Here is a 143,600-nt window from a genome sequence, read left to right on the forward strand (position 1 = left end):
AGGCTGAGGCAGGGGAGAGCTAGGCCCTCCCTCCCCTGGGAGCTCCCATCAGGGAGGGAGAGTGAGCAGAGAATGTTCCAGATCCAGGGTCAGATGACAAATAGGGACCAGTGGGAGACTGTGGGCCAGGGGCAGCCAGAGGCTGTGGAGCCCAGGGGCAGCATCGGAGGCGTGGAAAGAACTTGGCTTCAAGGGAGACCCGGCTCCCAGTGGTTCCTCCAGGGACCCCCTCCTTTGCTCTTGACCGGGGGCTCCGTACGGAACATCTTTGTTTCCACATCCCCTTTGCTGAACTGAGGCTCCTGCCACCATCCACCTCCCCTGCTTGTGGTGAGGAATAAAAATAATTCATTCGATATGTGTTAGAACCCATCTAAGTGCCAGCCACTTATCTAGGTGTGAAATAACCGTGAACTAGACCTCATTCAAATGGATCATCCGGGAGACACCAGCCGGACAGAGAAACTGCCAGGGAATGGTACGCACGCTGCAGAAAGTGGAGATGGGATGGAGAGATGGGAAAGGGTGGACCGTATTTCCCGGTGGTGGTCAGGGAAGCCTCTGCGAGGAGGAGACATCTCACCCGCAGCGGAGTAAAAGGCCTTGGCAGTCAGTCCATTTCCGAGGGCCCTGGCCTCTGCAGAATAGCCTCTTCCCCAAGGCCGGGTGCAGGTGAACGGGCCCGCGCTTCGGCGGTCTTGGCGGTCTGCGTGGGGGGTGAAGCTCATGTCCGTGGGTCTCGGCCTGCTCCCGATCTCTTGCTCCTGAACACCTGCCCTGCTCCGGCATCAGAGGAGGAGACCGCGGTCGTGCAGAGGCCGCTGCATGAACGAGTACCACTGCATGCCACCATTTCCGGGCAACAGGTCTATACTAACACACACAGCAACACACTTGTGCATGCACGTGTACAGACACGTGTGCGTATTGTCCCCTACTGGTTTTCCTTTCCTGGCTGAAGCCTGATTGATACAGATTTTATCCTGAGAGTGGTTCCAGAAAATCGGAATGCTAAGGATGAGTACTTTGAAATTGCTCTGGGTTTATGGGATTTCTTCTTTAATCTGATTCGATTTAAAGGCATTAGTGACTCTGTTTCCAATGGTGAAAGAGCACTGGTATTCTGTGGCAGAAGTGACCACTGAGTTTCTCAAACTATGACATCTGGATGCCTATAATCAAGAACCTACAGAATCCGAAGGTCGGCGTAAACAGTAGGTGCTACCTGGGAACATTTTAGTCAAACTAAGGAGTTTGTGGTAGAGGAGTGGTTGCCTCCAAGTCAGCTAGAGAGTATAGGGAAAGAAAATAATGCCCTCATGTCCTTAAAGTCCCAGCTCAAGGTCTGCATAAAGGATGTGCAAGCTTCTATGAACTAGCCACGAAAGAAATCATTATCTCCCGTGGCCACAGGGCCAAGAGGTGGGAAAACCAAATTCAAAGTCTACTCTTGTCATCTTCTGTATTACAACACAGCATGAAGTCCCAGATTCTCATGGTTTTTTCACATAATGTTAGGGCACTACTTGGGAACGGTCGGGGCCCTGAAAATTGTAGCGCAGCACAGAGGCACAGCCTGATGACGCTGTGCAATTTGAACCCCCGAATTCTCTGAGGTGTCTTTGCCAACAGATGCAGACTTTCCGAGGAGGTATTTCCTCTCTGCCTGAAGAATCTGTCATAATCTTGCCTGACGTGGCCGCCTTGCGGGGCACTAGTCACCCTGCCCCGAAGCCACATCCAGCACCTCTCGTTCCTTCAAAGCCCTGCAATGGGCCTCAAATTCCCACAGGCCCAAAACGGCGAGTTTTAGTGAGACCTATGCACCGGTGTAGAATTTACCCAGACAACGGCACGATTTTTCTAAAGCAAGGAGTTAGAAATCTGGGAAATTTGTGCAGGAAAATACTTGAAGGGAGAGTATGAAGAAAAAATAAAGTCAAGGTAGGCCAAATTTATTGATAGGGAGTCATTAAGCCAAGGCTGTGGAGTCAGTGGTTTTGCTTGAGCAGATAGGGGGATGGCTCTAACCGTTTGCTTGGTCGGCTGACTGAGATAAGTCCCAAAGGTGGCCCATCCTTCTTTCAGGAGAAATGCGAGAACTTTCACGATGTACTGCAGAGGAAGAAATCCAAAGCCTTAAGGAGACTGGAAAGTTAGAGTGAATTTATCATGTAAGATGTGTTCACTCACCTTGGGAGTTCTAAGAGATACAATTTCCACCAAGGCCATGGTAAAATGCTTTCTAAGGGGAGCCCAGGCATCTGTGGCGGCTCTTCTCTTCTCTGCTGGTCAGAAATTACTGCGGGCTTGTCCTTGAGGAAGGACCATGCTACATCGCCAAATATTTATGCTGTGAATTGCTATCCCAAGTTTCCCCAATTGACCCCGGGCCAATTGCTAGGGTGACAATGCATAGTGGAAAGGTACATAATGAGAATTCCATGAGACTATTCAATATTGGCTCTGACCCGACACTAATTCCAGGCGCCTCAAATACATACATCAGTATTGTTCTCTGGTTAGAGTATTGGCTTATGGAGGTCAGGCAATCAGTGTGGTTTTATCTGAGGTTCCCTCTCACAATGAATCCAATTAGTCAATGAATCCATGCTCTGGTCATTTCCAAGAGCCACAGTGCAGAATTAGAAAGAACATACTCAGTAAGTGGCAGAATTTCCACATTGGCTCCCTGACCTATGGAATGAGGGCTATTCTGGTAACAAAGGCTACACAGAAGCCGCTAGAACTGCCCTAACTATAAAAATAGTCAACCCAAAGCAATATCATATTCCTATAGGGAGTGGAGTGATTTCGCCACCATTAGAATTAGAAAGATGCAGAGTTGTGATTCTTAGGACATCCCTTCCAACTTCCATACTTGTCTTCTGCAGAAAAGATGGATCTTAGAGAAAGAGAGATTATCATCGTCAGCCTGATGATGGCTATTCCAATGACAGCTGCTGTTCCACATGTGGGTTTGTCGTTTTAGCAACCAACACATCCCCAGGCACTTGGTATACAGTATTGGTTGGGTAAATGCTTTCTTCCTTCTTCAATGAATATCACCAGAAGGAGTTTGCCTTGAGCTGGAAAGGGCAGCAATGCACCTTCACTTCCTCCTTCAGGCTATATCAGCCTGACATCTCTATATCAGAGATGAGCTTATGTCATAAATTATTCCTTAAGGACGGGCGCCTGGGTGGCTCAGGCGGTTGGTTGGCCGACTACAGCTCAGGTCATGATCTCGCGGTCTGTGAGTTCGAGCCCTGCGTCAGGCTCTGTCCTGAGAGCTCAGAGCCTGGAGCCTGCTTCCAATTCTGTGTCTCCCTCTCTCTCTGCCCCTTCCCTGCTTTGTCTCTCTCTCTCTCAAAAATAATAAACAATAAAAATTTTTCTTAAAAATTATTCCTTAGGGACTTTGATTACATAAATTATTCTTTCAGGATTTTGATTACCTTTCCCTTACTGCACGCAAGATATTGTTTCTTTGCATTGATGACATTATTCTGGTTGATAAAGAAGTTGAAACTAATATGGCCACATTGGCAACGCACTTGAATGACAGAACATGTAAAATAATTCGGTAAATAATTCCCACACAAAATCAGGCGCCTTCCCAATTAGTGAAATTTTTAGTGATCTAGTAGTCTGGGAAATGTCAAGATAGTGCCCATAGGTGAACAGAAAGTTCCTACATCTTGCCTCACCACCAAAAAGGAACTCAGCAATGAGGTGGCCTGTTGAGATGCTGGTGGTAACATATAACACATCGCGGTGTGGCACTACGATCCACGGACAAGTGATCCGAAAACCTGCTACTTTGGAATGGAACCCCCAGAAAAAGAGAAAGTTCTGTGCTCTTACACCTATGGCTTCACAGGGAGTTCCCCGTGACCAGAGGACTAGAAAAGAAATAACACTGTGCTCGATTTTCAGTTATTACTTCACAATAGCCAGGCACCATCAAATTGATTTTCTATTGTTGTATAACAAGTTACCCCGAATTAACAGCTCAAAACAATGCAAGTATTTTAGCAAACAGTTCTGTAGGTCAGCAGCCAAGGCAGGCTCCATTGGTTTCTCTGCTTAGGGTCTCGTAAATTTGAAGTCAAGGCGTTGACCATGCGGGCTCATTAAAGACTCGGAGAAAGAAATTGCTTCCAAGCTCATTCAGGTCTAGTTCAATAAGGATGTAGGACTGAGGGCCCTATCTCCTTGCTGTCTCCTAGCTGAGGCCACTCTAGGTTCCCGGGACCACTCCTACACCTTCTTCAGAGTGGTAATGGAACATGATGGTCACAGTGGCTATGATGGTTACTCATGGGCTCAACAAAATTGACTTCCACTTACCATGACCCATCTCACTAGAGCCACTGCAGACCGTGTAATCTGCTGGCAGCACACCAACAATAAGCGGCCAATATGATACCGTTTCTGAGAGTGGTAGGTCAGCTTCAAGGTGACAAGGTGATTCCTTGGGTCTGATTTCATAACTGAAGCAGTGCTTTGCTCTTACTCAGATAGTTATTCTGGATATGGATTTTCTTCCCACTCAGAGTTCTCATAGAAAACCAGCATTTGTAGTCTTAAAAATGTCATATCCAAGGGTGGGGCTCAGTCAGTTAAGCATCAGACTTCAGCTCAGGTCATGATCTCATGGTTCGTGAGTTTGAGCCCCGCTTCCGCCTTGCTGCTATCAGCATGGAGCCTGCTTTGGATCTTCTGCCTCCCCTCTGCCCCTCCCCTGCTCACGCGTGTGCTCGCCCCCTCTCTCTCTGCCCCTCCCCTGCTCATGCATGTTCACTCTCTCCATTTCTCTCTCACTCTCTCTCTCAAAAATAAACACTTAAAAATGTCATATCCACCATCATGGTATTCTACACTGTATCACGTCTAAGAATGAAAATCACTTTACAGGAAATAAAGTACAGCAATGGGGTCGTGCTAATGGATTTCACTGGTCGTACGTTCACTATCATCTTGAATTGGCTGGCTCAATAAATAACGGAATGACTCTTGGAGTCTCAGTGTTCCAGCTTGATGTCAATTCCTTTTGGAACTGAGGCGAATCTGGGAGGCGGCAATGTTCTATCTTAGCGTCTGGTATGGGATGGCGTTTCTCCCATAACCACGTTTGTGTCTTCGGCAGTGAAGAACTGGCAATGTGGGGACCTCCTCCCACTTACCCCTACGATGTATCCAGTAGCAAAATTTGGCTTCCCATCCCCACATCTTGAAGCTCTGCCAGACCAAAGGCTTTTGTTCCAAATGGGGACATTTTATCAACAGGTGACCCAGCAATGACTCATTGAAATGGAAGTTGAGACTGCCAGTTAACTACTTGGGATTGCTCATCTGTCTCAGTCAACAGATACAAAGGGGGTTTCTGAACTGGCTGAGGTGGTAGAACTCATCAAGGATATGGAGTTCCCTGCTAAGCAGTGGCTAAGGATAAGGAAGTGGAGAAGGTCTAGAACACTTCCTAATATGCCCATGTTCTGTGGTTAGAGTATGTGGAAAGTTACAACCACACAAATCAGGCAGGACATCTAATGGCCCAGATCTTTCAGTACAGAAGGATTAAGTCACCCGACCCCCAGGCCAAGCGCCATGACTAGGTGAGGTGCAGTCTCAGGGCAAAGAAATGGACATTTCCAAAGAAATGGACGGTGAGCAGACACTGTAATAGACACCAGTTATGACCATGTGACCTGCAGAAACTAGGACTGTTCCATAGTCTGATGACTGAGTAACTCCCACCTCAGGTGGGAACACAAACAAACACAAGTTACCCTTTCAAATGAACTCGTAGGGCAAAAGCCCAGCTTTTATTAACAACAATTAGTAAAATTTTTGAAACTACAACAACTTTTTCTTAGCCTCTGGAAGGCAATTCTCTTAACTAACACATGCTAGGAGGCTTCAGCAATATCCCATTCCGTTCTAGAAGACAGCAATCTGGTTCTTCTTTTTTGATTGTTGAGATAACAGGATTATAGGTTTGGGCCATGCTTATCTTTGCTGAGAAATTTGTCAGATTCTATTTTGTCGATTATCTTCTCAAGGTGCTTAATTAAGTCTCGTCTTTTAAATCTGAAAATGAAGAGACAGGTCATTAACCAAAAGACACCCCCCCCCAAAAATCCCTATGATGTGGTTCAATCTACATGGGAATAGAAAATGGACCCTGGTGGTAGGGAAAATCCAGCAAATACAAGGAGTGTCATTCAGGGTCAATGCCCACCTGAAACTCTGTGTGAACAGAAGTCTCCTGGAGCTTGGAAGAATGAGTGAGACTTAGATGATATCGATCTAAATAGCTGCAGAGACAGCACGAATTCTGAGTGAGGACCAGGGTTTGAGAAACGCCAGGCAGTCCCATCCCCACCCCTCCCCCAACACCGCACTGGGCCCCAATGTGAGACGTACTGGAGTTTCTCTCTAAACCCACCTTGCTGCTTCCTTGATGGCAAATTCAACAAACTGTCTCCTCACTTTTGGAGGTCCTTGAATTCCTTCAAGCAATTTGAAGATTTTTTCATATTCTGAAGACATTTAGAAAAAAAAAAATCCCGTCAATATGTCTAAAATACAAAGAGAAGGTAGAACTCAATCTTGGTGTATCTGCTGCCCCAGTAGAGTCATTCAAGGGCTAGAACGTTACGTAGTACGTGTAACAAGCTTTACATGCCTACATCCGGACACCTGAACATACCAACCTATGGAATTGTGGTAAACAATAACCAACTAAGAACTGAAAAAGAACAAAAAAAGAAGTCTACTGGGACATTTCAGTCAGAATAAAAATGAGCTATCCTAAATTACGGGAAAACCCCATTCTGGAAACAGATCAGCCTCAAGAGGCAAGCCGGATTTATTCCAAGTCGTGAAATGAGAGGGGCTTCCCATGGGTTTTTGTTTGTTTGTCTGGATACAAGTTTTGACACTACTTACTTCGTCCAAACTGTCGAATTTCTTTCATGATTTGATGTTTTACATCACTATTCATCGCCTCTGGATTGAATGACAACGTATCCGGCATCATTCCGAACAGCACAGACTTCCTGGCGACCTTGGGGTCATCTGTAGAGAGACAGCGGGGAATGATTCGTCCCGCCAGTGAATTACTACCAGGTTTGTGACTCAGCCCACCTTTGCTGAGACGGGTTAAGTCATGAGACAGAGAATCCAACTGGTTGGCGTGGAATACCATCTCCTGCCATATTCATAGGCTCTGGGGGAACGGAGTTTGACAAGAAGCCATCAGTGTGGATCGACCACTTTCCCTCACCTCCCCGTGGATATTGTGACTGACAGGAGCGTGTAGAAGCTAAATTTAGAGACTGAGCTGCAGTTAGGTACAGGGGTGTTTGAACAACCCCACAGAGACATTCACGTACTCCACGGTTTCTTAAATTTTGTATTTCATAGCAGAAATATAGGCCAGAGGAAAATCTCAGACCTGACATATTCTCATGGGGAAGTCAGGTAATACACGTAAAATGGACAAAGGAAACAACACAGTGTGAATGTGCGTTGGGAAGGAAGACATCAGGGATGTGACAGAGAGCAGGAAGGGGAGTCTCCTTGACCCCGGGGTCGGGCAGGGTCCTCTGAGGAGGTGACCCCTGGGCAGAGTCTGGAACAGGAGACAGGGCGGCCTGTGCACGTGTGGAGGACTTCTGGCTGCCCTGAGGGCCGGTGCAGGGCCCCTAGGAGGGGACGAGCCGGGGCCGTGGAGCAAAGAACTGAGGCAGAGAGAACCAGGAGGACACCCAGAGGACGCGTGCAGGAGAGGAGGGCAGGCCCGGGTCCTGCAGAGCGTGCAGACCAGCGTCGGGAGCTCCGATTCTGTTCTGAGTGCTCGGGGGAGTTGGTGGCGGGTTTCGCGATGGACGTGGCAGGGTCGGATTTCTGTGTGCACATGGTCAGTCGGGCTGCAGAGGCAGACAGTATGAGTCAGATCAGAGCTACAATGATAGATCAGGGGCGCCTGGGTGGCTCAGTTGGTTTAAGTGTCCGACTCTTGGTTTCGGCTCAGGTCGTGGTCTCATGGTTCATGGGATCAAGCCCTGCGTAGGGCTCTGTGCTGACAGCATGGAGCCTGCTTGGGATTCTTTCTCTCCCTCTCTCTCTGCCTCTTCCCTTCTCTCTCTCTCTCCTAAAAATAAATACATAATCTTTTTAAAAAGAATGATAGACCATATAAGAAGATCTATCTTGGTGAAAGATCATGTCAGAGAGAATTAGGAGCACAGACAGAAATGGTTGGACTCAGGAATTTTTACAATATTTATAGGGAGAAAAATAAAGGAAAAGCAGAAGACAAGAATGGAAAAGGGGTTACCAGGGCACCTGGGTGGCTCAGTCGGTTAAGCATCCAACTTTGGCTCGGGTCATGATCTCATGGTTTGTGGGTTCAAGCCCCCCATTGGGGTCTGTGCAGACAGGTCAGAGTCTGGAACCTAGTTTGGATTCTGTGTGTCCCTCTCTCTCTCTGCCCTCCCCTGCTCACAATCTGTCTCTCTCTCTGAAAAATAAACATTAACAATTTTTTTTTCAACGTTTATTTATTTTTGGGACAGAGAGAGACAGAGCATGAACGGGGGAGGGGCAGAGAGAGAGGGAGACACAGAATCCGAAACAGGCTCCAGGCTCTGAGCCATCAGCCCAGAGCCTGACGCGGGGCTCGAACTCCCGGACCGCGAGATCGTGACCTGGCTGAAGTCGGACGCTTAACCGACTGCGCCACCCAGGCGCCCCAACGTTAACAATTTTTAAGAAAAAGAAGGAAAGCGGTCACCAAAAAAGAGAAGGAAACCAGTAGAGTGGGGAGCTTGGGAATCCGGGAAGGTTTCCAAGTAGGAGAGTGGGAACACCTGTGCCCAGTGTGGCCGAGAAATTAAGGGCAGCGTCACCCAAAGCCGGTGACCTTGAGCGAACTGCTCCCTGGCAGGGAGGAGCCAGAGGCCAGGCTGCACTGGGGCAGGTCAGGAAGGGGAGGGGGGCACAGGCATCCTCACCATCTTCCAAAGACACGGCTGAGCCCCTGGCCTGGAATGCTCCCTCTTCTTCCGGCATCACTGACAGCAGCCCCCTGGTCAGCCTACTCTTACACAGAGGAGAAGTCATGGGTTCTCTATGATGTTTCATTTGCTTCTTGGGCCCAACAGTAGACTCCTCTGCTTTATCTGTCATCATTTCCTGGGAAATACCAAGAAACACAGTCCATCAACGACAAAAATGCAACCATTGTAAACCGCCTCGTACATACATGTATACAACATGCATCTGCATCATTGTGAGTTTTCTCGGAGGCCAAGGTTTACCAGGCCCTCACAAACACCCTGTTCTCAAGAAACCCAGCCTCACTTCCATCCAGCCTAGGGGGCAAACGGAGGAAGCTAACATAGAAGACTATACAAAGTCAAACATGTTATAATCATAATTAATCACAGTGCTTAGGGAATGAGCAACTCTCATCAGCCAAACGTGGATGAAAATATGATTACCTCTTTGAAGAAATACAAACCAATCTGTGTCAACCTGTTAGGGGAAATAGTTCCTCTTTTCTGTTCTCTTTTTAGGAGGCCACTACAAACCTGTTCACAACAGCTGACAAGACAATGGAAGGAAAAGGAAAACCTAAAGGCCAAGATCTCTCCTGAACTTAGACACAAAAATCCTAAACAAAAGTTTAGCAAATAAAATATAATAGTATCCTGAAGGATGCACGTCCTGTCTTAGGAGGGGGGGTTATTGCAGAAAGGCAATATTGTTTTGAAATTTGAAAATCAATGTGATGTGTCGCATTAACCAGCAAACAAAAAAAGGAAAAAACCATATAAGTTATATAAATGGATTAAATTTCAACACCTATTCATGACAAAAACAATTAGCAACTTAGAATACAGGGTGACTTCCTTAATCTCACAAAGCACATGTACAAGAGAAAACTATAATAAATGTCATACTTAATAGTGAAATATAAAAACAGTTTTTCCCGAGTTTGGAAGAAAGGCAAGGATGTCCACTGTCCACTCAATAATTTCCGGAAGGTCCTAAAAAGTGCAGTAGCACCCGGAAAATATAATAGTTATAAAGTTTGGAAAGGAAGAAGTAAAACTGTCATTATTCACAGATGAAATTGTTCTCTATATAGAATATGCAAAAGAATACAAATCATTAGAGTTAATAAGTGAATTTAGTCAAGTTATAAGATATAATAAAAACCACTTTTTCTATTTCTGCAACAAATAATCAGAAAAGAAAATTTTAAATGCCATTGAAAATAGTATCAAATACATCAAATATCTGAACCTAATGAGAGATGTGCTAAAGCATGACATGAAAAGAACAAAACATCACTGAGAAATTAAAGACTCCAGGAAATGAGGAGAAATACTTTTTGCATAGATTGAAATTCTTGTTGGTAAGACTCATTATGATCAAATCTCCCCCAGGTGATCTCTACCCAATCCTGCTTAAAATCCCACCATGTTAGTGGGTTTTTTTGTTTTTTTTTTTTGAAAAATTAACAAGCAGATAGTAAAAAGTCTATGGATACCTAAGGACTCAGAATACGCAAGACAGTCTTGAGGAAAAAGAACAAAGTTGGAAGACACACTCTACCAGATATGAAGATTCACTATAAAAATACTGTCATTAAAACAGTGTGGTCAGGGTGCCTGGATGGCTCAGTCGGTTAAGCATCCAACTTCGGCTCAGGTCATGATCTCCCAGTTCATGGGTTTGAGCCCTGCATCGGGCTCTCTGCTGTCAGCAGGGAGCCTGTTTTGGATCCTCTGTCCCCCTCTCTCCGCCCCTCCCCTGCTCGTTCTTTTTCTCTCTCTCTCAAAGATAAATATTAAAAAAAAACAAACAGTGTGGTCATGAAGTAAGTTTGGGCAAACACACCAGTGGAAGGGCAGAGGACCTAGAAACAAACCTGGAAATACAAAACAGCTAGATTCATCACACAAGAGTCCCTTCAAATCATTGTGGAAAGGATACTGTCTTTGATAAATCCACATGATAGGTACAGGGGGAGAAAATGAACCTTTATTCTTACCCCATTTCATTCCATAAAACTTTATTAGAGATGAATAGGAGATCTAGTAGAAAACTTAGGATATTATCTTCATGGCTTTAGGGTAAGCAGAGATTTTTTTAACAAAGAGAAAAGAAGCACTGACTAAAAGTAATAGGTTGTTTAATTGGATAGAATTAAATTTAAAACTTCTGTTCATCAAAAAGATGCTTTTAAGAGAGAGTAAAAGCAAAACAGATTGGTAGGAGAGACTCAAAATTGTACATATACATAGTTGGACAAACATTTATATATAAAATATTCACATATTCATATATATTTATAATGTATAAATATATAGTAAATATAAATAATATGTAAATTTTGTGTATTTAAATATATAAACATGTATGTATAACTGGAGATATATATATATACACTTCTCTCTCCAAAAATTGCTGGAATCCAGAATGTATCTACGTAGAACTACATCAGTTTAAAACTTACAAACATTCCAGGTGGCCCTGGTGGCTCAGTCAGTTAAGCGTTCGACTCTTGATCTCAGCTCAGGTCATGATATCATGGTTTGTGAGTTCAAGCCCCACATTGGGATCCTCACTGATAGCGTGGAGCCTGCTTGGGATCCTGTCTCTCCCTCTCTCTCAAAACAAATAAATAAACTTAAAAAGTTTACAAACATCCCAGTAAAATATAAGCAAATGACCCAAAGAGGCACTTAATAGAGACATACCCAAATGGTCAATCCATATCTAAAAGCTGCTCAACTTCATTAATCAGCAGAGAAATGCAGTTTAAACATCATGAGAGGTCCCTGTACAGCCCCCAGAGTGGCCTAGATTCCCAAATGTCTGGAGAGTGTTTATAACGCGGTGCATCTAGAACTCTCATCCATTGCTGGACCCAGACTCCCACCCAGATTCCCAAGGCCATAGCTGAAGGTTAGACAGAACTTTCAAGGCTGAGATAAATCAAGGAAAATACAACTGAGCAACGTGGTGTCAGTTGAAACAGGGTAATTCTGGAGATACAGGAAGCATGAACTGATGAGTTTTTTTAAGATGCTGCTGTTTGAAAAACTCAGCCTTGACTTTTGTCTGCAAAGAGTGTGGGCTGCCCTAGTTTGTGTCAGGAGGGGCACAGTTCTGGTACGACCCTGTGAAGGAGAGGACATGTGGTTCCCCAAAAGGACACAACAGACAAAAACAACGGACATCAGCTTTGCTAGTGAAGAAAAACATGTCCCCATACACCCGTTGGTGATTGTTGCTTCTTCTTTAGTGAACTGCTTTTTCTTTAAATGCCCTTAACTTCCCCAACTATTACATTTGTTCTTCTCTGTTAGGTTTTTGTTTTGTTTTGTTTTGTTTTTTAATGTTTTATTTATTTTTGAGACAGGGAGAGACAGAGCATGAACGGGGGAGGGTCAGAGAGAGAGGGAGACACAGAATCCGAAACAGGCTCCAGGCTCTGAGCCGTCAGCACAGAGCCCGACGCGGGGCTCGAACTCACAGACAGTGAGATTGTGACCTGAGCCGCAGTCGGACGCTTAACCGACTGAGCCACCCAGGCGCCCCAGGTTTTTATATATTAAGACCATATGCCCCATATCTTTCATATTCATTGTACATACTTTCCCCCTAGTTTGTTGAAAGCTACCCCGTATTCTTTTCTTAATTATTTTTTGAAGTTTATTTATTTATTACGAGAGAGAGTGCACAAGAGAGTCAGAGAGAGACACAGGAGAGTCAGAGAGAGACAGAGACAGAGAGAATCCCAATCAGTGTGGAGCCTGATGTGGGGCTAGAACTGATGAACTGTGAGATTGTGACCTGAGCTGAAACCAAGAGTCAGACACTTAAACAACCGAGCCATCCAGGCGCCCCCTCTCAGTATTCTTTTTAAAAAGTGTTTGTTTAAAAAATAAATTAATAAATAAATAAAATAAAAAGTTTTTGTTTTCGGGGCACCTGCGTGGCTCAGTTGGTTAAGTGTCCAACTCTTGATTTCGGCTCAGGTCATGATGTCACGGTTTGTGAGTTCGAGCCCCACGTCGGGTTCTGTGCTGACAGTGCAGAGCCTGCTTGAGATTTTCTATCTCCCTCTCTCTCTGCCCCTCCCCCACTCACTCTCCATCTCTCTCTCTCAAAAATAAACATTTTTTAAATAAAAATAAAAAAATAATTCTTTTTTTTTGCTAGAATGAACCAGTGCCTGTTCAAAATGTTTGAAATGAAATAAAAATACAAAAAAATAAGGAAAAAAGTTAAAAGTAAGTCAAGAAAACACTACATTCCATATAAATGTTAAAATACTAACAGGAGTAATTATGGCCAAAGTGACAAGAAAATGTGCCTTCTTGTAAAGTTTCCTAACTGCTGCCATTTTTTTGAAGGTTAATGTTTCATGACTTCGTCCCCTGCAATACTGTTTCTGCTAATTTATAGATGTGAATTTTATAAAATATTGTCTATAAGTATTATATTATAAATGAAATTTAAAAAGTGGAAAATTACACATATATTGGAAGCTTAACACTACAGAAGCGGTGAAATATCTTTATATTGCTACAAGTACTTTGCAACCATTAAAGCACAGGTTTGACACTAACACTGACCAACTAGAGAAACTGCTGATGATATAAACTTATAGGACACAACAGGTTCTGAGATATGCAGCACGATCTCGATTTGGGTTAAAACGTATCTGCACGTAAAAAAAAACTGCTGAAAGGGAAGATAAAAAATATGTTCATGCTTTACTGTTTTCTCTTTGTATTTATAACATTTCATCTTTTCCCCAATAGGAACAAGTTTTATTTTTAAAATCAGAATAAAATGTCGTAGCTAAAAGAAAAAAGATAATAAATCAAAGAAAAGTACCTCACCCCACAACTGAGACACAGCATCCAAGTAACAGCACCCCCCCAAAGTGCCTTTGCGCACCCAACGAAGACCTCCCCCCAAAGGCTGAGACAGAGCCCCACACTGCTCCGCAGCCACGGCTGAGACAGCAGCCGCGGCCTAGTCCCCCCACTGCAGAAGGGACACCTCCTCAGCCAGGGCTGAGGCGCAGCACTCAAGGCGGAGTCCCCCTTCTGTGCCCAGATGGACCTTTCCAACAACAGTCTCAGCTCCCCAGATGGCAGCAGAGGGAGCACCAAGAAAGAGCCCAAGCCGCCAGCGCCGAGAAAGGACCCAACGTCAAGCTGTCTCCCCGACGGCTCACACAGAGCCCCCGAGGGCGACTTTCACTCCGGTCTTAAACACCCGAGGAACAGCACCCCCACTGGCTGTGACACAGCACCCATGAAAGCCTCCCCAGGACTCAGCGTGCCCCCCCCACCCCGCCCGGGGACCAGCCCGACGCGAGCAAAGCCCACTGCCATCTTGGCTGAGACAGAGCACCCAGGGAAAGTGCCCCCTCAGGCTGAGCCAAGCCCCGAGGAGAGGCTCCCACAGGCTGAGGCAGTGGCCCTCGTGGGCAGGAATCTGGGGGCTGAGGCAACGCGCCCGAGGAAACGCTGCCCTCGCACGGCTCGGGTGGACTGCCAGGAAACACCCCCACCCCCACTCACGACTGACATAAGCCCCCAGACCAGAGTCCCCTCCCCAGCACTGAGACGGTTCCACGAGGAAAGCCCCTCGCGGAACTCTGTCTCTCTGACCACCAAACTGGCCGACACCCGCTGCCCAGGGAAACGCCGCCCGCCCCCGGGCTGAGACCAGAAGCCAAGGAACTGTTTCCACGGAGCTGAGGTAGATCACCCAGCAAGATCCCGCACCTAAGGGAGACACGCCTCCCGAGTTCAGGGAGAGCTCCCAGGGAAAAGAATCCGCGCTCCGAGTGTTAAAATCCTGACCTTGTTCCCTGAGCCTGGCAGTAACCCGCAAAATGGCAGTGAGGCTGTGGTGCCTCTCACGTGGAACTTTCTAGAAATGGGCCCTCTGGGAGTCGCTGGAAATGCGCCCTCTAAGGGTTCTGGGAGTGGTGTGCACAAGCACGTGTGTGGCAGGAGGACTGATACATTATTACTTTCCCGGGGGGGGGGGGGTAATCCAAGCTGCAGACCCCGGATGCTGCAGACCCCGGATGCTGCAGACCCCGGGTGCTGCAGACCCCGGATGCTGCAGACCCCGGATGCTGCAGGCCCGCTGCCCTGCAGCGGGCCTGCAGCTCCTCGGCGCAGAGCCTGGGGCTGGAGAAGCCTCGGGTCCCCAGGAGCCTGCTGTGCCAGCCCCCCAGCGCCAGGAAGCACTTCTTTCCACCCCCCACCCCCCCCCGCCCCCGCCAGCATGTGTCAGGCGCCCCCTACAGACAGACCTCGGTCACTGACGCCACAGGAAAACTTTTAAAGGAACCAGAATATTTTTCACATTTCAGGAAAAAAGGGTGAGTAGGAAGCTGAGATGGAAAAAATAAAAAACCAGCATACTATATTCACAGGAAAGGAGGAATGCTTATAATAAAAATGAACAAATATTCATGAGGAAAAATTAAAAGCATTTGTTAAGACAGGCGTCTAGCAGAAATTGACATTGCACATTCTCCCTGGGGGAAAAACATTAGACGTGTTCCAAGTAAAATCAAAGCAAGATGAGACTGCCCACCATCATCCCTTCTATTCAACACTCCCTACAGGAATTCCTACCTTGCACCTTCAGGTAGTAAATACGCTGTGTACACAGGGGGTCTCCGACTGCTCAATTACGGATAAGCCCCAGAAGTGGTGCTTTTCAGGGTGACTACCAGGCATGTCAAACAGTGACAATTGTCTAGGAATAGAGATTGCTGGGGAGCTGCAATCAGTTCCGTCTCCTCCAGTGGCGGACAGCTTGCTGGCGTTCAGAGCTACCCTGGATGTGAGGTCATGGGTTTCGAGGCCACCGCGGAGCTGGGGAGGGGGCGGTGGGAATAGTGCTGTTACCACAGCCCAAGGCTCGCTGTTCCTACTGGGATGTAGCCAGGTTTCGGGAGTAAACACTCTTCTGGCCTGGCAAGCCTTGGGTTACTTTGCACAGTTGTGAGCCAGTTCGTTTAGATACGATGCCTGTGTTCGTATTGCTTTTATGCTGGAGTGGATTTTCACAGGATCTCATTCCACTATCCCCCCCCCTCCCCCCCCCCCCCGCGCCTCTTCGTGTATGTTACATTTTGAACAAAGTCTAAATCCAGTGTATCCGGTTGTAAATTACTTACACTGTTTCTCTTCTTGTTTTGGAAGAAACTAGAATCGGCAGTGCCTGCCTGTTAGGAAGAACTCCCCAATCCAGGCCTCATGCATTGCTTCTCCAGCCAACTGGTTTTCGTGAAATCCACATGGGCATATGTGAATCCCCTTTCGGAGAGGGTATTCGTTTTTTTATTTTGTGTCACAATTTGCCCCCAGTTTAGTGACTTCAAAACGTATACCAAACTTGGTGGATTGAAACAGTGTTTGTTATTTCTTCTCCCACAGTTCTGTAGCTTGAAGTCTGGCTAGTTTTGACTCGGTTCTCTCCTTTGGGGCTTGAAAGGCCGAAGTCAATATTTTAGCTGCGCTGGGTTCTCATCTGGAAGATCCGGGATGGAATGAGCTTCCACATTCACTGGCATTGTTGGCCGAAGTCAAGTCCTTTGTCCCGTGAGACCGGTCCTGCATTTCTCACAGGCTGTTAGCTAGGGCTCAGTGTCACCTCTAGAGGCCACTGTCGGGCCCTTTTCAGGGGCTCTGTCCATCTTCAAGTGAGCAATGACACATCAGATTCTTCTCGAGCTTGCTAACTACCTCGGCTGCCTGCAATGCTACCCAGCTGGAGGAGACTGCAGAAAAGGCTCAGGAGGGGAGCTCTGGCACTCCCATGAATCCCCCTCTAAAGGTCAGATGGGAGGACACCGATATGACGATGGGAGAACACCAGAGGGCAAAGGTCACGGGGAACATCTTCAAATTCTTCTCTTCTCTCCAACAGAAAGAAGTTAAGGTAGCAGGAGTCAGAGCCATGGGTTTTGGGCCCACTTCCTCGCGCAAAGCCCTTGTGGCTTCAGGACCTGCTTGAGTTGATCTCGTACAGCCACTTGCATTGGAAAAGGGGTGCTTCTCTGCACACCCACTGCTGTGACTGGTGGGTCCCCCAGGTTAGGACGGGCAGCTCGGGTGACCTGGGAACTCGGTGTCCCCTGGTCAAGCATTCGTTCCTGCTAAGTCCCAGTGGTAGGCCAAATGTTGTTCAAAAGGACCAGGATGACATTTAATATATCAGGGATATTAGTGCCACTTCGGAGCTGGGGTCCTGTGATCTTGGATAAATCTGATAATTTCTTGTCTCCAGTGCACAGTCACACTGGTGAAGGGTTGCAGGCCCCCTTGGGTATGAATGGGAGAAAGATAACAATAGAAACTTTTTTTTACAAGGGTCCTTCTAACAATAGAAATTTCTGTAGAAGGGTCCTTCCCTAAGAAGCCTCCCCTTCACACATGAGTCTTTGGGCCTTTAGTGAAGTCTGGGCTTTGGTTGACTCAGGGACCCTTAGTCATTAGTAGCGTAAGACGTATGATCTGCAGTGCAGGTGATCCTGTGGGGGTCACCTCTCCATACTCCCGTGTCCCTTTACTATGGTCAATGCAAACTACACCAAGCTCATTTATTCAGGACTAAGGACCATGAACCTCAGGAGACAAAGTTAGGGTCATCCCCCCATCAGGAAAAGGAGTATCACCAGTCACCAGGTAAGAGGATGTGGAATGGAGAGTGGAAGAAGTAATGATGTAATCAAATGCAGAAAAAAGGACTTTAATAATGAGTATTTCCTTCTTTCTTTTCATATGAATTTATCCACATATATATTAACCAAATAATTTTGGTTTGGACACCCTCCCTTCCCTTTGTCTTGCAACACAAGGTGTGGTACTAACTTTTTTTCAGCATTTAAGGTACAGGATGTTAAGTTGGGATGTGAATCAGGTAGCAGAAGAATAAGCAAGGCGAGAAAATATAAGACTTAGTGCCCTCTTTTAGAGAAGGCTTAGGATTTTCTCAGTGTCACGGAGAAAGTCACTTGTAATGTGTCAACTTGTGTCACTTGTAATGTGTCAACTTGGCCAGGCCAAATCATGTCACCCACAATACCCTTTCTGGTATGCACCTGGTTAGCATGTGCCACGGGCAGCTTCTGTGAAGATAGGGGATGGTGTGTGAGGGGAAGCAGCAGCCATTTTGTAGCTCACACACGTTGTTGCTGATTGGCCGATTCACTTCACTGGGGTGAAGTAGCAGCTGGCCCTGCCATTTCTCTCTTTTCCCCTGGATCCTCCTTCGGCGGCTCTATCTTCTGGGCCAGGTGTGTGTGTTTAACTCCATGCAAAGGGCCCTCTTGGCTTCTATGGGTCACCATCGTCACCAAGGTCAGAAGCAACAAGGATGAGTATGCACTTCAGTCTGTCCTCATAGCGCCCCAGATCACGTTTGTGAGTTCCAGCCTGTTTGCTACCTCCTTACCCTTAGTTGAGATGACGACAACCTTATAGAGCCTGCTTAACTGCCTTCCACAGTTGTGTAAGGCCATTTTCTTTAACAAATCTATCTATCTATCTATCTATCTATCTATCTATGTATCCATCCATCCATCTATCCATCTATCCATCTATCCATCTATCCATTCATCTCTCCCCCCGACTTCTTCTGCAGCTGGCTGAATGCTAAGCGAGGGAGATGACCAAACCCTTACTAATCCCATTATACCACCGTCTTCTAGACTTGTGAAGACAGCAATCTCTGTGCTGATATCTTCAACATTGGCCTATTTTGAAATCCACCTTTTAAAATTACCCAGCTGTTAAGTTCAACATTTTTTAAAGGTTATTTATTTATTGAGAGAGAGAGAGAGAGCACGCATACGGGTGAGCAGGGGAGGGGCAGAGAGAGGGAGAGACAGAATCCAAAGCAGAGTCCGCACTGTCAGTGCAGAGCCAGACGCGGGGCTCAATCTCACGACTGTGAGATCCTGACCCGAGCCAATATCAAGAGTCAGACACTTAACCGACTGAGCCACCCAGGCGCCCCTGAGTTCACCATTTTGGAACCAAAAATGAACAAATACCATTGATGACAATGAGGGATGTTTTGAAGTCCAAACTCTTATGAGCTCATCTTAAATTTTTATTTTTTTTATTTTTTTTTTCAACGTTTATTTATTTTGGGGACAGAGAGAGACAGAGCATGAATGGGGGAGGGGCAGAGAGAGAGGGAGACACAGAATCGGAAACAGGCTCCAGGCTCTGAGCCATCAGCCCAGAGCCTGACGCAGGGCTCGAACTCACGGACCGCGAGATCGTGACCTGGCTGAAGTCGGACGCTTAACCGACTGCGCCACCCAGGCGCCCCTCATCTTAAATTTTTAAAAGAAAATAGTAGAATTTATTTTTCTATGAAGGAATGACAAATCCTGAGAGAGGCATAACTAGAAATCTCTCCAGCATCAATGAACTTGCGAAAAATCAATAAAATGTATTCTTTTTATATATGCAAAGTCAATCTTTTGCTACACAAAATATCTGCAAATCAATAAGAGCGTAACACTGCTAAATATAACCTTTGGTATAAACATGAAAAGAAAAATTCGCATTTTGCTTGTCTTTTAGTGTATCTTAAAATTATGTTTTATTCTGCTTTTTTAAATAAAAAACTGTACATGTTTACGTTTTACAACACAGTGTGTGATACACATATACATGGTGAAATGATTATTACAGTCAAGCTAATTAACATCTCCTCACACAGTTACCGTGTGTGTGTGTGTGTGTGTGTGTGCGCGCGCGCACGTGGTGAGAGCACCAGAAATCTACTCTCTCAGCAAATTGCCAGGATTCAATACAGAATTAACTAGAGTCACCATGCTGCACATTAGATCTCTAGGCTTCTTCGTCCTACACAACCACAACCGTACCCCTCGACCAACATCTCCCTCTTTTGGTGCTTTAAAAGCGTAGAAGGTGCCAGTCAACCTGCATGCGGTCTTCCCTTCCTGCCTGCCTGACTTGCTCCAAGATCATACCTGGAGACAGTAGCCTTAAGGGACTGCTGGAACCAACTCCACATAACAACTACATTCATTGTATATATACTTGTCTATGTAATATACATACACCCTTTAAAAGCTCCCATTAGTTCTGCTTTTCGGGTCGAAGGTTGACTGATACAGGTTGTGGTCCCGAGAGTGGTTCCAAAGGAACTTAATCTTGACAGTGTGTTCTCTGAATTTGTACTGTGTTTTCTGGAATACGTCTTTAATTAGATTGGAAGGCTTTAATGACCCTGTTTCCAGTGGTAAAGTGGGCACTGTTAGTCCGCAGCAGGAAGTGGCAAAAGCGTTACACAAATTTTCAACTTTTCATACCTATAATCAAGTGCCTATAAAAGATGAGTCTCCGGGTGACTAAGTGTATGATATGTTAGAATATTTTCATCAAAATAAGGAGTATTATGAAGACAAAAGATAAAGAGTATTATGGAGTAGATTTGTCATTTCTAAAGGAGCCTCAGAACTCGAGGAAAGAAAATGCTGAGCTCAGAACCTTACAGTCTCAGACCAATGTCCAAATGAAGGACCTGAAAAGTCCTGTGACAAGCCTGAAAGAAACCAGTACCTGGTATAGCCACAGGCGCAAGATTTGGGGAATCCAGATCCAAAGTTTAATCTTTGAGGGGCTGAATTGCAACACAAACTGAATTTACAACTTCATGGGGTCTCTTCTGCTAATGTTAGGGGAAAATGGGATATCGGAAATTGGAATAGGGATATACGGGTGCATGCTAATGAGTGCGGGTCCCTGAGCCTCTGAATTTCCGGAAGTATCTCTGCCAGGAAAAAGCAGGCCTTCCACTCCTGCCTGAGAAGGGCTATTTCCCCTTTGCCTGAAGAACCTGTAAGGGTCTCACCTGAGATGGTTCTCTGGCAGGGCCCTGCTGATTCCCCTCCTACCACCACCTCTCACTGCTTCTTAACCTACGACTAGACACGAGTGCCCGCCGGCCAGAAGAGCGGGTTACACAATGAGCCCCACGGGGAGATGTGACATTCACCAAAAAGAACAGCGTGATTTTTCCAATAGGTATAGGGTAGCCTGGGGTAAATGCAGGAGAATGGTTCTAGAGGGAGGGGTAAGGAGGCAGAAGCAGTATATGCTTGGATCTCGCTCATGTACAAGTTTTTGCGTGGACACGAGCTTCTATTTCTCTTGCATGCCATCAGTGAAATTGCTGGGTCACTTGATACCTTTATGTTTAGTGTTGTGATGAGTTGCCAGGCTGTTCTGGGCAGATGCGCATCATTTTGCATTCCCACCGGCAAGGTGGGAAGGTCCCAATGTCTTCACCCTTGTTAAACACCTGTTAGCAGCTATCCCCGTGGGTGTCAAGTGGTATCTCATTGTGGTTTTGATGTCCAGCTCCCTGGTGACAGAGAAGGTTTGGGGATCTATTGGCGTGTGTAAGACTGTAAAGATGAGGTCCCCATTGCCTTGCTGAGTTTCATCCAGGAGCCGCTGTCAGCTCCTGCTTTCCTCCGCACCCCTTCTCACGCGGACCCCAACATCTTCCAAGCGGCAAAGGGTGGCCAATCCTTCCTGGCTTCCTCTTCTGCCCTCCAATCAAGAAATCGGCCTGCCTTCAATGGACCCACCTGCGTGCGTCAGGCCCATCCACGGGACGCGACAGCTCCCAGACAGTGGAAACAGGGAGGTTAGGCCAGCTGCAAAAGCCCATCACAGAAGGTCACCGCTGGGGTGGGAGGAGGCTGCGGGGCTGTTGGGAGCAGCGAGGACCAGGACGCGGGGACGCTGGAGGCCCCGGTCGCGGAGCTGGGGTGCGGTAGGGCGGCGGCGGGCGGGGCGTCTTCCAGGTCGCGTGCGGCTCCCTGCAGAGGAGCCGGGGACTCCGAGCGCGCTTCCTAGTGGCGGGGGCGCCTGCAGCCGTGGGGGCGGGGTCGCCTGCAGCTGCGGGGACGGTGGCGCGGGGGCGGGGACGCGCAGAGCCCCAGGGTCGCCGGCGAGCTGACGGCCTTTGAGCGGGAACCCTCCCCCCCACCCAGGCCGGGATGAGTCAGCGAGGGCAGCCGCGGGGTTCTGGCGATCGCTGGGCGTGTGCATTTCCGTCCGTTTCCGCAGGTGTCCGTCCTTGCGGCATCCAGCCGTTGGCAGTGTTGACAGTGACCCCAGGGACTGCCCCAGGGACCAAGAGAAGAATGCAGCTTTGAGGGTGGGATGCGTTAACGCCGAGTACCCGACTCCTTCGGCCACTGGGGAGAAGCCAAGTTCTCCCAGCCCAAACATCGGTGGGGGGAGGGGCTGCGTTTTGTAAGGGAAAAGGTCAAAAAAAACCCTCAGGACGCTGCCCGACTTCACACTTCTGCTGGATGGGGATCACTGCCTAGTCCCCAGGCTTTTACCGCGTCTTCGAAAAGATGGGGAAGTTAGAGGGGGCCTAGATCGAGTGCCGGGCGCAGTTTCTGTGGCACTGCCCACAAGGTTGGGGACGAAAACTTGGCACCCCGCAGACTACACCGCGGGCGGGCCTTCCCCGGGATGCGAATCGGAAGCGGAGAGAATGCAGACACTTTCCGTTCTGATGGTGGTTGTCGCGGGGACTGGATTCTTCCATATGTGACAGTACCCTGGCTTCCAGCATTCTGGAAAGTGCGGTTCCTCAAGTGCCCAGCATTTTTCACGCTGGAAACTGGTACGCACCACAAGAAAACCTGTAGTCCATCCACCCAGAATTCCCGCATCGAGCCCCTCTTAAATAATAACAAACAGTACATGTTTCCAGAAACTCTATCAGTGAGAAGTTTATTATGGCTGCCATTTCCCCACCCGGGAAACAGGGGTGGGTGGGGGGGTATTAGGGACTATGAACTCTGTAAAAGCTATAGAAGACCCCAGAGAAAAGTCACAATTACAGAAGCAAAAGTGACAGTCTTCTAGTTCAGATATTGGCCCAATCAGGATACATAATCGAATGAGAGGGCCTGGGAACCAGATTCTGCTTTAATACAAAAAAGAAGAAATCTTATAAAAGGTGTCCAAATATAGTAAATGTTTCCAGTTATAGCTGATTAAGATTTAAAACTTAGGGGGCGCCTGGGTGGCTCAGTTGGTTAAGCATCTGACTCTTGGTTTCAGCTCAGGTCATGATCTCACAGTTCCTGAGAGTGAGCCCCCGCCTTAGGCTGCTGTGCGCTGACAGCGTGGAGCCTGCTTGGGATTCTCTCCCTCTCTCTTTGCTCCTTCCCTGCCCATGTTCGTTCTCTCTCTCTCTCTCTCTCAAAAATAAATAAGTAAACTTAAAAAAAAAGATTTAAAACTTGGGTTTTCATTTTGGGAGTGGCATTTTATTTTTTATTTTCTTTTTAAAGTTTATTTATTTTGAGAGAGAGAGAGAGAGAGAGAGAACACAAGGGGAGAGGCAGAGAGAGAGAGGGAGACAGGGAGAGAATCCCAAGCAGGCCCCACATTCTCTGTGCAGATCCGGACACAGGGCCCGAACTCAAAAACCCCGAGATCATGGCCACCCAGGTGCTCCAGGGGTGGTATTTTAAAGTTCAACTCATAGCTGCTAAAGGTCATCAATCAAAGATAAAGGACGGGAGGGGAGGGGAGGGGAGGGGAGGGGAGGGGAGGGGAAACCTTAGTAAACTGCATCTCGTAATCATTTTACCTGGAACTTTATATACTTTCCCACTTTCAAAGCTTAGTTTAAATACAGCAAAATTTATATAAAATTGCCACTGCAGTACAAAGCATTACAACGAAATCGTTAGAGTGTTGAATGGAACATGCTAGTTCACTCTTGACACATTTGTTTGGAAGGGGTTGCTTCACTGGCTTTATAATTCAAAAAATAGGTTTTTAAGCCCCCTGTGAGAGGAGAGTGATTTTCAGTATTACAGACTCCTGAACCACTGTGTTAAGATGTGCCTGGGCTTTGGGACCTTCATAAAACATACTCTCATCTGGATTCTATTTGATTGATAACAAAGTTTAAACAGTGTTTTCACCTAACCGGTAGAAACACCGTTGTTTGGGGTCTTCGTTTAATGCTACCACAATAAAATACGCATTTTGCCATTAAAAAATCCCACCTCAGCAGTACGCATATTAGTGTCTGAATAACCAGACGACTGGACTATGGTGGGGGCATAATTAGAACCCTGCCTCCTACGCAGGCCAAAAGTGGACAACTGCTGTGCTACAGCCCCACCTGCGACAGCCCTGAAGGACCGTGGTGAGGAGGAAGCCTCCCAGAGGGAAGATTTTGAGCAGTGCACTTGCTTGGCCAATGCTGCCTGGAGGAGAGATGGCCAGCGGTATGAGCGTATGGCCATGCATATGCCACGTCCGAGTCGTTAGCTGAATGGTCAGGGACTTTGAAAATACGTGACTGAAAATTGGCGGCAAGGAGGTCTAGGGAAGACGTATGTGGATAGACTTATCTGAAGAGACATATGAAGGGAAGCGTGTGTCATGGGTGATCTGCCAATCTAACTTGGCAACTAACCTTACCGGCACAAACGTTCAATATTCTGATGGCTAGCATACCCATTTGGTAAATATCCATCAGGCTCTTCCCCAGCAGCCATGTCAGAACCCAGGGGGGTCAAGAACTAAGTGGCCAAGTGGCAGGGATGGAGGTTGTGCTCAGCACCATGGGCCTCCACTCACCAAGGCTGACCTCACCACAGCACTGCTGAGTGCCCCATCTTCTGAGGGCCAGAAGCAGGGCCGACATGGAGCCCCTGATATGGCACCAGTCTCCAGAGTGATCAGCCAGCTACCAGGTGGCAGGGAGTTCACTCTAGAACACTTCTATTAAGGAAGGGGCAATGCTTTGTGCTCACCCAAACAGATACTTACTCTGGATATGGATTTTCCTTCCCACCTGTAGTGCTTTGGAGAAACCAATATTTGTTGATTTGAAAAATGCCTTATTCACACCCTACGACCCACCGATTGCATTACTGGGAATTTATCCAAAGGATACAGAAATGCAGATTCGAAGGGGCACATGTACCCCACTGTTTATAGCAGTACTATCAACAGTAGCGAAAGTATGGAAAGAGCCCAAACGTCCATCAACTGATGAATGGATTCAGAAGATGTGGTGAACATATACACAATGGACGACTACTTGGCGATGAAAAAGAATGAAGTCTTGCCATTTGCAACAACTAGAGGTTGGAACTAGAAGGTATTATGCTAAGCAAAATAAGTCAGTCAGAGACAGACAGATATCATTTGATTTCACTCATAAATGGAATTTGAGAAACTTAACAGATGCCCATAGGGGAAGGGAAGGAAACATAAGATAAAAACAGAAAGGGAGGCAAACCATAAGATACACTTAAATATAGAGAACAAACTGAGGGTTGATGGGAGTGGGGGGTGGGGGGTGGGTTAAACGGGTGATGGGCATTAAGGAGGGCACTTTTCAGGATGAGCACTGGGTGTCATATGTAAGTGATGAATCACTGGGTTCTACTTCTGAAGTCAAGACATACACTGTATGTTAACCAACTTGAGAATAAAAAAAAAGAGAGAAAAGAAAAGAGAAAAGGAAAGGAAAAGGAAAAGGAAAAGGAAAAGGAAAAGGAAAAGGAAAAGGAAAAGGCAAGAAAAGAAAAGGAGGGGCGCCTAGGTGGCTCAATTGGTTAAGCGTCCGACTTCGGCTCAGGTCATGATGTCATGGTTTGTGAGTTCGAGCCCCGTGTCTGGCTCTGTGATGACAGCTCAGAGCCTGGAGCTTGCTTCGGATTCTGTGTCTCCCCCTCTGTCTGTCCCTCCCATGTTCATGCTCTGTCTCTGTCTCTCTCTCTCTCTCTCTCTCTCTCTCTCTCTCTCTCTCTCCCAATAATAAATAAACGTTAAAAAAAATTTTAAAGAAAAGAAAACTGCTTTATTCACCATATCATGGCATTTCAAACAGCATCACTTCTAAACAAGAAACCCATTTCATAGGAAATGAGTGCAGCAATTGAGCAATATTCGTGGAATTCACTGGTCTTCGGTTTCTCCTCATCCTGAAGTGGAATGACTTTTGGAAGACCTCCATTGTTTCTAGCTTAGTGGCAATAATTTGAGGGTCTGGGGCAACAGCCTCTAGGAGATGGTCACCATTTATCTAAGCACGTACATGCATAGATACATGGTGCTGTTCCTCTTGTCACATGGCTTTATGGATCCTGCAATCAAGGTATGGAAATGGGTATGCCTCCCCTCACTTTTACCCCTAGCAATACAATAGAAAATTTTTGCTTCCTGTCCCCGTGATAATAGATCTAGCTCTTCTGGACCAGAGGTCTTAGTTCCAAAGAAAGAAATGCTTTCACCAGGGGATAAAACAATGACTCCATTGAATGGGAAGTTGAGACTTCCAGCTGGCCGCTTTGGACTCCCCAGACCTCTTGATCGACAGGAGAAGAAGGGCTGTACTGTATTGGCTGTGGTGACTGAACCTGACTATCAAAGGCAAATTGAGTTCCTACTACAAAAGTGCTACGGAGGAGTATGTCTGACATATCTAGAGAGCTTCCTGATACCCCCGTGTTCCGCGATTAGTCAATGGATGATGTATGTATATCACGTCATCACGGTATGCATTTTAAATATCTTACACTTTTATTTGTCAATGAAGCTGGAAAAAAGTCAATAGATAATAATAATAACCTAACTGAGAGAGAACATCTAATGCCCAAACCATTCAGGAATGAAGGTTTGAGTCATCTCCCCAGGCAAGGACTCAAGAGGAGCTGAGGGGCTGGCAGAGGACAAGGGTTGTGAAAGAAGGCAGTTATAGGGGCACCTGGGTGGCTCAGTCACTTAAGCATCTGCCTCTTGATTTCAGCTCAGGTCATGATCTCACGGTGTGTGAGATTGAGCCCCGAGTTGGGGGCTCCACGCTGACAACATGGAGCCTGCCTGGGATTCTCTTTCTCCCTCTCATTCTGTTCCTCCCCTGGGCTCGCTCGCTCTCTCTCGCTCTCTCTCGCTCTCTCTCAAAATAAATAAATAAACATTTTTTTTAAATAAATAAACTTAAAAGAAGAAGGTAGTTATAAGTGCCAGCAATGTGATCTGCTGCAGAAACCAGGAATATAATAGCTTCTGCCTGAAGAGTTACTAACACACATCTCCTCAAGTGGGAAAACAAACAAGTAAGAAAGCCAACTGTATTTTCAAAGGATATCTTTAGGGCTAAAGCCAAACTTTACGGATGGAGAATCATAACATTAAAAAGCTCCGTTGCTTTTTCTTAACCTCTGGAAGGCAATTCCCTTGAGTGTCACATTCTAGGAAACCAGAAAAATCCAGCATCATTCTACAGCACAGCAAACCTATCCTTGTTTTTCCCAGAGAGTTGCGATAACAGGTTATGTTTTTGATGTAATTAGCTCTGTTATGAAGATGGTGAATGAAAATTAACTTTTTCTAGTACCTTCTCAAGGTCCTGAATCTTTTTTTAAACCTGAAAATAAACAGAAATGCCATTAACCAAAAGATGCCTAAAACATCTATGCTATGCAAGACAATTGTGGGAGATACAAAACATGGGACTATAAAATGAATCTACATGAAAGGTTGCAGGATACAAAATCAACACGCAAAAATCAGCTGCATTTCTGTACACTAACAATGAAATACCTGAAATGAAAATGAAGGAAACAATGCCATCTATAATACTATCAAAAGGAATAAAATACTTAGCAATAAACCCAACAAAGAAAGTGACATGTTTGTACGTTGAAAACTACAAGACATTGCCGAAATGGGGTGCCTGGCTAGCTCGGTTGGTAGAACTTGTGACTCTTGATCTTGGGGTCAGGAGTGTGAGCCCCACATTGGGTGTAGAGTTTACTTTAAAAACTCACTGAAACAGGCACCTGGGTGGCTCAGTTGGTTGGGCGTCCGGCTCTTGATTTCAGCTCAGGTCGTGATCTCAAGATTTGTGAGATCAGTCCCCGAGTCAGGCTCGACACTGACAACATGGAGCTTGCTTGGGATTCTCTCTCTCTCTCAAAATAAATAAACTTAAGGGGCACTGGGGTGGCTCATTCAGTTGAGCGTCCAACTTGATTTCAGCTCAGGGTTCATGGGATCGAGCCCTGTGTTGGGCTCCATGCTGAACATGGAGCCTGCTTAAGATTCTCTCTCTCCCTCTGTCCCTCTCCCCCACTTATGCTCTCGCTCTCTCTCTAAAAGTAAAAAAAAAAAAAAAAAAAAAAAATTAAATTGCGGACAGAAATTAAGATGATACAAATAAATGGAAAGACATCCCATGTCCATAGATTGGAAGGTTTAATATTGTTAAGATGCTTATACTACCCAAAGCAATCTACAGTGCAGCCCCTACCAAAATCACAATGGCATTTTGTGCAAAAACAGAAAAATTCATCCTAAAAATCATATGCACTCTCAAGAGACACTGAATAGCCAAAACTATTTTGAAAAGGAGGAAAACACCAGAGGACTCAGGCACCTGGGTGTCTCAGTCAGGTAAGCGACTGACTCTTGATTTCCACTCAGATCGTGATCTCACAAGCCCCACATTGGGCTCTGGGCTGACAGCATAGAGCCTGCTTGGGATTCTCTCTCTCTGCCCCTCTCCTGCTCTCGCTCTCTCCGTCTCTCTCAAGATAAATAAATAAACTTAAAAAATGGGAAGACTCACATTCCTAATTCCAAAATGTATTACAAAGCTTCAGTAATTAAAACAGTGTGCTACTGGCGGGAAGATACACAAAGAGACCAATAATAGGATAGAGATCTTAGAAATAAATCCTTGCATATATGGTCAAATTCTCTTCTACAAGAGCGCCAAGACCACTCAATGGGGAAAGGAGTCTCTGCAAAAAATGGTACTGGGGGGTGGGACGGGGGTGCTTGGCTGGTTCAGTCAGTAGAGCATGTGATTCTTGATATCAGAGTCACGAGTTCAAGCTCCACATTTGGCGTGGAACCTGCTTTAAAAAAATTTTTTTAATGGTACTGGAAAAACTGGATAGCCACATAAAAAAGAATAAAGTGCGGCCCTTATCTCACACCATAAACAAAAAAAACTCAAAATGGATTAAAGACTTCAATGTAACACCTACAATGATAAAACTCCTGAAAGAAAACATAGAGGGGAAGCTCCTTGACATTGGATTTGGCAATAATTTCTTAGATATAACACCAAAAGGCAAAATAGTGCTGTATATAGAGAAGGCTTTTGAAAGTGAGGGAGTTCAGGAGTTCAGTTTGTTTGTTTGTTTGTTTATTTATTTATTTATTTATTTATTTATTTATTTATTTATTTTAATGCTTGTTTATTTTAGAGACAGAGGGAGACAGAGCGAGAGTGGGGGGATGGGCAGAGAGAGAGGGAGACACAGAATTCCAAACAAGCTCCAGGCTCTGAGCTGTCAGCACAGAGCCCGATGCGGGGCTCGAACCCACGAACTGTGAGATCATGATCTGAGCCGAAGTCGGACGCTCAACCGACTGAGCCACCCAGGCACCCCAAGGAGTTCAGTTTAAATGTGTGGAACGGGTTGAGTTTTAAATGTCTCTTAGCCATGCAAGTGGAGGTACCATGTATGCATTTGAATTTGAGTCTGGAGTTCAGGAGCAAGTTGTAATCTAGAGGTATAAACTTGGGAGTTGTTGAAATACACATCGTATTTAAAGTTCCAAGACTGTGTGGGACCATCTAGGGAGAGGCTACATTCAAGGGGAAGAAGGCCCAGGATTCGAATTAGTGCCCCTACAATACTTAGTGTTGGGAATGAAAAACCACCACCAGAGAAAGAGAATGAAAAAGAGGGAAGAAATCAGGAAAATGGGGTTTCTGGAAACCTGAGAAGTTTTTCACGGGGGACTGAGCGCATGACCGTGTCAAATGCTGCCGAGAAGTTAAAGGCAACACAGTTTCAGGTAGAGAGGAGGAGGTAGGAGCCAGGCTGCACTGGGTTAGAGTGTGAACAGGAGGTGAGGACTGCAGAGAGTGAACACAGGCCCATCTTCCGGTGGAGCCCGTCATCTTCTGCCCCCAGAGACCCGCTTCATCCTACTGACTGTTGCAGCAGCTCCAACTGGTTGCACATTATTAGATTCTTTCTCGTTTATTTGCAAGCATGCTCATATCTGTTCCTCAAAGACATAATTACCATCTTCCTTCCTATTTCATTAACAGCAAGGCCATACTCTACCTTCTCTTAGATGACGAAGGACCGTCGAGTTCTCCGGGACTTTTCATTGTGTTTTCAAGCCCTGCAGCAAACTCATCTGTCTCATCAGTCACCATTCACTGAAAAGAATCAACCAACATGTCCATTAATGACAAAAAAAATGTAACCACTGCAAAATCGGAAAGTCTGCATATGTGTCTAAAATCATGCATTTGCATCATTAATAAAAGTGTTAATCGTGCGGGGCGCCTGGGTGGCGCAGTCGGTTAAGCGTCCGACTTCAGCCAGGTCACGATCTCGCAGTCCGTGAGTTCGAGCCCCGCATCGGGCTCTGGGCTGATGGCTCGGAGCCTGGAGCCTGTTTCCGATTCTGTGTCTCCCTCTCTCTCTGCCCCTCCCCCGTTCATGCTCTGTCTCTCTCTGTCCCAAAAATAAATAAACGTTGAAAAAAAAAAATTAAAAAAAAAAAAAAATAAATAAATAAATAAAAAAGTGTTAATCGTGCAACAAGAATTTACCATCCACCAAGAAATGCTCTGTTCTCAGGGCACCTGGGTGGTTTAGTCAGTTAAGCATCTGACTTGATTCAGGCTCAGGTCACGATCTCATGGTTCATGGGTTCAAGTCCTGTGTTGGGCTCTGTGCTGCCAGCATGGAGCCTGCTTGGGATTCTCTCTCTCCCTCTCTTTCTGCCCCTCTCCCACTCATGCTCTCTCTCTTCAAAATAAATAAATGAACCTAAAAAAATAAATGCTCTGTTCTCAGAAATGCAACTTAATTTTAATGCAGTCTAAGTGAAATGAGGAGGAAGTGAAAATACAAGGGGTTGTCCAAAGTCAAACATGATACAACCATGATTAATCAAAACGTTTGAGGAATGAGTGGCTCTCATCAACCAAAAGGAGCCAAACACGTGGTTACCCATGGACGAGGTATAACCCATTCTGTGTCAACCCTCTTTAGGGGAAATCATTCGTGTGTGTGTGTGTGTGTGTGTGTGTGTGTGTGTGTGTGTTTATGCTTTAAATTCATCATTGACAACTATTAATTACCTACCTAATGCTACACATAGATGGTGAAGGGTTAGGTAGTTTGAAAATGTTAAGTCCCCAAACACAGGGAAATTCAAATATGTCCATCAAGGTGCCAGGTAGAGAGGGGTGCTTTTCGATGTTGGGGAATAAGGACCAGAAGCATAGAAGGTTATCTTTTTTTATTTTTTTAATGTTCATTTATTTTTGAGAGAGAGAGAGAGAGCAGAGGAGGGGCAGAGAGACAGAGGGAGACACAGAATCTGAAGCGGCCTCCAGGCTCTGAGCTGTCAGCACAGAGCCCGACACGGGGCTCAAACTCACAAACCACGAGATCATGACCTGAACCGAAGTCGGACACTTAACCAACTGAGCCACCCAGGCACACCTAAGTTATCTTTAAGCTGTCAACATCCAAAGGTAACCAAAACTATGCCCCGTGTTATTTGAATAAAATCACAAGAAGCAATTTTCCACACCATTTGCATCTTCCACAATAGGAGAGTACAAAGAGGGTGAGAATATTTCATTGAGTACCTGCCAGGTACTGTTCTAAATGCCTTACATGTATTGACTCACTCACTTAATCCCCTGCAGAGCCCTGTGAACTAGGTATGACTATCATTCTCATTGTTATAAATAAGGAAACCAAAGCACAGAAAGATTAAGGAAAACTCTGACTAATTGAAGATTGGGGTAAAACGGAATACCATCAAGTCTAGTTTTTGTGAGACAAGGATTATTACCTGTCCTGTGCTCAATACCGATGGCCTCTTCCACAAGTGCAGATATAACGTGTCCCTCCCATCCCCACTAGGGCTGCGATAGAGCCCCAGGGAAGAGCCAGCCTTCAAGGCTTAGAAAGAGCACCCAAGGAAAAGCACAACTCCCAGCACTGAGTTACAGCACCAAAGGAAGCATCCTCACCAGGGCTGAAATATAGCACCCAAGGAAAGTCCCCTAAATGCTTAGCTGAGATATGGTGCCGAAGGGAAAGCCCCTCCTCCAGTGTGGACATAAACACCCCAGAAAGAGTGTCACACTTGGGCTGAAATAGAACAACTAGTGAAAAGTCCTCTCCAGGACTTATCGAGAACTTAAGAGGAAAATCCCCACCTCCAAAGGGTTGAAGTCTGGATCTTGGAGACGCCGAGCTATGACTCAATGTCAGAGTCAGAGGCTCAATGTCAATGGCAGAGGATTTTTGTGGTGCTGGAAACCCAGCCTCTGGAATGAGAGCTGTAGCACCAAAGGGAGAATCCCTTTGTCCAGGGCTGAGAGCAAACACTCCAGGAAAAAGCCCCCCTTTTAACATGGTTGAGATGGAGGGCCTTGGGAAGATCTCCACCCTGCCTCCACTCAGACAGGGCACCTAAGTAATAGCCCCCTCTCCGTGTCTAAGACAGAGCATCCAAGGAAGAACCCCCACCCCAGGGCAATATAAAGCACCCATAGAGGAGCGCACTTTCACAGGGCTTAGATATGGAATCTAAGAAACAGCCCCCAACCCAGGGCTGAAATGAAGCAATCAAGAAAGTAACTCCCCATTGCATGGCTGATAAGCAAGAAAGGCAGGTCCCTTCCCCCAACATAGCTGAGATCAGGAGCACCCATGGGAAAGTCTTCCCCCAGTACTGAGCTAATCACCCAAAGAAGAGATCCTCCTCGCTGGACTGAAATAACACCCAAAAAAAGCCCCCTCATCAACACAGCTGAGAGAGAGAGTGCCCAAGGGAAAGCTCTCCCCTGGGGCTGAAACAATCACTCAAGAAAGAGTCCCCCATATAGCTGAAGGCAGAACCCCTACAAAATAGTCTCCCCACCCCATGGCTGATCTATAGCACCCAAGGAAGCACCTCAATCCCTCCCAGGGTGGAGACAGGTCAACCAAGGAATAGTACCACCCCCTGGCCTGAGAACACCCAAGGAAGAGTCCCCCTTCCAGGGCAGAGATAAAGTGCCCAAGGAAAAGTATTCCCACCCCAGGAGTTGAAATCCTTACCTTACTGAAGGAGACTAGAAGTAACTCAGACAATGGCAGTCAAGTTGTGGTGTCACACCGTTGGAACTGTCTAGAAATCAGCCTTCTGACAGTTGCCTGAAATCTGCCTCAGGGGTCGCTGAGGATGTTGTATGCAGAGATGTCTCACCGGAAGCACTCGGATGTATTACTGCTTGGGAGGGTTTAAAGGGAAGCTGTTGGCATGCTGCCGGCCACACCGCCCTGTAGCAGCTGGGTACAGGAGAAGCTGCGTGCAGGGTCTGGTGCTGGAGAAGCCTGGTGCCCAGCAGGTGCCAGCGCCACCCGATCAGGAAGCAAAACTTTCCCCCTGCAATGTCTCTGGCGCCCCCTACAGACAAACTTCAGTGACGACTGCCGCACAAGAAAACAAAGGAACCAGATCAGGCCAAATCTGGTGGGCCTGAATTGGGAGCTGAGAGGCAAGAAATCCGTTACCAGTACGCTGTATTCACAAAGGAGCAAAGTCATACAATGATCCTAATCAATGTAGAAAGCACAGATGATAAGACGTAATAACTATCCATGAGGACAAAATCAAAAGCATTGAAGAGTGAATCTGCCAGAAATCTGCAATGCACATCATTCCTTGTGATGAAAATGAGAAATATTCTTTGCCAGGACAAGAATGTCCACTATCACCATGTCTATTCAACACTGCACTACAAGAATCCCTAGCTTGCACCACGAGACAATAAAAGATAAATAAGTTGTTTAGCTAACCTGAAAACTCAAAGTAGCCAAACAAAGAGTCGAACAATGAGGCTAGATGTAAAATCGACACATGAAAATTAACTGTATTTCTATATAACAGCCACAAGAAATTTTGGGAATGTAAGTTTTTAAGCTATTGCTAAAGTTAGCTAAACTATATAAGGAATAAATATATAAAGATAGAAATACATAGTATATATATGGAATATATATGTATATGAGAGAGTGTGTGTATATGCGAGAGAGAGAGAGAGAGAGAGAGAGAGAGAGAGAATGGAATGAATATAACCAAATGTGTGTAAAACCAGTATTCAGATAATTATAAAATTTTATTGAAAGACACCAGAGAATATTTAAAGAGACGGCTATACCATAAACACCATAGATAGGAAGACGTGGTGTCCATTTCCTTAACCACTCATTTAGTGTATAAATCTAGCACAATTACAATCTAAATCCCAATAGAGTTGTTCATGAAACTTGACAAGCTGATTCTGAAATTTACATGGAAAAGTAGATGCCCCCAAATAGCCCAGACAAACATAAAGAAGAACAAAGTAGGAGAATCTGACTTGCTGTCTCAAGACTTACTAACCTTTAGTAATAAAGACAATGTGCCAGGGATACAGAGATACATACATTGAACAAAGCAGAGCCCGCGTCATGCATAGATGGACATTTCATGCATTTCAGAGATGCCATTTCAGATCACTGGGGTAAGAACAGACTTTTCTTCTTTTTTGCAGTATATGGCACTGGGACAATTGGCAATCTATGTGAAAAATAGATTGGGTTTCTTCTTTACACCATATACAAAAAAAGAAACAATTTAGATGATTAAGTACTTAAATATATAAAAAAGACTGTAGAAGAAATTTGGAAGACTTCAGAATAGGATGTCAACTATACTTCAATAAAAAAAAGAAAAAAGACTTCAAATTAGGAAAATACGTCTTTTTTCATGTTTATTTCTTTTTTTAATGTTTATTTATTTATTCATGTTTATTTCTTAAATTTATTTTGAGAGAAAGAGGAAGCATGAGCGGGGGGGGGAGAGAGAGAGAGAGAGAGAGGGAGAGAGAGAGAGAGAGAGAGGGAGAGAGAGAATCCCAAGAAGGCTCTATGCTAAGCCCGGAGCACATGGGGCTTGATCTCAAGACCTGGAGATCACAACCTGAGCCAATATCAAGTGTCGGCCACCTAACCAATGGAGCCACCCAGGCACCTCCAAAATAGGAAAAGATGTCTTAAGAGGGAAAAAAAAAATTGCTAAGCATAACAGAAAAGGTGGATACAATTGCATTGGTAATACTCTCATTTTTAAGTTTGATGTTAAATTTACAAACATCCATTTTACTAAGTTTCATCTTATGTAAAATGTCCCATATATTTTTGTATGAATGAAGTTACATTATAAAACGTTTGCCTGGAAAAAGAAAGGCTTATAAGTTACGGCAGAGAAGGAGGACAGTGCCCTTAATAACCACGGAAGAAATAAATCTAACTTTTAGCAGAAGTTTAGTCTTACTAGTGAACCTGTGGTTTGAAGAAATTATTATAGAAGCAGGGTTACCATTAAAGAAAATTGAAAAAACAAAAATCCTAGCAGGCTGTTTTTTTTTTTTTTTTTAATTTTTTTTTTAACGTTTATTTATTTATTTATTTTGGGACAGAGAGAGACAGAGCATGAACGGGGGAGGGGCAGAGAGAGAGGGAGACACAGAATCGGAAACAGGCTCCAGGCTCTGAGCCATCAGCTCAGAGCCTGACGCAGGGCTCGAACTCACGGACCGCGAGATCGTGACCTGGCCGAAGTCGGACGCTTAACCAACTGCGCCACCCAGGCGCCCCATTATTTTTAATGGATATTTGCTACATCCCTTGAATGCAAAGATGAGTCAACATTTAAAAATCTATTCTTGGGGCACCTGCGTGGCTCAGTCGGTTGAGCGTCCGACTTCGGCACAGGTCATGATCTCGCAGTCTGTGAGTTCGAGCCCCGCATCGGGCTCTGTGCTGACAGTTCGGAGCCTGGAGCCTGCTTCGGATTCTGTGTCTCCCTCTCTCTCTGCCCCTCCCCCGCCCACACTCTGTCTCTATCAAAAAAAATGAATAAACATTTAAAAAATTTAAAAAAATAAAGCTATAGTCATAAAGACAGTATGGTACTGACAAAAGAGTAGACACGTGGATGAATGAAACAGAGTAGACAAGCCAGAAAGAGACCAGCACATATAGTTAACTGACTTTTGACAAAGGAGCAAAGGTGATTCAAGGGAGAAAGCATAGTTTTCTCAACAAATGGGATTGGAACAATCAGCTATCCATCCGTGTGGGAAAAAAATGAACCTAGACACAGATCTTCTGTCTCTCACAACAATTAACTCAAAATGTATAATGGGCCTAAATATAAAATGAAAAACAATAACATTTCTGTAAGAAAACATAGGAGAAAATCTAGACGACCTTGGGTTTGGAAATGAGTTTCTAAATTCAAAACCAAAAGGAAAATTCACAAAAGAAATCTGATAAGTTGGACTTTACTAAAATTAAAAACTTCATTGTGATACACGCTTTTACAAGAATGAAAAGACAAACCACAGGGGAGCCTGGGCGGCTCAGTCGGTCCAGCGTCGACTTCAGCTCAGGTCATGATCTCACGATTGGTGACTTCGAGCCCCGCATCGAGCTTGGGCTTGCTGCTCTCAGCGCAGAACCTGCTTTGCATCCTCTGTCTCCCTCTCTCTCTGCCCCTTTCCCGCTTGCACTCTCTCTCTCTCTCTCTCTCTCTCAAAAATAAACATTAAAAAAAAAAAAAAAACGACAAACCACAGAGTGGGAGAAAATCTTTGAAGAACACATATCTGTAAAAGACTTGTATTTGAAATATACCAAAATCTCTTAAACCTCAACAGTAAGAAAAGAAACAGCACAATTTGAAGTTGGGGAAAAGATCCAAATTAGATACTTCACCGAAGACAAATACAGCTGGCAAAGAAGTATGTGAAAAGGTGCTCAACATCATTTGTCATGAGGGAATGGCAAATTAAAATGAGATATCACTGCATACTCATTAAAATAGCTAAAACTTAAAACCTGGCAATACCAGTTGCTGACGAGGATGCAGAGCATTATCTCACCATATGGTCCAGCTAAGCATGCACCTTGGTATTTATCCAACTAATATGAATAATTATGCCCATACAAAAATGTGCATGCGTTTAAGCAGCATTATGCACAATTGTCAAAAACTGGAGATGTCCTTCAAAAGGTGATGTGCAAATAAACAGTGGAACATCGATCCAACGGACTGTTATTCAGAGATTTAAAAAAATGAATTAAACAGTAGACAGACATAGAGGAACCTTGAATGCATATTGTTAAGGGAAAGAAGCCAGTCTAAAAAGGCTACATAATGCAGGATTCTGACTATATGACATTCTGGAAGAGGCAACACCATAGAGACGGTAAAAAGATGAGTGGTAAACTGGGGCTCAAGGGAAAGGGAGAGGGTTGAGTAGCTGAAGCACAGGGATTTTCAGAGCTATGAAACTATTCTATATGAGAGTGCAATTGTGGATACATAACATTATCAATTTCTCAAAATCCATTGAACTTCAAAGCGCAAAAAGTGAACCCTGATGTATACAATTTATTTTTTTTAATTTACATCCAAGTTAGTTAGCATATAGTGCAACAATGATTTCAGTAGATTCTTTCATGCCCCTTACCCATTTAGCCCATCCGCCTCCCACACCCCCTCCAGTAACCCTCTGTTTGTTCTCCATATTTAAGAGTCTCTTATGTTTTGTCCCCCTCCCTGTTTGTATACTTCCCTTCCCTTCTGTTCGTCTGTTTTGTATCTTAAAGTCCTCATCTGAGTGAAGTCATATGATTTTTGTCTTTCTCTAATTTTGCTTAGCATAATACCCTCTAGTTCCATCCACGTATTTGCAAATGGCAAGATTTCCTTCTTTTTGATTGCCGAGTAATACTCCATTGTATACATACACATCTTCTTTATCCATTTATCCATCGATGGACATTTGGGCTCTTTCCATACTTTGGCTATTGTGGATAGTGCTGCTATAAACATGGGGGTGCATGTGTCCCTTTGAAACAGGACACCTGTATCCCTTGGATAAATGCCTAGTAGTGCAATTGCTGGGTCGTAGGGTAGTTCTATTTTTAGTGTTTTGAGGACCCTCCATCCTGTTTTCCAGAGTGGCTGCACCAGCTTGAATTCCCACCAATAATGCAAAAGAGATCCTCTTTCCCGCATCCTCGCCAACATCTGTTGTTGCCTGAGTTGTTAATGTGACCCATTCTGACAGGTGTGAGGTGGTATCTCATTGTGGTTTTGATTTGTATTTCCCTGATGATGAGTGATGTTGAGTATTTTTTCATGTGTCGGTTGGCCATCTGGATGTCTTCCTTGGAGAAGTGTCTATTCATGTCTTTTGCCCATTTCTTCACTGGATTATTTGTTGTTTGGGTGTTGAGTTTGGTAAGTTCTTTAGAGATTTTGGATACTAACCCTTTATCTGATATGTCATTTGCAAATATCTTCTCCCATTCTGTCGGTTGCCTTTTAGTTTTGCTGATTGTTTCCTTCACCGTGCAGAAGCTTTTTCTTTTGATAAGGTCCCAATAGTTCATTTTTGTGTTTGTTTCCCTTGCCTCTGGAGACGTGTTGAGTAAGAAGTTGCTGTGGCCAAGATCAAAGAGGTTTTTGCCTGCTTTCTCCTCGAGGATTGTGATGGATTCCTGTCTTACATTGAGGTCTTTCATCCATTTTGAGTTCATTTTTGTGTGTGGTGTAAGAAAGTGGTCCAGGTTCATTCTTCTGCGTGTCGCTGTCCAGTTTTCCCGGCACCACTTGCTGAAGAGACCGTCTTTATTCCATTGGATATTCTTTCCTGCTTTGTCAAAGATGAGTTGGCCATACGTGTGTGGGTCCATTTCTGGATTCTCTATTCTATTTCATTGAGCTGAGTGTCTGTTTTTGTGCCACTGATGTATACAAATTTTTAAAAATCATTTAGGTCAGGGGAATCCCAAGATAGAATGCAGAATGTGACAAAGCAATCGAACTGTGTTACAAATTTGTGAAGCAAACATACTGAAGGGGAGGGGTGTAGACCTAAGTAACTTTGGAAATGAGTGGGGTCTATAAAACCAATGGCAAACAAACATGTATAATCACTGCTGTAGTTGGGAAGGTTGTTTTCCATGAGAGTACAGGGTAACGATTCTGAAACCATGTATAATGGGCTTAAACAATTCAAGTAAACAGGTAGCAGACCGTGGGAGCCAGGTTTCTTAGCATGGGAGTAGCGGTTTGCAGATCAGCAAGGGGAGGTGGTTAGAATGATTTATGTGATGATGGATGGAATGTCGGTATGAACTCGTGTTTCACATAATAGAGATACAGCAGTTATGTATGGAAATATTTATATATGTGTGTATATGCACAGGTTAGTGTATGCACATATATTTTCTTGCCCCATCAGTTGAAAGGGCCTTGAAGCAACAAAACCCCAGCAGCACTGGGGCCCAGATCCTGGTTTCTAATACCATTCTTCAAGAAAAGGACTCAGGTTCCCTGGAGAAAAGCCCGATTCTAGGACTGGGGAAGGAAATATACACGATGAGCCTGGAACATCTTGTAGTGGCAGAAGGTAAGGAAGTGCTTAAAACAAAACGAAAAAATCCGCAACAATGGGAGTATGTCAAAGGGACACACAGGAGCCCAGTGAAAGAGCTACCAATGTCCAACACTGGGGCAATTTCCACCTCAAAGTAGTGTTGCATGATAATCCAAAGTATAAAAAAACATACCCAAGAGTCGAAACTCATATAAATGACCAATTAAGTTAATAAGGGGGAAAGAAGAAACATACCTCCGGTGCAGAATGCCAAATGGGGCTCCTGGGTGGCTCAGTCGGTTGGGCATCCAACTTCGGCTCAGGTCATGATCTCAAGGTTTGTGAGTTCGAGCCCCGCGTCGGGCTCTGTGCTGACAGCTCCGAGCCTGGAGCCTGCTTCGGATGCCGTGTCTCATTCTCTCCGTGCCCCTCCCCCACTTGTGCTCTGTCTTTCTCTGTCTTTCAAAAATAAATAAATGTAAAAAATAAAAAAAATAAAAATAAATTTAAAAAAAGGAAGAATGCCAAAAATAACTTATGTAGATACTCCATCCTCAAGGAAGTAGAGCAGAAGTCCCTATTTCCTGTGTGGGCTATGCATAGTGACTTCCTCCCAAAGAGGACAGTATGGAAATGGGGGGAAAAAAAAAAAGGAACTCTACCGTGGAGAAACCTGACAAACACCAACTTAGGTGATCAGGAATTACATCAACAGTGATAAGTCACGTTCATAAATATGTACCCTTGATAGAACAATAGCACGCGTAATCCCAGTGTAATGGTAAAAACATCAGACAAATTGCAATAAAGGGAAATTTTACCAAATACCTGGCCAGTATCCCTCAAAGCTGTCAAGATCATCAGAAACAAGGACAGTATAAAAAACTGCCACAGCCAAGGAAAACCTAAGAAGACATCACAGTTAAATGCAATGCAGTATCCTGGCTGGAATCCTGGAACACACAAAGGACATTAAGTAAAAATCTGGGGAAACTTGAATATTAACTGTAGTTTATAACAATGTATCAATATTGGTTCCTTGACTGTATCAAATGTCTCATGGTAATGTAAGATGTTAGCAATAGGGGAAACTGAGCATGGGTTATGTGGGAACTCTGTGCTATCTTCCCAATTTCTGTGTACATTTAAAACAGTTCTGAGAAATAAAGTTTATTTGGAAAATATCATTTTTTAAAAAGAGGTAGAGGAACTGTTTAAAAGGGACTAGAGGGGCGTCTGGGTGGCTCAGTTGGTTAAGCATCCAACTCTCAATTTTGGCTCAGGTCATGATCTCACAGTTCGTGAGTTCAAGCCCCGTATTGGGCTCTGCACTGGCAGTGTGGAGCCTGCTTGGGATATTCTCTCTCTCTCTCTCCCTCCCTCCTTCCCTCTGCCTCTCTCCCACTTGTGCTCGCTTGCTCACTCTCTCTCAAAATAAATAAATGTAAAATAAAATAAAATAAAATAAAATAAAAAGGAGACTAGAGAGACATACTATAATGTGTGAACCTTGGTGGGCGCAGCTATGAAAGTCATTCTGGGGACACATGGGGAAATTTGAATATATTGGATGGTTCACCATTTTCTTCAGTGTGAGAGTTGTATTGTGGTTAAATGGGAAATGTACTCATTCTTATAGAAATGGCACACTGACATATTTAAGGATGTCGTGATGTCGTGAAGTGTGATTATGAAGTCCCCAATTCACCATAAAGTATTCAGGAGAGAAAAACAAAAGTGGCAAAATATTAGGAATGGTGACTCTAAATGAAACGTATATTGGCATTCTTATTATTACTCTTTCACGTTTCCCGTAAGTTTGAAATTTTTCAAAATACAATTTTAGAAAAATAATCAACAGGATTCTAGAAATGGACCAAGCGATACTAACGTCCATCTGGAAATAGAAACATGCATGAATAAGTAGGAAAAATCCCGGTCATTTTTGCAACAGACTTCAGAACTCAGAAACAGGTCTGAGTATATACATAAATTCAATGTATGAATGAGGATGGCTTTTCAAATCAGTGTGGGGGAAAAAAGTCAAAAAATGGAGTTGGGATAACCACACAGCTATGTGGGGAGAAAAATGTTGAATCCTTACCTCACTCCTTCTACCTAAATAAAGTCCAAATGAATCAAAGATGTAAAGATTAAAAAAAAAAAAAAACTTAAAAGTACTGGCAAAATACATTAAATTTATTCTTAAATGTAAAGAAGGCCTTTGTAAGCAAGGCATGAATCCCAAAAGCCATAAAGACTGAGAAGTTGAACTACATAAATAAGTAAATAAATAAATCTCAGGAAAATATTGCTAAACATATGACAATGGACCAGTTTTCTTAGCTTACAAAGAGCTCATACAAATCAATAAAAAACATCTAGTAGAAAACAGAACATGAGCACACAGTTCACAGAAAATGAAATATAAGTAACCAATAAACATGAAAATGTGTCCCATATCCTTTATTAAAATGCAATATAGCTGAAGTAAGGTGCAAGGTTATCACTTATTCCGTTTCAGATGATCAGATGTTTACAAGTTTAGTACCCAGCAACAGCATAGGCCTTGGGAATAATTGTTCTTATACATCATATGTGGGAGAATAACTAGGCAAAGACTTCTGGAGAACCATTTGGCAGTAACTCCTTAACTGAAAGTGAAAAACAGCCTTTGACCCAGCCATCCTACTGCTAGGAAGTAACCCCGTGGGTGTAATCTCATTATACGTACAAGTCTGTTCACTGGAGTATGGTTTAACCATAGTAAAATACTGAAAACCTGAGACCCCATCAGTGTTTCGACATTTGTAACACATTCATACACTGGAACGCCTCACAGTCATGAAAAAGAATGAGGTATTTCTGTATAGCCTGATACAGAAAGATCTTGCAAGACACAGGTGGCAAAAATAGCAAGATACAGAAGAGTGTATACGTTCTGACTCCATTAGTGTAAAAATTTTTTTAATATATATTTGCTGGCAAATAATGACATCCCCGAACAAATACACAGGACACTTTAAGCTGGTTACCTTTGGAGAGGGGCATTAGGCATGGGAGGGAAGGGGCAGGTTTTAAGGTCATGCCTTTCTGTACGATCTGATTTGTTGTTTTTGCCATGTGCATATTAACTTCATACTTGATTTGTAGGTTATTTTGACATATCCCTAGGTAGAATTGAATGCTGGTGGTGTTAGTTTTCAAAATACTCCAGAGAGGTGCCAAGTTTTACAAACCAGAACTTCCCCCTGGATTTTCATCAGACTCCCGATTGGCCACCTGATGCTTTAACCATAATGATGTCAAGTATAAAGTTATAACAAATTTGCAACGGGATGATTGGACACTGCTACTCACGGACTGAAATTCTTATACTCCAAAGGGCATGTGATAATTTATAAATATAAGTGAGATTACACATTCTGTTTTGACTCTAAAAAAAAAAAAAACACAAAATAGCCATTAGACTTTACATGTACAAGAAAAAGTGAAGTATCCATTGAATTTAGTAAAACAGCATCACACTGGAAAAAAAAAATACAGTCATAAAATTAGCTCTTACATTTTTCTGGGGACAGAGAAGCAGAAGAGAATGATATTTAAAAAACAAAACAAAAACAAAAACCACTACCAAAAACAGGGTGAGACAATCATTTATTTATTGGACAGGGCAAGGTCATTTAAAGAGAGGAAACATATCCAAAAGAAGGTGTTTAGCTTGGTGTTACAGGCATTGATGTTCACAACAAACAACACTACTCAATACATCATGGAAACAGGCCACATACAACCAGGAAGATGCTGTCATGTCACTCAAAAATAAGCCACAGTGCTTAGGAAACAATCATTAGGGAGTTAGCAGAGCATCATGGTCTCTAATCCGCCGATCTGCATTGTCTGTGGCTGGGACATTAGCCGATAGCATTTGGCTGGTTCCCTGGTTATTAAGAAGTGTCTTGCTATATTCTAGCGAGCCTTCAATATTGAGTACACGCTTCTGAATGTCTCTAAAACTGGCAGTCACCTGCAGGCTTAACTAGCTCACATCACTACATTTTTGGACTACCCTAGGTAGTCATGGACGGTCTCAAAGTATTATAAATAAAATTCTGAATTTAACTCATTTAGCACTGTTACGATGCATCCAAATCAGCTGTAGTCCTATGGTACATACTTGAAAACAGAAACAGAAATTCATGGGAGGAAAGTAAAGAAGAAATTTGGGAAGCTCATCTGGCTTGAGGTATACACACCTGCTCACAAAGTTAGACGCACCTGAAAACTATGTCAATTATCTGCCAAAATATTTGGCATGATTTTTACTTGGACTTTCCTGACTGGGCAGGCAAAGATTTCAATATCCATTCTAGAGCCTAGCCAAAATCTTGTAAATAGTAGTATATCATGAGTGACTGATTACGAGGAAAAACTATTCAGCCTAAAACTGACTAGAAAACAAGTAAGTGTCTGGCCCTCCCTAGTCACATCCACTGATTTCACCAACCACTTCCTTCCACAGAAATCACAGTTCTCGGGAGGAGACGCGCTCACTCCACGTGCAACAAAACTACACTCGAGAAGCCGGTCACTAAAAGACCAGACACTGTACGAATCCACTCGTATTAAATGACCAGAATAGGCAAATCTATAGAGGCAGAAAGCAGATTAGTGGTTGCCCGGGGCTGGGAGGCACTGGGAGGTGGGGTGGAGTATGAGAGGTGCCTGCCAAAGGGTACAGGGTTTCTTTTGGGGGTGACAGAAATGTTCTACAACTCACTGTGGTGGTGGTCATACAACTCTGTGAATATATTACAAAACCACTGAACTATACCCTTTAAATGGCAGCATCGAAGGTATGTGAATATTAAAAAAGGAAGACAGCCCCCAAAAAGCAGAAAAGAGGCTCTTGCAAGTCAAGTCATACCTGAGGAAATGGTAGACAAGCCTGATGTAAGGAGCTGCCTTCTCACGCACTATTTTGATTTACATGATAACCACATTAACCCCTGAATTCCACTGTTCATTCATTTCTAAATTATTCTAGGCTATCAGCAGATTTCTAACTTTGTTCTCCTTAGAGAGCAGAGTCAGTGTTCCACAGACAGACTGGCTTGGCAAAACAAAACTAAACGACAATTAAAAACTCAACGACGAAATAATCTCGTGCTTTGGGGCTGTGTGTTACCAGGCAGAATAGAAGAGCTGAGGTTCATTTCTAATGGGAAAAACGCCACCAGGCATAAGGGCACCTTACGACTCTTGCCTAAAGCATATTTCCTTTTCAAATCTGCACAGTTATTCCCTTTGCACCTATACAATTCAACAAAAGCAATGTTTTCCTACCTGCACAGTTCAACAAAAGCAACCTTCTCTACAAAAGAATGGGACGCTCCCTGCAGATCAAAGAGCTAGCCAAATTTCCCTGAACCTAAAATTACGGTTTCTAAACAAAAAAAAAAAAAAAACAAAGTCTCCTCTGTACCCTCATCCTTACCTTCAGCAGCACACAATGAAGATGGAAAACTCTAAGCCTGCTATAAATCCGAAGCCATAAAACAATTTCTTAAATGACCTTGTTTTTAATTAAAGGTATTAGTTCCAAATATTTAAAACACATTTGTCCCGAGGCCTTGGAAGTTGACCTCTGATGAGAACTTTCCTTTAGTTTTACTAATTCACTTCTTCTTCTGTGATTACTATTCTTCTGCAGACAGGATAATTAATGAAACCATGAGTGGTCTTTTTGGTTTATCTGCAGCTATCCTGAAAGTACATAATCGGTTAGGGAAATTTCTGACAGATAAATGAAGAGAACACAAGTAGCTTTACGGCAAGTTGAATTTGTTAAACCTACTTATGACAAAGAATTTCGGACACAAGAATCGCTCACTGCACACAGAACCCCAGAGAAGTGATGGCACAAGACAGCTGACGTGGGAAGGTATATGGGAGTGGGGCGGGGTGAGAGGTCGTGAGAAATTAAAAACTGGCATGTATCTGCTGGAGCAGAGCCACTGTTTAGGGGGCGTCAGAAAAACTGCTAAGTCACCATTTTGGTCTCTTTAGAGAAGTCCATTTGTTGTTAAGAACCAAAGACCTTTCTACTGTCATTCGTGCTGCAAAATGCAGTAGTCACATTATTGCCAAAAGGATCCCAAAAACTCAAGTGCAAAAGAAGAGAAATCTAAGAAAATAAATAGTTACAAAATCATCAACATTTTTCAAAGAAATGTGTTCAAAACAGTGACTTTTACAAAAGGTAGGAATTTCTTTTAAGTGGAAAAAGGAATTCTCTCTATGAAAGCTCAAAGACTCATTTCACAGATAACTTATACTCCATTAATGATTTGATTAACAGTGTACAAACAAGGGCCATAGACTCTTTTTAATTAGGTCTTAAAAATCAATATAATATAAATACTGATGATGGGGGGGGGGGAGTGTTTGTACCCCAAACTCCAATATTCCAGCTCTGTGTCCTGTCCTGTTATCATAATCTGTAAAAATCTTAACGACGCAGTGATTCAAGTTTTCGTAACTTCAATGATGTATTAGAGGACAATGCATCTTGATTTGAAGAGTTGGTTGTATCCGAAGGCCGGAACAGCACTCGACCACGATGATTAAATACATAAAATGATGGGTGATTCCTTAATGTGTCAAATGTCCTTAAAAGAAAAAACAAAGAGCATCCACTTTAGATAAACCTATCAAAAAGCCTATTTGAAAACAAGCAGGCTTCTAATGAATTATGAATTTGCTCTTAACTAAGTTTAAATCCATGAAATCAGGCTATAAACAGGCTATAATCATGCTGTGTTTCATTTCTTTTTCCTGCGCAAGGAAAATAAGAAGCCTGGGAAAGCAACATAAAGCCCTCAAATTTGTCTTTCAGCCATTCCTTTCTATGAATAATAGCACGAATCATCGCTCAACTGTAATCACATCTATAAATCTTACACTAGCTAGCCATGCCAAAAAATTTTTTAAAAACCAGTACACAGATTTTACCTTTGATTATTTTCATTTGGCCCTCACTACTCAAGCAATACGATCGTTTCACAGATCTGTTTCCAAGAATCTTTCCAGTACAACAAAAAGCTCCTTTTGGCCCTTCTGTACCTTCTGTTGTCCAAACTCATACGTTTTGCTACCACCTACTAAATTTATATATTTTGCTACCACCTCCTTAATGCCATTCTGTTTTACTTCTTTCCTGGCCCTCTGCCTGCAATTCTTGGTAGACTCTTTGTAAGAACTACAGTGGGTGGTGATAGTAGAGTATCCTTTCTATTTTCTCAGCAAGATACATAGATATATATATAGCCTAAAAAAGTTCGCAAACACCTAAGTGTATGGCTTTTAGTATTGGTTTGTTTAAACATTATTTTCCTGGAGAAAGAAGGACTCTGCCTCGATAAAAATTCACATCTCAAAGTCGGCCCACCTAAAAATCCAAGCACACTCCCACGTAAAACAGGAAGCCTGAGATGTGACTATTTAAAATGTAAATTGAAAAGTAAAAGTAACAAGGGGGTGGGTTTCCTCTAACAAATAAATGCTCACTGTGAATCCTTCTGAGGACACATTGTAAAGGGTTAAAATTTCCAGGTTCAAGAAGGTGGGTGAAGTCCAGAGATGGAACTGAACAAAGGTACAAGGATAATTTCATGACAGTGAGAAATATGGAAAAGAAAAAGCAAGCAAAGCTCAAGGAAATAGCTTAGAAGTACAGGAGAAAAAAGAAAGCAAAATAACAAATATACCGTAGTCCAGGAAGAGGAAAGGGCCAGAGAGCAGAGTCTATGTCACAGACTAGGTTCAAGTGGTAGAGGAAACAGAAAACCCCTATTCTTCCAAAGACTGAGCTGGAACAAGTAGATAAAGAGAGTGGGGGGAGGAAGGAAGGAAGGAAGGAAGGAACGAAGGAAGGAAGGAAGGAAGGAAGGAAGGAAGGAAGGAAGGAAGGAAGGAAAGAAGGGAAGGAAAGAAAGGGAAGGAAAGAAAGGGAAGGAAAAAGAGGAAGGATGAAAGGAAACAATTTCTGAGGGGATATCTTCCTATACGTCTATTTCTTTCCATCCGTCGAACCAATAAATAATTTTAAGCAAATATAACACATCTTAGTCTACTGTCAATAATCTGTCATACGACTTCCATTTTTCCATCTCATCAAACACTGCCTCGGTATTTTCACCTCACTACTCAAACGAGCTGCATAATCAAAATGTAAAAACAAAACCAACTTTTATGTACCAGAAAACATACATTTTAAATTATGTAAATGAAGCAAAACCCCTATGAAACTAAATGCCTATGAAAAGGGAAGGACTTACTTATTTTTTAGTTCTGAAGTGGCATCCATGTCTTTAAACTCCCCTGCAATATGAACTATACCATAACAGGTAACTGCAAAGGCCAGAAGTGTCTGAAGAACTATCTGTGAGTATAAAGATTGAGATTATCAAATAACATACAAATATTATCATAAAACTTTGCCATTTTCTCTCCATCTCTCTTTAGCCTCTGACAAGTATTTCTCCCAGGTCCTACCAAGGAGACAATTCTCCCTTTAAATGATTTGAACTCAGACACACCAAAATCTTCTATACATTCTGTGGATTGGCTGCAAAGATACTTCTGGGTCTTCTCAAATAGCAAACAGGTACTGAGCCATTCAGAACTCAGTTATCAACGGTTACCTGCTTCCAAGAGCAACTAAGAATTTTTAAATGTGTTATTGTTAAATATCATTGAGTATAAAAAGAACACCCCTGACCCACCACCCAGCTTAAGAAATAAACCTACCAGTACCTTTCAAGCCCCACATGTCCCTCTCCACTTATATCCTTCACCCTTCCCTCAAGGTGAACTATTGTACTGAACTGTAGATTAACCAGTTTTTGAGGCTTTTCTTTATAATTTTACCAGCTATGTATGTACCTCTAAAATGTATATTGCTTCCTTTTTTCCCATTTTTGGACTTTCTTGTGAGATTCACCCCTATTGTAGTATATGTATCCTTGTAGTCCATTCATGCTCATCATGTTTTATATTATATGAATATTCCAAAAGTTATTCATTCCACTGCTGATGGCTACGGGGGCTGTTTCCTGTGTGTTACTTTTAAAATGTCAGTATGGATATCCTGGTGTATGTCTCCTGGTACATGGGAGTAGAACCACTGGGGGAGAGTATACACACGTTCAACTTTATTAAGTAATACCAAAATGTTTTCCAAAGTGGTTGTGCAAGCAGAAACTTGCAATGTTTGCTATTAACCAACATGGGATTACAGGCACATTTGATTTTCTTGATTGTGATTTTTCTGTATTTTCCAAATTTCCCAATTTGTAAACAGCAGCAAGGTATTTTAAATAGATATAAATGAATACATGTGTGGTGGGGGGGGGTTAATCCACCACAAAGCAAAGGTGATAGGAGAGTGAGTTAATAGTCTCATCTATCAAAACTTTCATTACAGACAACTGAAGTCAAAATTAGCCACAAGCTATTACTCTTAACTTTCTAAATTAAAACTCATATCACATGTTATACCAATTTACATTCCCCCACCAGTGTACCGAGACCTATTTCATACAATGTAATCACAGGCACCATTAACAAGAATGTGGTAAATCAATGACTTATCATGAAATTATGTCACAATAAACTGTTAAGTAATAAAAAGCGAATTATAAAACCATACATATATACACAGAGATAGTAACTTTTTAAAAGAAAAACTGTTTTGATTAGGTAAAACTGTACATATGTAAGTAAAGATAATACTGTTTGTGCACAGGAAGAGGGCCGAACCACTGACATACTCCGAACTGTTGGGAGTAGAAGCAGAATTGCTGACCAGTGGGGTCACTTCTCTTTTATTGTACAGGGTTGGTTTTACTTTTTACACATACTGTTTGATTCTGTTACAAAGAAGTTACTAGTGTGTCATTTACAATCCTTTAAAAAGGGTGAGTGAAACTAATGTAACATTTTAGCTTAAAAAAAACCAACAACACGTGTGTTTGTTTTTATTTACTTTTACCGCCTACATATATGTCCCTAGACAATGTTACTGTTTCTTGTTCTTAAACTTTACATAAAAAGGAACTTTGCTAAAAACTGAAGCCAAATAATCAACTTTTTAAGTTCGTCTCAGACTACGAACGAAGAAACTTCACGAATGACTATTTAAACTACAGTTCTAGAAACCAAACACAGAAATCTTTTGTTTCCAAATCTTCGGGTTTTACAATGAGTGACAAAAAGTAAAGTAGAGAACAGATGTTATTTCATGTCTGGAAAATTTTATGAGAATAAAAACCAGTAAAAAATTATTATAAGCTATGTGGCTAATTTTTAAAACATATTTTAACGGAATATAAATGACCAACTTACATCTATTGGCAGTGATTCATCTTCCTTTTCTGTTAATCGCATATAAGAACGATCTATAAACCAGAAGCATACCATTAAGGAAATTGTAGCCCATTTTTCTTTCTTAAAATGCAAGCAAATCAATACACCAAAGAAGCGGCTGACTTATATGCTACATAAAGCAACGCTAATCCCGGATTCCTCAAAAACCTCTATCTTCTAAGGCAGTCAGCCTGATCTTGAACTATTTTATTTTCATCACGACCTGCTTTGTCACCTTATAAAACACAGAAAGAGTGAAAGGTGAGCAAGTACAAGGAAGAAATACCTAAAACCACATTTTTTTTCTTTCTTTCAGTACTATAGGAAAACTAGAATCCTCTGAAACTGTTTCTTCCGCTAACGGGTCAAAGAAATCACAATTATTTAAAAACGAATAAGCCTACAGAAAATCTCAACTCTGAAGTAGCACCACCATCACATAGTATGGACCAAGTAATACCGGTATGGATACGTTTTTCTCCTGCCAGAATATGTTGGAGCAGTGGGAGAACAGGTGAAATTCCAGGATGTCAATTTCTGCCTCTCCGATTAAATTACAATTCCGCTGCTGCCTTAGCCTCAGGAAGCAGCAAGGTAGGAAAGAAAAGCATCAGGATTTGGAAGCTGATAAGCCTGGATCATAAAACCAGCTCCTCAACTTACTGTCATTGAGTTTATCTCATTCAACCCGAAGACATCCATCACCATGAGTTGTAACATGTATCTCAATTTCAGAATGTTAGAAGGAAGGACTTGGAAGGGGATGTGTGTCTGAGTGTCAAAGAAATACAGTATCTATTTTTCAACTGCCCATGTTTCTGCAACAGTAAAATGGGGATAATGTGAAGATTAAGTAAGATACATGATAGCCATTCTGCCCTCACAAAGCTCATTGCAGCAAAGATGGGCATTGCTACAGTACAATAGTTTGCTATCAGCTGCTACGGTCTGACAGGACACAATTAGCTTCCAAGGTAAATATTAGTCTTTTTGCAACATAAGCATTATAAAGAGGCCCCACTGCAGTGACAAATGCCACAAGGCATTCTCATCTCACCGGAAACACGAGTCTCTAACTCTAGAAGAATCTTGCACAAGCCCTATTTAATAATGTGCTGTGGACTAAAAAACCCAAACTGCTGTCAGGGAACATGTAGTGACTCTTAAAAGAGTGCACTTAGAGACATTTCTCAAGTTTTATCTTATGGGTTTAACATAAGGACCGGTGTAAAAGAAACATCCAGCCAATACCAAAAATAGGTTTGGCTAGCTTCCTACTGTCAGTTCGATTCCCAGCCAGCCTTCTTCTTTGCATGAAGGCTAATCTGACTCTTAACACTACCTTTAACCAGGCATTTCCTCATTTGTAAAATGAAGGAGTCGGACTTACTTCCATGATCTCCTCGCTCTAGAACTCTTAAAATTCCAACGCCGAAGCCAACTGTACAGAATGACGCAGAACTCAACAGTACCCTAATCTCGTCTACAGTAGCGCTTCTCAAAGGACTGCACAACCAAATCATCTGAGGATCTTATTAAAATGCAGATTAGGATTCAATAAACTCTGGGGCAGGGCCTGAGTTTCTGCCTTTCTAGCAAGCTCCCAGGTGATTCCCTCGAGGCTGGTCTGTTAAACACACTTGGGCAGCAAGGCTCTGAGATATGTTCCTTAACCTCCTTGTCCCTCACCTCCCACCCCCGGACCATCTCCAAGCATCCTTATGTACTTTTAGCATAGCATCTATATTACTTTATTGTGATTATTTATTGATCCATTTGTTTCCCCACTTGACTTTGAACTTCCCCAGGGCATCACTGTACCTCTAGCACCTAAGCACAGAGCAATTTCAACCAATTACATGAAACTGAATTTCATAAAGTGGTGCAGCACATAGGCTCTAGAGCCAAACTGCTTGTCTTTGAATCCTGACCCCGCCATGTATCATCTCTGTCAGTTTGTGCAAGTTTCCTAGCTATGTTCGTCTCAACTTCTTCATCTTTCAAAAGAAATAATAACAACAGCTACCTCCCCCACAGCGCTTTTGGTAGGACTGAATTATATAATACACATAAAGTGCTTAGTTCAGTGCCTGGCACATGGTAAGCACGTAATGAATGTTAGCTGTTATTATTGTTATCATTAAAGATTGGAGCTTTGGAGAAGCTGTCACAGAATAGAGAAGACTGGGGAGGCAACACAACCAAATGTAATGTGATACCCTGGATTGATTCCTGGAATAGAAGACCTTATTGGAAAAACTTGTAAAATCCAAATAAAAGCTAGACTTCAGTTAACAGTAATATGCCAGCGTCAGTCTCTCAGTTGTGACAATATGCCACGGTAACAGAAGATGTTACCAATGTGGGAAACTGGGCGAGGGGTATACGGTAACTCTGTACTACCTTTGAAACTTTTCTGCAAATCTAAAATTTCAAAATAAAAATGTACGTAAAAAATAAAACTGAATTTCCGTCAGACAAATGTCATGTCATAATACATGCATGAAAAAAGCAGTGAAAATAGCTCGGTCATTTTAACTGTGTATCATAAACAGAACAAAAGATTTTATCTTGAAAAAAAATATTAAAGCTTTGAAGGAATTCACATTTCATTTTCTACTTTACTCCTGAAGATGGGAAGTAATCTAGCAAACGAATAAAGTTCAACTTTAAATTCACTTCCTTCATTTAACAAATGTATTGAGTACCTACTGTGGGGAGGATTATGCTAGGCAGACAGATCATAGCAATGGATTAAATGAGCTGCCCACGTGCGCTAGGACAGAGGTTAGCAAACTTTTCCCGTGAAGAGTCAAATAATAAATATTTTAGGCTTTGCAGGCCACACTGTCTGTGTCAACATCTCAACTCCCCACTTAGAAAGCAGCCAGGCAACACCTAAATGAATGGGTGTGGCTGTCTGCCAGTAAAACTTTATCGATGGAGACTGAAACTTAGATTTTTTTTTTTATTTTTTATAACTGTCACGGATCACAAAATGATATTCTTTTGCTTTTTCCCCCAACAAATCAAAAAATGTGAAACTATGGGTAGCTGACTACAAAAACAGGAGAGAGGCTGCATTTGGCCCACCTGCCAGAGCTGGCTGACCCCTGGTCTAGAAGAGAAGAAAGACCTAAAAACGGATCCGCTGTCTAAAGACTGCACTACCTCGTCTGTTGGCCTTCCAAGTTTCTTCTCCACGATACAACCGTATCGGTATGTTAAAGTACTTTTACTTGTTTGCTTTTAAATTTCCCAACCACTCTGTGACACAGGAAAGGGAAGAATTAAAATCCACCTCAGTGAAAGCTCACAGAAGGGACATGACTTGCCCAAGGTCATACAGATTTAGTGGTAAAGCAAGTTTTTCGGAACCAGCCCTCCAGACTCCCGGTCCAGTGCCCTTTCTCCTGCAACACAGTGCCCCCACAAGGCAAACGGTCATTTAACTTCTCAGTCTCCGCCTGGACAGCCCAGGAGCGCCCAAGATGCTGTCCACCTAGCTGTCATGGGACCATGAGCACCAGAGGTCCTCAAGCCGACACTTAGCCTGCTCAGCCCCACGCTGGATCTGACATCACTCGTCCCGGATTCCGGGCCAACTCCCTCTCTGGCCACCCTGCAGCCCCACGGCCTCCCTCTTTGCCCACCCTGCAGCCAGCTCAGAGCCCTCTCCCAGGCACCCCCTTCCCCTTCCATCCCTGCTGCAATTTCAGGTGCCCGTCTCCTCAAACTCAAGCCCCGCGCCGCTTCTCGGAGTCACCCCCAACTCTAAGGGCTCAAATGACCATCCCCGGGAAACTCGGTCCGACACTCCCTCGGCGTGCGCCCACACACCGCCCCCGGAGTCCCGCACAGGAGCAGCCGCGGTCTCGCCCCCACCCCACCCCGGCACTTACGCTGAGCAGCGGAAAAGGCCGCGTGGGCTAGGGCAAAGAGGCCGACGCCCACCAGCCCCTTCCATAGCGACGGCGCCATGATTCCGGAGGAGCGGCAGCCCAACAAAAGAGGCGAAGGGCGGCGGAGCTGTTCCTTCTTCCACGGGCGGGTGTCCGCGCAGCGCAGACAGATGACGTCACCGAACCCCTGGGCGCGAAATGCCTTAGAGGTGGAAAAACCAAAGAGCCGTGAGAAAGCGGAAGCAGGAATGCCGGGAAGGAGGGGAAAGCGACACGGAATAAGGTCCGCGAGTGACCACGAGCCGAGCCTGCGCCGCGCGGCCTCTCCGCGAGGGGCAGCGCTGAGCTGAGAGCCTTGCAGAAAGAAGCGAAAGCGGATCAATGGAGAAGCGGAACGGAAGGGCGCCAGCAAATGAGCGTGGGCCGCGGGGCAAGGGGCGGGGCCTGCGGAGAGGCCGGGGTGGGGCTTGAGGGGCGGGGCGGCGAGAGGGCCGGAGGGGGAGGTTCAAGGCGGCCCCGGGTCTCTACTCCTGGCAGGGGGGTTTGTTTGTTTGCTTTGCCTTTTCGCTCCAGAAGTCTCATGTGTTTTCTGACGGCCGGTCCAGTGCTTCAGCCTTCTGGGAGCCGACACTGCTGAAGGAGGCAGAAAGGGAAGCGGCGGCGGGGTTGGGGGGAGGGGGGGCGTATAGAGGAGGAAAATCCCGGGATTTGGAGCCCCAAACACTTGGCATGCGTGGGATGCTCCGTAAAAGTTAGTTCCTTTCCCCTTACCTTCAGAAGGGCTTGAAGGAAGATTCACGCCCCAGGGGGTATGGTGCCATGGGAGAATTTTGTTCTGGAGGGAGCCAGTTTATGTTAGGTTGCAATGAAAGGGCGCGAACGACGCCGGCCCATTTTCTCTCTCTCTCTCTCTCTCTGATCAGAAAAAAAAAAAAAAAAGTATACTCTCCTTTCTTGATTTGTCTTTGTGTCCATCCCCTAAAATGTAGACATTCATTAGTGAGGTTCTTCCCTGGAATTCTTTCCACCCTGCTCTCCTTTGGCGAGCTCACCTATTCATTCCCACCGCTTCGACCACAGGGATTCCAAAGCGACGTCTCGATCTCAAACGTCTCTCCTTCGCTCCAGATCTGCATTTCCAGACCCGCTAATCATTTATTTCTGTGCCGCGGCACTTCAAACTTAATGTGGCCGAAACGGAATTCATTCTCAGCTCCTCCAGTGCCCCCTGACTGATTGGCACAGCGTTGTAAGCTGCACATCAGGAGGTAAATGCCCTCTGCCCTGTCAGGATTCCACGTTTTGCTAACTGACGTGTGCTCGAAGATCCCTATCCTGGCCACCCCCTTTAAATTTGCAATCTCCCATTCCTGTTCCCCGTAGCCTACTCTATTTCTATATCACCTTTTGAAATATTCTATAATTTACCTGTTTATGATGTTTGTTGTGTTGTTTTTGTTCATTGTCTCTCTTCCCACACTGGAACGTAAGTTTGGAGAGAACAGAGATTTCTGTCCATGCCTGAAACATTGCCTGTCACATGCAGTAGGCATTCAACCAATGTTTGCTGAATGAATTACGGGAAAGAAGTGGGGAGTGACGTATCCTTGTTTGAAAGGATCTCTATGAAGAGTCCTTCCATTATTTTGGATTGGGTTCAAAAATCCCTGTGGACTTGTATGCCCTCTTAAATTTTGATAACTCTTTGATTGATGATGAACATTTTCTTATATACTTGAGCTTCCCCAAAGCTGAAAACAAAATTAGAAAATAAAGAAGGCATCCAAGAGCCTTCAGATTTCCTAAACTTTATGTGTTTTGTCCTCGATCCCATTTTCCAAACCCTTAATTATGGTCATTATTTTTCTCTGGGCCTGCTCCAATTTTTTCACCTCTAAGCCAAGATTTGACACAGTACTCGATCAATATCAAGTACAGTATAATGTGTTCCTTACAAATGTAGGTGTATTTATAAACCTCACAATCAGGAAGAACAAGGAAATAATCTTTCTGTACTGATTTGAAAGTGCTTCCTTCCGCCCCAGGAGGTAGCAAGATAGAAAAGGTAAAGACCAAAAAAAAAAAAAAAAGAACTTGGTTTTAGCTTTGACAATGGTCAAATTGAAATTAGCCTTTTCAGGCACCTTACTAAATTGGCTCTGCTAATATTAATTTATCTGAAGTAGAAAAATTATTAGGAGGTTTCTGAAGAGAGCTTAGATCTGGTTCCTTTCTTTTCTTAATGTTTATTTATTTTTTAGAGAGAGGGAGACAAAGCGTGAGTGGAGGAGGGGCATTGAGAGAGAGAGACACAGAATCTGAAGCAGGCCCCAGGCTCCGAGCTGTCAGCACAGAGTCCGATGTGGGGCTTGAACCCCTGAACTGTGAAATCATGACCTGAGCCCAAGTTGAATGCTTAACCAACTGAGCCACCCAGGCGCCCCTGATTTTCTCCATTACATTCTTGATATGAATGCCCCATTCTCTTCTTTTAAATATCTTACCCGTGTAAAGAATGCAAAAGAAACGAGGCTAGTTTCACATTTTCTAGAAGTAAATGGTCAACTCCTATTCGTGGAGTGGGATTTTAATGGTCTTATCTGTAGATTTTAACATGAAGGGAAGCCTAAGTATTCATAGTCACGGTTACCAAGTTCTGTATCATTCAAATAAGTACCTTGGGTCCATTCATCCATTGTATTCCAGGTTGGAGTTAATCCCAAAGGTGCAAGGTACAGTAAGGGGCAGCACTGTGTTCATGAACTCTTATAACAAAAGAGAAACTTCACGTGAAAGAGCATTGAAGTTCCTAGGTGAACCCAGAAGTGCCTTTAGTTTGCCTACAGAAACAGCCATTTTCCATATTCACAGTGGGTACATGATGGGGATTTGTTAAAGGTGGGGACAAAGACCTCTGAAGTGTTTCCTACCCAGATGTTATTTATGAAGACTCATCAAGTCTTCCCAGGATCGTTCGTTGTATAGTGAAGGCACCACAATCCAAAATTGTCTTCAAGTTAATTCATTTTGTTATGTGCCACCCAGCGAGGCGAGTAACTTCATACACCATTCGTACGTGCCATTTCCCATGCAGATTCTCTTTCTATCCAGCATGCTCTGTCCTTTCCTACCTAGTTCAAAAACCCACTTTCCCTTTGACTGTACAGGTTATCTAGAAGAGGAATATGTCTATTGCAGGTACTAAACCTTTCTTCAAACTATACTTCTTCCAACCTCACTGGGTAACAAATTCTAGAATTTTACCACCTGCTGGGTAAACTACTATTTTTTTTTATTTTTTAATGGTTTTATTCATTTTTGAAAGACAGAGAGATACAGAGCGCTAACGGCAGAGGGGCAGAGAGAGAGAGAGAGAGAGAGAGAGAGAGGGAGACACAGAATCCGAAGCAGGCTCCAGGCTCTGAGCTGTCAGCACAGAGCCCGATGTGGGGCTCGAACCCACGAACCGTGAGATCATGACCTGAGCTGAAGTCGGACGCTCAGCTGACTGAGCCACCCAGGTGCCCCTAAACTACTATTTTCAATATTTGTCTTGATAATTGCATAATCTCTTTTTTCTTCACAAAAATAGTGTGTGTTCAGTGTAAGAAATTCAAACAAAACGCTGTATCCCTCTTAACGTGTTGAGTGGTGCTTTGGTATCTAGAGTTTTGAATCTTAGTAAGCAAGACTGTGATTACTTGATTCATATCTTGAAGATTTGTTCACTGAAAGGTTTATACCACTGGGGTTAAAAGCATATGCTCTAGAATCAGGTTGGATTTGAATCCTGGCTTCTCCTTTACTATCTGGGAGATTGGGCAAGTTACTTAACTATGCCTCAATTTCCTCATCTGTAAAGTGGGGATAATAATAGTACTTACCTTGAAAGATTGTTGTTTGTTCTGAGTGAGACCATCCATGTAAGTCGTTTGGAATAATCTCACATGGTGAGTACTAAATAAATGCTAGCCATTATTGCTGCTATGCTACTGTTGACTCTCCTAGATATTTTTCCAGACTAAAAGGGTTCCTTATCCCTTTAGTTTTTCCTGAAACATCAGTTGCTTCTCACCTTTGGTGATTTTAATTGCTCTTCTCTGGACCATTTCTAGAGCTACTAATAACTCTCCTGGGGTTTCATTACCCCATCTGCACGAAGTATCCTAGGTTACTTGTCTGAGGTTAATATGATTATTCATTTCAAGTAGCCTTGGCACTGAAAATGGCACCAGAGGTCTTATTTGCTTTTTTTTTTTTTTTTTAGCACATTGAGCTGGTACATTTAGAAAATAAATGGAGGGGCGCCTGGGTGGCGCAGTCGGTTAAGCGTCCGACTTCAGCCAGGTCACGATCTCGCGGTCCGTGAGTTCGAGCCCCGCGTCGGGCTCTGGGCTGATGGCTCAGAGCCTGGAGCCTGTTTCCGATTCTGTGTCTCCCTCTCTCTCTGCCCCTCCCCCGTTCATGCTCTGTCTCTCTCTGTCCCAAAAAAATAAATAAACGTTGAAAAAAAAATTAAAAAAAAAAAAGAAAAGAAATGGAAAACTCCAGCATTATACCAGGTCCTAACTGATATTTGTGACCTGTTCTTTCTCTTGCTTCTTTTTTTAAAAATTTTTTATAGTTTTTTTTTTTAATTTATTTTTGAGAGAGAGACAGAGCATCAGCAGGGGAGGGGCAGAGAGAGAGGGAGAGAGAGAATCCCAAGCAGGCTCCACAATGACAGCGCAGAGCCTGACACTGGGCTGGATACCACGAACCGGGAGATCATGACCTGGACCGAGAAAAAGACATGTTCAGCCAACTGAGCCACCCAGGCGCCCCATCACTGGGGAAGTGTTGACCAGGGAGATGAATGAGTTAAAAATATCTGCAGCATAAAGACCTTCCAGGTATGGCCTCAGCTTAGTTTCTGGCATTTCCCCCAACGCAGGAATTAATCAACTCAACGTTTATCAAGCACATCCAGTAAGCTGAGGACTGTGCTAACCTCGAGGCTAAACTTATCTACAGTTTTCAGTGACCAAGTATTTCCTGAACACTTACTATGTACCCAGTACTGTAAAGTCCTCTTTCAGTTTAGTCCTTGAACCGAGTCTGTGTCGCTAAGAGAATTTAATGTCCTCTGCAAACATGGTGATTTCCTTGGTACTCAGTTAAATTTGAGAGACAGTCATGGATGCCCAGATGTGTTTTATTGAATACCTGTTTTGGTTAGACTTTATGCTAGGTGCTGTCGGTAAAGAAATAAGTAACACCTGGTTACTGCCCTCAAGGTTCCCATGACCTGTAGAGTAACAGATCTATAAATCAAGCATGATAATACTTCAGGAAGGCTTAATAGAGAGTTGCGCAAGGGGCTGTGGGGGCTCATACAAGGGGCCCCACACTCAGCCTGAGGGCATCCTGGAAAGCTTTAAACTGAGTTTTGTCAGGTGAGCAGAAGTTAGGTAAGGAAAGGGTTGAAGAACATTCAGGCAGAGGGAGTGCATGGAAATGCACATAGATGTAGGAAACCACGTGAAGCATTTGGGAAACTACTTCAGAATGGCTGAAGCAACATATATTTTGGGGAGAAGGATGGGCTAGGAGGTAAAGAAGTGGTCGAAAGTCAGGACTTCGGGAGTGTTGTGTGCCACGCTAAGGAGCCAGAACCGAAGACAATGGTGGGGGCGGGGGGGGGGAGGTTGGAGCTGGGCTGTGCTATATATAATCAGATTTGTGTTTCAGAAAGATCCCTCTAGTAGAAGTATGGAAGGATAACTGGTGGAGACCATGGCAGAGGTCAGCAAACCTTTCCCATAAAGGACCAGGCAGCAAATAGCTTAGGCTGTTTGCAGGCTCCACAGTCTCTTTGGCAACGACTCGACTCTGCCTTATAGTGCAAAAGCCGCCACAGACCCTAAGCAGACAAATGGGCATGGTCGTGGCCAATAAACCTTTACTGATAGACACTGAAATGTGAATTTCACATCATTTTCACGTGTCACAGAATATTCTTTTTTTATCCTTTTTTTTAACTTTATTTTTTTATTTTTTAAAATTTACATCCAAATTAGTGAGCATATAGTGAAGCAATGATTTCAGGAGTAGATTCCTTAATGCCCCTTACCCAGTTAGCCCATCCCCCCTCCCACAATCCCTCCAGCAACCCTCAGTTTGTTCTCCATATTTATGAGTCTCTTCTCTTGTGTCCCCCTCCCTGTTTTTATATTCTTTTTGTTTCCCTTCCCTTCTGTTCATCCGTTTTGTCTCTTAAAGTCCTCATATGAGTGAAGTCATATGATTTGTGTCTTTCTCTGACTAATTTCACTTAGCATAATACCTTCCAGTTCCATCCACGTAGTTCCAAATGGCAAGACTTCATTCTTTTTTTTTTTTTTCAACGTTTATTTATTTTTTTGGGGGACAGAGAGAGACAGAGCATGAACGGGGGAGGGGCAGAGAGAGAGGGAGACACAGAATCGGAAACAGGCTCCAGGCTCCGAGCCATCAGCCCAGAGCCTGACGCGGGGCTCGAACTCACGGACCGCGAGATCATGACCTGGCTGAAGTCGGACGCCCAACCGACTGCGCCACCCAGGCGCCCCAAGACTTCATTCTTTTTGATTGCCAAGTAATACTCCATTGTGTGTGTATACCACATCTTCTTTATCCATTCATGCGTTGATGGACATTTGGGCTCTTTCCATACTTTGGCTATTGCTGATAGAACTACTGTAAACATTGAGGTGCATGTGCCCCTTCGAAACAGCACACCTGTATCCCCTGGATAAATGCCTAATAGGGCCATTGCTGGGTCATAGGGTAGTTCTATTTTTAGTTTTTTTGAGAAAACTCCATCCTGTTTTCCAGAGTGGCTGCACCAGCTTGCATTCCCACAGAATATTCTTCTTTTGATTTTTTTTCAGCTATTCAAAAAAAAATGTATAAAGCATTCCTAGTTTCAGGTCATACCAAAACAGGTGGCAGGCTGGATTCAGCTGGCTGTACATTGCTAATCTCTGGACCAAGGGATCAGAGTGTAGAGAACGTAGCCAACTCTTTTGAGAAGCTCATCGCCGAGGGGGACAAAGAACTAGTGCGATAGTGGAGGCAGGTGTAGACAAAGGCCTGTTTCTCAGAAGAGACCTGGAAGTGGTTTGGGAGAACAGGAAGACCAGTTTTTGAATAAATCAGTCACAGGGATGAAAGGTACAGCATAGGGAATGTAGTCAGTGGTATTATAATAGCGCTGCACGGGGACAGATGGGAGCTACCCTTGTGAGCACAGCATAACTCATAGCCTTGTGGAATCACTGTGTTGGGCACCTGAAACTAACAATGTAACCTATGGCGTATGTCACCTATACTTCAATAAAAAAAAAGATAGTGGACAAGGAGCCATTGCAAACGGTGGAGAGAGAGGATTATCGGACTAGATCCTGGAAGAGGCAGGAAGGAGGTCCCAGAATGCGGAGTACAGACTGCAGTGTAGGTGGTTTCATCAGGGAGGAGGAGAAAAAAGGAGGGGCCCTAACCCGATACTTAAGTAGGTTGCGGGGTAAAGACGGTGAAGAGTCTTCTTGAGGGTCTTGATTTTCACAGTGAAAAAGGAGGGAAGGCTCAAAGGGGCTACTAAGTTTCTGGGGCCTGTAAACAGAGGCAGAGTCTGGGGCTTGAAGACATTTGCTTTGTGTGGTCAGGGAAGCAGTCTGTGACTTTGGTGTTTTTCAAGTTCCCGACACTAAAAGAACGATTTGTGCTGAGGCAAAACAGCCTGGGATTAGGTGGTTAGGCCTGAAGAAACAGGGAAACTAATTTTCTTGGTCTTCTGGAGTGACCAAGACAGGTCTGGGGATAGGGCAGTGGGGAGACTGGGAAGGATCCTCACCTGGGCTTCTAGCTTCTCTAAAGTCTAGCCCTGCGTGCACAGGGCAGTGTGGTTAGGCTGGAGCCAGGGTATAGGGGACAGGCAGCCACGAGGTTTCTTGGGAATGCTGACAGACACAGGTACTAAGAGGAGAAAATGGGCTCAGAGTCCCTAGGATAGTTCCTGATGCGACAGAGCCAGAATTTGGAGTTGAACACCTGTTCTAGGTCTTTTTTTTTCCAGCTCACTATCCTCACAGAACTTAAAGAGCTGGTTGATGGAAGTGAGTCCAAAATGGGGTATCTTGGAGTTGCCTGGATGTTATTTGCCTTAGCAAGGAGGTTATATGGACATGAGATTAAAAAAAAAAAAAAAAAAAAAAAAAGAGGGGCGCCTGGGTGGCGCAGTCGGTTAAGCGTCCGACTTCAGCCAGGTCACGATCTCGCGGTCCGTGAGTTCGAGCCCCGCGTCGGGCTCTGGGCTGATGGCTCAGAGCCTGTTTCCGATTCTGTGTCTCCCTCTCTCTCTGCCCCTCCCCCGTTCATGCTCTGTCTCTCTCTGTCCCAAACATAAATAAACGTTGAAAAAAAAAATTAAAAAAAAAAAGAGTTTGAGAATCAGGACCTCTACTAAGCAGAATAATAGGAATTGGATACCATTAATGGTATGAAATGGTATGAACATTTTTAGAAAGCATTCAGGTCTGTCGTGGGGGGAATGAGCTCATTTCAAAGCAGTTCTAGTTTTTGAGGGGCACCTGGGTGGCTCAGTCTTAGGTTCGACGTCAGACTTCAGCTCACCGCTGATCTCACGGTTTGTGAGCTCGAGCCCCACGTCGGGCTCTGTGTTGACAGCTCCGAGCCTGGAGCCTGCTTTGGATTCTGTGCCTCCCTTCCTCTCTGCCCCTCCCCCGCTTGTGCTCTGTCTCTCAAAAATAAATAAACATTAACTTTTTTTTTTAAAGCAGTTTTAGTTTTTGAGTTTGCTAGGTCCCTCAAAAGGATGTGTGCTCAGTGTCCAACCCGTAGAGGGGTGAAGGGAGGGTGGCAGATCAGAGTTTGGGATTTGTAGTTCATTCACGTAGAGGTAGAGATGAAAGTCCAGAGACTGTAACAGAGAGCCCATACAGACTAAGGTGTGATCTGATACGTATGGGGGAAAATAGGAAGAACTGTGGATTTTCTGGTGTGCCAGGTCGAGAGGCTGAGAGTAAATACTCTTTGAGGAAGAGAGGCGAGAGATGGTGTCAAAGGTGACACCAGTTGGGTGAAACGTGCGTTAAGACAGCGTGCAAAAGGTGCAAGAGGATAGGGAGAAACGCGCCACACCTCAAAAGATTTCTTCTTTGGGAGGGGAGAGGAGTGCTTGGAGCTCAGGTAGATTTGAGCACACACCGATTGGATCTTCTTTGCGAGACTGATGAGTGTCTCTGCACAGGTTGCTGACGTGAACGATAACTCGTATCTCGGGTGGTTTACGTGTGAGGAAAACGGAACGTACCGGCACACGCATATTCCTTGCCTTTGAGTCGATTCTTTTATGAGCTACTACAGTGTTGTTGTTTTTCCCAGTGAGGGCTGAACAAGGAGAACCCGATTTAAATGAGATGGAGTTTCAGGCATCTCCCAAGGGGACAACTTTTTATCCAGTTAAGAGACACCGGGGGACAATATTGAGATGGCTCATGAAAGCTCGAGTCCCCTGAGAGCTATAAGGATAGGACCAAAGTAGACCTAGCGCGATCTGCCTCGGCTTGATTACGCCCAGCTGAGGGTTCTTTTCCAGAAGGCCGTGGGCTAGATTCGACAGCCTTTCGTTCCGTGGCAGTACCTGAGTGTGCGCGTCCGGGGCTGGGGGAAACCCGTGCGGTGGAGACCCGAAAGACGAAGGGATGGGGCCGAACCAGCCGGGAGTGTCGCGTCCCCTTTAAGGGCGGCGGCGGCGGCGGCGGCGCCGGCGCGCGCTCCGACGGCTTCCCTGGGGCCCCGCCCCTTTCCCGTGAGCCCTCGGGGAGTGGTCCGACCGCGGGCGGCTGCGGGTGAGGAGCGGGGCGGGGGGCGGGGGGAGTCATGGCTCGACGCGGCTGGCTGCGGGCGCCCCTCAGCCGCGGCGGCGGCCCCGGGGCCCGCCGGCTCATGCGGCCGCTCTGGTTGCTCCTCGCAGTGGGCGTCTTTAGCTGGGCCGGGGCTTCGGACGGCGCCGGCGGAGCGGCGAGAGCCATGGACGAGGAGATCGTGTCCGAGAAGCAAGCCGAGGAGAGCCACCGGCAGGACAGCGCCAACCTGCTCATCTTCATCCTGCTGCTCACCCTCACCATTCTCACGATCTGGCTCTTCAAGCACCGCCGGGCCCGCTTCCTGCACGAAACCGGCCTGGCTATGATTTATGGCAAGTGCCTCAACCCATGTCCGCCCCCTGGCGCTCCCCCTTTCTCTGAACGCCGGCTGCTTCGCCTCCTCTCCTGGCCCTGCTCGGCCTGTGTTCGGCTCCCCTTCTGATGCCTTGTATTTTCTGCCTCGCCTGCCCCCTCACCCCCGTTTCTCTGCCTCACCTCATTTCCTCCTCGGCCACGTCCCCCGTTTTCTCTGCCTCGCACCCCCTTTCCTTTGCGTGTCCACACCTTTTTTCCTTCGACCCCACCCCCTTTTTCTTCCACGCATTCCCCCCCCCCCCCACCCCCGCCTCTGCCTACCGAGCTCGGGACCGGGACCCGGGACTGAGGATGGGAAGGGAGTGGGTGCGGTGTCTGGGATTGGGCTGGGGACTGGGGGAGGGGAAGACAGCCTAGCGATCCATTTCTCTGGGGTGTCAGTTTGTTTAAGGTCCATTGAAGCTGCAGTAGTGCCTCTGCTGCTGCTCAGAATCTGGCGTCCTCTTGGAGCCGAGAGTCCACCTTTACCCATCACCCCCGCTCTTGCTACGCCCTGTCCTTTCGAGGTTGAGAATGAAAACCTTACTCCCGTGTAGCCCTGAACGCGAAAGAAGCTATAAAGAAGGCTTAGGGTATTTTTAATGATGTCCTGGTTTATTGTACTATGCTTGTAACATCTGAGTAGTATACGTGCGGTTGACCCTCCTCATCTAGGCGTACCGAGGTGAGGACAAGGAAGAGTTAAAGATCTCCCAGCGCTGTGTTGTACTATAGGATGATCAGGACAGTTCAGCCGAACAGTAATTAGGAACACCACATATAGACAGTATGGGTGACGCTGGTGGCATAAGGTTATTGACCGATCGTTGAGTAAATGGCTTCAGTCCTTGTGTCTTCGTGTGCTTTCTTTTTGAGATTTATTTACGTATTTTTATATTTTGGTCTTGAGAGTAGGGCAAAGCAAACCATGGGCTCACAGGCGTTTTGGCCTGTGCGGAGGCCTCATGAGAGGAAAAGATATATGTTGCCGACTGTCTTAATGTGGTCGTGAGGGTATATAGACGGCTGAAAAGATGAGTGCAGTCTGGGAGTGAAGATTATCTTCACATGGAACAAGCTTACACTGATGAGCTTGTTGAGCTTTGTTTCCGGACTTGCAAATCGGTAGCAGCAGCCTTGGCACAAAAAGACATTTCTCCACGACCCTCCCCACCCCCCCACCAGCCGTTTCCAGTCCATACAGACTTCTAGAATGTGCATCTCAAGGGTGGCCCAACAAGGTAGTTGTGTGCATCAGGAAAATGCATGAACTCAGGCTTGTTTTTCATTTGTAAGGTAATAAAATGCTAAGCCTATGTGCAAGTATCTCTGCTCCCTAGGATTCTTGGGTTTTAGACATATTAGCTGGTTTTCATATTTCGTATTTTTTTGCATTTTATTTACAGCACCCCTTAAGCTAAATGGCCAGATAAGCTACACATCTCTGTATAATTTCTTGTATAACAATGTAAAATCAAATGTATACATGATTTATTTATATTTACTGCCCTCAACAAACATTTGCTAGGCAGCCAACTATGTATTAGGCACAGAAAATACAAAGAAATAGATCCCCACCTTCAAAAAACTTTGCTTTCTTGGGCAGACAGGCCATATAAACAAAATAATGGCATCTTAAATTTAGTTAAATGCCAAATGAGTATTATGGTGTTAAAATAAGGAACCGATCACAGAACCCTCTTCCCTCCATATGGAGAGAGAGTACAATGTCGTGGTTAAAGGTGCAAGGCTTTAAGACCAGAGGTCTGCTAATTTTTTCTGTGAAGAGTCAGATAATAATTCGTGTTGATTTTGTGGGTCACATATGTCTCTGTGTCTCTGTTGCGTTTTCTTCTTTTTGTTTTTTTCTTTTTAGAAACCTTTTATAAACCTACAAAATGTAAAAACAGTTTTTAGCTCTCGGGCCATGCAAAAACAAACCATCACTGTAAGTCACCAACCCCTGCTTTAGAGCCAGACCTGGGTTCCTGTACCCCTGTGCCATCTGTTCTGCGTGATCTTAGACAGAGTCCCCTACCCTCTTACACTGTCATCTATAAATTGGGAAAAATGATAGTTGGATTATTGCGAGGAAGAATTGTTTTTAGCTTAGTACCTGACCCCTAAGTAAATGTTCAATAAATGATAACTGTGATACTATTGTTACTGCTCTTATAACTGCATTTTCTCAGGTTAGGCTCAGAACAGTTCTTTTAATTTCTCTTATAAGTTAAGAGACAAACGTAGTGGTTTCTTTCTTTCTTTCTTTCTTTCTTTCTTTCTTTCTTTCTTTCTTTCCTTCTTTCTTTCTTTCTTTCCTTCTTTCTTCCTATCGAATAAGGACTTAGAATTGCCCTGGAAACATTTGCTCCTTGGTAGTTGATATCTTTAACCTCCTCTAACTCTTGAGCTAAATTGAAAGTGGGATTACTGACTGCATTTCCTGGTGTGTCTGAGTTAGTGAAAGGTGATGAAATACCTTAGCATTAGTATTTTGTGAAGGAAAAACAAAGGTATCCCTTGCAGAATATAAAGTAGAAGGATGTTGGGCTTGGTTTGCCATGGCTTGGCATTCTGTAGCCGGTTCCATTTTCTCACTATGGCAATGGAGGCTATGGATGAACAGCCTCCTGACTAATTCCCAAGTCTAACTTGAGAATAGATGGGATTGGGTCGAAGTATTTTCAGTGCCATGGAAATTGATGTTTTTAAATCCTAATTACTGTCTGCCATTTACCTTTTCTTATGACTCTTATACCATCAGAGCTGTTATGTTAATATATTATTTTAAGACCTTTATTTTTCAGCTTGACTTCCAGATGAATAGGCTCCTTACTCTGGGAATATCCAGCCCTCCAAGATTCAGCCCACTGATAGTTTTATTTCTGTGATGTCCGTTTAGCTTCCTAAATCCTGGAAAAATGCTATTTAAAATAAGCCTCTCCTTTATATTTTTGAGAGTCAAGAATAAAAAAAGAAAAAAAAAAGCCAATATGGTCAGTTTCTAGATTGTAATATAGCCTAGTTGCTACAGCTACAGACACAGTGTGAAAGCACCCAAGTGTTCTATTCATTGGGCTCGCTTGCTTAAGAAGCTTAAAAGTGAGTCACCTTTAGTAAAAATTGTCAGGGTAGTTAATTAAGTCTGAAAAGTGATCACCCACTGTAGTGTGCTTACAGATTGTATAAAAAGCAAGGGACAGAGAAGAAGTGTTTTGCCTGAAACTTATAGTATCCGGGATCCTACACTTAACTGATGTGATTCATCAGTAAATATTAAGTGTCTTTGACGTATGAGATGTGATGGGAAATACAGATATGAGTCATCATCCCTGCCCACAAAGCACTTACGATCTAGTGCCTTAATAGGTAATGTTTGTTGAGCATTATAACACACTCTACAAGTATCATTTCATTTAAAGCTCCTAACAACCCTGTGAGATGGGTACTGTTATCTTTCCCATTTACAGGTAAAGAAATTGGGGCACAGAGAGGTTAAATGACCTGCCTGAAGTCACATAATTTGTAAGTATTGAGCCAGGAGTCAAACCCAGTTAGCCTGGCTCAGAAGCCCCATTCTCTTAGCCTGGAACCATATTGCCTTATATTGAAGAGATAAAGCTTAACTGTAACGATAAACGGGTTAGTATTCTCATTACTACATTTGAGAAAACTGAGGTCCAGTGAGAGGTTATCTACCCTAAGGTCACAGACTAGAACTTGATAGAGCCAGAATTAATACATCTATCTGACTTTCAAACTTGTGCTTTTTCTCCTACATCGTACACTATGCTGTACTAAATTTCATGAGATCGGATATGTAGAAAGATAATACTTACAGTTGTAAGGGTTTTGGAGGTGGATTGTGAGAGAACGGAGACCTTAACCACTGAAGCAGTTAGTGGTGAGAGCCAGGAGATGATTAGAAAATTAGAGAGGCTTTGGAAATAGAAAAACCAGATTTCCATGCTGGTTTTTATCACTTAATGCCAAATACTGTTGGGCAAATCATTTATCCCCATTTTAGTGATGAGGAAACAGTGACTGAGAGATTTATGATAGTGTGGACTGCATAAGGTTATGAGGATCAGATAATATATGCAGAAAGAATTAGGATGGAGATTGATTGACTCAGGGTGCTAGGCGAAGGGATTCCCTTGGAAAAGAGGTTGATCTTTCCCCGAGAAGGGGGGGGGGGTTAGGGGAAATGAGCTAATGTTGACATGGAGAGGCATGGGATTGAGGCAGTGTACATCAGATGGCCTATAGCTTCTCTGAAAAGTAGGCAGTGAGATTGAGGATCTGAGAAGGAGGGTCAAGATTGGAAGAGCTACTACAGGGAATGTGCTAGAAGACAAAATAAACACATGTAAAACTAACCAGAGGCTGGCAAAGGCCTTGCCTTTTTTTTTTGGCTGTCTTGAAGTCGAGTTGACTTTTAAAACAAAATCTAACAGCATTCTTCAAGAAGTAGATAAATGTTATATACACACATACACAGATATGTGTATATAAATATATATGTACCTACATACACTATGTGTATATAAATATATATGTACATACGAACATTTGTTAATCTGTAGGAATTTTATCAATTTTGGCCACACTTAATATCCCAGTGATGTTCCTTCTGTATTTTTGACTATCAGAGGCTTCTAGTGTGATAGCTTGGGAAAATGGGCTGAAATCTATTAGAAAATCAATTTCCATTGATGGTGAGACCTATACGGTGTTGTGGCTTTGGGTGATACTGAGTTCTTTATCCCTGGGAGGGGTTCCAACACAAGAGGGTCAAGAATGTGTAGGAGGGGTGGGGCCTCTCTGTTTTGTGAAAGATAGCGCTTTGTGGTTGTATTCTTTGTTGCCTGTTAGTGGTGATTTTAAATTTCGTGATATCAATATTTTTTTGTGCCTCTGTGGGAGGCTAGAAGTTTCCGCCTTATCCCTTTAACAAAGCCCTCTTTTTGTGCACTTTCTCTTGACTGAGAATTGCTTTAACTCCGTGATGATGATTTGACCTTTCACAGAACCCCAATTAACTTGAACTGTCAACTTTATTCAAAGAAATTCCAGTTTTTCAGATGTCTGATGCTGTAATAAAAGGATCTTGATTTTTTCCAACCTAAGTAATTATTCTCCTCACTGAAGTTTTAACTGCCAAAGTGTGTGTTCCAAACTTGTCCAAGCGCTGAGCCCTCCTCAGGGCACCCAGCGACATTTCAGCTTTGAGCCAGGGTGCAATAGAATGGGTAGGTACCATTCCTTACACAGTCAGGCTTAAGGACTTGGAAAGAATTTGTACTGCTGTTATTATTTGTAGTAGCTTCGCTTTGATTTTTGCACATACACATAAGGGGGTAACTTTTTCTGCACCTCTTAATTAGGTCTTATGGGATAGTAGACAAAAGAGCTCTTACCGTATCATGTAGGCAGGATGACTATGGACCTATAGCCTTTTCTCACCCAGGCTGTGTTTATCAAACCCAGTTGATACCCAGCCATCACTTTTTCATTTTGGTTTTTAGAGGTGGGCTATTTTCACAGTGTATCTTTCATTGTTTTAATTTTTATTTTTAATTTTTTTTTAAAGTTTATTTATTTATTTTGAACGACAGAGAGAGTGAGCATGAGCAGGGGAGGGGCAGAGGGAGGGGGAGAAAGAGAGAATCCCAAGCAGGCTCCGTGCTGTCAGCACAGAGCCAGACATGAGGCTTGAACTCCCAAGCCATGAGATCATGACCTGAGCCAAAATCCAGTTGGATGCTTAACTGACTGAGCCACTCAGGCTCATTTTTTAAATTTTTAAATAAGAGTATACTTCACTCATTTCTTGCACCTCCCACCCCACCTCCTGTCTCTGGCAACCACCAGTCTGTTCTCTGTATCCATGAGCTTGGTTTTGTTTTGTTTTGCTTTGTTTTTTGATTCCACATATAAGAGGTATCATAATGGTATTTGTCTTTCTCTGTATGATTTATTTCACTTAGCATAAGTGAACCTCTTCAGGGTCCATCCATATTGTTGTAAATGGCAAGATTTCATTCTTTTTTATGGCTGAATAATATTCCAGTGTGTGTGTGTGTGTGTGTGTGTGTGTGTATACATACCACATTTTCTTTCTCCATTCATCCATCGATGGCCATTTAGGTTATTTCCATATCTTGCCTATTGTAGATGATGCTGCAGTGAACATGGGGGTGCATATTATCTTTTTGAGTAGTGCTTTTGTTTACCTCTGATAAATACCCCAAAGTAGAATTACTAGATCATATGGGAGTTTTATTTTTAATTTTTTGAGGAATCTCCATACTAGTTTTCATAGTGGCTGCACCAATTTACAATCCCACCGACAGTGCACAAGGGCTCCCTTTTCTTCACATCCTTGCCGACACTTTTTATTATTTATCGTCTTTTTGATCTTAGCCATTGTAACAGGTATGAGGTGATCTCGTCATGGCTTTAATCTGCATTTCCCCATTTCCCTGATGCTTAATGATGTTGAGCATGCTTTCGTGTACCTGTTGGCCATCTCTATGTCTTCTTTGGAAAAATGTTCAGATCTTCTGGCCGCTTTTTAATCAGATTTTTTTTTTTTTTTTTTTTTTTTTTTTTTTGCTATTGAGCTATGTGAGTTCTTTATGTATTTTGGATATTAGTCCCTTATCAGATATATGGCCTGAAAATATTTTCTCTTTCATTTATTTTCAATCTGAAACTTTGTTAAAACTTTTTAAAAGGTCGAGATCATCGTAATGTGTAGTAGTTACTCATTGCTGCTCACTTTAAAAAACGCGTGACTGTAAGTTGCCTCGGAGAATCCCTCATCTCTGCTCCCTCCCCACTTCTTAGCTCTTCTCCTCTGCCCCCATTTCATCACTTCCCACTCTGGTCTGACTTTTGCCCCTACCACTCCACTGAAACTGCCCTTACCAAGGTCACCTGGGAGCTCCTCGTTGCCAAGCCCAATGGACACTTTTTAACACCTGTCTTCCTTGACTTTGCTGCAGCATTGACTACATCGCTCCGTCCTCTCTTCTTCCTACTCCTGTTGCTTTTCCTTCTTAGACGCCTCCATCAGTTGCCCCTCCTCTACCAGCTTCTTCATGTTGGCTATTAAATGTTGGGATAAAGCTCTGGGCGTATATCCATAGTCCTCTTCCCATTTTATTTGCTCCCCAGGTAATCTCAAAGGCACCTGACTTCAGCCATCTCCACTTGAGACCCCGTACTTCCTTGAGCTTCAGATCCCACATACTCCACTGTGCATGTGTCACAGGTACATCAAACTCAGCATGTCCAAGACAGAACTGTACGTTTTCCCCTGTGAATCTTTTCCCTTTCTCACAGAATGGCCCTGTTGCTACCTGTCTGGTCGCTCAGGCCAGCTTACCCACCTAGTTGCCAAGTCAGTTTGGCTCCCAGTCTTTCTCCCAGTCTCCCTTCCTCCTGGTCTACTCAGTCACTGAATCCTTCTAAAGGATAATACCTTCTAAAAATCTTTCTCTGTCCCTTTTTCTGCTCTCTTAGATTAAGCCCTAAGCTCTTAGTGCCTGAATGACTGCAGTGGCCTTCTCTCTGGCCTCTTTGAACCTCCGTAGTCTAGACCAACCATCTCTTTCTAAAATAGAAATCTGATGTCAAGCCCCTGTTTATTTATAACCCTTCTATGACTTCCTTTCGTTTTCGAGATATAGTCTAAACTCTCTTCTCTAACTTGCAAGGTCTTTTATGACTCAGCTCTTGCCGATCTTTTCCACCTTAGCTCTGCCACTTTATAACCCAGCCATACTGAGCTACGTGGGATTCCCTGAATGGGCTGTGTTCTCTCGCTCTTCTGTGACTGGATGTGTACTACTGTGCCTCCTACCTGGAAAACCTCTTTTACTTGTTTCCTTGCTTAGGTGACATCTTTGGAAAGGCTTCCCTATTGTCCCACTTCCTCAGGCTTGGTTAGGTACCTCTTTTCTGTTTTTATAACACCTTGTATAACACCTTGTGCTGTAATTGTTTATTTTGTCTGTTTTGCTAACTGGACTGAGGGCTACTTGGGGGAGGGACCTTGTTTTCATCTCTGAACCCTGGGGACCTTCTCAGCACAATACTCTGTTTGTATATGTTAAAAGGATGGTTGGCAAGTTAGTGTGAAAGGCAACAGGGAGGTAAAATGTGATAGTGGCGTGCTGTACATCTTGGAGTTGAGCAAAGATCCAGAAGTTTGAGTTCAGTTTGCAGTTGAAGTATATCTATACAACAAAGTATTATTTGACCATAAAAAGGAATGAAGTTCTGATACATGCTACAACATGGATAAACCTTAAAAACATGCTAAGTAAAGAAGGCAGACCTACAAAGTCGCATATTATAGGATTCTATTTGTATGAAATGTCCAGGATAGGCAAATCTATATATAGGGAAAACAGATTAGTGATTGCCGGGGCCTAGGAGTTGAGGGGAGTGGAAATGACTGCTAATAGGTATGGGGTTTCTTTTTGGAGCAGTGAAAATGTTTTGGAATTGGATGGTGGTGATCAGTATACAACTTTGTGAATATACTAAAAGCCACTGAATTGTGTGGTTTAAAAGGGTAAACTTTATGGTATGTGGATTACATCTCAGTAAAGCCATTATTAAATAGTTTGACCAACATAGATTTTGGTTGTGCACACTTGAATCCCAATATGATGATCCAAGAACAATTCTAGCAATATGTTGATGCCATAGTGCCAGGCTGAGAACTTCTATTCCGTGTTTTGATTTTAAAGCACATGTTTTAAAGTTATAATCTGACCTTTTAGTGGTAGAAGAACTGAATCGATCCACAAATATTATTGACGTTCCAATTTGTTAAGTGTGTATGGTTTGGCCAACCCGGTACTGTAGGGTTGAGTTATTTCTCAATAACTTGAGAAATGTTGTGTTTTGTTTAACAGTCTTGTGAATAGGCGGATGGAGGGGGAGGTGGTAAACATATTTCTAACACGATCACACTGTCCGTTTGGGACACCTTAGAGCATATTCTGTGTGCAGGTAATTTGAAGGTGTTTTTTCATTTTGTTACATTCGTCATCACTTACTTCTTGTTGACTTAGAAAGGCAGTGATATATGCTGTACCCTAGGGAATGTTTTTCCCTCTTGTCCCACTGTAGTATATGAATATTGGACTCAGATTTGTGAATTGAGTAATACTTTAAAATATAACTGCGTTCAGCCTAAAAATTAGTTCTGAAGCACAGGGGACTATCATAAGAGTTCTTTTGCTCTCAACCCAAAGGTATGTATGGGGTATAAAAGAAGTAGTCTTTGTCCTAGAGAAGAGCTTATATGGTTCTTTTATTATTTCCAGGTCTTTTGGTGGGCCTTGTGCTTCGATATGGCATTCATGTCCCAAGCGATGTAAATAATGTGACCCTGAGCTGTGAAGTGCAGTCAAGCCCAACTACCTTATTGGTAAATGTTAGCGGGAAATTTTATGAATATACACTTAAAGGAGAGATCAGTTCACATGAACTCAATAACGTGCAAGATAATGAAATGCTTAGAAAGGTAAGTTCTCAGTTAAAGGGACTATTGGGATTTTTTAAAAAAGTGTATATGTAACTAGCAGCAAAATGATTCAGGAGAAAAATTTATAATGAATTTTTAATGATGTTTAAAATCATCTGTCTTTTAAAATGGAGAAAGATCTCAATTAACAAACGTAATGCTAAGGAAATGGACATCTGTACATTTCATTTTCTGATTGAGGCTAAGTACTGTAATCCTTTTTGTTTCACTGCATGATGTTTATAATTGTAATAAATGGTGACCAGTATTGACTTGAGCAGAATTCATAAGCATTTCTTTCAATTTGCAGATGGTCTTTAGAGTTTTATCGTACATCAGCACATTGAGTAATACCTAAAATATTCCATTAATATTTCTCTGAATTCTTTCTTGCTTTGATTGTATTCTATACTGAGGACAATTTAATCTTTCTTTGATTCATAATCTGGCACAACTTCAGGGTCCCCATTCTGAGTATCAGTTATTGTACCATGCTGTGCATAAAGCTTTATGTAGGAGGCTGTGTTGCAGTCTTACTGGCTCCCAGACATTCCTGGAGCTGCTTTCTCCTGTCCCCATCATAGTCCCCCCTCCCATGAAGCTTCTAAGGGCTTCATCGTGCATGTCTCTTTTTTTCCGCCCACCCTTGGCCATTTGCCTCCATTTCTGTCTTCTGCATGGGCAGGACTTGGCTCTCATAGCTACTTGGTTGTGGTCCTGACCATCTTTAATGCTTTTTAAGATTTCATACGAACTTCATTTACTTTGCAGCAAGAGTTCTTTCCACCTGTGGAAAATTTCAGTTCCTTAAAAGTTCTAGTAAATAAAATTTTAGCATGGGCTATGTGTGTAGCTGCTTTCTGTTCATGTCAGATCCTACCGTAGCCTCATGAACAGAAAGGGGTGCCTGTATTATTATAGGGAATAGATATTAAAAGAAATAGGCTGTCAGGACTAGAAATCTTAGTCACACAGAAGTATTTTAACTGTAATATTATGCTATATATTTTTAGGGATGTTCCCTATGTAAGAAGTCTGTTTCTTCTTGCCAGCAATAATGCCATACCCCCAAATTTTGTTACCAGTTTGAGGTCTCTTTTATTTAAAGCAAAGATATGTTCATGGTTTTTTTTTCCCATTTTAAAGATTTTTTAAATGTTTATTCTTGAGACAGAGACAGACAGAATGTGAGCAGGGGAGGGACAGAGAGAGACACACACACACAATCCGAAGCAGGCTCCAGGCTCCGAGCTGTCAGCACAGAGCCTGACGCGGGGCTTGAACTCACCAGCCGTGAGACCATGACCTGAGCCGAAGTTGGACACAACACACTGAGCTACCCAGGCGCCCCCCCCCCCCCCCCATTTTTAAGATTTTTAATGTCATAGTATTTTTTTAACATTTTTTATTTTTTTTTAAATTTACATCCAAATTAGCATATAGTGCAACAATGATTTCAGGAGTAGATTCCTTAGTGCCCCTTACCCATTTACCCCATCCCCCCTCCCACAACCCCTCCAGCGACCCTCTGTTGGTTCTCCATATTTATGAGCCTCTTCTGTTGTGTCCCCCTCCCTGTTTTTATATTATTTTTGTTTCCCTTCCCTTCTGTTCATCTGTTTTGTCTCTTAAAGTCCTCATATGAGTGAAGTCATATGATTTGTGTCTTTCTCTGACCAATTTCACTTAGCATAATACCCTCCAGTTCCATCCACGTAGTTCCAAATGGCAAGACTTCATTCTTTTTGATTGCCAAGTAATAATCCATTGTATATATATACCACATCTTCTATATCCATTCATCCATCGATGGACATTTGGGTTCTTTCCATACTTTGGCTACTGTTGATAGTGCTGCCATAAACAATGGGGTGCATGTGTCCCTTCGAAACAGCACACCTGTATCCCGTGGATGAATGCCTAGTCGTGCAACTGCTGGGTTGTAGGATAGTTCTATTTTTAGTTTTGTGAGGAACCTCCATCCTGTTTTCCAGAGTGGCTGCACCAGCTTGCATTCCCATGTCATAGTATTTTTTATTTTTTTTTTATTTTTTTATTTTTTATTTTTTTTTAAATTTTTTTTCAACGTTTATTTATTTTTGAGACAGAGAGAGACAGAGCATGAACGGGGCAGGGGCAGAGAGAGAGGGAGACACAGAATCAGAAGCAGGCTCCAGGCTCTGAGCCATCAGCCCAGAGCCCGACGCGGGGCTCGAACTCACGGACCGCGAGATCGTGACCTGGCTGAAGTCGGAGGCTTAACCGACTGCGCCACCCAGGCGCCCCTGTCATAGTATTTTTTAATGTTTATTTATTCTTGAGTGAGAGAGCGACAGAGCATGAGTGGGGGAGGGGCAGAGAGAGAGAGGAAGACACAGAATCCGAAGCAGGCTCCAGGCTCTCCAGGCACAGAGCCCGACGTGGGACTCAAACCCACGAACTGTGAGATCCTGATGTGAGCTGAAGTCGGAAGCTTAACCTACGGAGCCACCCAGGTGCCCCTAATGCGTGTATTGTAACACGCTTTCCACAGATAGGACTTAACGGATTGCTCCGACACTGTCTCCTTGTTGTTTGGTTGAGAAATAGAACAACAGCTATCCTATATGAAATATTTTGCAGTTACCACAGTAATATTCTTCCCTTTCACCAGCTTAAAATTAAATCTTTTTTCTTTTTGATAATTTGATAATGTAATACGAGGTCTCCTAAGGGAATTCATCTAAAAGAACTCTTTATTTTAACAGGTTACCTTTGATCCAGAAGTATTTTTCAACATATTGCTTCCTCCTATCATATTTTATGCAGGATATAGTCTGAAAAGAGTAAGTGCTTTTGTATTTCACATACTTTGAACGACCTTAACCTCCATGGGCTTTTTCATCTTTGTCACTTCAGAAATAGGCAGTTCTTTCCAGGTTTCCCTCCCTTCTCTCCCTGCTGAAATTTATGCCTGCACAAAAATTCTTTCTCTTATTTCTTTTAATGAATAATGCATTTAATATTAGCAAAGCAGACTAGAATAGAAAGCCTTCTCTTTTTCAAATAATTGGTAAGTATTCTAACGCACTATAACTTTTTTTTTTTTGTCAGAGACATTTCTTTCGAAACCTTGGGTCTATCCTAGCATATGCTTTTCTTGGAACAGCAATTTCTTGTTTTGTAATTGGGTAAGTACTTGAAGGTTAAAACATTTTTTATCCTTCAAATTATACTTTTTAAATAATGCATATTCAATTTTTGCAGTATTGTGTTCCTGAGTGTGTCTAAGGACCTTTTTCAGTAAAATGTATTCACATAGATATCAAGTTGTTTGAATTTTCCTTAAGGCCAAGGTATTACCATATTTAAATGACATGAGTTAAATTTGCGATTAGTCACCGAGTACTACAGTAGACCCATCTTCTTAGGATATTCTAACTTCTGTAACAGTTACTGTTTTCTCTAAAGTAGAAATGTGTTTATTGACCAGGTCAATAATGTATGGCTGTGTCACACTGATGAAAGTGACCGGACAGCTTGCGGGAGATTTTTACTTTACAGACTGTCTGCTGTTTGGTGCCATTGTATCAGCAACTGACCCAGGTATGTGTCCATGAGAGGGGAGCTTAAGTTCTGAAGTACTTACGGTACCATGTTTTGCCAGCAAAACGGTGTGTGTGGGATCCTTCCTTTAGGTGTAGAATTCATAAATTCCCATAGTATTATACTTTTCAACTGTGGAGGAAAAAACAAAATGTATGGGCCCTTTTGGCTTAAACATACATTTTGTTTTTATTTTATTTTATTACTTTTGCTCATTAGTGGTCCACAGTTTGATGCTATTTAGATGAGGGCTGTAAGGCCTTTGCTTCAGAAATTCAGGTTGGTTCTATCTTTAGTAACTGGGTATTTGGTGACTATGAACTAGATTAGTTAAAATGGGTAATAATAGTATATTCTTTCAAGCTTCTGGAAACCATTTCCTTAAAAATCTAATGTTTATATTCAACTATCTGCATTTAAGAGTAAGAAAAACAGTTTTTAAATGATTGTTAGAAGGCAGTTGTGTGGGGTACCTGGGTAGTTCAGTTGGTTGAGGGCCCTACTCTTGATTTCAGCTCAGCTCATGATCCTAGAGTCATGGGATTGAGCCCTACATTGGGCTCCATGCTGACCATGGAGCCTGCTCGAGATTCTCTTTCTCTCTTTCTCTCTCTCTCTCCCTCTCCCCCCCCCCCCGCCCCTCTCTCCCACTTGCACACTTGCTCTATCTCTCTAAAATAAAAAAATAAAAATACCTATAAATATGTATTAAAAAAGAAGGCAGTTGTGCCTCTGTAAGCGTGATTTGGCATCATTGGTGGGCCTTACTGTACATTAAAGGATTGGTTTTACAGCTATGAAATAGTTTTGATATGAGCACAGCTGGAGAATGAATGTAATTCTACAGAGTTAGTTTGTAGCTTTTGTGATACAGTACTGGTGAGCCTCACAGCTACATTCACATTAGGAATCTAGAGAATATGCACACTGGGGGCACCTGGGTGTCTCAGTCGGTTAAGCGTCCGACTTTGGCTCCGGTCATGATCTTACGGTTTGTGAGTTCGAGCTTGGCGTCGGGCTCTGTGCTGACGGTTCAGAGCCTGGAGCCTGCAACGGATTCTGTGTTTCCCTCTCCCCCCATCCCCCGCTCACACTCTGTCTCTCAAAAATAAATATTAAAAATTTAGAGAGTATGCAGGCTGAAGACGTAGCAATGGGAACATAGACTGCAGTTTTTGAACTCAGGATGCAGGGTTTCTTTTACTAGGCTTTAGAACCTTGGCAGAGGTTTGTTCTGTTTTACTTTTTGCCCTTGTTCATTTACTGATCTACTTTAATTGTCATCCAGTACAATTCAAGGTATGATCTTAAGGTTAACTCTGAATTCCTGTGTTAACTGATAACACAGGGAATTATATTACAGGAAGTAGGAAAATATGTTCTCTATATGAGATGATTTTATAAAGCTCAGAGGGCATTTTAGAGAGGCGTTTGTGTAGTTTAACATTTTTAAAACTGAAAATCAAATTGCTCCCTTAAAGACAATAAAGGCTGCCACCTTACTGTTTAGAGCTGCACGCATTATCAGTGTGAAAATTGGATGCTTTTTGCAAGGAGCCAGTGGTCTCTCTTTTCTGGGTCCTTTTGCTTGGAAGCAAGGTCCTCGACTGCAATGTCTATGAGAAATCTGAGTCAATTGGACTAGCTACGTTACTTCGGTCTTCCGGCTTTGTTTTGGTTACAAAATATTGCCAGAATGGCTCTAGCGAAACTGTTTTGCTTATATTAAGTTGGACAGTTACATCTCTTCTGAGTTATATAGGCATTTGCCCCTATAATAATTCTGTTATTTTATAATTGTATACTTGTTAGAAGGGTGAGCTGTAAATCCTCTTTGCAAAATTCTTCAGCACTGCTTTTGCCCTCCTTTTCTCCTCCCCTTGGTAAGCTTTTATCTCCATATATTCCAGATGAAATGCTTTGCAGTAGAAACTACATCTTTTAAAATGGAAGTTTCCTGTTTTGTTGGTTGGCATTTGAAAGAGCTATCCCATCTCTGGTTATAATATTCTTTCATGTGTGCTCGGGTTTGTCTAGGGAGTGAGCTGTATGTGACTCAGCAATCAAAGTTATAATGCAACTTCAGTCTCATCTGATTTTCTAAGAATTCTCATAGAATTGTTGCCTAGAAGAAGGATGTTTTTTTAGCTTCTCAAGCTATAATCGTCTGATCATTGGCTTCTTATTAAATATAGAAACTTTAACTCTGGTCATAAATTTTATCTCAACCAATACCAAACTTGTGCCTTTCACTTCCTACTGTCTTGGCTAACCCAGTGTGCTTGAAATTTGCAAGTCAAATAGAAATGAGTTGTAAGTCTCCAAAGAAAAAAAAGGAAATTTGCAGGAAGAGATGCTTTTCATAATACCCTTCTTCATCAAAGATTAATGATTGCCTGGTCTGTAAGAAATTTTGTATATATTCTTTATGGAAAAGAAATATACAAGACAAGAATATTAGCATTTGCATGACACATGTAGGTCAACTCAGTCCTCCAAGCTAATTTCAGCTCTTTGTAAGATAAAGGAGATGTTGCAGGTACACAATTAGGGAAGAGAGAAGTATCGACATGAACTTACCTAATCTTTAATATGATAAGAGAATGTTTATTGGGATTGGATCCTAAGAGGTAGAGATGAATTTCTAAGTAACCATCATAATCACGTGTGGAGACGACTATGTTATATTTGTAATATCTGAATATTCCTCTGACCCTTTCTACTTGCTAGTGACTGTCCTTGCCATATTCCACGAGCTTCAAGTGGATGTTGAACTCTACGCACTTCTTTTTGGGGAGAGTGTCCTCAATGACGCCGTTGCCATAGTGCTGTCTTCGTAAGTGTTCTTTTTTCTTACTATATTCTGTATATTCAATGTCAGGGTACTAGGAACCACAAGTTACTTATTGAATAAAGTGCATTATGAATGCAGACATTTGAAAGAATGAGGCTTTTGTTTCCTCTTAAAGAAATACATACTTACAGACAACATGGAAAATTCCAGGAAGAAAGAGGAAGAAAAAATGATATGTCCTCCTCACACCTAAAGACAGTTACTATAAAGATTCAGGGTACATTGCCTTTTATTTTTGTTTTGTATCCATGCTATTTTTACACAGTTGTGATTATGGCGTGTATATAATTTTTTATTCTTTTTTTTAACATTATAATATGAATGTTTCTCTTTAAATTAAATTTTGGAACAGATAATATATTTACGTGGTTCAAAAATCAAAACCGTATAGAGAGGTGACATAGAAAAGTCACATTCTTACTCCTGTTCTCATCCACCTGTCCCCCCCCCCCAGCCCCTGATATGTAACCTTTTTTATTAATTTCTTGTGTGTCTTCCTGTGTCTTATACAAATGCAAATACACATATGAATAAATATTTTTATTTGCCTCTTAGTTCTTATTTTAAAAGCATGGTAAATATGTGCTATACCTAGCTTTCTCTCATGCAACTATATCCTGGAGATCTTTCCATATCAATACAGAGGGTTTACTCATTCTATGTACTATACTATGAACTGTATTATAGTTTATTTAATCAGTCTCCTATTGCTGGAAACTTAAGAGTTTTCAGTCCTTTGCTATCCCAAGCAATGCTGCAGTGATTAACCTTGAACTCACCTGTTTTATACGGGCAGAGGTATATTAGTGGGATAATTTTCCAGAAGTGAGATTAGCATGTTAAACGGTAAATACATTTGTAATTTTAAAAAAAATTTTTTTTAACGTTATTTATTTTTGAGAGACAGAGCACGAGTGGGGAAGGGGCAGAGAGAGGAGGAGACACAGAATCCAAAGCAGGCTCCAGGCTCTGAGCTGTCAGCACAGAGCTCGACACGGGGCTTGAACTCACAGACTGCGAGATTATGACCTGAGCCAAAGTCAGACGCTCAACTGACTGAGCCACCCAGGCGCCCCAATACATTTGTATTTTTGTTAGACATTGCTAAATCGCCCGTCAAAGAGATTATGCCATTTTGTACTTTAACCATTGAATTATGGGAGTGCCTGTTTCCTCATAGCTTCACCAACAGAATATTTGTCAAACTTTTGTATTTTTGCCAGTTTGATGATTGAGCAATCTCTCGTTGTAGTTCAAGTTGTATTTCTCTTCTTTAACATAAGCATTGCAGAAACATTTGTTAATTTTCAGAAGTGCCAAATTAATACACTTTTTAAGGACAGTTATTGAAATGAGCAATATTTTAATCTACTTACAGAAATTACTATGCGTGTTATTAGAAGTGTTTGCAGGTGAATGAGTCTAAACCTCTGAGGAATTCAATCCTGCCAACCCACTCCTACTAAGCAAATACCTAGCCCTGTAAACAGTTGCCTTTACTCCAAACCATCTAGTGGGTGGAGGCCAGGGATGCTGCTCAGTATCCTTCAATACACGGGACAGCATTCACCACCCAACAGATAATTCTCTGGCCCCAAATATCAATAGTGCCGGGACTGAGAAACCCTGGTGTTCTAACCAAGATCACTTTTACATTGTTAACATTGAAATTAGTATCACCTACTCTTTTGTATTCTATCTTTTGTTATTATTCATGATGATAAAATTAACACGTTTGTAACAAAAATTTCAAAGTATTTGACTTAGAATGGAGAAAATTCCTGAAATTTCAGCTCTCAGAAATAACCACTGTTAAAGTTTTCATCCAGACTTTTCCTTTAGGATAATAAAATGCATATAAATATGTTAATATTTTTTAAACAAAAGCATAGCACTAAACATATTCTTCTATAACTTGCTTTTCTCATTTGGACATTTTACTACATTAATAACTTCTATTATCCTATTGTATGGATACACCACAAATTTACCTCTCCTATCCCCTATTAATGTGTGGTGTTTTCTAATACATTATTGTGAATGGCACTGCAGTGAACATATTTATGTGTAAATTTCTATGAATCATTATGGATATTTCTGTAGGATATTTTTTAGAAGTAGAATTTCTAGGGGCGCCTGGGTGGCTCAGTCGGTTAAGTATCTGACCCTTGGTTTTGGCTCGGGTCATGATCTTGCGGTTTGTGAGTTCAAGCCCCTCATCAGGCTCTGTGCTGATGGTGTGGAGCGTGCTTGGGATTCTATCTGCCCCTTCCCCACTCAGGATAAATAAACTTTAAAAAATTTTTTTAAAAAAGAAGTAGAATTTCTAGGCCAATGGATGTGACCAGTAAAACATTGAGAGAGGTGGTCCTATTTCCCTCTAAAAACAGATCTACTTTGAAAGTTGCACAACATGTAAAAGGAGCCGCAGGTATAGTAATGTAGTGTCCAGGAATGTAGCACAAGAAAATAGTCCAAAATTTGTAAAAAGTGTAAATATGCTCTTTCACATTTTTGTTTAGAGTAGCAAAAATATTAGAAGCAACTTTTAAATATCTAACAGTGGGGAAATGGTTAAACAAATCATTACATCCATCTGGACCATTTTTGAAGTCTTAAAAACCAGGGGCGCCTGGGTGGCGCAGTCAGTTAAGCGTCCGACTTCAGCCAGGTCACGATCTCGCGGTCCGTGAGTTCGAGCCCCGTGTCAGGCTCTGGGCTGATGGCTCGGAGCCTGGAGCCTGTTTCCAATTCTATGTCTCCCTCTCTCTCTGCCCTTCCCCCGTTCATGCTCTGTCTCTCTCTGTCCCAAAAATAAATAAACGTTGAAGTCTTAAAAATCATGGTTAGAGAGACTAATAGTTTATGTCATTGTCGGATGAAGAAGCAGAATTAAAAACCATATATTCCCTATAATTACAACTAAACATGAAATAGCACACATGTAACAAGTAGAGGGGAAAGAAACAGAGAAGGCAAATAAGACAGCTCTGTCAGGGCAGTAGAACGAAGGAATGATTTTTCCCCCTCAATTGTACATTGTATTACTTGTAGGATTAACAAAAGTATTTATAGGGGCGCCTGGGTGGTTCAGTCGGTTGAGCATCCCACTTGGGCTCAGGTCACGATCTCACGGTTCATGGGTTCGAGCCCCGCATCGGGCTCCGTGCTGACAGCTCAGAGCCTGGAGCCTGCTTTGGATTCTGTGTCTCCCTCTCTCTCTGCCCCTCCCCTGCTCACACTCTGTCTCTCTCTGTGTGTGTCTCTCAAAAATGAATAAACATTTTAAAACATTTTAAAGTATAAAAATATGGCTGCCTCAAGATAAAGTAATATTTGTGGAAGAGATGAGCTAGGATATCAATCCAGAGGCCAGTGTTTGACAAGAAAAAATAAGCCTCTCGTGTGTTCTCAGCCCACCATGCTTTCATGTGTTCCTGTATATTTTAGTGATTAAAGAACAAAATCATGACTAGTGTGAGTCTTGAGTTTACATGAACGAATCCAGGGAAAGCAGTCTTAGGAGGCATGGCGTAGATATTTTTTTTTGTTCCAGCCAGCATTTTGAAAGCTGTCACCAGGGAGAAAGAAGATTGTAGCAGCAAGATTATTTTCTCCAGCCAGCTGCTACATTTTCCTGTTCTTGTGTGGTCAAATCTCAGTTATGGTGGTGAGGCCCTTTATGTATGGGCAAGATAGCATGACATTAGAGACCATTTCTTATTTATTAAAATAATAATTTTTTAACCTAACTGGGGAGGCATGAGAAGAACTTGGTATACGTGGTGTAGCGAGCCCATTTTTCAGCCTTGAACCTTAAAACACACACACACACACACACACACACACACACACACACACACACACTGCAGTAACCACAGGGAGAATTCATTATATATTCCTAGGAATGTGTTTTTTCTCCTTCGTCTCTTTGACATGACTTATATGATATCTTTGGGTCTAGACTTTTTATAAAAACCCTCGGACCTCAATTAACTGAGACGAGAACTGATTTAGTAATGGTAGGTACTCTCACCAGACACCTGCTGGCAACAGTGATTTTCTCCGCCATTTCTGTTGGGCGACTGTTCTAAAAAGAAGCATTTTTAGACCAGGTTTGGACTGTAAGTTCAAGATGGAGAGCGTCTCCTGTAATTGTCTGTCTTAGCTTCTTGCAGAATGACTTTTCTTTCATAAGTTTGAGGTGGAGATCCAGCTGGGCAAGCTAAAAGTACGGTCAAGTGGATTCAAATTCCTTGGATGGACTTTCAGGCCCATTTGCCTGTAAAAGTCCATTTCAGTGAGTGAATGGATGTTAGGCATAGGGCCCATTCTGGTATTCTAAAAGTCGACAGGGAAAACAAAATGTGACCTGGTTGAGTACTGAACAGTATTGAGCAGTATTCTTTATATTCTTATCCCTCTGCTGGAAATAAGTGGAATTTTTCATTAGTTTCTTCACATTAGTGTGTCAGGGCTTGTAGGCACTGAGTGCTAGTAAGTCTTAAACAGAGTCCTGAAAGAATAGTGCTGCACAGGAGGTTGTCGCTGGAGGAAAAGCCTTGGTGCAACTTCATATAGAGGACCGTAAAACATTCTGTCCCCTGAAAATGTCATTTACATAAAAGCGGAGTTTTCTTGCTAGTTGCATCCACCACAGGGCATTTTGGTAACCTTTTGTCCTTGTTTTGGCAATTCGAATAGAAAGTTTTTGTCCTCTCCCCCACACCCCCCACCCTGACCCCAATTTCATCTTTCAAGCTCTACTACACCAGATGATGTATTTATTTATTTATTTTTTTACATTGTTTTTAAAGTAAAACCTGCTTCTGGAAGTAAAAACAGTCACTCTTTTGTAGCTCAATAGTGGCATACCAGCCAGCCGGAGACAACAGCCACACCTTTGATGTCACAGCCATGTTCAAGTCCATTGGGATTTTCCTTGGGATCTTCAGTGGATCTTTCGCAATGGGTGCCGCTACTGGCGTGGTGACAGCTTTAATATCCTTTTATTAATTTTCCTTGTTAACCTAACAAAGTGGTTGAATACTGTATTCCACGGTCTCTCCTAATTCCATAATTGTCACTGTGTTATAATTATTAACCTTATAACCAAGTACTTGGCTTGAAAACGTTAGGCAGTCATCTTTTCCGATAGATAAATAAAGGAATTTCATCGTTTTGCATTCAGCTCCATGCCCTCAAACTTTCACTAAAAGAGTCTAATTAGAGACAGTGACCCCTCCAAGATTGTAGACTAAATTGATATAAGGTAAATATATTTCACAGAGCCTCGGAGTATTCTGCACTACTCTTCATTTGCTCTTTGTTGAATAGGACGAATAGAAATGTGCGACCACGATGCCTATTGAACAAAAGAGGCTTCCTGGGTTTGGACAGATGGGAGTTCATCTCAGCTCTTAACCGATTTTAACCTTCTGTTCCAGAGTCTTTGGCATTGCCACCAGTCTGCTACTGGAAATGTTGGGCAAGCCATTCTTATGTTCATTCAAAAAACACTTCCTGATTGCCTCCTGCATGCCAGATGCTACGCTCTGGGCGTCAAAGATGGACAAGACAAATGTGGCCTCTGCCTTCCTGGTGCTTCCTGTATAGGAGCACCGACATTTCGCCTGTGGACCTTTAGTGTAGGAAGGTGGCAGGTGGGGACAGCACGGAAGATGAGTGGGACTAGATGACCTCTAAAGAGCTTCCAGTTCGAGAACTGTAAGATATTTTTATATAAAACAAATACTCTTTGGGGCACCTGGCTGACTCAGTCAGTAGAGCGTGTGACTCTTGATCTCAGGGTTGTGAGTTCAAGCCCCACGTTGGGTGTAGAGGCTACTTAAAAGTAAAATCTTTTTAAAAAATTTTTAAATCTTTATTTTTGAGAGAGAGACAGAGTGTGAGCAGGGGAGAAGCAGAGAGAGAGGGAGACACAGAATCCGAAGTGGGCTCCAGGTCCCGAGCTGTCAGCACAGAGCCCGACGCGGGGCTCAAACTCACAAACCGTGAGATCGTGACCTGAGCCGCAGTCGGACGCTCAATCGACTGAGCCGCCCAGGCGCCCCAAAGATAAAATCTTAAAAAAAAAAAAAACTTTTTTCAAGGATCTGTAAGTTTGCTCTACTTCAGCTTTGCGCTGGAAGGGACTCGTCTTATGGCTTTTTCAGGTGAACTGAGGCACAAAGAGACAGTAAGATGTTCTGAAGGAGGAGCCAGGACAGATCGTATCACTGCCCCATTAACAATCTCCTTGAGGGTAGGGAGTATATCTTGTTAGGAATCTTTTTGTTGTGGTACACAGTTGTTGAAGCGAATGTAGACTCCAGTCTGCGATTTGTCACAGGCCTACACAGGCCCTTCTCCCCTTGACTAACAAAATACTTTTGAGATTAGTGTACATGGGTGACGTGCCTCAGTTGCTTCATCATGGACTACTCTGCATCACAGAGGTGCTAGGGGATCAAATGAACATGAAATCTCATGGAAATGCCATGTTCTGAGTGAATGTAAATCGCTATAATTATGGAAGCTGTCTTGCTTCGGGTTGCAGATTTATAATCAGAGCTGGCATGTTGTGTGTCTGCTCTGTCACTCCCGTCTCTGCCTGTCCTTTATGATGTGGTTTCCGGCAAGGCATGCGATACCCATAAAACGATCGGATTGACAAAACTGCGGCTTCCTCACGGAAGCAAAGACTGCTGACTCCTCAGTATGACGCTCATTTTAAGAGTTCCTTCGCTTTGGTGCCTCCTTATTCTGTGACTTTTGTGTTAGACCGGAGAACCCTTCTTGCGTGGTTGCCTTGCTTCGACTTTTTTTTTTTTCTAGTCGCACTTCTGTATCACAAGATCTTGTTATCAACCTTGACGGTCTTACGTGACAAAGTTCACCAAATTACGGGAGTTCCATTTGTTGGAGACAGGCTTGTTCTTCTTGATGTCCTGGAGTACTTTCCTCTTGGCTGAAGCGTGGGGTTTCACAGGTAGGGTCCTTGCCCCTTTTCATTGTAAACGTTCACAGGGAGTGACTTTAGCAGTCATTTTTTTTTTTTTCTACCTGTGGGCAGAGCTTCTAGTATTGGAACAAACTCGTTAGGGTTGGGATTTACGCAGTTACTTCATGGTATAAAAAGAAAAGATTTTTAACAGAAGTGGTTCCTCTTAACAAAGTAAGTGACAACTGGAAATTCCAACACTGAGCATATGATCTTCTGTGAAGTAAAAGCCTCACTCTGAAAGTCGGGAATTCTCCTTTGATGTGAACTTGGAACTTGTTGTCTTTATAGGCGTGGTTGCAGTGTTGTTCTGCGGCATCACACAGGCCCATTACACGTACAATAATCTGTCCACAGAGTCTCAGCATAGAACTAAACAGGTAAGACAAACTTTAGTTTGTGAATAAACTTTTCCTCCTTGCAGCAAAACAGAAGTCTTTTTTTTTTTTTTTTTTTTTGTTACTGAAAAATCATCTTTAGTTGGTTCCAAACAATGCCTATTCATTTCAGCTTCTCTCACTTTGACTCTGGAAATCGATGGGGGCTGAAGGGTGGCAGCTCTTAGGGTAGAGATAGTTCAGCAGAAAAGCGAGGGGCCATTAGTATCGTGGCTCCAGCGATCAGTTAGCTTCCTTTCCTTGTTTTCCAAGAGGAACGTTTTGGAAGTTCGTTCAGGTCTGACTAGAAGTACCTCCGGGTGATAGAAATAAGGTTCATTTCTGATCCGACTGGGTCTGCTGCCGGGTGCCCCAGAGAAGAGAAGATCGACTTCCTTTCAGGCACTTCACAGCCGCTGTGTTTCCAGGAACGTCAGCTACACCAGTGCTTGGGTTTCCCATGGTACTGAATGATCAGTTGTGCAGGGTACCTGAAGGGAGTTCTAAAGGAAATAGACGTAGGGTTTTCTGGTCTTACGAAGCGTATGGAACGAGTGGATGAACAATATGTAATGTCTGGAATAGAAACATGCCCGATTATGGTTATATCGAGAAATCGAAGCTTTCCGTTTTCCCAAATGATTAGAACACAGTGAGATTACCCGGGAAAGGACTCCTCTGATAAAGCAGGAGCAAATGTCCTAATTCTTTTTTTCTTTCTTCTGGAGCCAGAAATGTAGCATCTGAACCTGTGCTTTTTTCTAACTCCTCAAGAGATTAGACTTTTCTTCCCCAAGCATATACACTGGGGCTACAAATCCCTTTTACAAATTCATTCACTTCATTAAGTGTAGAGAAGAAAATCAGCTGGGGTATTTGGCATTTTTTCTAGACAATGAGGTGGGGAATTCAGAAACAACAAGGCAGGAGTTTCCAGTCTTATTGGTGATACGAAGCTTGTATAGCAGTAAAAAAAAATCCCAGATTAATAGAACTTCTAGATTCTGTGTTTCAGATGATATGTCCTACAAGAGGTCAGAGAAGTGGAGAGAGGGTTTGAGGCCTGAAGAGGCGGGAAAACTATCAGAGAAGAAATGGTACACCTAGAAAGATAGGAAGGATTCAGAAAAGCCTAGAAAAAGCATAAGCATAAGAAAAAAAACCCACAGGGAAATAATACCAGCAAAGGTAGAAACAGAAAGTAGGTAATGTTAGCGAATGGAAGCAGCGAAGTGTGGCCCCGGGGGTTGGCAGTCAATGACCAGACCTGCCTGTAAGGTCTGTGAGCTGAGGATGATGTTTACATTTCTCCAGTGGTTGGAAACAGATCAAAAGAAGAAGAATATTTTGTGACACATGAAAATTATATGAAATCCAGATTTCGGTGTCCACTAGTAGTTTTCTTGGCACACTGCCACACCCTTTTTTTTTTTTTTTAAACATGTAGTCCGTGGCTGCTTTTGTGCTTCATTGGCAGAATTGAGTGACTGTGACAGGGACCGTGTGGCCTGCAAAGCCTCAAATATTTACTTTCTCTTTGGTCCTTCCCAAGAAAAGTTTGCCAACCCTTGGTGTTGTGGATTAAAACAGAGATTCTGTGTTGTTCCAAATCCTGGTTCCAGTACTTGCTGGCTGTGTGACAAGGGCAAGTTACATAACTTCTCTGCGCTTCAGTTTTATTATCTTTAAAATGAGGATAATCATAATACCTAGCTCACAGAGTTGTGAGATTAAAACAAGATAATGCTTGTAAAAGTCGCAAGCATAGTACCAGGCGCATGATAAAAACTGTCTTAGCTATTAAACTAAAAAAGTTTAGCTTGATAATTAAGCAAATGAGTAACTAATAATAATAGTATATTAAGTCATTTAAAGTAAATTAAATATATACTTACTTATTTCCATTTTTAATTCCCATTTTTCAAGCATGAGGCAACTCCGGTTTAGAAAGGTTAACTTGCCCGGAGCTACACAGCTAGCTAGTGGGAAAAGCAGGATTCGAGCCAAGGCATTTTGACCCCCGGGCCCATGTTGTTACTTAACCACTACCCTGTTTAGTGGGCCAGAGGGCTCACGTTCAAGAGCAGTGGTAGATAACTCTGATGGACCGAGGGATGTGGATTACAGAGGGCCTGGAATTCATTCAGTCGGCAAATCTTGAATCCCTGTCGTGTCAGTAACACTTGACAGGCAGTGGTGTGAAGTGGTGGGGATGGGCAGGCAGCAGGGGAGGGGACAGAGCGTGTGGCTATAACGCGTAAGCCCCTGCTCCCTAAATGAGGGCTAAGACCCACGTCAAAAGTGAAATCACACGAGGAGGTGATACAAGACTTGTCATGAAGCGTTCAATGCCAAGAGAAGAGAATTTGAACTAGATATTCCAGCCTAAAAGAGGGAAGGGTCTTCAAACTGCCATGCTGAGAGAGACCCCCTGGGTGAGGGTGCAGGATGGGGGCGTCAGGGACACAGTCAGGGGCCCTTTGCAGCAGTAGGGGCGGGCGGTGATGAAAGCCAGAAAGACAGACCAAGGCAGTACACTTCACAAGGTTTGGAGAAGGAAGAGGAGAATGACTGAGCATGGGGATTGGGCAAAGGAAGCCAATGGAGGGACGTGCGGAGGCAACATTTCTGGCTTTCTCCGTGGGGCCAGAAATGTCCTGTCTACGTTTGCTCCCCGCTGAAGCACATATTTTGGGGAGGTACGTGGGCTTTACCTAGGGGAAGGGTCTGCTTCATTATCTTAGTGACAGTCATGTTTTCAAATGACGTAACTTAATGCACTTACTGGACTAACCTTTTAAAATTTCGTTTCAGTTGTTTGAGCTTCTCAATTTCTTGGCAGAGAATTTCATCTTCTCCTACATGGGACTGACACTGTTCACCTTCCAGAACCATGTCTTTAACCCGACATTTGTAGTAGGTGCATTTGTATCCTTTGTTATGTGTTCTATTTTGAAAACCTGTTTTCACTTGAGGCTTGCGCTTGTTTTCTGGAGGGGTGGTTCATAAGAATACATTTAAATATATGAAATTTTCCTCTGAGTAAAACGAATAAGGATTTCGACTCTTGTTCCTATTCTGTATTCCATTCTCTCTTCGTTGTTGTCGAGTGCACAGATAACACAGGTCAAAATGACAGAAGGAAGTCCCCGCCCATCCCGCCAGTCCCCCAGAATACAACTGTCCTCTGTCATTGAAGGGGAGAGAGAAAGAGTGGGTCCTGGGGAAGAGTTTGCGCTCTGCTCCCTAAGGCAGTGGTCGCAGGAGGGTGAAAGGCCGACGGAGGCTGCTTTCTTCTGTCTTAGTCTCTGTCCCTGTCTTTAAAAAGCAGTCGAAATGGAAAAGCTGAGTCCATGAAAGCGAGTGCCAGCCTCGGGAGAAAGCAGGTGAAAATGGAATCTAACACATGTGGGGAGGGGTTGGCCTCCAGAGGGAGGAGGCACAGCTCCACCGTTGTCCCAGGAGAGGACAGGGCGTGTAAAGATGGCTGCCGCACACAAGTAAGATGGCATTCCTGTCTGCTGGCTTCTATTTTTATCTGTGGAGTAGGAGGTGGGAGCACCTGCTGAGAAGGAGGTAGGAGCAGGTGGCCTATCAGTTTTCTGTTGTAGAACAAATTAGCCTAAAATTTAGCAGCTTAAAACAACAAATATGTATTACCTCACACAGTTTCTGAGGGTCAGGAATCCGGGAACAGCCTAGCTGGGTTCTGGCACAAAGATCTCTTGCGAGGTTACTGTCTCGCTCTGGGCTGGAACTGCACTCTCTCAGGACTTGACCGAGGGTGGGGGATCCTCCCCAGGCTCACTCACATGGCTGTTAGCTGGAGGCCTAAGTTTTTCTCCAGGGACTTCTCCATGGGGCAGCTCACAACATAGCTTCCCCCAGAGGGAGAGCGTCAAGATGGAAGCCGAAGTGTCTTTTATAACCTAATCTAGGAAGTGACCATCATCCCTTCCACCTATTGGTCACACCGATGGACGCTGATACAGTGTGAGCAGGGACTACACAGAGGGGCGAGTAGTAGGAGGCGGGGATCATTGGGAGCCATCTTGGAGGCTGTCTTCCACAGGTAATAGGAGTTTGGAGGAGATTTGGAAATAGTTGTAGAGAGTGGGGGAGCGAGTGAGCGAGTGAATTGACCAAAGAAATGCTGTGGGATTGCTGAGTGGTATTAAGGACCCATTTGGGTTTGAGGAATAGGTAACTGACAGTGGAGTCAGTCTGCCCTGTTGTACTATTGTGTCTAGGAGTACTTGGCTGGCAGCATGAAGAAGACTGAGATGGGTCCTTGCAGGTTTGGGGTCTAGTCCAGTGACTACAGTGAAATCCCAGAGAGGGGCAGATGAATCCAGGGTATAGGGAAGAGTGTTATTTTTTAATTTCTTTTTCTTAAGCTTATTTTTTTTTTTTTTTATTTTGAGAGAGAAAGAGAGCGTGAGTGGGGGAGAGGGAGAGAGAGAATCCCAAGCAGGCTCTGTGCTGTCAGCATGTAGCCCAACTCAGGGCTCGATCTCACAAACTGTGAGATCATGACCTGTGCCGGAATCAAGAGTCGAGACACTTAACCAGCTGAGCCACCCGGGCACCCCGGGAAGAGTGTTAATAAGATGTGGCTGAGAATGGAAGTAAAGAGGAGAGAGGGCTGGACTGGTTGTTTGAGGGAAGAGTTGAGAACTCTTTGCGTGGGAGGTCCCAGGGAGGTGGGGGAACCATCCGAGTGGGATAGATAAACAAACATGGAAGCAGAGAGTGTGGTTGGGGGTGAGATGTTTGCATTAGTGGTTTCCAAAAGAGATAGTTTTAAAAACTTCAGAATGAAGTTTCTGCCAAAGAGATTAGCAGAGGGGCGCCTGGGTGGCTCAATCGGTTAAACATCCGACTTCGGCTCAGGTCATGATCTCACGGTCCGTGAGTTCGAGCCCCGCGTCGGGCTCTGTGCTGACAGCTCAGAGCCTGGAGCCCGCTTCAGGTTCTGTGCCTCCCTCTCTCTCTGCCCCTCCCCCATTCATGCTCTGTTTCTCTCTGTCTCAAAAATAAATAAACATTAAAAAAAATTTTTTTAAAAACAGAGATTAGCAGAAATATTTTTTAAATTAAGACTTTAAGCAGCATGTCTGTGAAAGTGAGGTCTTACTGAAATGCCATTCTGGAGTGTTTTCGTTTTCTGGGAACGAACTTCAGGCAAAAAAAGAGAAAACCCTATAAATAAGAGAAGAACCCTAGCTGGAAGGCTCCCATGAGACCAGTATAACTTCCTATCCTGCCAGTCTTTGAGAATTTTTTGAGCAGTCAAGTGGCTTGATCCACTATACTTCTCCAGAAACGAGGCTAAATATTCTCCATAGGTTTCTGAGTCTGTTACGAATTCCGGTTCCTCGGTACAAACGCCTACCATGAACGTTGACTTTTACCGGGAGAGAGTTGTCCTCTTGCTGGCTATATTAGTTCGGATGTAGGTTTGGTTTTATGTGACAGTGACCCAAATTAACCCAGGTTGAAGCAAGGTAGAAGTTTCTTTCTTTCTCATGTAAAAGTCTGAACTGGTGTGGCAGCTCTACCTCACAAAGTCATCAGGGACCCATGCGGCCTCCTTGCAACCATCCTTGGGGAATTGCCCTTTCTCTTAGGGGCCAAGGTGGCTCAGCCCTGTGTCTGCCGATTCTTTTTAAGGACGTGACCCAGGATAGGTACACATCATTTCCACTTTAACATCCATTGGGTTACACTTACCTACAAGAGAGGCTGGGAATTACATTCTTTATCTAGGTGCCCGTGTACACAGATGAAAATTGGAGGCGGAAGTGAGGAGTGTCTCCTCCTAGAGAGGAAGGGAAAGATAGATATTGGGGATAAAACTAGCAGTCACTGCCATGTTGGGCCACATGTTATTTTGTGTTTTCTTTTTTCAAGAAATCACTATTTTTTATTTTTTAAGTTTATTTATTTTTGAGAGAGAGAGAGAGACAGACAGACACTGCACAAGTGGGGGAGAGGCAGATAGGGAGAGAGAGAATCCCAAGCAGGCTCAAACCCATGAAACCATGAGCTCATGACCTGAGCCAAAACCAGGAGTCAGATGCTTAACTGACTGAGCCACCCAGGCACCCCACGGAATCGCTATTTTTAATGGTCTTTGTACTCTAGAGTAGTTTTAGATTTACAGAAAAATTGTGAGCATAATACAGAAAGCTCTCATATACCCCAGGCCCAGGTTCCCCTGTTTTTAACATCTCACATTAGCATGGTGCACTTGTCACAGTTCGTGAACCAGTAGTGACACATTATCATCACCTGAAGCCCATACTTTATTCAGGCTCTCAGAACTTTTCCCTCATGGCCTTTTCCTCGTCCAAAATCCCATCCACGATGCCACATTTCATTTAGTTGTCATGCTTTGTTAAGTTCTGGTCGACCGTGACGGTTTTGCAAACTTGTTTTTGATGATCCTTGATAGTTTGAGGGGCTACCGGTAAAATGTTTTGCAGGGCGTGTCCCAACCAGAATTTGTCTGACATCTTCCCCGTGATTAGCCTGGGGTTGTGCATTCTTTGGGAGGAAGTCACAGAGGTAAGGTGCCATTCTCCTCGCGTTGTATCAAAGGTACATACTTGCAGGCATGTTAATAATGTTGGCGTCAGCCTTAATCACTTGATTGAGATAGTGTTGGTCAGGCCACTCCACTGTAAAGTTACTCATTTTCCCCCTTTCTATATCGAACCGCTTAGATGGAGTCCATCTCCTCAAGGAGTTCTTTCCATGGGGTATTTATCTGTCCCCCTCCATTTATTGTTTTCTTGTCATTTATATCAGGATGGACTCAATGATATTTATTTTATACTTTGGGTCATGATACATTACTACTTTCTAAAATTTTGTTGCCCAAACTGTTCCTGCTTTGGCCATTTGGAACTCTTTCAGTGGGTACTTTGTCCCTTTGTCCCCTTACCACCATCGTTATGTGTTTTGAATTTTTTTAAGTTTATTTATTTTGAGAGACAGCACATGAGCAGGAGAGGGGCAGAGAGAGAGGGAGAGAGAGAGAATCCCAAGCAAGCTCTGAACTGTCAGCATAGAGCACAGTGCAGGGCTCGAACCCACAGACCATGAGATCCTGACCTGAGCTGAAACCAAGAGTCGGATGCTTAACTGACTGAGCCACCCAGGGGCCCCGAAGTTTTGTTTTTTGTTTTTTGTTTTAAGTAGGCTTCACACTCAGCGTGGAGCCCAACACAGGGCTTGAACTCACAACCCTGAGATCAAGCCCTGAGCTGAGATCAAGAGTCAGATGCTTAACCGACTGAGCCACCCAGGCACCCCTTGAACACTTCCTTACTTCCTAGGGAAGATGCTTCAGACTCTTCTTGTATATTTTCTGCCCTAGCCTTGAATCAGCCATTTTTCCAAGGATCCCTGGCTCCTCTTATTGGGGAATGGTATTAGATATCAGGATCTGGGCTGTAGTGTATTCAGTGCCATTGAGGTATCCTGGCTTCTAGGCCCTCTCAGCTGACACAGGGAGGAAATATGTATATATATGCTAGCTGCTATATGTGCGTATATCTATAAATACATATGTAACCATCCGTATGTCTGTTAAACTAAACATAAGTTCATACTGATGTCTCCAACTCTAATCTGTTATCACGTGCATCATCCTGGCCGCCTCCTCTTGACTGATCTGTGAACTCCGATTCCAATAGTGAGAAACCTGGCTCCCACCATTGGAGACCGAACTTCTGAAGATGGTCTTTCACCACCTTGAATGTGTAGTCTAAATAGCATTAATGGTAAAAAAGAAATTTGCCTTAACCTATTAACTTTAGGTTGCTATTTTCTTGGGAAGAGCTGCTAATATTTACCCCTTGTCCCTCTTACTTAATTTGGGTAGAAGAAGTAAGATTGGATCAAATTTTCAGCACATGATGATGTTTGCTGGTAAGTTGTAACTTTCCCTCTCTTAGCCTACTCCAAGAAGCCACTCACCACACATATGCCAACTTGATTTTAAATGGAAATGATGTGCTAGTAAGATGAGACTCCCTGAAATGTGGAAGTCGCAACCTCCAATAGAAAATTCTTTTTATAGTGTCCGATTCCCTTCTGTGAGAATGTTTTTCTGGTTTCAAATTCCTGGTTCAGAAATACAGCACATGTAGTGGAGAAGATAAAGATTAATGTATTTTCACACAAAAACCTGTTATGTATTTACGACAGCTGTATTCACAATTGCCAAAATCTGGAAATAGCCCAGTGGGTGAATGAATAGGCAAACTGTAGGATGTCCATGAGGCCACGGAGTGCTCCTCAGCACTGAAACACCAAACTGTGGATAAGCTCAACATGGACGAACCCTCAGGGCATCGTGCAGCGTGAAAGAAGCCAGTCTCAAAAGGTTACATTCTCAAAAAAGACAAAAGCGTAGCGATGGAGAAATAGCTCGGGGGTTGGCAGGGGTTTGGCAGGGTGACAGAGAGGTTGGGCTAAAACTGTGTGGCCCCAAGGAATTCGGGGAGGGGGTTGGTGAGGGCGACGACACTGTTCTGTGTCTTAGTCGTGGTCGTGGCCACACACTTTGATGCCTCATCAAAGCGCATGGGACTGTACACCAGAAAAGAGTAGATTTTAGTATATGTGAACTTAAAAATAAAATGTGAACTATTATTAAAAGGTCAGGGCATGTCAGTATCATCTACTAATTCTCTTTATCTGTGTATGCTTCGTATGTTCATGTAGTTGTTCACGTGCTTCTGAGTTCTCAGAATGTGCTTTATTTCTCTGAATTTATGAAGCTCGCGTTGGTAAATGAGTTATCGAAGGAAAAGACCTCTTCCGTTCCCTTCTAGGCCTCCGCGGCGCAATGGCATTTGCTTTGGCCATTCGGGATACTGCAACTTACGCACGCCAGATGATGTTCAGCACCACGCTTCTGATTGTGTTTTTTACTGTATGGGTATTTGGCGGCGGCACAACTGCCATGCTGTCATGCTTGCATATAAGGTAGGTAGCGCCTGGGGACCTCGTTTGCAGTTAAATGATCATTCGGGGGGGGGTTTTCTTTTAATTAGGAGAAAATTCTAAGCTTTGACGAATGTATGAGGTTTTCTTTCTTTCCTTTAAAATAGTATACAACGTAGTACAGAGAAAATGGGAAATGGGCAAAAGAAAGTTGTTCACACTTCGAGGGATGTCCTTCCAAGATCTCTTGCTATGCATTATGTATATATATTTTTTAACAAAAAAGGGGCAACGCTACAGGGATTCTTGTAAAGTGATTTTTAACTGTAATCTAGCATGGACATTTATGTCAGTAAATATATTTACATCATAATTTAATGGCTGCATACATCATAAGCTATTTAAACAAATCCCTGTCTTTGGACTTTTGCATTGTTTCTAAGATTTTTCTAGTAGCATTAACATTTGAGGATTTGCTATTAGTGTTACCATTAACAGTGTGAACGTTCATAAACGCATACACCAATGTGCATTTGTTTGATCATTTCCTCAGGATCCATTCCTAGGAGTGGAGTTGCTTAATCAAAGGATATGCATATATTTAAGGCTTTTGACCCATATCACCCGATCAAATCAAAACTGTTTCTTCTTATCTGCAGCCTGTGAGACAATCCAGTTTGTCCCAACCCTAATCAGTCCTAGACATTATCTTTCTTTCTCAACTTTATGATCACCACTGTTGCTAACCTGACAACCCAAGGCCAAGATTGTGAAGTGTTAAATGCATACTCATTAATGTATTCAGTTGGAAAGCTCCCTGTATCTCAAGAGTTCTGCATTGTTTCCATGGATACAGCAGCCTGTGTTGCTAAAGCTTTTGTAGATTTTAGTTCTGTGTTTGGCTGAAACTTCATAGACCCTCTACTGAGCCTCTAGAACATGTAGGGTTCATTAGAGAAAACAGCACTTCACATTTTATAAAATCTCTTCTCCATGTTTTTCATTCTATTATGCCTTTCTCTTTTTTATTTTATTTTATGTTATTTTTTTAATATGAAATTTATTGTCAAATTGGTTTCCATACAACACCCAGTGCTCATCCCAACAGGTGCCCTCCTCAATGCCCATCACCCACTTTCCCCTCCCCCCCCCACCATCAACCCTGTTTATTCTCAGGCTTTTTTTTTTTAAATTTTTTTTATCATTTATTTATTTTTGAGACAGATACAGAGCATGAACAGGGGAAGGTCAGAGACAGAGGGAGACACAGAATCTGAAACAGGCTCCAGGCTCTGAGCTGTCAGCACAGAGCCTGACAGGGCTCGAACTCACAGACCGTGAGATCATGACCTGAGCCGAAGTCGGACACTTAACTGACTGAGCCACCCAGGCACCCCTATTCTCAGTTTTTAAGAGTCTCTTATGGTTTGGCTCCCTCCCTCTCTAACTTTTTTTCTTCCTTCCCCTCCCCCATGGTCTTCTGTTAAGTTTCTCAGGATCCACATAAGAGTGAAAACATATGGTATCTGTCTTTCTCTGACTGACTTATTTCACTCAGCATAACACTCTCCAGTTCCATCCATGTTGCTACAAAAGGCCAGATTTCATTCTTTCTCATTGCCACGTAGTATTCCATTGTGTATATAAACCACAATTTCTTTATCCATTCGTCAGTTGATGGACATTTAGGCTCTTTCCATAATTTGGCTGTTGTTGAAAGTGCTGCTCTAAACATTGGGGTACAGGTGCCCCTATGCCTCAGCACTCCTGTATCCCTTGGGTAAATTCCTAGCAGTGCTATTGCTGGGTCATAGGGTAGGTCTATTTTTAATTTTTTGAGGAACCTCCACACTTTTCCAGAGCGGCTGCACCAGTTTGCATTCCCACCAACAGGGCAAGAGGGTTCCCGTTTCTCCACATCCTCGCCAGCATCTATAGTCTCCTGATTTGTTCATTTTAGCCACTCTGACTGGTGTGAGGTGATATCTCAGTGTGGTTTTGATTTGTATTTCCCTGATGAGGAGTGATGTTGAGCATCTTTTCATGTTATTATGCCTTTCTCTTAAACATTCTAAAGACCAGCCAGCCCTAAATCACACTTTGAATGTTGTTATTTTTGTCTTTATTTCTCTTTACTATTCAAACTCCTTTCTTCCAATTTCTGTGCTATTATGGCATATAATCGAAAATAATGTTCTTATAATTCTGATCATGACTTCAGGGAAGCCCTGGCATTTGTTGAGCACCTGTTATGTGCTGGGCATTGTGCTAAGTGCATTTCACATATTTATCTTATCACAATACCTCCATTTTGCAAGTGAGGAAATAGTGGCTTTAGAAGTTTCTAAGCTGTTCAAGGTCATACAGAGAATGAAGTAGCAGACAGAGAAGCCTCCAGTCTCACCTTTCTCGTGGACTGTGCTGCATTGAGAAATGAGGGTGTTAAATTTCAGAAGGATTAAACTCCTTTCTTAAGAGCTTGTAGGTGAAGATTTTTCCTTATTCTACTGAGAAGAACAAAATTAAATATAAGATAATTTATGAAAAATAATGCTGTCCAGTAGAGTCTCCGTTCTCTTTCCTGACTGACATCCACACAAAATTACGCATGCTTACCCCCGCTCCAAGAAAAACACCCTTCTCATAGAGTTGAATCAATCTCACCAGCTCTGCAAGTGCCTTGGCCCATCTTGCCTGTCCCGTAGCATAGTTTGGCACTTAATTGTACGCATTGCCTTACAGTCTTAGATTAGTTCTTTTTATTGTTGTTTTGGGGTTTTATGACCTCTTTGTGAGCAGAGGCTGGATTTTACGTTTCTTTTCCCTCCCCTGAAATGTTTCTAGTGCAATTTTGAGGATGCTGATAAGTCTTTAAAGTTTAAGATTCATGCAGGCTGAGATCTGACTCTGGGTTCTTGCTGCTTCATTCACCAATTCTATGATCTTGGGCAAGTTCTTTAACCTTTGTGAGCCTCTGTTTCCTCATTTGTAACGTGTGTGTGATGGTACCTGCCTCCTCCAGGGTTGTTGTAAGGATTCAGTGAGCTAATGTCTGTAAAGCTCCTAGCACAACATTTCAAATGTACCTTTTATTCATTCATTTGATTAATACCAATGGATACCAACCATGTGCCAGGCACTGTTTTAGACTCTTAGTGGTTCTCAGGCGGGGGGAGGGAAGGCATTTGGCAATGTCTAGAGACATTTTCGATTGTCACAATCCCAAGAGAGGAGGCTGCTCCTGGCATCTCGTCGGCAGAGGCTAAGGATACCCCTTAATGTCTGGTAGTGCACAGAGCAGCACCCCACGACAAACAGTCATCTGGGCTGAAATATCAGTAATGCAAAGGTTAAAAGACCCTGCTCTGGAGGGAGGGATATAGTGGTAGCAATAAGATAGAAAAGGTCCCTGGTCTCATGGAATCTGTACTTCAGCGGGAAAAGACAGACAATAAGGTAGTAAATGAATAAATGAAGAAAACAATTTAGATGGTATTAAATACTGTGACGACAAACACAGTACTGTGATAGTGACTGGGGATAGAGTGAACTTTATACACAGAGGTAAGCTAAGGTCTCTCAGGTTCCATGTGAGCTCAGTCTACCTGAATGACAGGACATTGAGAGTTAAACAGTGAGCGGGAAGAAGAGTGGTCCAGGCAGTGGGGAAAGCAAGTGCAAAGGCCCTGAGGCAGGACAAACTTTGCCTGTACAATGAACAGAAAAAAAGCCCACATAGCTGGAAATAGTGATTGATGGGTAGGTAGGAAATGAGGTGGGCAAGACCCTACAGGGGCAGGAGTTGGCAAACATGTCCTGTAAAGGGCCAGATAGTAAATATTCTAGGCTTTACAGCCCATATGGTCTCTGTCTCCGCTACTCAGCCCTAGCGTGAAAGCAGCCATAGATAATATGTAAATCAGTTGCGATGGCTGAGTTCCCAGCAAACAGGAGGCATACCAGATGTGGCCTCTGGGCCGTAGTTTGGGAAACCCTGCTATTTGGTCTTGTAGGACATGGTGAGGAGTTTGGATTTTTAAATCCGGTTGGAAATCGTGTAGGATTTTAAAGCAAGGGAGCGACATGATCTGTTTTACGGTGTGAAAGGATCACTCCAGCTGTTGTGCGGACAAAGGGTCCTCAGTGAGCTGGAGCCAGCCAGCCAGCTTATCCCTGTGTCCTTTCAGGTAGTTTGTGACAGTCACACTTGGCTCCCTGTCATTTCCCGCACACACTTGGCAGTCCTCTGTCTCCGAGCCTTTGCTCCTACTGTTTCCTCTGCGTGGAATTCTCCTTCACCCCCAGGAAATAGCACAGCTCAGAGGCCTCCTCCCTTTGCCCTCTTCCAACGGAGCCACTCTTCCTTCCGTGTGCTTCCCGCGGGTATCTCTATGACAACGCTTATTTGGGTCGGCCTCGTGATGACAGAAGTGCTGTACGAGCTGCTGTTTAGTGAGGATGAAGTGATGCATCAGATACCTTTAAAACCTTTAGATACATTTTCTCATTTAATCCTTGCATCAACTCTAAGTGGTGGATATTATCCCCATTTTCCAGGTGATAAACTTGGAGTTCATTGGACTGCATAACCCAAGTTCACACAGCTAGAAAGGGGCCGAGGCCAAACTGGAGCCCAGCTCTCCTTGATTGCAGAGCCCTTGGGGGATTGCGCTCTAGTTGTTTCTGTAGCCCCCACTAGTCTGTGAGCTCCTTGAGGGAAGGGGCTGTGTCTCATTCGTGTCTATGCCCTGTGCCTAGCACAGTGCCTGGCAGATAATAAATGCTCCGTAAATGTTTATTACACTGACCTGGCTTCTAGTAACATTCTGAGTGTTACAAATGTGCTATCTCCAAGACCACTAGATGTCACTTTATGTACACAAATGGGTCCAGAGTTTAATATGGCTGAGAAGGTATTAAACAGCTTCTGGCCATTTAACACAGAAGAACTGAGCCTTTCTTTGAATTATGAATCTGGTCATGGCTGTCCGTTTTCAAGTACTTGACCATGATTCACTTGCCTTCCAGATGAGGTCTTGCATCATTTTCCTCCCTTCGGTGTGTTTGTATTCTGAGATGCTCCTGCTACAGCTTCTCACACTGCTGTTTTTTCTGTGTTGTCTGTAGTAGTGACCTTAATCGATAAACATTTGAGCACCTATTATGTATCAGGTACTGTGCTAGACTCTGGGGATACAGAGATGAATTGAGACATGGCCTTTACCCTCAAGGAGCTCACAGTCTATTTGGGGAGACTGACAGGTAAATAATTATACTCTACTGTGCTAAGTGTTCTAATAGAGGAATCTAGAAAGTGCTGTAGAAGCATGGAGGAAAGAATGATTCCACCTGCAGGGGTTATAGAATGATTCGTTCGGAATTAGAAAAAGTTGTTGGGAACACATGAAGGGCCACGTGTTTCAGTTAGAGGGGATGGCCTGAGCAAAGGCATGGAGGCTTGGGAGAGGACAGGGGCCAGGGAGAGAAGGGGGTGGGAATGGCTAATAGAGGATATGTAGAGGAGAATGAGGAGAAATGAGAGTGGAGAGCTAGGTCAGAGTGGCAGGGGTCGCTAGTTTGTAGCGTCTTCAAAGCCGCCCAAGGGGCTTTAGACTTGGCCCTGTCACTTGTAAGCCACTCTCAGAGTCTTTTGCCAAGGGAATGACCCAGTGAGTTCCATGCTTTAGACACCTGACTCTAGGGGACAGCCTGGCAGCTGGACAACCTTTCGGCCAACTGCCTCCGACCTCATGAGTCAGAATGAGGCCTGAGCCCGAGCAGTTGGGATAGAAAGGAAAGAAGATTTGGGAAACGGTTTAGAGAAAGAATGAACAAAGTTGGTGGGTGCTGGTCTTGAGGGGAGAGAGGGGAATCAAAGAGAGCTTCATAATGAAGCTGTTCCCTGGGTTACGGAAAGCAGGAATTTTAAGCACATAAAAGATAATTATGAAGAACCGAGGCTAATATCTGTCCATTAGCCTATGAAAAAAAACTGTAACCGGGCCCTCTCTTCAGTCATCATAACAGAATGTTGCCATGAGAGCTGAGAGGTCTGAAAACACGCAGCTCCCTCCTGGAACTGCATTGTGCCCGCCTTATGTTTGGAACTAGCCAGCGGTTCCTATTCGGCAATCAGGGCGGCGCTGCTTTCCCCGACTCTGCTTCTAGTGCACTTCCATTCGGGGCCGAGAATGTTATTTTTCTGAAACTGGTCAGTGGGACTGCAGGAAGGGAATCATTAGTAGACCCTGCCTGCCTCAGGATCCAAGCTGTTGCTAAGGAAAGTGGCAGGGGCCAAAAATCGACATCAACAACCAGAGGGAAGCAAGAAAATGTTAACCATTCTGCAGCTCGCGTGTTAGGAAAAGTAGCTGCCTGACACTGTTCGTATGTGAATAGACCTTGACTTGGCCTCAAGATCTCATTTGCCTTTTGTGTTTCTCCTTTAGGGTTGGTGTTGATTCCGACCAAGAACATTTGGTAAATATGCGTTTGTGTTGTCTCTAGCATTTTTGTCGAATGTGCAGCCGTTTGGAAAGACAGTGGTCTACTCTAGACTTCACGCCACTATTATTTAGATCCTGTCCTGTTTGTACCAGCTTTTAACTGACATCATTCCTGGCTTTTCTCACCGCTTGATAGAGACAGAACCAAATTTTAGACAACATGTGGTTATCAAGGGTGACAGCTCTCATATCTGTGGGCCAGCCTGGGCTTTGGCCACGAAGGGGAACAGTCCCTTAAGCACTCCTGGGTTTTCAAGTGACTGCTCTGGCACAGGGAGCCTTTTTCCACTCTGGTTTGAGCATGAAGGCTTGTCTCTGATGTCAGCCTCACTCCAGCTGCTCTTCCTGTGTAACTTTCCAATTGGATGACCAGCAGCTGCCCTTGAGAACCGCCTGGAAGCTTTGCAGTCTTCAACCAGTCTTCCCTGACTGTTCAGGAGAATGCACTTCCTTGCCCTGGGCCTCAACCTTGCTTAATCCTAGGTGTCCATTTCTCATTTGTTCCTCTGAACCTGAGCCTGAGACTGACCATCCTTTTCTGGTCTTTTCTATCTGCTTTTTAATTTTTTTTTTCAACGTTTTTTTATTTATTTTTGGGACAGAGAGAGACAGAGCATGAACGGGGGAGGGGCAGAGAGAGAGGGAGACATAGAATCGGAAACAGGCTCCAGGCTCTGAACCATCAGCCCAGAGCCCGACGCGGGGCTCGAACTCCCGGACCGTGAGATCGTGACCTGGCTGAAGTCGGACGCTTAACCAACTGCGCCACCCAAGCGCCCCTCTATCTGCTTTTTAAAAAATAATTTTTTAAAGTTTATTTATTTATTTTGAGAGAGAGCATGAGCAGGGGAGGGGCGGAGAGAAAGAGAGAGAGAGAGAGAGAGAGAGAGAGAGAGAGAGAGAGAATCCCAAGCAGGCTCTGCAGGGTTAGTGCAGAGCCCAACGCGGGGCTTGACCTCATGAAACTGTGAGATCATGACCTAAACCAAAATCAAGAGTCGGACACTCAACTGAGCCACCCAGGCGTCCCCCCATCTGCTTTATAAGGGTCTCTGAGCACCACTGAATACATGACTCTGTCCTAAGACATTAGATGCGAGATCACAGAAATTAAATTTTTATTTTTATTTTTATTTATTTTTATTTTTTTTATAAATTTTTTTTTTCCAACGTTTATTTATTTTTGGGACAGAGAGAGACAGAGCATGAACGGGGGAGGGGCAGAGAGAGAGGGAGACACAGAATGGGAAACAGGCTCCAGGCTCTGAGCCATCAGCCCAGAGCCCGACGCGGGGCTCGAACTCACGGGCCGCAAGATCGTGACCTGGCTGAAGTCGGACGCTTAACCGACTGCGCCACCCAGGCGCCCCAAATTAAATTTTTAAAGGTAGAAAGCATCTCTTTTAAAATACATTCTTTTTCTGGTCCGAAACGAGCCGTGGTCTATTTGTCTTCAGGGTGCGGTTCCCCCCAAAAATACATTTCTCAGATTCATTTCCTTGATGCTAATTTTGTCAGCTGTTGAATGATGAGTGTGTATGTAACACAGTAAGTACTCGCCTCTTTTGTGGTCAGAACCATGCAAGTGTAGTTTCGTGGGCTTGAAATACTTGCACAAACAAGGCTGGATAAATCCCCATGATGCGGGGCGCCTGGGTGGCGCAGTCGGTTAAGCGTCCGACTTCAGCCAGGTCACGATCTCGCGGTCCAGGAGTTCGAGCCCCGTGTCGGGCTCTGGGCTGATGGCTCCGAGCCTGGAGCCTGTTTCCGATTCTGTGTCTCCCTCTCTCTCTGCCCCTCCCCCGTTCATGCTCTGTCTCTCTCTGTCCCAAAAATGAATAAACGTTGAAAAAAAAAATTGTAAAAAAAAAAAAAAAAAAATCCCCATGATGCTGCGCTGCTTGGAGTGGTGTCTAAGAGGTAGTAGCTCCCCAGTGCCTCCACCCCTGTGTCCAAACAAGAATAAAATATCACACGGCTCACCAGACAAATGCTTTGTCATGATCCACATAAGTCTTCACCCGCTGTGTCACCTCAGTCACCACAGAGGACAAATAGAAATGGAGAGAGAATGCCAGGTAGGTGAGTCCCAGCTGGGACATACAGAAAAAATACCGTTTTCCCCTCGCCCTCAAAACCTTGTGGATGTCTTGGTTGGTTATACGGTTTAGTCAGTGTTTCGAGTGTCCACTGGGAAGCAGAGAGGAACATGATAGTAAGTATGGAGTGTGTGGGGGCCGGTGTCCAGGTGTTTCTGTGCTGAAGGGGTCATGAGATTTGTAGATTAGCTGCCCTTGGAAACGCAGAGGCACGCAAACCTCTGTGTACTGGTGTGAAAGGAAGTACACCTGTACTCCAAGATTCTTGCATGGTGTATGTTTTGGTATGTGCTGAGAGGAAGATTTATTTAGTTTGAAGACCAGGAAGGACAGGAAAGGACCAAAACCCAGAATCTAAACTGTGTCCTTCACAAATCATGGAACCATGGAACATCCATGCTGCAGAGGGCTTTTGAGATTCTCTAAGCCTCACGCCGTGTACGTGAAGAAATCCAGGCCCTCAGAGGGGAAGGGACTTGTCCAGCTTAGTCCATGTCAGAGCTGAGATGAACCAGATCACCTAACTGCCCCGCTGCTGACTGTACCACATTACGAATAAGGATCCAGTTTGTTTTTGGAAGCTATTTTAGAAGAGGCCCCCGCTTGCTGTGTTAGTTTTCTCTTCTAGCCAGTCAGGCCTACCATGGGTTTTTTCTACTTTATTTTGCTAGTGTTCTCAGAACATAGTAGCACCTTTGAAAACGCCGGTTACTTTTGGGACCCATAACAACTCCCAAAGATAGGGATGTCGATGTGATGTTTTCTACTTAAGATGCAATTCACATTGTGGGTGTAAGTCTTTCAGATTTAGGGATGAATTATTCCACATTGATTTTTTTAAATGACGGTAGACTCCTAAATCAGCAGGCAGCCTTGAGTAATAGAGGTGTTGAGAAAAACATTTCCATTTCATATTCCAAAGCTGCAATATGCAAGCTAGTAAATTTCTGATGTTACCCATGATAGAGAGTATCTTCTATGAAGTAGGCTATATTTCCAAGTCTACAAAGAAATGACTCTAAATAAATGTGTCTTTTATCTTGGTGTATGGATTGATTTCTTTATTATCTGTTTGCAGGGCATTCCGGAAAATGAAAGAAGAACCACCAAAGCAGAGAGTGCCTGGCTTTTCCGGATATGGTACAACTTTGATCATAAGTATCCTTAACTGAGGAGGAAAAATGGTAATGTGAACGTGGCCAGTTACAATTTAATGGAACAACTGTTGTGACTTCCCTTCCGGAAGTGGAATGCAAAACCCACGTTTGGGCTTCCCTTTCCCCTTCAGTGGAGCAGATGGAGAAAGCTATTAAAGGAAACCCACACAAATGAATTGCCCTGAAAACCCACGAAACCAGTAGGGACTGGTTAGTGCAGAGGCTGGCTGCGAGAGGGGGGACTCAGGAGCCCTTACGATAGACTCTGTTCCATATATTGGTTTACTTATTGAGCAGTCATGGTCTTTTACCTAATTTAGTGAATCTTGCAAAAGGTGTTTGTTGGTCCTTGTCAGTGCACTTGCTCTAGGGTCAAAGAGGAAAGGCTGCCTTAGGGAAAAGCATGCGGATGAGATGGAAAACACAGAAATACTAGATACCTCAGTAGTCAGGGACAGGCCTGTTTTCTCTGACCTTTCAGAAGACTGGAAGATTCTCCTCTCCACTAAGGGTGCCAGTGTTTCCCTGTTTGCCAAATCTCCTTCTTCTCCTATCATAGTCGTCTTCTTCATACCTCTGCTTTGGGTTGTGTTACGTCCTATGACCTGGTTAAATCATGCCTTTCAAAAAATATTTTATCTCTTACTATTTATTAAAATTAATTTCTTACTTGAAAATTGAACTAGAAAAAGGGACCACGGAGTTCTTTCAAGCTGAAGCTTATTAGTAAATGAATCAAAACCTGGTTCGTGTTCTACTGAAGGCAGTTTGGGACAACCATGTAAAAACTTTTCCCTTGCTTTTGACTTTGTGATGAAAGCCTTGAATATTTGAGAAAAATGCAGTTGGGGGGCCCTGGATGGCTCAGTTGGTTAAGCGTCTGACTCAATTTCGGATCAGGTCATGATCTTACGGTTTGTGAATTTGAGTCCCGTGTCAGACTCCGTGCTGACAGTGTGGAGCCTGCTTGGGATTCTCTCTCCCCCCCTCTCTCTCTGCCCCCCGTCTTAAAAATAAATAAATAAACTTAAAGAAAAATGCACTTGGCACTTTTCGTTAGAAGCTACTACTTACTATATTCTGTTGGCTGGATTTTTATAATCACTTTTTGCAAGTACTCAAAATTAAATTAGTATATGGAAACAAGAATGCAATCATATCTGTTGTATTAAGACTCCCAGTAGGAGATCCTGGCTCTTTAAAATTGTTTAATGATTATGTCACTACTTTTGGCTCCGTTTTCAGCATTTTGGGTATAAGCCACTCCCATATCTCTTGGGGCTTTTTCATCCCTCTAATTTAACAAAAATTGTTTAATATTTCCTGAATAAAATGTTTTATACATTTTCTGCATAATATATGTATAAAACAATCCTAATGTAGAGAAAGTGTAGAATGATAGTTTATTTTTCTGTGTATTCTTACAGAAGTAAACACCAAGATTTGACTCAGTACTACCCTTTGAAGTACTACTGGACTAAGACCCAGTAATTTTCATACCTAGTGCCCTAGTAAAATTAATCATTCACACTCTAGATCTCAGTTCCATTGTATAGCCAGATTATTTGTTGTAATGGAGATATATATACCTTAAATAATATATCCAAATCTTAAGCTTGTGACCTATGTATATGCCTGTGTGCTTGCTACCCATCTGAAGATGTAGGGGCACCTGGGTGGCCCTCAGTTGGTTAAATGCCCAACTCTGGGTTTCGGCTCAGGTCATGATCTCACAGCTCATGGGTTTGAGCCCCGCATTGGGCTTCCGTGCTGACAGCATAGAGCCTGCTTGAGATTCTCTCTGTCCCTCTCTCTCTCTACCCCTTTCCTGCTTGTGATCACGCGCTGTCTCTCTCTCTCTCTCACATAAATAAACTTTAAAAAAAAATTAAAGATATATAGAAGATCTCCAGCATCCCAGAAGTTGGCCTGTGTTCCCTTAGTGTCAGTAGTGCCTTCCCTGCCCCCCTCAAAGGGCAGCCACTCTTCTGATTTCTAGCAACATGGGTTTTCATCTTCAACTAAATGAAATCCTATATTACATATTATTTTATGTCTTGCTTCTTTTCACTTAACAACGTGTAATTTATCCATATTGTTGCCTGTGCCAGTAATTCATTCTTGTTCGTTGCTATGTGGTGTTCCACAGTGTGAATATACTACAGGGTTGTGTTGTGTTTTGTTTTGTTTTGTTTTGTTTTGTTTTTTCTCCAGCCATTCCACTGTTGATAAACATCTGAGTCATTTCCCAGTTTGGGCTATTACAAAGTTAAACATCTATGTATGCATCCTTTGGTGAACACCAGCACTCATTTCTGTTGAGTGTATACCCAGGAGAAAAATTTAGGGCAAGTGTATTGTTGAGCTGGACTCGATCCTGGCAGCCAGTTTTCCAGAGTGGCTGTAAACTGATTGGCACTCCCACCAGTGACTTAAGGGAGTGCCAGTTGTCCCACACCTCCACCAAAACTCAATCTTTAATCCACCTTTTAAATGTTAGCCATTTCAGTGGGTGTGTAGTGCTACCATATGTGGTTTAATTTGCAGTTCTCTGACGGCCAGTGAGGCCAGGCATCCCTTCATATATTTGTTGACTACTTGGATGTCATTTTTTTTTTTTTATGAAGCAGGGTCTATTTAGTTCTTTTGCCCATTATTTGAGGCATCTTATCTTTTCCTAATTAACTTGTAGTTCTTCCTGCGTTACTGAATTGGGTTCTGTGTTGATTATACACACGATGAGTATCTTCTCCCAGTCTGTAGCTCACCTTTTCATTTTCTTCATCCTATGTAGTGAGGGACAGAAATTCTTCATTTTAATGAGGTTTACTTTATTACTCTTTTCTTTTGGTTAGTGCTTTCATTTCTTGATAAATCTTTTATATCCCAAGGTCCTATGTTTTCTTCTAAAAGTGTGATTATCTTAGCTGTCACATTTAAGTCTTCGATCCGCCACAAGTCAATTTTTGTGTATGCTGTGAGGTATGGGTCAAGACCTACTTTTCTCCCATATAAGAATTCAGTTGACCCAGCACCATTTATTGAAAATGCTGTCCTTAACCTTCTTAATTGCACTGGAGCCTTTGTTGTAAACCACTTGGCCATATAAGTGGAGGTCTGCCTCTGGACTTTCTTTTCTATTTGTCGTTTTTTCACATTAATACCACACTCTATTAGTTATTACACTTTGTAATAAATCTTGCTGTCCAATAAGGGAAAGCCTACAGGTTTGTTATTCCTTAGTATTGCCTTGGCTATTTTAGGCTCACTGCAGTTTCATCTAAATTTTAGAAACAGCTTGCCACTTTCCATACACACACACACACACACACACACACTTACCAAGAAAACCTGCTGGCAATTCTTTGGGGTTTGTATTAAATCAGTAGATGAATTTGGAGAGAACTGACATCTTAACAGTATTGAGTTTCGAATCCATGAACAGAGTATATCCCTCCATTTCTTTAGATCTTTAATTTCTCTCATTAATGTTTTATAGTTTTTTTTTTTCAACGTTTATTTATTTTTGGGACAGAGAGAGACAGAGCATGAACGGGGGAGGGGCAGAGAGAGAGGGAGACACAGAATCAGAAACAGGCTCCAGGCTCTGAGCCGTCAGCCCAGAGCCCGACGCGGGGCTCGAACTCCCGGACCGCGAGATCGTGACCTGGCTGAAGTCGGACGCTTAACCGACTGCGCCACCCAGGCGCCCCAATGTTTTATAGTTTTAAGTGCCAAATCTTGCACATCTTTCATTATATTTGTTACCCCTAAGTATTTGATGCTATTGCAAATGGTACTTTATGTTCTACTCATTTACTCTTAATATGTAGATATGTAATTGGGATTTTTATATGTTGACTTTGTATCCAGCAATCTTGTTAAGTTCACTTCTTATTGAAGAGTTTATAGATTCTTTTTGATTTACTGTTCATAAAATCAAGTGAATAATAGTGTCTTATCTATTTTTTTTTCTTTTCTAATTCCTTATATTTTCTTTTGTTACATCTTACTACACTGGCTGGACCTTTCCAGTACAAGGTTGAATATAAGTGGACCTTTTGTCTTATTCCTGACCTCAGGAAGAAAATTTTCAATATTTCACCATTAAGTATGATATTAGCTGTAGGTTTTTGAGATAGCCTTTGTCAAGTTAAGAATATCCCCTTCTATTTCTAGTTTGCCAAGAGTTTTTATCATGAACAGGTATTGAATATTATCAGATGAGTTTTCTGCATCAAATGAGATGATCATGTATTTGTTTTTTCTCCTTTAATCTGTCTTTGTGCTGATTTTCACTGATTGTGTTTTTTTTATGTTTATTCATTTTTGAGAGAGACAGGCAGACAGATAGAGCATTAGTAGGGAGGGGCAGAGAGAGAGGGGGACACAGAATAAGAAGTAGTCTCCAGGCTCTGAGGTGTCAGCACAGATTCTGATGTGGGGCTCGAACCCACAAACTGTGAGATCCTGACCTGAGCCAAAGTCCATGCCCAACTGACTGAGCCACTCAGGCGCCCCACTGATTGTTTGAATATTAAACCAGTCTTGCATTGCTGGAACAAATCTCACTTGGTCATGATATGTTATCCCATGTATGTACCATTGGATGTAGTTTACTAATCTTTTGTGTCTGATTTTTGTGTCTGTTTTCATGAGTGATACTGACTGGCTTGTGGGGTTTTTTTGTTGGTTTGTTTGTTTTTTTTTTGTTGTTGTTGTTGTTGTTGTTGTTGTTGTTGTTTGTCATAATGCCCCTGTCAGGTATCGTTAACAAGATAACATGTTGGTTTCACAAAATGAAGGGGGTAGAATTTTTCTCTTTTTCTATTTTCTGGAGGATTGGTGGGGTTTTTTTCCTTTAAATGCTGGGAAGATTTTACCGGTGAGGTCACCTGGGCCTGGAGTGTTTTGTCTGAGAAGCTTATTAATTTCTTTAATAGATACAGGACTATTCCTCATGTTTAAAATTTTTATTTCTTTATTTTGAGAGAGAGGATGATCAAGGGAGGGGCAGAGAGAGAGAGGGAGAGAAAGAATCCCAGGCAGGCTCTATGCTGTCAGTGCAGAGCCCCATGTGGGGCTTGATCTCACAAACTCTGAGATCATGACCTGAGCCGAAGTCAAGAGTCAGATGCCTAACTGACTGAGCTGCCCGGGTGCCCAGACTATTCCTCATTTTTAACGTATATGTGTATGTGTCTTTCTCCCATTCTCTCTACTTTTTCTTATGATTCCCTCTTGTTTTCTTCTGCGTATCACATATGTTACCATGTCTGTTTTTAGTTTTTGAAGATGAATGAATACTGAAATGAGGGTCTATGATAGAGGAACTCAACGATACATCATTTTTTAAACGTTTTTAGTATTGAATTTCCTTTGATACTAAGTTTCAACTCATTTGAGAGGCCAGCTGAACTCACAGTAAATGATTAAAACCATTTTTGTCACTATATTCTGCAACCGAATATTTCATCTTTTTTCCCCTCTTACCACTCTTTACTTTCTTCCATATCTCCTTTGGTGCTAAATCGAGAGTGATTTTGTCTTCCGTTTGGCTTTAGTAAAATCAGAAAGGCACTAGGACGCCGTGGGAATGGCACTTGGAATCAAACCCGTCTGGGTTCGTGTATTGGTCCTTCCCTTTGCTTCATCGTGTGACTGCAGGCAGATCACTGATTTCTCTGAGCCTCGCTTGCCATTTCTGTGAAACAGAGGTCATCACAAACTCTCCCTTGGCTATCTCACGGGCGTATAACCTGGTGACAAAAGGAGCGACATAAGTGAAAGCCCTTCGCTCTCCTCCGAAGTGGCAGGTACGCAGCGAGGGCGGTAGTGATCAAAGGGGTGGCTCTTTTGAATTTGTGAAGGACGGAACCGGCTCTTCCTTAACCAGCACAGCTACCTGAAGCCTCTGCTGACGCACAGCGGGCCTCCCCTCACCACCACGCTCCCCGCCTGCTGCGGGCCCATCGCGAGGTGCCTGACCAGCCCCCAAGCTTATGAGGTAAGTTGGTTTTATCCACGAGCGAAGTTCTTCATGAAGTGAAATTCATCCGCTCTGTGGACGGGTCGCTGGTTTGATTTTGCTTTGCTTGCCTCTGACGTACAGAATCCACAAGGGGGACTAGAAGTATAGTTTGCTCGGCCAGAAAACACACTGAAATCCGCAGCTACCATTCACAGTCTTTGAAACGTCATTTGAAAACAGATAGGGCGCGTTCCCTCACCTTCCTGGCCGTGATTTTAGTACATGGTTCTGGTCCCGTGCCGGTTTTCATGTATTTGCGGTATGTGGCCTGAGCTCGGTGTCACCTCTGAGCTAGAGGTGTCCCGTCTTCCCCTGTGAACTAGAGCGGCCGCAGACGTGTTGAGAGGACTGGCGCGGCAAACTCTGACATCCCTGCCGCGCGCCAGATGGTCTCGTACTTGCAGCCTGCCAGCGTTTGAGGATCAGCGAGCATTTATCTACCCGTGTTCCGCATTGCTAGGATATGCTAGCATATCTACGTATAGTCGAGATTCCAGACTTTTTTCCTCAGCTACCGGCACATGATTGGTGGCGCGGCAAGTGCTGCAACACGGAAAGAAATGGCCAGTGCTAACCAGCCTTTATTTGAAAACACGAACCTCTTATTTTTCAAGTTCTTTTTTTTTTTTTAAATTTGCTTCTAACCCAACCCTTCAAAAATAATCTGTGGCGTCGCATAAAGTGCCCACGTTAACAAAACCCACCAACTTGACCACTGTGATGCAACACCATGAGTAGAGAGGCCAGGCAGCGGTGAAGCAGTGTAGACCCGCAGCCTTCCGTTCCCTACGGCCTCCTCTGTGGCACGTGAGAGCAGACCCCCCCCCCCCCAGGGAATGGACTGGAAGAGGAGTCTGGAGGGGGGTGGCACCAGCAGGGAGGGCCGCCCCACAGCTTTGTGTTCCGCTGAGTCCGGGCACATTTCTGACAGACCGTGCCTCGTGCGGCGGGGACACGCGTGTTGTCTTCCCTCTCTCTCCCCTGCATCTCCCGGGCTCCCTTTCGAGCGGCCTCCTTCCCCTCTGTGCCCTGTCAGTCCACGAGGCCCTGTGCAGAGGGGACAGCCAGCTTCGTCAGTCCAGTCAGGGAGCGTCGGCTCGTGGATTCCAGAGACCTGCTCACCGTCACCAGAAGCCACGAGTTCCCCAACAACCGCGTGCCCTGTGGAATATAGCTAAACACAACATGATCGTGTTCGTTCCCCGGGGCTGCCATAACAAAGTACCTCAAACCGCATGGTTCACCAGAAATGTATTGTCTCATAGTTCTGGAGGCTTGATGTCAGAGGTCAAAGTGTGGGCAGTGTTGGCTTCTTCTGAGGGCCGGGAGGAAGAGCCTGCTCCAGGCCTCTCCCCAGCTTCGGCTGGTTTGCCGGCAGTCTTTGGTGTTCCTTACTTACAGATACACCGCATGGATCTCTGTCTTCATCTTTTTTAAAAATATTTTTTCAGTCGATTCATTTTTGAGAGAGACGGAGCGTGAGCAGGGGAGGGGCAGAGAGAGGGGGAGACACAGAATCCAAAGCCGGCTCCAGGCTCTGAGCCATCAGCACAGAGCCCGACGTGGGGCTCGAACCCATGAACCGTGAGATCATGACCTGAGCTGAAGTCAGATGCTTAACTGACGGAGCCACCCAGGCGCCCCTCTGTCGTCATCTTCACACGACGTTCTGTGTGTGTGTGTGGCCAAATTTCCCCATTTTTAAGGACACCCACCAGTCATGGGATCAGGGCCCACACTAATGACCTCATCTTAATCTGACTATCTGAAAAGACCCTATTTCCATATAATGCCACATTCACAGGGACTCGGGGTTAGGATTTCAACATCTTTTGCGGGGGGATATAATGTAACCCATAACAACCATAAAGCTTAACTTCTAATGTTATTTTTCATTGTTCTCAACTACTTTTCTAGTTATAAAAGTTAACATACTGTGGCCAAGGGGTGCCTGGGTGGCTCAGTCGGTTAAGCATTCGACTTCGGCTCAGGTCATGATCTCGTGGTTCATGGGTTCGAGCCCCACATTGGGCTCTGTGCTGCCGGCTCAGAGCCTGGAGCCTGCTTTGGGTTCTGTGCCTCCCTCTCTCTCTGCCCCTGCCCCACTCGTAATCTGTCTCTCTCAAAAATAAACAAACGTAAAAAAAAAAACATACTTGTGGCCAAATAGTGTGGAATAGACAATACGAAATATCGAAGTCCCCTCCTCCCACATACGTCTCCCCCGCAGAGGCAGTCTTTACGAAGGATTTATTGTGTGTACTTCCTAATCTGTTTTATCCGCACAAACTTATACATGTGTGTATAGCTTTGTTACTGGCTTACACGAATGAGATCACAACTGCATCGTCCTGCTACTTGGGTTGTTCACTTACTGATACATTGTGGCCACCTTTTGAGGAGTCCATGAGAACCCATTGCCTTCTCTTTATTCATGGCTGCATAGTGCTTGCACCAGCATTGACTTAATCATCCGCCTTTGGCTAGACCTTTAAGTTGTTTCCTTTTCTTTCTTTGTTATTACAAATAATGTTTATAGTAGAAGGCAGGGGCATTTATTGCTTCCTGCCTCTCCTGTTATGGTGAACGTTCTTGTTACATATGAATTTATCCAAGTACGTACAAAGGTATATAAAATAGATTTTAAAGGTTAAATTGCTGGGGCAAAAAGCATATACATTTTAAAATTTGGTAGACATTGGCCCAAACCTCAACCTTAATGAAGACCTTAGAAGGTGCTCCAGAGCCCCACTGACGCGTGAAGGCGCCACAACTTCGTTGGAAGTATTGCTCAGCGAGGGGGTAGACGCTGCTCAGACTTAGCCTTCGAACTTGTATCGGGCAAAAGGGGATTATGGTTGGTCGGTGGAGCGGGCTTGTTTGGGTTTTGATTCACGTATCTTCGAGTGGGCAAATTTCCACTTGAAAATTAAAGTTTTAAATTTAAAAAAAAAGTTAAACATTTTTTTAAAAAAATTAAAGATGTTTTAAATTTGCGTCTAACAGCCTCCTCAGTCTATGTTAGACAAATTCTAAGATTTTTAAACACACAGCTTAGAAGAGCTGGATGTAAGCCGTTTCTATCAGCCTATGCACACGTACATTTTTTTCATTGACCAAAATGGCATTATATGTATGCTTGATTTTTCCCCCTTTTGTAGAACGTTATTTAATTATACTTTTGTGCCACAAAGTCTCCGTTACAACCGAGGCTTATTGAGCTGGTAGACAAATACGCAGTGAGGGTTCAACATATTTGGGGGTATTCTTTTATGAGGCATTGTTAATACAGAAGTTAAAAGCTTCACTTATATAAACCCGTTCAGTAATCCATTAAACTAACATTTGGAGAATACTTTCTGTGTGCCCTGAACCGTCAGGTGGCTGGATCAGGGCAGAGAAGGGGCTCAGAGGCTGGTGTGGGATATGCCGAGCAGACCGGTGCACACGCGGTTCTGGTACACGGGTAAAGGCCGCTGCAGAGAGAGAGGGCGAAGTACAGGATGCTAGGAGAGAACACAGGAGGCACACCTAAGCCCACTCTGCAAGGTCAAGGAAGACTCCTAGCAGAAAGGGATTTTATTTTAAGCTGAGACCTCAGTGATAGGCTCTAGTCACAGGAAGGAAGGCGGGGGAGACGGAAGATAAGGGAAAGCGTGAGCGATTGGGGCACCTGTCAGCGGTTCAGATGGCAGGCACACGGTGGGGTGGTTGGAGTGGGTGAAGCAGTTGCAGCAGAGGGTGAAGGGTCTGGGTCACGAGGCGTCTTTAAGGTAAGGACTGTAGGCCTTCTGAAGGCAGCAGGCTGGTGCTGGAGGGTTTTAAATAGGGAATCCTTGAAAATTCTTCCATTGGAAATGTTTCTTGAGTCGCACAGCAATTCTTAAGACTTATTTTATTTGCGTTTAGAACCAGGAGCAGTTGAAAGACGATGACTCCGATCTCATTCTCAATGATGGCGACATTAGTTTGACGTATGGGGATTCTACTGTGAACACCGAATCAGGAACATCCGGTGCCCCTAGGAGGTTTATGGGAAATAGTTCAGAAGATGCCTTGGATCGGGAGCTCTCATTTGGGGACCACGAACTGGTCATTCGGGGAACACGCTTGGTTCTTCCCATGGATGATTCTGAACCCCCATTAAATTTGTTAGATAACACGAGACACAGTCCGGCCTAAGCTTACTAATACTCACTTAGTGATTTGTAAAATTTGCACATGTGATTGTGAAGAAATTTGTACTACCTAAAAAGTCCCAGTGCATGTCTCTGAATGTTTAAGCTATATAAATGCTCTTTATATGGCATCGAGAGAATATAAATATCCTGTACAAGGCAGATTGTGAACAAACTATTCCTTTATGTTTCATTGGCTGCACTTAGATTGGATCTGTTATAGAAAAAAGTTACTTTCACAGTGATGTTGTGTGTTCCGTTAGCTTTACGTCTCAGTTAAAGTATAAAAAGTGACACATGTACTCTTTCTTACACTTACCTGATACTTAAGCAGAGTACCAAGTTCTTGTGCCGTGAATTAATTTTGTTTTGTGGGAGGGGAGGGAGAGGAAAGAGGGCGTGTTATTTCTGGGGAAGCCCAGGGAGGAGAGAAACAAGCACGTGTTCATTGCTCCTGCCTTGGATGTGACCTTTTTCTTTCTTTTTTCTCCGGTGGCCTGTTGTGGCATTAGAGGCTGAGGGTGTTCAGATCTTGCCCCGCTGGGCTTGGGAGTGAAATGGGCGGGGTGGGGGGCGCTTTCCCCCCCTCGCCGTGAAAGAACAGATTCATTGACACTGGTGTTCGGAAAAGACATCCAAGACTTCGTTACTTTTCTCCCAGACCAAGACCGTAGGAAGGCGTCGCGTTATCCGGCCAGCTTAGCCAAAAGTACGGGTGTTCGTAGTTCAGGGCACGTGGTTTCCGTTGGCAGGGGCAGGGGCAGGGGCAGAGCGCAGGAAGGGAGTAAAGGGGTGGGGGGTGGTCTTTCGGAGATCTCTCTTCCCAAATGTGTAAATATTCAATACCAGATAAGTTTAAATAAGAAACTCCGTTGCTGCTTACTTTTTGATTATAAACTTGATCTGTATAGCAAGCTTTGTGGTCAAATGTTTTTATATCAATTTAAATTGCTGCTCTTTAGCAGCCAAACAGGAGCAAAATGTAAAATTTTTGAACTTACTGTGTCTAACTGTCAGTCGTTAGTCTGCACTTGATGTTAAAAGTTAATTTATGACTCCATGATCGTTGCCACACTACATCAAAGTCCGTCGTAAAGAACCGCGCTGCCCTGGAGAGCTTATCGTAAGGGCAGTGGCTCGTTTATGTGCACCGGCGGTAGTTGTCTTAGTTTTCATGTGACTTTTTAATATGAAATGCCCAAGCTGCCATGTGTGGGTGTGTGTGTGGTGTGTGGGTGTGTGTGGGTGTGGTGGGTTTTGTTTTTGTTTTTGTTTTTTGTTTTTACAGTTTTCAAGGAAGAGTACATAGCAACTTCCCATTTCCTACTGAGACAATGAAAGATTCTACTTTGTAATGCTGAAAACACCTGCAGGTGCGTTGACCGCCTAGACGGGGGTTAGTCTCTGATGTCGATCCTGACCTGTTAAGGTTTCAGAAGAAAACTACGAGCTCTTGTGGGTCTTTCCCCCCTCGGGTCTGCGTAGCATTGCCTTAAATCTTCCCCAATTCGCAAAATTGATTTGTTTACGTGATACTAAAATTTTCCAGCCAAAAATATCTTTTCCGAGCAAAATATTCTCCCCCAGGTAGCTGTACTGTTGCAAACACTCCTGGAGATTTTAAGGGAATTCTCCCGTTGTACCCTTGAGTGGCAGCTCTAACTGTTGGCATAGATAGCCATTTGTTATGTGGTGGTACCGACTTTCCTGCTATGCAGGAACCCCGCGAAGTGTGCATTTTATATAATGTGTGCCTCTTCATGCAGTCTCTAATTCTTGCTAATGTGTGTTTGAGGGGCTTTGAACTTCAGCATCATTTACCCACGCAGTTATTCAAGTTGTAAAAGGTCATACAAAAAATGAACAACTACCTTTTATATTCTGTCAGGTTACTGAGCTCACTTCATGAAAATGGCTGTAAATACTTAGCATGACAAATTCAGTAACTCGTCTCTTTCAGCATGCGTAAGACTTTTTCTTAGGGAAACCGATACAGCTTGAGTCAACTGAATCTGCCTTCGTGCTGTATCAGAGGGGAACCAAGCCTTCTGTGCTTACGTCAGCATCTGGAAGATTCTCCTCTCCTCTGATCTGTGTGTGCATCTCCAAGCAAAGAAGAAAACGCAAACTGTGCTCTCATACCCATTGGTTTTAGACACCTGAGTGAACTTGAATGAAGGACAGTCTGAGTTACCATCACGCACAAGTAGAGCTGCTCTCGGACTTGCTGTTCTGTTCTTTGTGAACCCTACACGTTTGAATGACTCAAACATTGCATCTTTTAAAGTTATTTTGTAAGGTTCCTTGGCATCTATCCTCCTTGTCTGTGTTTGGCAATGTGCTGTTAAAGAAATAGACTTAATCTGTATGTATTTTTTGTTTTCCCTTGCAGTACTTGGACAGATGTTATAGTGGTTTCTTTTAGGAAAATCTGTCATTAAAAAAAATTATAGCCTTGCAAATAACCAGTCACCGTATTTGAGTCACAGTTTATTCTAGCGAGAAAGCAGTAAAGAGTACTGACTTCATTTATTTTTCTACCTATACACCTACTGGGAAAGCAGGAAAGACTGATGTTTAATAAAAGAACAAACAGAAACCTACCAGAACGTAACGTATGGGGTTGCCAATTTGGGGGGGGAGGGGGAGGGCTTATGGGTAAGGCTGGACATATTTGTTTATGGTCACGATTGAACCATTTAACAAATGGCAGTCGAATTAACAATTCGACTCAGGGCAGTCGAATTCTGTCACATTGGTTTGTAGCCTGTTAGCTTGGTAATGGATAATGTCACGAAAATGTTCATTGCGTTATTTGGCAAGAGTAGATTCTGTATCTGCTTAGGGAGAAAGGCAGTTCCAAGTCTGGTGGAAAGCATGATCATGCAAATAATCCTTTTTGCAAGTTAAAGATAGGTCTTTCTTTTTGTACCTGAGCAGTTTTAGAGGTTAGATTGTTATTGACAGCAACTTTGTCTAGTAAAGGCACCAACCACACTGGTTCTGTGTTTTGCTGCCAGCTTTCTTGTTCGTGATCCAGTGAGAGACACAGGTGGCCTACACACCACACCTCTTCTGGAACAAACCCATGTTTTCTTTAAAAAAAATTTTTTTTTAATGTCTTATTTATTTCTGAGAGAGCGAGCACAAGCTGGGGAGAGGCTGAGAGAGAGGGAGACACAGAATCCACAGCAGGCTCCAGGCTCTGAGCCATCAGCACAGAGCCCGACGCGAGGCTGGAACCCACGAGCCGTGAGATCATGACCTGAGCCGAAGTCAAGATGCCCAACCGACTGAGCCCCCCAGGCGCCCCACAAACGTATGTTTTCTAATTCACAGGTGAAACCCAACATTTGATTTGAGCAGGGACATTTGTTAACCTGACCCAATGCAGCAGTGTAAAGAGATGAAGGTATAGATGTTTTGAACTTCATCGGGACATCCTTGATAGGAAGCCCCCCGTATGGATTATGCAGTATAAGGTATGAGGCTTGGAATAAATTGGAAATCATAATAATAGTAGGTCCCATTTTTTTGCACCCCTCTCTGATACAGGCTGTGTGTATACACGGTCTTTTTTCAAATTTACATTTTAATTTAATCCTTTTTTTTTTTTTTTTTTGAGAGAGAGAGAGAGAGAGAGAGAGAGCAAGTGTGAGAGGGGGAGGGACCGAGGGAGAAGGAGAGATTGAATCCCAAGCAGGCCCCACTCCCAGTGCGGACCCCAACACAGGGCTCTATCCCACGACTGTGAGATCATGACCTGAACCAAAATCAAAGGTCGGATGCCTAACTGAGCCGCCCAAGCGCCCCCTCATTTTAATCTTAATCATGCTGTGAGGGTACGTTTTATTATTCTCATTTCACAGATGTGAAAACTGAGGTGCAGGAAAGTTGTTGCACTGCTAGTAAGTGACAGGCCTCAAATCCAGTCTGGATCCAAAGTCTAGATTGTTAACCGCTGCTCTGGGTGGCTCCAGTGGTGGGCTATGGGCTAATCCATCTTGAGAACTAGAAGGATGATGCAGGGAATTGCAGACTTCTGTCCTGTTGGCCACCACTCGCTTGACATCAGGCCAGGGTAGGGCATGAAGTCTCAGCTGTGTCCCTCCATTTGCCCTACTGTTGGCTGCTGGACATGAGTTATCGTGGTTGGGAAGTTTCTCGAATTCTTAGCAAAGTGCCCTCCTGGGTCTCTTTGAGCCCACAGCCGAGTCAACCTGCCTAGCATCATGCCTTTCCACTCTGCCTTCCACCGTTTTCACCAAGGGGGCCCATATTTTACGGCGGAGTATGTGGTCCTAAACAGCGGCTCTGCGCTCACATAGTTCGGTGTCGTAGGAAAAAACCCAGGCTTCGGAGTTACGCACACCTGGTTTCAAATCCAGTCTCTGCTCTTTGCTCACTGTGTCCTGCCGGCTGGTTACTTGACTTTGCTGGGCCTTTCCACTTGCTTAGCTGTAGAGCGAATTCGCTCAACAAATATTTGAGTGCTTCCGCTTACTGTGTGGATACCCTAGGGAACAACTCCACAGCGATCCTTGCTCTCACAGAGCATGTTCTACAGGAGATGCCAATAGCTGTTTCATGGGGTTGTTAGGAATCATTCATGCAAGAAGGACTGATTGCCTCCTGGCAGAGGAGTAGCTGTCTTAAACAATCAGCAGGTCGCATGAGCTACACTAGCCATAAAGGCTATGATGGCAGAGTACGGGAGGCCAGGAGGGGGACTGGTGGTAGGGGGATAGGGAAGCTTTTACGGACGAGGTGGAATTTAAGCTAAGACCTCGAAGGTAAACAAGGGCTCCGCCAGACGATGGGAGGTGAGGACGCAGAGCATCCCAGGCCGAGTGAACAGTGACAACTCGCCAGCTATACTTGATCGTCCACACAACATACATCCAATCAAATAGCTATCGAGTGACAGACATACGATGTACTGTGCTATATACAGATAGTGGGGAATGAAGTAAACGCGGGCTACCCTCCTCGCACTTCCTTATCAGTGGGGAAGACAGTACCCGACAATCGTCACGAGGGGCACCTTGAAGCCCCTCAACACTCAACAAATGCGTGTTGAAAAGGAGCCAAATGTCCTCCTGACCTTTACCGAGTTGGATTTGGAAGGCCTCCGTGGTGGGATAGAAGTGGTAGGCCAGAGGCCCAGCCCCGCCTGCCACTGGGCGCTCTTAGGAAGCCACTTAAACCTCTCTGATCCCGTTTCTTCTTTTACAAAATGACAACAGTTCACTGATGCAGTAAACATTTATTTAGCTACTGTCCCGTGCCAGCACCGTGGTAGGTGCTGGATTGCGATTCCAGCCCCAAGTAGCTGCCAGCCCTGTTGAGAGGATCAGACGAAGTGAGGTACATTGTAACGGTTTGACCAGGATTCAGAAGGCTCTGGAAACAGGTTGAGTAGTCTGTAAGGTTTCGCTGATGAGGTGCTATATGAGTAAAATACGGAAAAAACACTTTCCAGACCATGATTCTACCCCGGGCTCCTTTCCTTTGAAATCTCCAGTCCAGCAAGTTGGAGGTGTCCCAAGCGGTTGCCACGGTGAAGACTGAACTCTGGGAACCGGCTTGGCTGGGGCTGTCGTGGCTGGAGCCGGAACTCCCTGAGACCTGACGGTTTCGGGACAATTCTGTCTGCCTAGTCAAAGAGCTGCTCTCCTTTTCCCTGCACCATACTGCACCTATATCCTGGGAGTCCTGCCCTTGGCATCCGCTTGGGCACCAGGTCTACTCATTTTCCACTTGGTGCTGTCTGGTGGGCGCTGGGTCCCACCAAAGAGACACAGCTTAGTTGTGCGAGTTATTTCTTTTGCAGTGATGCAATTAAATGCACCGAAGGCTCAGTGAGCACTTCTTGGAAACGAGGTTTGATTTCTCCAGATTTGTTGGAACTGAAGTGGCTCACTGTGTGCTTAAATACTAATCTTACAAAAATTGCTTGAGAAGTATTCAATTCTCAGTTGCTTTGGGAGTCACGAGGCTTTATTGCATGATTTTTTTTTTTTCGTGTGTTCATTTGAATTTCCTATACAGCTGTGTTCCCATGTAGACTAGGCAAAAAGCATGTGAGCTGTTGTTTTTTTCATCTGAAAAATCTGGAAGACTTCTGTCAAATAGTGGGAGATGCCTGTTTTTTGTTTTTGGTTTTTAACCGTAGAGCTGGTTTAGTGTGAGAAAGCAAAAGAATGGCAGTTGGACCCCTGATTGTGCTACAAAATTGGGTTTTTTTTTTAACACTTTCTTGAAACCTTGACAATCACAACCCCGCCTTCTAAGGGGAACCAAGAGGTTGATATTGAAACAGTCCAGCCAACCGATAATTCACTTCCTCACTTCCAGTCAGCGAACGCTGAACATGGCATATGGGCTGAGCCCTGGGCCAGGCGCTGGCGACACAGGGCGGACTCAGTCACAGGTTTGATCTACAGGCGACTGTGGCCAATTAGGTGAAAGCATTGCAGTTGTGTGAAAAGCAGTAGCAAGGGAATTCAGATGGCATCCCCTCCCCCATTGCCGCTTACGCGGGCAGACTAATGGTCCCTAAAGACGTCCGCAGGACATCCGGGAACCTGTGGATATGTGAGGTTACGTGGCAAAGAGAATCAAGGTTATAAGTGGAATGAGAGTCGCTAACCAGCTGATCTTGAGACAGGGAGGTTATCCTGGGCCCAACCTAATCACACAGGCTCACAAAACTAGAGAACCTTTCCTGGCTGTGTTCAGGGAAAGAGATGTGACAACAGAAGCAGGGTCAGGGAGATGCTACGTGCCTGGCTTCGAAAAGAAAGGCAGGAAGTCTCTGGAAGCTGGAAAAGGCAAGGAATCGGATTGTCCCATACAGCCTCCGGAAAGAATGCAGCCTGCAGACACCTTGATGTGAGCCCAGTGAAATCATGTCAGACTTCTAACCTACAGAACCCTGAGACGGCAAGTGGGCATTGTGTTAAGCCACCGAGTCGATGGCAATCTGTTCTGGCAGCAATAAATAGGTCACAGACACGCTGCCTTCGAGGGAGAGAGTGTGGTCTCTGTTACTATTGACTTTTGCGTGTCTGCTCTGTGCTAGGCCACCATGCCCGCTACATTACCAGGGAGTGGCAGTGTGGGGGAGGCACGATCACATCTGGGTTCTAAGGGGCGCCTGGGTGGCTCAGTCGGTAGAGCATCCAACTCTTGCTTTCGGCTCAAGTCGTGATCCCGGGGTCGGGGGATGGAGCCCTGTGTCAGGTTCTGCGCTGAGCCTGGAGCCTGCTTCAGATTCTCTCTCTCCCCTGCCCTTCTCCCCACCTCTCTGTCTCTCTTTCCCTCTCTCTCTCTCTCTCTAATTAAAAAAAAATTTATAGAAAAAAATATTTGGGTTCTAGAAAGGTCCCTCTTGTGACTGCAATGGGAAGGACGGATTATCCAGACAGGAGCAAAAGCAGACAAAGGAATAATGGTCAGAACACTTGGCCAGGTGAGAGAGCTGGCCCAGACTAGAGAACTATCGGTGGGGTGGAGAGGAGAGAACAGATGCAGGAGACATTTAGTCGGTAGACTCAGCAGGACTCGGAGACTAAAGTGTAGCGAATGACTGGGGCGGGGGGGGGGGGGGGCGGTTACAGTGATTCCCAGCAGCCTGGGTTGGGCAAATGGGTGGGCGGAATGGCAGTAACTGCAATTTTAGAAAATACTTCCATGACGAAGAAGTGAAGAGACGTAGCCGGCAAGGTACAAATCTAAGTTTGCCTCTGGATCACTTAAGCAAAGATAGAGCCCAATGGGGAAGGGGGTGGGAGACGGGGACTGAGGGCCCCAACTGAGAAAGTTGGGAGAGGACGCCAAGTTTGAAAACAGCGCCAGGACTTGTAATCCATTCTCCCATTATAACCCAGGAACATCTGGAGTTTTCTGCTATGGGTGGTGTCTGGGGAAAATAGTTGCTTTAACCAAAGTACAATAGATGGAGGAAAAAATAAATTATTTTCCCTCCTTACAAAAAGCGGAAAGCTTCCGAAGTTCTCAGGGAACGATGGGTGGTGTTATTAGGGAATTAAAAAGTGCGTCACTCTGGATTTCGGTGTATCCTCCACCGGTCTGACCAGAAGAATGAAAATATATGTTGTGGGCTCTCTAAAATGCAGTTCTTAGCATTTTCCGGGAGGGTCAAGGGCCAAGGAATGAACACTGGATCTGGAAAGGAAGCCACGGCTAGCTGGCCAGACCCTTTCTGGTTCTGTGGAGGCTTACGTGCAAACAAGGAGACCGCTTCATTTTGTGCTTTTCCCCAAAGGCCGTTGTAAGAGTTCTCTAGCAAATCCAGAGCTCTCGGCTATGCTGTTCTCAAGCACTTTGTCTTTGTGGAAGTTTGAGCCAAATAGCGACTATTGGGACAGAGTTCACCGAATATGCAGGAGGGATTCAAACTTTGTAAAAATTGATTTTTGCCTCAGTAGAAGGAAATCAGCAATGGACAGTGTAACGGACAAAAGAAAGCATAGAGGCCTATATTAAAGTGAAGGAAACATCTGGTTTTTGTTTTCTTAACTTTTATTAATTCATCTGAGGTGTGAGTCACCAGCTCCCCCGGCCAATGTTTCCAAAATGGAGTCTTCGTTGCCTCCAGACTTGGGAAAAGTCACTTGAGAACTACCTTGAAGGAAAGATGATCTTCGGAGAGGTGTCCCTTTTTTCAAAAATGTAACGTGGGTCCTGATAAGTATTTCCTAAAATTGCTTTTATGTTAATTCGTGACTATAGTCCTTCCTCAGCAAGATGTTAGTCCTCCACCCAGAAATTGTAGGACGCATGTGCTTTCCTGAAAGTGTTCACTGAACTCCGAATCTCACAACGTATGCCCTTCACACTATAAAGACAGCTTTATGGACTCACCTTAGTCTTTCCTAGTGGAGAGTGGGTTAGATGTGTAGCCCCTAGAGACACTAAAGGAGAAAAGTCTCTCCGTCTCTCCAAGGTTTCCTTGAACCGACACGCCAACCCCACCCCACAAAGGGAGCTCAGGTGGAGATACTGAGGAGAGAGGAAGATAACTTGCTAGGGCTAGACCCTACCACCCTTTGGGCTAGTGACTCTGTGTTCTCATCCCCTCCTCTTGGTGACCAACCTTACATTTTCAAGATGGCCGGTCAGAGTTCAAAGTTGGCCTGTGGTTACTGTCCAGGACCAGCTGACTGATCTGTGTCATGGCGGAGCCTGCAACTTTGCCCTCGTTACTCCGTACTCTCTCCGGCTGAGCTCTACTTTTCCTGACCCATTGGTAGTGATGCCAGTAATGGGAGTCAAACGTCTACCTTTCATAGGTGATTACTTGATTCTACTAACCACTCATTTATTTATTCAGCAAACATTGCCTGAGTGCCTAGGCTAGGTCCTGGGAACTCAAAGGTGAATGAGGCAAGGGTCGTGCCCTCAAGGAGCTCACAGAATAGTGGTAGAGACAGACCTGTATTTAGATGGGTTGAATTGAGCCTTAAAGGATAAGTTAGATCTATGAGCCCGAAGTACAGGAGAGACAGATCTAGGCTTTGGATGTGGATGGGATCACCAAAAGACAGCGTATGATAGAGGGAGTCCTAGAAAAAAAAAAAAAATATGAAATAAGCCAAACCCAAACCAGAACAAACAAAACCAGTGACATTTAAAGGGTAAGTAGGGGGGCCTGGGTGGCTCAGTCAATTGAGCGTCCAACTCTTGCTTTTGGCTCAGGTCATGATCTCACAGTTCGTGACTTCAAGCCCAGTGTCAGGCTCAGCGCTGACAGCACAGAGCCTGCTTGGGATTCTCTCTCTACCTCTCTCTGCCCACCCCAGCTCACGCATGTGTGTGCATGCTCTCTCTCTCTCTCTCTCTCTCTCTCTCTTTCTCTCTCTCTCTCTCTCTCTGTCAAAAGAAATAAACACTTTTTAAAAATAAAGGGAAAATCGAATAAAAGACTGGAAGGGAATAACTTGAGAAGTTGGTGGCAAACAAGAGAGTGGGGTTACAGATATCAAGGGAGAAAAAAGAATTTTTATAAGGAGGGGATGGCCAATAATGCCAAAGTCAGCAAAGAGATCAAGTAATACAAAGACAGAGGATCGTCCGCTGGGTCCAGGAATATGGAGGCGTCGCTGACCAACGGTGACAGTAAAGGAATAGCGAAGGCAGGCTTAGGAGAGACATACTGACTGCTTGGACATGGGAGGTGAGGAAAAGTACATCTGGAATAACTGCCAGGTTATCGGCCCAAGTGGCTGATGGCGAGTGGTGTTTCCATTCCCTACGATGTGGAACTGAGGAAGGGCAGATCGGGGGAGGGGGAGAGGGAAGGGGTTCAGGTTTGGACACACTGAGTATGAGGTACCTGTGGGTGTCCAGGCGAGGATGGCCACTATCCTAGTTTGTAAATAAAGTAGACTGACACGGCCAGTTGTCTTCTGCAGAAACTCCATGCCACCTTTTCGTCATGCCCTTTGCCAGGATCAATTGCTTAGATACTTCCTAATTCTCGGTATCTCTCTGTGATTTCTCGACTGATTTCATTTGAACCCAAAGCGTCCGTATGTGTGGTTTCTGTACCATGCATTTGGAGCCACTTGTAAGGACAAACAGAAGAATTTACAGGCGAATTAAAAACTAGCGGGGACAGCTCTTTTCTCTGTACTGAGCCAGTTACCCACCTGTCCGTATCGTTGATGTATCATAGAACTTTCTCGTTGGGAACCTAAGGGCAGCTTCGGATTCTGTCTCAAGTACACAGCATCCAGTGTCAGTAATTATGGACAGTGATCTGATTCTATATTAAATAAAGCACAAAGCAGTCACAACTATTTAAAGCACATGACTGAATTCGACAGCGTCTACCCTGGGCATTCAGAACATGAAACGTGGCGCCTATCCCTGTGCCATAGAGACAGTAGTCCCTCGGACTTTATGTGTGAGGGAGGGTCCGTATTCCTCTTTCCTTCCACAGATAAGCCTCAGTCTCACATAGTCTTTATGTCATGTCCCTTGCAGTAAGTGAAAACTCCAATCTTCATAAACGATGTCACCGGCTTGCCCTTTTCTCGATTCCCCCATCTGATTGAATTTAGATACGATGCTGGCAAGAGCAGCAGTATAAATGATCAGTTTGTGACGCATCTGGCCCAACTGTGCAAGCCATGTTCCCAATAAAACGTTTTCTTAGGTGTTGTCACAGCTGTAAATGTTTCATAAAGGTATCACTCCAGTTGTAAATCATATACTTGAATTCATACTGAATTCACCTCATTAAATACCAAGAAAAACTATATCTTTCACATAAATCCTGGTTGCAAGTGACTTAAAAAAAAAAAGGAGCAAAGAACAAAAAATAAAACTCAAGCCCTGGCCATCCAAGGCTAAACTTGGAGAGACTGACAGGCAGAGGAAAATTTTCTTTGTTTCTTTAATCCTTCTTTTGAAATCATGTATTCCAAAATTCTCATTATCTTCCTAGGTTTGTCGGAGGAATAATAGAACCGTTGTCCAGGAATAATAGAACTGGAGAAATGGTCTAGACTCTAACTTAAAAAAAATAACTGATTTATTAAGGAACGATCTGTATACAGTAAAATTTATCCTTTTTCGTGTTCAGTTTGGCGAGTGTTGAAAAACACACAGTCATGTAACTATCAGCACAATAAAGATACAGAACATTTTTAATCACTCCAAAGAATTCCCTTGTGTCCCCACCCCAGGCACCTGGCAACCACTGAACTGTTTTCTGTCCCTATAGTTTTGCCTTTTCCAGAGTGTCATATAAACAGAGTCATACAGCAGGTAGCCTTTTGCTGGCTCTTTACTTATGAAATCAACATTATTTTTCCAATAATAAAAGTCTGATGCTCTACCAACAGAGCTCCCCAGGCGTCCCGATAATAAAGATTAATACATGTTCAGTGTGGGAAAACGTAAATGTTTAACAAGAAACAGGAAGATATAAAAATGCTTCCCAAAGATAACTGTCATTAACATTTTGATGTGTTTCCTTCTGGTCCTTTTACTGTATGTGTCTATGCACTCCCACATACAGAAACAAAGTGTCTAAAATTGAAATCCCAGTGTATACAGGATCTTGCATTTGTAAAAAATGCTTATTTATTTATTTTGAGAGAGAGAGTGTGTGCAAGCAGGGGTGGGGGGAGAGAGAGAGAGAGAGAGAGAGAGAGAGAATCCCAAGTAGGCTCCACTCTGTCAGTGCAGAGCCCAATGCGGGGCTCGATCCCACAAACAAAGCGGGATTGTGACTTGAGCCCAAACCAAGAGACACTTAACCGACTGAGCCCCCCAGGTGCCCCGGATTTTGTATTTTTATTGTGTATTTTGTAACTTCAAATTGTGAGCATTTTCTTTTTTTTTTAAGTTTACTTATTTATTTTGAGACAGAGCGTGCGTGAGCAGAGGAGGGACAGAGAGAGAGGGAGAGAGAGAATCCCAAGCAGGCTCCGCACTCAGCACAGAGCCCAATGCGGGGCTCAATCTCACAACCCTGAGATCATGACCTGACCTGAAATTAAGAGTCGGGTGCTTAACTGACTGAGCCACCCAGGCGCCCGTGTGGGCATCTTCTTAAGGATTAACTCCTCCTTGTGGGTTGGGGGCAGGAGCATAATTGGCAGCCTCCAGAGTGGACGGGAAAGAAAGCCAGAACCACCATGACCCAGAGGAAGAAAGCTCCAGAGCTGCCTTTGCAGGTGGCACACCCACTGCATTTGGTTTCCTGGGCTGCTGAATCCCACTTGTTTTCAGCAAAGCCTGTGTTTTGTCATTGCCACCGGCTTTTTCTGGGACTAAAACCAACACACCCCCAGATGAGTTCGGCTCCCGTTCCTCTGGGGCCCGACGGTGCCCGGAACTCCTCTGCTGCAGAGAACTTTTCACGGCACATCGGAAGCGTTCGTTTATTTTGCTCAGCTCCCCCACTAGACGGTGCACCCCTCAGGCACAGAGCCCGATGTGGGGCTCGAACTCGAGAACCGTGAAATCGTGACCTGATCTAAAGTTGGACACTTAACCAACTGAGCCACCCAGGCGCCCCGGCCTTGGCATTTCTGATTCACAGCTACACATTGCCTCACGCGTTGCCCTGTGGAGGCCAAGGTCACCTTGTCAAGGGGATGTGAAATGCAGAAAACAGACCCGGCCCGGAGGGAGGAAGAGACAGTCCGCTCAGAGTTGCCGTTGATGGGCACCTAGACCGACGAGTGATTAGTCTGCCCTTCCGGGGGGTCGGGAGAGAGTTGAAATGGTCTGTGTCTCAGGTAAGGTGAGAAGACGGAGGGTGAGGGAGGGCAGAAGTCAAACAGAGTCAAGGCTGTTCTCATTTTCCCCTTTGACCCTAATCATTTGAGGCTTTTCACGTGGAATAATAATAGCGATCATGGCCACTTCCGGCATGCCTGATAGGGGCTAGGGACACGGTCGAGGCCTTCACACACGTCGCCTCGATGAGTCCTCACGACAGCCCTCTGAGCTAAGCACTCCCAGTCTCCCTCTTTACACATAAGCAACAAATTGAGGCTCAGAGAGGTTCGGTGAATGTCCCAGGTCACACAGCTACTTAGTAGAGTGCCTGGGCTACCGTGAACACTCTGTCAGTGGTAGCTGTTACGGATATTATCACTATTATGGGCTCAAAGGCCCACAGCAGGCTCTGAGATGCAGACAGGCTTAGGCTTCCTGGAGCTCACAGAGGCCGGCTCAGTGGGCCCCCAGGCCCCCTGACACCCCCTCCCCCCCTGCTTTCTGCCTCTTTAGGACTTGGGAAGGTGGCTCCTTGGGTGGTGGGGAAAAATGATGCCATGCTTGTGTTTGGCTCCTTCTTGGTTCCCACAAATGCCCTGGACATTTTCCATTTTCTGAGCACTTTTGTGAAACGGCTATGATGTGGTTGACGGTATTTGTAGTCGGAGCCAAGTCAAGCCTTCCTCTGGAGGGAAGGCTGGAAGCCTCTAAGGGTCTTGTTGGTGCTCGCGTAGCCCCCGGGCCCCTTGCCGGTGTCTCCGGAGGCCGAGGCTTATCCAAGCGGGACGCTGCTGAGACAGGGCACCCAGTGACCCCCGTGCTGCCTCTCTGGGTGGGAAACCAGCACCGTATCAGGCCCACCTTGGCCTTGCGGGGGCCTTTCCCCAGTGAGCCCTTTGCTGGGGCCTCTGATCCTCTCATGATGCTCTTTGTGGCTCAGGGACGGCTGCAGACGGCTCAAGATGATCTCTCTTCCCGTGTTTTCTGCCGTGTTTTTTTTTTTTTTTTTTTTTTCCTGGACCCGGGAGGAACTTTGAAACTTAAAATGACCCTCGTGCCAGGAATCCCCACAGCCTCCTCCTGAGGGGGAGATGAGCACCAGACGCTGTTTATATAAAATAAATGGCTTCCCCCCATGAAGCACACGGGCCTGAGTCACTGGCTAACCCGTCTTTTACCTTAGCAGCTGGAGCACACAGTCCTCTGGAAGAGGGCACGTCTGCAGAGAGCAGTTTGGCTCGAAAAAGCCCCAGTGTGTTTGTGTGGGAGCCGTGTCGTCCAGGGAGGCTGGCGGTGGGCAGGCCAGCAGCCCCCGCGGGACCAGAAGGCGGGTGGTGCTGCACGGTGATCTTCTTGCCGCGGCCCCCCGCCCCCGACCACCGCAAACGTCTTGAGCCCTAGAGATGAGGGAGAAAGGGTGTTTTTCTTGGACTTCAAATGCCAGAGGACTTGGCCTGGGCAATAGCTGCTTGTTCGTTCGTTCATTCGTTCGTTCGTTCGTTCGTTCACTCATTCATTCATTCAACGCACTATCCGTGGGGGTCTACTGTGTGCCAGGCAATGTGCTAGGCACTTGGCTCATCAGGAGGGAGAGCCCCAGCTCAAATCCAAGGGAATTTCAGATTTCAGCTAACAGGGGTTGAGTGCCAAAAACCGTACTCACCGTTGTCCATGCCTTATCTTTGTGAATCCTCATTCCACAGCTGGCAGGTTGGTCCTGACAGATGGGGAAACTAAGGCTCAGAGATTCCGTGGACTTGCTCAAGGCCACTTAACCAAAGCATGGCAGAAGTAAGCTTGGAAAACCCAAGTGAGTCCCAAGGCCCAAGGCTGCTGGCCTACTGCCTGTTCTTTTTAAATTTATTTTCAGAGAGACAGAGAGACAGCATGCAAGCTGGAGACAGGCAGAGAGAGAGGGAGAGAGGATCCCGAGCAGGCTCCGTGCTGTCAGCTCAGAGCCCGACGTGGGGCTCGAAGTCACGAACCGTGAGATCGTGACCTGAGCCGAAATCACGTCGGACACTTAACCGACTGAGCCTCCCAGGTGCCCCACTGCCTGTTTTTATACTGGTAAGAGCAAAGCATGGCTGTTACGTTTCCAAATGCTTTAAAAAAAATCAAAACAATATTTCTTGAAGTGAAAATTACATGAGACTCAAAGGTCAGTGTCTATCAATAAAGTTTTATCGAGGCACAGCCATACCTATTCGGTTACACACAGGCTAAGCCATTTCCACGGCAACAGCAGAGTTGAGGAGTTGTGACCGAGGCCGCATGGCCCACAAAGTTAGCTCATTACAGGGAGAGTTTGCCAACTCCTCCCCCACATCACCTCACAGGAAACCGGCAGAAAAAAAAAAAAAAAAAAAAAAAAAAGCAGATGTCAGCCCGTGTCTGAACTCAGGTGACGTCCAGAGCCCTGTCCTCCTATCCCACCCTCTTCCTCAGCGTGTCCAAGATGGCTGCCTCTGAGTTCTTTTCAGCACTTCTGTCAAGAGTCTTTGAGGCCTGAGATGTTTAGGGTGGTATTAGGTTTTCCCTCAAACGTTTAGATGAAAATGTAGATAGCAGCTCTAGGATTATTTGTGAACACAGCCCTGAAAGCAATCCTGTTGTTCTCTGCCGAGAGGTGCCAAATTATCTCAGGCTCCACTGGGAGCTGCCTGCAGGGCCTTATATGGGCATAATCTCCTAACCCGGGCTCGCCTTGCTCTGCAGTATGGTCAGATCCACTTTTAAGGTTATGTGTGACCGTTTCTGGTCTTTCCATTTGCTCAAGCTGTGAGAGATTTAGCTTCCACGGCACTTGAGGGAAATAGGAATGCCATCAGCTCTGCACGCGTCTTATTTGGATATGAAAGATGACAACTGATCTCTTTTTTTGGCTATCATCTCCCTTTATGTTTGCCTGTAGGTGAAGGAAAGCATTTTTGTAAGTGCTGGCGTGGGGGAAATGTAGCTTCATTATCCTGGTTGTTTCCTGGGATTTGTGTGATGGAAGAGATGTTGAGATAGAAAACATTTACAGTGAGCCTACAGGCAGTGGGTACCGCGTGAGGCGTTCCGGATGTGTTGTGTTGCTCAGACTTCATACCGTTCACTCAACAGATATCTCTCGAATGCCTACGAAATGCCAAGTGCTGTGCTAGGCCAAGGTTGCAACAGTGAAGGAGATGGGTGGGCCCTCTCCTCATGGAGCTAACCCTCTAGTAGGAGAAGCAGACCTTAAGCCAGTAAAGAGATACTATCAATCCTTACAGATTGTGATGAGTGGGAGAAAGCAAAAAGAACGTGTGCCATGGCAAAGTGATGGAGAGACCAACCCGTGACTGGAGTGTCAGGGACAGCCTCTCAGAAGAGGAGACCCTGAAGATGAGCCCCTGGAGGATAAGAAGGAGCTGGCTGGGAGACTCCCAGTAACAGGACTGGAAGTCTTGGTGTATATGAGTTCAGTTAAAGCTAATGGAAGAGGGGCGCCTGGGTGGCTCAGTCGGGTGAGCGTCCGACTCTCGATGTCGGCTCAGGTCATGACCTCAGGGTCATGGGACCTGAGCTGAGCACGGTGCCTTCTTGAGATTCTCTCTCTCTCTCTCTCTCTCTCTCCCTCTGCCCCTCCACCACTTGCTCACACTTTCTCTCTTTATGTCTCTCTCAAAAAAAAAAGAAGTTAAGAGAAGAGCTATGCCAGTGACTCAGTTGCCGGGAGCCTCGTGCCCAGGAAGCCAAGGCTAAAGGTGGTTGTGTTGTAGAGACCTTAACTTGGAGCCCTAACTCAGGCTAGCCCTGGCAGATACAGCTTTGGTTCAAAAGACAACAGCTGGACACGTAAGGTGTCCCCATGATTGGACATCCACTGGCACAAAGGTTTATGGTATTCTTCCTGTGAGCCAATGCCCTCTATGCTCTGGGGATCCAGAGACAAATCAGACAGCAAGGAACTCATGCTCTACTGGAAGAAGTCAGTCGTATATTCAATGAAATGACCAGACAGTGTGGTAAGTGCAACAGGAGAAATATGTGTAAGACCTCAGGGTAACACAGAAGAAGGGGTGCTGAACACATCTGGGGGGGCAAGGAATAGCCAAAGGGGGCTGAAGTTTGAAGGGTGAGAAGGGCCTTCCAGGACAAGGAACCCCAACGAGAAAGAGGCTCAGAGGCAGGAAGCCACATACCTCTGGGCGTCTGGGGAACTAGAAGCCATTATGTCATATATTTTTGAGCGTGGATACAGGGCAGAGAGCGGTGGGCACCGAGGTTCCGGCAGGGGCAGGTCACGGGAGAGCTGTGCGGATAAGTGTTCTGGATTTGAGCTGCACTGAAGGTATGTAAACACAAGAGCCAGATCTCCCCGGTGACCTGCCTTGATAATACCCCTCTTGTTACCTAATCCCGCTGGTTTAGACTCGGTTTTCTAGGAAGCTATGGTATTTCAAAGAAACTGCCTGATCCGTTTCTAGACAAATGTCATGCTTTTGTATATAGCTTTCCCCCCCTCTAAGTAATTTATACTTTTCTTACAACTTTTCAAAGCATCTACCATATGGTATTTCTCCCAAGTGGGAGATTATTACCCCTTTATTGGGGGAGGAGGGGAGTCGAAATGAAGTCATCTGCCCACTAGAGTGACAGCTGCAAGCAGAGATGTGCTCTCTCCGGGCAGCAGGCCTGCCATCTGAGCCCGGACCGGCGCGCCTCCTCCATGGGAGTGGCTGTCCCCACGCAGCCACCCCTTGCGGCCTTCCCTTTGTCCTGACTTCCCATTATATAAGAGCATTTTTGCAGAGATGAGCTCTGGGCTTGTTCTGAGTATTTTAGGTGTCAAACATCCTGTTTTTCTCTGAGTAATGTGACCCCGTCAATGACCCACTGCATTGCAGCATGACATCATGGGATTCAACGGAGAACGGTTGAAGACAAGTGATCACGGGAGCCTAGGGACCAAACTTGCCCCTTTGCCTTTCAGCAAGTTGTTTGGAGATGTTAAACAAGAAGTCTGCAAGTGAGTGTTCGCTCCGCAGAGAGCAGAGGTCGCGCACCACAGCCCGCGGACCAAATTCAGCCCACAGAGCAAGTCCCAGCCGGCTGTTTCTGCAAATAAAGTTTTATTGGCACACAGCCATGCTCATTGGTCGGCGCATTGTATGTAGCTGCTGTTGCACTACAGAGGCAGAGTTCAGCCCAGGCGACAGAGCCCACATGGCCCACGAAGCTGCAAAGATCTGCTATCTGGCCCTTACAGAAAAACGTTTGCCAGGCCCTGCACTGAAGCCACCGCCCCTCTCCCCCCAGCCCCCGGAAGAGAGCGTGTGAATTTAGTGGCAGCCCCCGTTTCCTTCCCCTCCTCCCCAAACACATGGCGTACAAAAGAGAGAGATTGATTTTTAACAAGCATATCAAAGCTTTCCTATTTGTTCAATGACATCAGAACTTTTGCATTTAGTAAATGCGCGTTGTCCTTCCAAGACGCCCCCTTGGGAGATTGCACACTTATTCCAGGGCTGCTGCCAGGATGCTGGACATCTCAGGGGCTGCTCTTCAGAGCCACGTTACGGGACACCTGAGAATAATCCCCTCCACCCTCCCTTTGGACCCAAAGTAGCGTGGCCTTGTTGGCACATTGGCCCAGCGGCCCTGGATCAGATGTTGGCCAACTAAAAAACAAAATCCATTTAGCACCGAGGCTATCCCAAGGAATTGGCTGCAGGTTCCGAAGGCAGTTCCCTAAAAAGCACTCCCCAGAAGATTTTTCAGAAAAAAAAAGGGATGTCAGCCACACCCCAGGGATTGGGAGTCCAGGGTTGTATTTCAGAAACACCTTTAGGGATTCTGTGTATGTTGCCGGCATTTGGGTCATTTGATTCCTCACCAAATGAAACACCCAGCGTGGGGCTTTCCCCTCCCTATTTAGAGACTGCGGCGGGAGGGCTGGGCTTGCTGGCGGACAGGGGAGGCAGTGGGCAGGTCAACATTTCGTGGTCCCTCCTGTCTCACGGACCGGACCGCTGTGTGCTCTGGACTGCGGAGGCAGAGGGTGTCTGCCGTTTGATGGTTTCTGGAAACCACGAGATGCAGGAGCGCCTGGGCGGCTCAGTCAGTGAGTCAAGTGACCGACTCTTGATTTCAGCTCAGGTCGTGATCTCCCAGTTCGTGGGATCGAGCCCTGAGTCAGGCTCTGCCCTGTCAGTTCGGAGCCTGCTTGGAATTCTCTGTCCCTCTCTCTCTGCCCCTCCCTCATTTGCTCTCTCTTGCTGTCTGTCAAACACACACACACACAAACAAAAACGTGAGATCCCCACTCTCTGCCCCACATCTCCGCTTTCTCACTTCCCTTCCACTCATTCAGCAACGGGGATATTGCGTGGCCAGCCCTGAAGCGAAGCGATAACCAGTTCCGCCAACTTGCTTTTCTGTGTGTCCTCTCTTTCTTTTTTTGTCTCTCACACAAAATGTCTGCATTTCCTGAGCTCACTGATTGCTTCTGGGCCTCCGGGGGAGGGGGGGGGGCGGGGGCGGAAGTCACTCAGATCTGAGTTTGTGCTTATACTTCCCATGTGCTTGCACGAAGAAGTCCGATCTAGTGGATCACCAGAAAGCAAGGAAGACTAGAACTGGAGCCATGAGTGTACGTTCCTCCCCAGTGCTCCTGGGTTCGCACCCCACCCTGGCTCTGAGGAGTGGGGGGGGGGGGGGCTGGTGCCTTCTTTTTTTAATTTTTTTTAAAGTTTATTTATTTGGAGAGAGAGAGAGAGAGAGAGAGAGAGCAGGGGAGGGGCAGAGAGAGAGGATCCCAAGCAGGCTCCACACTGTCAGTGCATAGCCTGATGCGGGGCTCGAACCCTGCGAGATCATGACCTGAGCCCAAATCAAGACTCTGACGCTGAATGGACTGAGCCACCCAGGCGCCCGGGAGAATGTGCTTCCCAAGTGACTCTTAGTTAACAAAGAATGGAAGTCTAACAAAGATAGGTTTCAGTTGGGAAGCTCTTTTGCTCTTCCGAGATTTTCTTGTTCAGGGACCAGATCTCAAACTTGAGCTGTTATCTACAGCCCTGGGTGAGGGGTGGTCCTCGAGTTCTGGAGCCAGGTGTTTTATGTCCTGGGGCCCCAAGGACACGGAGAACCTCTGACCACTCCCCAGAGGTGGTGCAGAGAATACCGGTCACCCCGTATGTGTCTGTACTGCACGATTCTTCATTGTCACGTGTGTCCTTCCCGAATTCGTCGATCTGGCCCCACTGGACTCTTTCAGGGGTAGGAATTAATGTCTTCTGTTATTCGGGCAGCACCGCATAGGCTCTCTTGAACCAGGGGCACATAAATGAGCTGAACTGTCTACGGTGGTATGTGAAATAGAGGACAAATGGGATTTGGGGCATTTGGTTTTATATTTTGAGTTTGCTGTCCATTCTGCTAGTACTTAATAATCCAGAGGCCTTTGGGTGTGAATCTTCCGAGGGTCGGATCCCACAGGACTTCGATCCGTCAGGCAGCATTTGAGGGAATTTGCACTCTGTTCATACAAAGCCTGGCATAAAAAGTCTGGTCCTTGGGAGATGTCCAAACGGGCATGGCTCTCCACCAAAGGGAGAGGTAGGGGAGAGGCTTTTTTCAAGAGAGCTCTTTACTTTGCAGTTTCAACAAAAGAAAGGGGGTGGCTTCAGAGATGTTTGTTGGAAAGCTCAGAACCTCAATTTTGATGCGGAGCAAGGACGAAGTTATATTGGCAAGGGCTCCCTTTGGGTTCCCTACTTAGTATTCACAAGAGCAAAGAACTCTGTTTAGTAGGTTGGACACGTTCCTGTGGGCAGAACTTCTGGAGATGGAATGACTTTCTGTTCCTGCTGGTGGTGGTGTGGGGGTGGGGATTGGGGGGGTGGGGGTGGGAACGTGGGAGCCCTGAAGACGGAGGCAGGGCAGGGAGGGAATGCGGGCATTGTCTGCCAATATTCCTCTCCACTGCTCTCCAGAAAAGCTGGGACTGTTCTAAAAGGCCACTGAGGCCTGCCCTGGGTCTTGTCACTAGCCAGCAGGATGCTGGTTCTCATGAGTGTTCGTGGGACATCTATGCCCCAGGCCTTACCTATTACCAATGAACTGGTCTCCAGCACCCCAATGAAAGTTTTGAGAAGCCACTCTGCCAGGCCCTTTTTTTCAGCCAGCCACAGGGCGGGGCTATGTTTTCTTCTTTTGGTATCAAGGGTCTGTCCCATTTGGAAATTTAAAAAAAAAGGGGGGTATCTGGGTGTCTCAGTCGGTTAAGCATCTGACTCTTCAGGTCATGATCTCATGGTTCGTGAGCTCGAGCCCCGCATTGGGCTCTGTACTGACCACTCAGAGCCTGCTTGGGATAGCGCCTCTCTCTCTCTCTCTCTCTCTCTCTTTCTCTCTCTCAATAAAAAAAAAAACAAAAAACATGAGAACTTATTTAGGAGACGGTCCTAGGAAGCAGGAAAAAACAGCCCGTAGGGAACCACTAGTGACCCATCCTAGGCCCGAGCCAAGACTTTCCAGGCTCGTCACTTAGTTTACTGCTCCCACGTGAGGACTGCTGCTCTCCTCTGAGGGTTACATTTGATTCATTTCATTTATACATTGGTTCATTCATTCAATTCATCCATCGTGTATTCATCCAACATTCATCCCACCATGTGCCAAGCTTTAACCCAGGCACCATGGTACGGCGTGGGGCAAAACCAGACAAGGTCCCTGTTCCCACGGAGTGTACATTTCTGCTTGAAAAGGTAGACAATAAACAAAGAAAAGAAACACAGACAAGTAAAAGATCCAAGAGTGGTAAGTGCCACACAGCAAAATGAAATTGGCGGGGGCGGGCACCTGGGTGGCTCAGTCGGGTAAGCCTCCGACTTCGGCTCAGGTCATGGTCTCACGGTCCGTGAGTTCGAGCCCCACGTCGGGCTCCGCGTCCAGCTCTGTGCTGACAGCTCAGAACCTAGAACCTGCTTCAGATTCTGTGTCTTCCCTCTCTCTCTCTGTCCCTCCCCCGCTCATGCTCTCTCTCTCTCAAAAATAAATAAACATTAAAAAAATTTTTTTTAAAGAAACTGGGAGAATGGGGGGAGAATGACTGGGTGGGCAGGGACAGCATCCTGACCACAAGCCTGAGATGCAAAGGACGAGCCAGACTTTCCAAGATGAGGGTATAAGCCTGGGCTGAAGCAAAGAGCTGACTATGAGCTAGACACATGGCATAAAGAAGGGAACACATGAGGAGACGTCTCTGGCCTCCAGAGCTTCTAATCTAGATGGAGAGACAGAAAAGAGGCAGCTACAATTCAGTTAAATCAAGGCTAGGACAGGAAGACTATGTGGAGAACTCTGGAAACACAGAGCAAGGACCCTGAAACCTGAGTGCAAGGGCCAAAGTAGGCTTTCTGGAGGGAGTGGCATTTAAGCTGTGACTTGAAGGATGAGAAGTCAACCAGGTCCACGGGGTGAAGGTGAAGTGAAGGGACAATAAACTTGAAGGGCCGGTGCTCACGGTGCATAGGCATGTCTGAGGGACTAAGAAAAGTTCACAGAGCATGAGAAAGGGGACGGAGTCCTGGGAGGGGAGAAGGGAGGTGTAGACACAGTCACGTTATGGATTTGGGATTCATATTTTGATGACAGTGGAGAAACCATCAAACAGTTTTAAGTGGGGGAGAGACATAACCCAATCTATGTTTTGAAAAGACCATTGTTCTGGCTTCTATGGGGAACCTGGGCTGTAGGGGAGCGAGAGTGGAGGCAGGAAGTCAGTTGGGAGATGACTCTCGTTATCCAGGTGAGAGAGGATGTTGGCTTAGATCAGGGCGGTGGATGGAAACGAAGATTAGTCAGCAGATTCACGAGATATTTAACATGCTCCTGTGTCTCCTCTATTTTTTTTTTTTTTTTTTTTTGGATATTGGTGATTGAATCTAGAGGCTTAACCAGATTTGATTTTTTGTTTTGTTTTATTTTTGCTTTTAGCAAGACCACTTCGTCGGTGATGATGTGTGCTTCCGTCGGGAAGTATGAAAACGTGATCATGTCTGTGCGATGTTAGCAGCTCTTGCTAATATGGCTCATCTCAGGCATAGGTTTCCACTGAAGATTGCAAAGTGGTGATATTAGAATTCTACCATCCCATCTTCAGTTATCAGCTGGAAATACTTGTTTTTTTTTTTTATGTTTATTTCTTTTTGAGAGAGAGAGAGACAGAATGCGAGCAGGGGAGGAGCAGAGAGAAGGAGTCACAGAATCCGAAGCAGGCTCCAGGCTCTGAGCTGAGCTGTCAGCACAGAGCCCGACGCGGGGCTCGAACTCACGGACCGTGAGATCATGATCTGAGCTGAAGTCGGAGGCTTAACCGACTGAGCCACCCAGGGGCCCCTGGAAATACTTCTACGAATAGAAATGACCCCTCATCTACTATATGGTTTTATAGTGGTACCATTTGTATAGAAAGGCAGAAAGGATGCTTGATTCTTTCCCTCTCTTTACCAGTTCTTATGAGTTGGATTCTTAGCACCCTCCAAAAGTGACCAATGCCTGTTCTCTCCATCTCAGGCCAGTCAAGCTTTCACCCCATCATCCCACCCAAATGGCTCTGTTCCAGGTCATCAGTGATCTTCATGATGCTAAAGCCAATGATAGAACCTCAACCTAGGTTAAGTCTCAACAGAATTTGACACGCTCCTGTTGAAACGCTTTTTTTCTCTTTTCTTCCAGAACAATCCACTCTCCTCGTTTTCTCCCCACTTCACTGACTGCTCCTTTGTTGATTCCTCCTCCTCCCTCTGACTTCCTTGTTTTTTATTAATGTTTAAGTAATCTCTACACCCAACGGGGGGCTTGAACCCATGACCCCAAGATCAAGAGTCCCATGCTCTACTGACTGAGCCAGCCAGGCGCCCCTTGGCCACAGTATGTTAACTTTTATAACTAAAAAAGTAGTTGAGAACAATGAAAAATAACATTAAAAGTTAAGCTTTATGGTTGTTATGGGTTACATTATATCCCCCCGCAAAAGATGTTGAAATCCTAACCCCGAGTCCCTGTGAATGTGACATTATATGGAAATAGGGTCTTTTCAGATAGTCAGATTAAGATGAGGTCATTAGTGTGGGCCCTGATCCCATGACTGGTGGGTGTCCTTAAAAATGGGGAAATTTGGCCACACACACACACACACACACACACACAGAACGTCGTGTGAAGATGAAGACAGAGGGGCGCCTGGGTGGCTCCGTCAGTTAAGCATCTGACTTCAGCTCAGGTCATGATCTCACGGTTCATGGGTTCGAGCCCCACGTCGGGCTGTGTGCTGATGGCTCAGAGCCTGGAGCCGGCTTTGGATTCTGTGTCTCCCCCTCTCTCTGCCCCTCCCCTGCTCACGCTCCGTCTCTCTCAAAAATGAATCGACTGAAAAAATATTTTTAAAAAAGATGAAGACAGAGATCCATGCGGTGTATCTGTAAGTAAGGAACACCAAAGACTGCCGGCAAACCAGCCGAAGCTGGGGAGAGGCCTGGAGCAGGCTCTTCCTCCCAGCCCTCAGAAGAACCCTCCTCGTTATCTATCCTTACTCCTCGGTGATCTCATCCAGTTCCGTGGATTTAAATACAATCCATATACTGATACCACCGTCATGGGCCTCTCCCCTGAATTCTAGATGTGGATATCGACCTCCCGACTGAACCTGTCCACGTGGGTGTCTAGTAGACCTCTCAAATATAATGTGGCCAAAACAAGTTGCTGACCACCTAGAATCTGCTCTACCTGTAGTCTTCATCTCAGATTATGACAATCCCATCTTTCCAGTGGCTCAGGCACCAAAACCCTGAGGTCATCTTTGACTCGTCTCTTCCGCTCACACCCGACATCTACTACATCAGGAAATCCTGCTGGCTCTGACACCGAAATATATCCAGAATCCAACCGTGTCCCACAATCTCCACTGCTGTTTCTCTTGTCCACGCCACCATCATTTCTCACCTGATTATTTCAATAATCTCCCTGTTGCCACCCTTGTGCCTTCTATAGTTTCCAACCCAGAAAAGGAGGATTTTTTTAAAGATTTTTTTTAATGTTTATTTATTTATTTTGAGAGAGAGAGAGAGAGAGAGAGAGAGAGAGAGACCTAGCATGGCAGAGAGAGAAGGAGAGAGAGAATCCCAAGCTGGTTCCATGCTGTCAGCACAGAGCCTGGCAAAGGGCTCAATCCCACAAACTGTGAGATCATGACCTGATCTGAGAGACGCTTAACCAACTGAGCCACCCAGGCGCCCCAGAAAAGGATGATTCTTTAAATTTTTTTTTTAACGTCTATTTATTTTTTGAGACAGAGAGAGACAGAGAACGAGCAGGGAAGGGGCAGACAGAGGGGGGGGACACAGAATCTGAAGCAGGTTCCAGGCTCTGAGCTCTCAGCCCAGAGCCCGACGTGAGGCTCGAACTCGTCAAATGCAAGATCGTGACCTGAGCCAAAGTCAGACGCTCAACTGACTGAGCCACCCGGACGCCCCAAGGATGATTCCTTAAATATTTAAGTTTGATGGTAAGGAAGGCATTACATAATAATACCTATTACATACATAGCACCTGCTAGATGCCAGGCACTGCAAGGTCTCCTGTGCTTCTCTGATTTCACTTTCTACTACTTCCCCACCCCCATCATTCATACAACTCCACGATGGCCTCCCCGCTGTTCTGAACACCCTCTTCCCGCTTCCGTTTCAAGGCTGTTGCGTTGCAGTTCCCTCTGTCCACAACATACCGCCTGGACATCGTATGGCTCATAGCCCACGGCTCCTTTATTCACTTCCTGCAGGCATCTGCTCACATGCCATCATCTTAGGCAACCACACCATGAAAACATGCAACCCCACACTCAATCCCCACACTCCTCATTCTCCTTCCCCTGCCATGGTTTACTCTATGGAAATTATTGCTTTCTCACAACCTTCAGGTTAGACTTGGTTGTTTTTTTGTTTTTTGTGTTTTTTTTACTGTTTGTTTCCCTTCAGTAGGTTTAAGATCTTTTAGAAAAGGGATTTTGGTTTCTTTATTCATATGCTGTGTTCTCAGCACCTAGAACAGTGCTTGGAAAATAGGTATTCAGTAAATATTCATTAAATGACTGAATAACTGGGGCGCCTGGGGGGCTCAGTTGGTTAAGCGTCCCCAACTCTTGATTTCAGCTCAGGTCATGACCTCATGGTTCGTGAGTTCGAGCCCCACATCGGGCTCTGTACTGATGGCGTGGAGCCTGCTTGGGATGCTCTCTCTCCCTCCCTGCCTTTCCCCTGTGTGCTCTCTCTCTCTCTCTTTCTCAAAATAAATAAATACACTTTTTCAAAAGACTGAATAATTACACGAGGTGATACCAATTAACAGACGCAAACCGTGTGATTAGACACCTGACATTGATGACATCACCTAATTTTCGTAACAACCCTAAGAAGTTGTATTACCTCCGTATTTTGCAGCTGAGGCGACTGAAGAGCTAAGTGAATTACTGAAACCCACACATCTGGTAAATGCTAGAATTCCAAATCAAGCATCCATAGGGTCACCGTGTAGCTGCTTCTGCCTCCTCTCAAGGTACCTTGTCACAAAAAAGGTATCGTTCTATGTGTATCTCTGGACTCTCAATGCAAACGCGTACATGGGACCCAAATGGTGACATTTACATGTAAGAAGTTGTCCAAAAGCAGGCTGTGCTTTGTGGGTTTATTTTTCTTTCGTGCTTTTGCATCTTTGGAGATACAGCCACAAACGACAACCTTGGTCCTCAGACACCAGAG

At 44.3% G+C, this 143,600-nt stretch overlaps 3 protein-coding genes across 7 annotated transcripts; 1 reads left to right on the forward strand and 2 right to left on the reverse strand.

The window, feature by feature from the left end:
* Positions 1 to 5,804: 5,804 nt before the first annotated feature.
* LOC123594638 (integrator complex subunit 6-like) lies at positions 5,805 to 15,045 on the reverse strand. Its single transcript, XM_045471491.1, has 5 exons — positions 14,913 to 15,045; positions 9,027 to 9,207; positions 6,958 to 7,086; positions 6,455 to 6,548; positions 5,805 to 6,096 (listed from the first exon to the last, which is right to left on the reverse strand). Exons 2-5 carry the CDS (start codon positions 9,202 to 9,204, stop codon positions 5,997 to 5,999), a joined length of 501 nt encoding a protein of 166 aa, XP_045327447.1. The 5' UTR covers positions 9,205 to 9,207; positions 14,913 to 15,045; the 3' UTR covers positions 5,805 to 5,996.
* Positions 15,046 to 43,300: 28,255 nt separating this feature from the next.
* Positions 43,301 to 54,399, reverse strand: MMGT1 (membrane magnesium transporter 1). The gene is made up of 4 exons (XM_045472786.1): positions 53,991 to 54,399; positions 50,068 to 50,120; positions 48,000 to 48,103; positions 43,301 to 46,331 (listed from the first exon to the last, which is right to left on the reverse strand). Exons 1-4 carry the CDS (start codon positions 54,067 to 54,069, stop codon positions 46,172 to 46,174), a joined length of 396 nt encoding a protein of 131 aa, XP_045328742.1. The 5' UTR covers positions 54,070 to 54,399; the 3' UTR covers positions 43,301 to 46,171.
* A 629-nt stretch (positions 54,400 to 55,028) lies between these two features.
* Positions 55,029 to 119,015, forward strand: SLC9A6 (solute carrier family 9 member A6). 5 transcript variants are annotated; one of them, XM_045472790.1, is made up of 18 exons: positions 55,029 to 55,258; positions 64,006 to 64,230; positions 73,600 to 73,799; positions 76,547 to 76,624; positions 76,893 to 76,969; positions 77,272 to 77,384; positions 80,115 to 80,220; positions 85,098 to 85,239; positions 87,124 to 87,229; positions 87,533 to 87,621; positions 90,433 to 90,546; positions 95,445 to 95,556; positions 96,465 to 96,618; positions 101,749 to 101,838; positions 103,026 to 103,056; positions 106,260 to 106,339; positions 112,240 to 112,345; positions 116,279 to 119,015. In XM_045472790.1, exons 2-18 carry the CDS (start codon positions 64,062 to 64,064, stop codon positions 116,549 to 116,551), a joined length of 2,040 nt encoding a protein of 679 aa, XP_045328746.1. In that variant the 5' UTR covers positions 55,029 to 55,258; positions 64,006 to 64,061; the 3' UTR covers positions 116,552 to 119,015. The 5 variants fall into 5 exon arrangements, with proteins under 5 accessions (XP_045328746.1, XP_045328745.1, XP_045328748.1 ...); XM_045472789.1 differs by lacking the exon at positions 55,029 to 55,258 and adding an exon at positions 63,817 to 63,880; XM_045472792.1 differs by lacking the exons at positions 55,029 to 55,258; positions 101,749 to 101,838 and adding an exon at positions 63,817 to 63,880.
* The last annotated feature ends 24,585 nt before the right edge of the window (positions 119,016 to 143,600 follow it).

This window comes from Leopardus geoffroyi, chromosome X, assembly GCF_018350155.1.
Source record: "Leopardus geoffroyi isolate Oge1 chromosome X, O.geoffroyi_Oge1_pat1.0, whole genome shotgun sequence".
Taxonomy (NCBI): domain Eukaryota; kingdom Metazoa; phylum Chordata; class Mammalia; order Carnivora; family Felidae; genus Leopardus; species Leopardus geoffroyi.

Bases quoted from the DNA above. Each gene is read 5' to 3' on its own strand.
- MMGT1 (XM_045472786.1), bottom strand. From the start codon at position 54,069: ATGGCGCCGTCGCTATGGAAGGGGCTGGTGGGCGTCGGCCTCTTTGCC. The intron at 50,121-53,990 runs GTAAGTGCCGGG...TCTGGTTTATAG, and splicing joins GGCCTTTTCCGCTGCTCAGC to ATCGTTCTTATATGCGATTA. The intron at 48,104-50,067 runs GTAAGTTGGTCA...TTATACTCACAG, and splicing joins ATGAATCACTGCCAATAGAT to ATAGTTCTTCAGACACTTCT.
- LOC123594638 (XM_045471491.1), bottom strand. From the start codon at position 9,204: ATGATGACAGATAAAGCAGAGGAGTCTACTGTTGGGCCCAAGAAGCAA. The intron at 7,087-9,026 runs GTGAGGATGCCT...GTCTCTCTACAG, and splicing joins AGCCGTGTCTTTGGAAGATG to ATGACCCCAAGGTCGCCAGG. The intron at 6,097-6,454 runs GTGGGTTTAGAG...CTTCATTTTCAG, and splicing joins GCCATCAAGGAAGCAGCAAG to ATTTAAAAGACGAGACTTAA.
- SLC9A6 (XM_045472787.1), top strand. From the start codon at position 63,912: ATGGCTCGACGCGGCTGGCTGCGGGCGCCCCTCAGCCGCGGCGGCGGC. The intron at 87,622-90,432 runs GTAAGACAAACT...ATTTCGTTTCAG, and splicing joins CTCAGCATAGAACTAAACAG to TTGTTTGAGCTTCTCAATTT. The intron at 106,340-112,239 runs GTATCCTTAACT...TAACCAGCACAG, and splicing joins TGGTACAACTTTGATCATAA to CTACCTGAAGCCTCTGCTGA.